Source organism: Erythrolamprus reginae, chromosome 3 (genome assembly GCF_031021105.1).
Source record: "Erythrolamprus reginae isolate rEryReg1 chromosome 3, rEryReg1.hap1, whole genome shotgun sequence".
NCBI classification, from domain to species: Eukaryota; Metazoa; Chordata; class Lepidosauria; order Squamata; family Dipsadidae; genus Erythrolamprus; species Erythrolamprus reginae.
The window spans coordinates 216,740,914-216,885,092 of NC_091952.1; the positions used below are offsets into that span (position 1 = coordinate 216,740,914).

Below are 144,179 nucleotides of genomic sequence, written 5' to 3' on the forward strand. Positions count from 1 at the left end.
TTAGAAACGTTGATTCTCCATGCCCTTTTCCCCATGAGCCTCTCTTTTATATTGCCAGGGGTGGCAAAACATGCATAGAGATATTCAATGTCTCAATCTACATCTATAGAAATATTCGTGTCTGTCTCACATTCTTCTAATTCTAGCATGTAAGATTGGGTCCTCAATGTTTCCATCATCCTCTGACTCAGCCTTACCCTACAGTCTCTGGTGGTCCAGATTCTAGCTCCCCTTCACTCTCACTCTCAGACTCAGCTGGCAAAAACACTGGCCTGGGATACCCAGACGGACCCAGCTCATCCTCTTCAAAGTCCATGACCAGCTGAGCTGACCGTGAGCCACTCACAACAGAGGTCAGCTGAGAAAAGGGGAAATTGACATCAAGGCAAGACAGCAATTGAGTGAAAGTTACATGTTCTGGTAAGACAACATTCTAGGATTCTTTAGAATACATTATTCTGATCATTTGGAGGCAGACCATCATTTTCAAGAAGTGATAATCCCAAACAGGGAAGTGATTTATGTTTTTCCAGATGGAAACTGGTCTTGAAATGGGTCTGCTTGGGCAGTTTGAGGGACAGGGAGAGGGTGAGCACATAGGAAGAAATAGGCTATCCACTGCAAAAACAATGATTACATTTTTTGTAACATGGATCAATGTATTCACATTGTACTGTTAAGAGGTTTTTTAGGATGGGCTTCTTGCCAATTGCTACGTGCTAAAATATTATCCATACATTTGAATCTAAAGTTGATTGAAATTGTAAAAATTGCCTGGATAGAAATTTCTTAAGTTGTTGGCATGATCTTTCATCTTCAAGTGAAAGTTTGAAAAGAAAGGCTGATTTACTAATAACAGATGCTGCTCCAATTCTGAAACATTTCTTCCAAACAATTTGCAAAGCATGCATACATTGCTTTACATGGAGTGCTTTATTTTACCAATAGTTCCCAATTTACATTTAGTTCAAAGTTATAAAATCACTAGAAAAATTGATTTACTATTGACTCTTGTATGCATTAACAACTACTATTATGTAGCTGGCAGGTATTTACAATAGTTTCCGTCCACTAGGTTCACGTGATCATAATTTCTGACTTTGTAAAAAAAAAAAAATCAGTAAAAAACATTGTAAAATTGGGCGCAACTCACTAGCCACCACCTTGCTTAGCAATAGAAATACTGGTCCAAATTGTTGTCATAAATTAATGATTATCTATTCTGTTGTTATTGTTTCGAAACTTGACTCTTGATTCCTTTGAAATAGTTTGTGTAAAGTAGCATGTGAATGATTTAAACAAATATAAAAAGTATCAAGTATTTCCTTGGATAGTAAGAATTCAATTTTGCACATGCAATAATACAAATGTTCACCTAACTTGAGAATTTATACTTTATATCTGTTTTACTATATAAATGTGTTTTAACTTTATAATATTATCCCTAGGTTTCCCTTGACTTGGGAATCCCCTTGGGAGTTCAATAATCTAATCTATATTCTAAATATCTTCCAATATTGATATTTGATATCACCGGAATGTAATGCTTCAGTCAGTTTGCAGGGTAATACCTTTTATTCCATTTTGGCTGTATATGAACTGGAATACCTGAAATGAATAGGAACAATAGTTCAATCTACTGGGAAAGCAAGTAGAATGTTTGGCTGCATAGCTAGAGGTATAACAAGCAGGAAGAGGGAGATTATGATCCACTATATAGAGTACTGGTGAGACCACATTTGGAATACTGTGTTCAGTTCTGGAGACCTCACCTACAAAAAGATATTGACAAAATTGAACGGGTCCAAAGACGGGCTACAAGAATGGTGGAAGGTCTTAAGCATAAAACGTATCAGGAACTCAATCTGTATAGTCTGGAGGACAGAAGGAAAAGGGGGGACATGATTGAAACATTTAAATATGTTAAAGGGTTAAATAAGGTCCAGGAGGGAAGTGTTTTTAATAGGAAAGTGAACACAAGAACAAGGGGACACAATCTGAAGTTAGTTGGGGGAAAGATCAAAAGCAACATGAGAAAATATTATTTTACTGAAAGAGTAGTAGATCCTTGGAACAAACTTCCAGCAGACGTGGTTGGTAAATCCACAGTAACTGAATTTAAACATGCCTGGGATAAAGATATATCCATCCTAAGATAAAATACAGAAAATAGTATAAGGACAGACTAGATGGATCATGAGGTCTTTTTCTGCTGTCAGTCTTCTATGTTTCTATGTTTCAATCTGGATTTTTCCCAAAGCAGCTCAAACGATGTTTGATCTGCCTCAATATGAAGCTTAAGCTTTAAAACCTTTTTTGATTGGCAAGATTTTAAACACTTGAGAGGATCCACAATCAAGTTTCTTTTAAATCTGACCATGAGAGTTATGCACAAAAAATGTTGGCCAACAGAAACTGTTCTACAGGATATGCAGCCTTATTTCTTGGACTGCAGTTTTCGGCAGTATTTGTTGGCTGTATTTTTTCCTAAAGAGTGTAAGGACTTGGTATTTGTAAGCCTTTGGTTTTGGGGTAATAATCCTCCTGAGTGCATGGTTTTGTAAATACAGATGGAAAACCAATTACGGGTTTGTTATGCAAAAAGTTATCCACATATTTTTAAGTTGTGAAAGTTTTAATTCATCCATTTTTGGTTCACAAACATTACCACTAGCTATAACAAAGCTACATGTCATTACAGCTGGGTTGCTATGTTAAATTAGGTCATGATGTTGCCTTTGTTTTGGCATTGATCTGTACCCAATTAACATATGGAATAAGAATGCTTCATTACTGAGGTGACATATCTTGACATTACAAAGGCACTTTGACTAATATGAAACAAGTCACGCCATTATTGTATTAATAATTACATTAAACCATAATTTAACACTGATCAGTTTTATTTAAAACTGACTGGATTTGCAAATCATACTTAATCACAGTTGCAAACCATATTATGTTACAGCCAGGATAGAGAAATTGCTTGTGTAAGTGCACTAAACCTAGACGACCATTGGTTCCAAGTTTAGTATTAAAAACACTTTAAGAATATAACCATTTACTTTGGTAGTGTATGAACTAAAGAGAAGTTCAGAGAAGTTTGTAAACTTTTATAGGCATTAAGGGTTTTTTTTCTGATAATATAGAAAAGCTATTATTTCCATTAGAAGTTATTGTATTTGTGAGACTATTTAATGAACACCCAGATATATAATTCAAGTATACTGCTCAAAAAAATAAAGGGAACACTCAAATAACACATCCTAGATCTGAATGAATGAAATATTCTCATTGAATACTTTGTTCTATACAAAGTTGAATCTGCACGACAGCATGTGAAATGGATTATCAGTGTTGCTTCCTAAGAGGACAGTTTGATTTCACAGAAGTTTGATTTACTCGGACTTATATTATGTTGTTTAAGTGTTCCCTTTATTTATTTATTTTGAGGAGTGTATATAATAATAAAAGAATATAGTCATTTATCAATGACTATACAAATGGACATTTTATGGCTTGCATATTTATCGAACTATTTCTTAAGAAACAGTCAGACTTTCAGGGAAGGTATGTATGTCAAACTAAAGATAGCTCTGTGAAGGGAAATTAGACAACTGTAGCAAAGACCCAGTTTGTTGATTTGACAATTCTTGTATTCTCTATAATTATAGATTATAGTTTATAAAATCTTTAGTGTGCCTGTATTACTAACCATTGAGACAAGTTTAATTGATTGATAAGTGCCACATGTTCGAATGTTAATTCCTTTTTGGTAGTGGAGTATAAATTGATCTCTTTCTAATTCTTTGGCTATTGCTGTGTTTTCCATGCGATTTGCAAACCATATACCACTTTGAAGTCCAGCTTTTTGTAAGCTTTTAAATAGTTCTCCTAATATTTCATCAAACCTTGCAGCCTTAATTTAAGCATAATTTTTGTAGAGGTCATTGAACTTTATTTTCCAGAATGTCTGGCTGCTTCAGTGATTAACCCTTTGCATGTATAATCCCAATTTGTCTACTTTCTTATTTTTATCTTTATTTAAGAGTTCTTTTGTGTTCTTTTTCTTATATCTTGCCCATCTTATAAGGATTTCCCTTGAGGTTTCTAAAAGAAATACATTGTCCATTCTCATTTGATTATCTTCAACTTACTTGCACTACTTATTTAAAAACAATTTTTCTTTTCTTTTCTTGCTCTTATGTAGAGCTTGACATTGGGAAAATTTATCAGTTCTTTTTGTCTATTTTTCTTCAGCTCTTGTCAGTAGGTTAGCATATATTTCTTTCCTGTTTCCCAAACATTTATTTTTGCTTGCTTTAATAATGTTATAAATTTTATTTGAATTATTCTTTTTCAAATCATAATCATAATCATACTGCAGAAATTCTATCTTGTTGGTTTTATGATTTTGTTTATTCTAGCTTAAGTTGTAATTTTGTGATGAATTTGTGATCTGAATTGCAGTCAGCTAGGCCTTGTTTTATTGATTCTAGAACGCAGAGAATTCAATTTCACTGTTGTTTATATGGTGATGTCCATGTCCAGATGTCTTTGAGATTGTTAAGAGGAATTCATTTGTTATAACCATTGAATTTTCTTGGCATAAATATTACTCTGTCTCCTGCTTTGGTTCAGAACCAAGGGCAAATATTCCTATTATTCCAGATGCTATTTTACTTTCAACTTTAATATTTCAGTTACAAATAGTATGAAAACTTTTTTTTTGGTAATTCTGTCAACAGGGTGTTTCAAGTCGTCATAAAAGTGTTGCATTTCCCCTGTATTTGTGGTATTTTTATATAATCATAATATTGATTGATTTGTTTGCTTTGAACTCAAAATTATTGTATCATATTTGATTTGTATCTTCATCTTTTTGTTTAGAATGATGACTATTTCATTTCTTCTATGATATTATCCTCAGCATATATTGATGTTCTTCCCATAGTAACACATTTTGATAATTTTGAACGTTTTGTTCTTTATTGATACCTCTATGTTCTATCTTGATTTCTTCTAACAATATTACGACGATCATGGTTTCTGAGTCTGAGTCCTGTAGAATTTTATACCAAGAAACGCATATAGTGTTCTATTAGATTTCTGAAAAGGGGATGACTAAGTTAAGGGATGGGAGAATTCAAATACATTAAAAAGGGCTATATGTCACAAATCAATTTTATTAATTTAAACGCAAAGTGAATGGAGGAAAGTTTCTGTACATAATGGTTGACACAACACACAATTTGTACAACGGCCAGACATACTTTTAGTCAGCATACAGACTAATCCCCTCCCCCCAAAATGGAGCAGTGGCAGGAAAAAAAACCTTATTTTTGCCTAAAATAAAAACCACCTTTGCAATTAAAAGACTTACATGTCTGTTTAACCACAGACTTTTAAGTATTCCTAAGCATTGGCTTGTTTTTGGTAGATCATGTTACTGAAATAGGGCAATATTTACAATCAAATAATTTGAAATAAGCTACAAAATAACATAAACTTCAGCAGCAATATGCATCCCCCACAAAAAGAGGAGTTGCCCCAGTAAGGCTGTGTGAAGCTTTGATTCAAAGTGAGGGCGAATCATCAAACTTTCACACGGGTGCCTATTTGGATTTAATCAGATAAACCTACAGATTATGAATGTGATTTGAATTATTAAATTAAATTTGAATTTTATTATATTAATAGGCCTCCCTGATGGACTCTGGGCGACAAATTACAAATTCAAGTTGGCTGAATCACATACACATATTGCCTGATAGCTACTTTTGCTACTAGCTGGTTTAAAAGCTGATTTATTTCACAAAAATAAAAATCTAGAAAATGGTAAAATATAAGTAAAACATGTATTTCTAGATCAGCCAGCTGTGCCTAGTATTTTAGGCCAAGAATTTATACTCATGCATAGATTCAGGCAGATTTTGGTGTAATAAAGGCTTTGTTTAGCCATGGTTATACACATGGATGTTCACAGGATATTACATACGTTTTTTCAACCTGTGCCAATTGCTCCTTCCCTTTTAATAACAGCTAAGAATCTTGATTAAATATGATTTAATCCTGGCTAGAAAAAACACCCCGGAGTTGGTATAATATAGTAGGAAATATTTTTTTGAGGAAGATACAAGATGCATTTGTAATTAACTCTGGCCGAGAAAGCCACATTGGTTTATATAAATCAGCTCAATCCCCCCTGTCCCCCCAACAAAAACCCCCATTAGGATTCTTGTAGGTTACTAAGAAAGGGCAGAATTAAGTACACAACTACATATAATAAAAACAAAATTGGCAATAATAATTTCACTGTGTCCATTGCCAGCAATGGACCAATACAAAAACATCTGATTGTTAGGGTGAAAGTTCAAAGTTAAGGATCTACTAGACATTTGCCATTTTTAATTTCATTTCACACTCTGGGTTTACAAACAAAATCATTTCAAAATTCATGTTTTATGCATTTTAATGCTTAAAGAAATATGCATTGCCATTTTCCCAATCTATGCTATAGCTTATTTTAAGTAAACACCACGTGATCAGGGACATAATTTGCTCTCATGTAGAGTTAGTAAAGGTTTGGGATTTCTGTTTCTAAATTACCCATATTAAAAATCTTAACTCCTACTGTGCCTTGCCTTTTCTATAGCAGGTATTAATGAGACTTTGACTGCAGTCATTGACATGCTTACGTTCGAATTAAGCTCACTGAATTTGGTACTGGCAAGATATATAGAATATGATTGTTAAAATATGTAATTTTTTCGCAACAAATTGATTATTTTTAAAAGAGCAAGACTAATTTTCATAGTCACTATGTATTGACTGAATCCCCCAAAGCATTCCTGTTTTATTTTAAGAGAGGGTGGTATATCTCATATTTAGGTTTTGAGTGCAAAAACATATTTTTTACTTTATTAAATCATGATACATTACACAAGGTTATCTTTTTTAAAAGTTCTCTATATTTCTGACAAAAAGAATAGATTCCACATTCAATATTTGCACGAGAAGACAATGACTTGAATGCAAAGTTTTTCATTGGCAGAATTCCAGTAATATTGCTCCTGAAAGTAAAAATAGAAGAGGGGAGGCAATTTTTATCACTATCTCCTTTGTCCTAAAATCCTGTCCTGGAACATATCTCATTTCTTTGCAACATATTTCTGAGAATTCCTGGGAACAAATAATCAATAAAATAGATTTTATCCATTAGGAAGATTCTTCCATTGTATCAACATCCTTTCACAGACAGGAGCTGTTCAGTTTATGATTCAAACCAGTTAAATAAAGAAACAGAACACTGTGCTCAGTTTGCAAGCAGTACTAATACATATGCTTCATATCAGTTAGGAATACATGTTCATGTGTAAACTGCTACTTTTCTTGGCAAAGTACACATAAACAATGCCAAATCAGGCCTCTTTATGCACTGTAAAAGAAAAGTGACAATTTAACCATGCAATTTTTTCTCATCTGATTTGAATGAAGTATATTTTACACTTGAACTTATACATTCAAGTACCAAGTATAAATGAGAGGATAGCCTATTGTAGGCAAGGTAAAATCAGGGAACTGATATTGTGATATAATAGATTTGCAAAGAAAACAACTAAAAGAATGAATAAAAATAATTCTTCATTGACACTTGACAACCATGGTTTTGGTCTTGACAAACTGATCTTAAAAATTTCAATTTACACATTATACACAATTCTTTTATAAGGCACAGCACGATAGTTTGTGCACATACTGCCTCATTCTTCACCAAAAATCCATTACTACTATTCAATATTTGCCTAAACAATATGTAAAACATTGTCCATTAGAAATTTACACAAAAACATTCTTCCTGTACACGATTGTCTCAGTGATGTACTTATTTGCTTAAATTAGAAATACTTCTACTTTGCAATGTGCTAAAACCAAAATCTCTTTGTAAGCAGAAGGCAATGACGAGTTACAGCCTTCTCACATATTGTACATATCCACATTTAAATGAAGTCAAAACAGAATCTGTTCATAAATAAGTAAAGATTTACAGAGTACCCTGGATCTGAGGAAAAAAGCAAGAAAAAAAGGTAAACCTTTAAAAATGTGTCCATTTATTTTAAAAGTTCAGTCTTAGTTGTGCAATTAGGTTTGCTGCATTTAAGATGTGTTCATACCACACTGGAGAGTCTAGAAATCACAAAGCACTTCCCAGTCTCTTCACAGGTATGAACATTTAATTGTAGTGAATGTGGTAAGAAGACATTGCTAAAACATTCTCATCATGGCTTGTTCTCATTGGATTCACAGTACTAGAATGAACAGCTGTTTCTGAAGAAAAAGATGTGCCCCTCCATTTATTGAAAGGGCAAGGGTTAAGACCATCTGCAGCTGCATATCAACATGATGAAACCACAAAATTCTGTAGGCCAGTGCTGAAACAAGACTCGGGAACACCGTCCACGGATGTGAGGGAGGTTCCGAAGTTACAAAGTGCTACTATAAGTACTCCAGTTCCAAGGCATGATGAAGCGCCATAAGGTCAGAATGACTTGAGATCCTCCAAAATGGCATGGCATGCTGTGAGCAATAGAAACACATTATAGAAAGATAATGTTACATGTTGTTTTATCAACACAGTAGTATTTAGCTATTCCATATTGCAAACCAAGTCAACAAGAATGCAAAAATTCAACAATTTATCAACCCCATAAGAAATGCATACTTAAATGTAAGCAAAGAAAAACATGTAAAGGAAAGCAAGCATATTAAATGAATGCAAACTTATTGTAGCCTAAGTCTAAGTGAAGTAGTCTAAGTGAAAATACAATAATATCATTGTTTCACTGAATCCTTTCCTATTGCTTCATAACATATTGACATTGGTAATGTTGACTTCCAACAGGGAAATTCAATATACAAGGAAGTATGAATATAAAATGTAAATATTCATTCATTCATTCATTCATTCATTCATTCATTCATTCATTGGATTTGTATGCCGCCCCTCTCCGAGGACTCGGGGCAGCTCACAACACATCAAAACAATATACAATATACATAATGTATCTAAAAAAACAATTAATATAGCTAAAAAACTTTAAAAGCTCTAATAACAATCAAAATCATTCATTCCATTCACACAGCAAGACTTTCTACACTTGTTGGCCAGGGGGTCTAAATATATTTGTAAATAATGTGAATGGGGTGAAATTCAGTAGGTTCGGACAGATTGTATAGAACTGATGGAGGTGATTATGTGCAGTTCAGAGAACCAGTAAATTGCACCACTGACTTGCCCCGCCCTGTCCACTTTTTCCTTCTCTCCTCCTTCTCGGGCTCATACACACAGAGCAAACATGAGTATGAGGTGAGAAGCAGCTAGTTTGAATGCTAGAAGACTTGGCCGAACTTTTCTATCGGTTCTGTGAGCATGGCTTGGTGGGCGTAGCTTGGCCAAGTCACGCCCACAGAACAGGTAGGGGAAAAATTTCTCAGCCCTGTTGTCAATTACTGTCTTCTCAATAAGTTCTAATACTTTTTTATTACATATTTTGTTCAAGGTACTGTTTTTTTTTTTAAAAAAAAATATTTTTTATGTTATCAAAATTGTTTGAAATAAGAAACATCCCAATACAGGCTACAGTTTGGACAGATTTATAATCATCAATACATATTTTAATATTAATAAGATTACCATATAGTTTTTCTCAATTATTAATACATGAACAAATATTTTAATTATCCAACTGCCATATATCAGCCTTGCATATAATACTGATTGCGAATACCATTCATCTATCCTCCAATACAGGACATTCTAGGCTCTAAGCCATAATATTTTAACAGCATACTTGAATTAGTTTATTGGCAGCAGAGATGACTAGACACATCCAGTTGAAAAGCAGCTGGCAAGATAGCAGCTTGCTTTTTGACTGTCAGCTGGTAGGCAGGGTGGAATTCTGACTTGACCACTTGAGACAAATAGCAACTGGGCTTGAATAAAATTAGCTTATGTGGTATGTTAGAGTACCTAACTTAAATCCTTTTATTTTATTTTGTACAGCGACAGAAGGAACATTCGCAATTCTTTGGTTATATAACACCGCCTGTGTGCTGTACATGTGTTATAGAGAGTTCTGCCCTGTCTCCAGCTCACATCTTCCTGCAGTTTCATCCACGCTTAGGCCAAAAGAATAGAGAAGGTGCAATTGCTATGATGGGCAAAGAGCCAGCACAGTTTGTTCCTTCCCCGAAAGATCAGGCTGAACCGTAGGAAAATCTCCCTGCTGGCAGCATTGGCAAGCAAGAGATCCACAGGGTTTCCTTTATTATTCTGGCTTCAGGAAAAACCACAATTGAGACCTTTACGTTGAAGGCATACAAATATAGTCACAGACAGCTTGAAAAGTAGTGTTTTTGAGGTGAGGTAAGAATCTGAATGGTCACAGACTTAGGAGGATGTTTTTCCTAGGCATGAATATATATGGTTACCAAATTCATTGTTGATATAATCCTATTTAATTCACTGTTGTTTTGCCAAGAAAAAAATGTGACTGCTGCCTTGTGTCCTAGGCTGGAAATTCCTTCCGGCAACAAAGAACACATGAAAGCAATGCCTCCTGAGGATGGCTCATATCCATTTATTTATTGCACAACATCCAATTATATGAGAAAAAACTTCACAAAATGTATGACAAAACACAATCAGGATTGCACTGTAAGTTGTACTTTGTGTTTTAAAAACTGCATTTTAAATGCTAACACAAATTTAAGTGCATAATTGGTTTACAAAGTACAGCATACTTTTCAATTATCACAACACAAAAGAAGTATTGTTTATATTAAATATAGAAATATATTTCAAGATAAATATTTGCAGTGGAAAGATCTTGGGGGATCAGACAAAGACACACTGCCAAGGAAATGGTCAGATAAGAGACAGAATAGTCTACAGATGGATAGCAAGTAAAGCAAGAAGTTCAGAAGAGACCCTCCCAGTTTCTTAGGTGTTAAAGGAGATGGGGGAAAATGTACTTTCAGACTTGCAAGATACTGTCATTGTAGCATTACAATAAGCAGAATTAGCTTATTTAATTGTGAGTCTTACCTGGCGTAATCCATGTGGCCAACATCGATCTTGCTGGACTGAAAGTATAATCCCCCTACACCTTTGCCCAAGGTCTTTCTTGCATTTCATTACAATATTTGATTTTAAAACAAGGCTTAAGATAATTTTATTTCCCACACTTCTTCTCTAACAAGTTCCTTAAACAGTAGCTATGGCACGGTGATGGTGAACCTATGGCACACATGCAACAGGTAGCACGCGGAGCCATATCTGAGAAGACACGAGGTGTTGCCCTATGTCAGCTCCCGTGTGCATGCGCATGCTGGCCAGCTGATTTTCGGCTTTGGGGAAGACCGTTTCACCCTCTGGAGGCTTCACTATGGAGTGTGAAAAATGGCCAATTGGAAGTTCATAAAAATGGACTTTCGGTTTGCCCATTAGGCCATTTTTTGCACTCCCAAAGGCTTCTGAAACTTTCAGAATACAAAAAAAATGGCCCAACGGGCCAACCAGAAGTTTGTTTCCAAACTTCCGGTTGGTCCATTTGGCCATTGTTTGCCGTCCCCAGGTTATAGGAGTCCAGAGGCTTCAGTGAGGCCTTTGCACATGTGCAGGGGGGCAGCGCTGGGGAGCTGTGCGCATGAGAAGTGGAAAGCATGGGAGTTGTGCACATACACAAGGGGAGGGTATAGGTGCATGTATGAGCGTATGCGCTGTGTGCACATCCTTTTGGCAAGCAAGTCAAAAAATATTCGCCATCACTGCTATAGCAGTTATAATTCAAAGGCAAAGATATCAAGTGTTGCTTTAATAAATTACTTCTTTCTTCATCAAAGTTTTCCTAGTTAAAAATAATCCAATCAAATTCATCTAATAAGAGCAAAGATCCAAGTATTTATCAAATCTTACAGGCTTTAATAAAAACAGCATGGGAATGCATTTACGAACTAGAAGTGCTAGACCAAGAAGAGTTGCTATGGAAAAAATTTAAAGCCTGTAATGACTCACTATGTTTACTGTTCTAAGCTTGAAAGCAAGCACGTATGTTCTTTATTATATTATGACAAATATTTTCTTTCAAATGGCATTGTTTTAATTGCAGAGGCAACATGGATTTTAGTAGGGCTATCGCTCCAAGTCTTTTGAATATAACCAACCAAGTCTGCCACTATGGGCTTTCCCTCATGTAACTGCAGGGGTTTATACCTACAGTAATAATCAGCACTTGGAATTGCTTCTGGAAGCCAACCAGCAAACATTGCAGTTTGGAGAATAGTCTCCCATGTCTTCATGTTCTAGACCTGCTAAACCCACCTCTGTTGTCAGGCTTGGGGGAACCGAACTACCCTTTTCCCCCTAGGCCTATACAATTTATGCATGGTATGTTTGTGTGTATGTTTGGTTTTAATAAGGGTTTTTTAATTATTTTAAACATTAGATTTGTTACATGCTGTTTATTACTGTTGTTAGCCACCCCGAGTCTACGGAGCGGGGCGGCATACAAATCAAATCAGATCAGATCAGATCAAATAATCAAATCAAATAAATAAATAATAAAGCTTCTAAGTAGTTTTCAAAGGCAGCATTTTGCAATAGTTGAGGACATCAACGATTTCTGAAGAACCACCTAGTACAAGAAAGGCACAGTTGATGCATAGAGGTTACTCAGTAAAGGCTGCCTGGCTACAGTTGTCACTTGCTTTTTAAGAAGAAGTTGAGAGCCCAACTGGACCTCCATTCAAGGATATGGATGGCAAGTCTTCAGATCCAGGGGTCCTAATAATTACATGCCAATATCAATGTTGGTAGGATTGAGTTAGAAACAATTTGTCCCCACATTTGGCCTATTCAGCCGTCATGCCCTGGGAAAATTCCTCACATAGCCAACCTGAAGTATAATTGGCTATCAGCATATTGATGGTACAGCATCTGCTTCTTCTGAGCAAAGACAAAACCCTGTTTGCACCTTGATTTTAAAAAAATATGTTATGCAATTTAAAAAAAATCTGTTATAGAGAAATTAAGGTTGAGTCTAGTAAATATACCATGCATAAAGGCAGGGATTACAAGAATACAGATTACAGAATATAGAGCATCTAATACTATTAATAACAGCTTTGGTATATGTCTCTATTCTTTGAATGACATTATGCCCTAATGTAAGTTGAATTTAAGCATGATTTAAAATTTAATTGAGATTTTTGCTGGTTTCATACTGATTTGTTGAGCTTTGGTATATAGATACTGAGCATGCTCTTGTGTTCTGATCTTATTGAGCTTCATAGGGTTTTTAATTTCAGATTTTAATCATTTGTAAAGCCTTGGGTGCTGGAGCTTGTTTTCAACTTTTGGAACAGTACTATAAATTTAAAGTTATAAAGCGAGTAGGACATTAATATTAGAATCTTTGCAGATGTAATGTGCAAACTGTCACAAAAGGTGCTGTATGAAAGCTTTTGTGTATGTTTTGCAGGTTGCAAACTCAAATATGTTATTTGAACTTGCACACATGAATGTGTATATGTATGAGGTGATAATCTAAGTCAACTGCTATCTTCTAGCCAAGCTACATATAAAAAGAGCCAGAAATCCTGATAGAATGATATGTTTCCCATTTTGTTCGAATGTGTAATAAAGAAGCCTTTTCTCCCTCAATATTTTTTGGTCAAGGCATCAACCTTTATGGTTGCTTTTTGGGAAAATTAGAGGCAAAGTATCAGCGAAGACAATATGTGTATTACTGGAGATAGCTTGGTCCTAAGAGAGAATGAAAAAAAATGTTCAGTAAGTGTGACTAAAAGTTCATTATTTTCAAAGAAACGAAGAATAATATACTATATACTGTTGTGCTTAGCTCTGGCCCAGCTCCTGCTCCAAGGACTGTGGATGTGGGGGAGACATCCACATGCTGCAGGCCTGTTTTGCCCCCCCCTGGTGGAATCTGATGAAAAAGGCTCCTCTGACCAAGAAGACATGGGTGACAGGGAGGAGGAGAGTGTGGCAGACAGCTCAGTAGGAGATCAATTATCTAGCTCCTCCTTGGATTCAGAACAAGAGTTAATGATACAACCACGCATGCGGACAGCGATGCATAGGCAACAACAACTGAGAGATTATTATCAAAGAAAATGAGGCCACCTGTGGTTGGGTGGGGCTGTGGTGATTAGTGAGGCTGCTATAAATAGCAGCCTGTGGGTTTGGCCATTGTAGAGGATTATCTGATCATTGTGTTTCGTGCCTGCTTTACTGACTTTGACCTTTTGTGTGCTGATTTTTCCCCATTTTGAAACTAAACCAGAGCAGTGTGTTTCACTTTGTGAAAGGACTGTGAATTATCTCACAGCTGCAAGTTAAATATCACAGAACCAAGGGACTTGTACAAATTACCAGTTTGTTTGGAGACGAGTGCTCTTTGCTATACCAAAAGAGGGCTTAGTTTAAGTGAATTTTCATTATAAAGAACATTGTTTTGAATTTTCAAACGTGTGTGTGTCTGAAATTTGTACCTGTGAATTTTTGGGAGGAGTCTACCAGAGCCCGACAGAACATATACTAGTTCATCACTACAAATGCAGAGTCCTTGGAACAAGCCTGAAGCCACCTGTACATGTGTATATGAAACCAGGTAATGTTTGTGTTTGGTAAAGGTTTTTATTTGATCTTGAGATTGATTGTTAAATACAACTTTATGTTATTTGTTGAATTATAACTAGTTTCACAAGTTCTAAGTCTTTTTTAAAGGCACAATTTAGAAAACATTGGCCATTAATTGGCTAAAATATTATTTGAGGCAACATATTAATTTGACATGGGAAGGGTAGAACTGGTGATTTATTTTAAAATCTTAGGAGAAGTGACTTTTATTTTTAGCTCGTAAGTGCAAAACATTCTTATTTTATTAACAAGGTTTGTTTATTTACTAGATTTATGAGTTGAAGAAACTTAAAATCAATAATTATGGATAAAAATGTAAGCTATACTGAGCACCACAGGATCTATTTCTGAGGAAGAATACATACCGGTAGCAACTTTCTCTGACTTGATAGCTTCCAGATGTCTTGGACTGTCCTTCCAATCAGTCCTAGTCACTGTGGCAGGGGTGGATTCTACTTACCTTCTCCACCGGCTCGAAACACGATGTAAACATGTATGCATGTTTTTTGCGCGTGAGCTTGCTCCACTCGCGCATCCACCCATGCAATTTTGCTTTGACGCTTTGCTTTGATGCATGCTCAGTAGCTTAAAATCAGCCAGAAACAGCTAAAGAGCTGATCAGCTAGGCTTTGTATGGAATAAAAGTCAGTATAAACCCGGGGGCGGGAGGGATGGCCCTCTTTCAAGCAGCAGAACAGTGATGTAACCAGTCGGTCGCGACTAGTTCAGGCGAACTGGTCCAAATAGGAAGGAAACCCCACTGCACTATGGCCATGCTTGGAGGAAGACACCAAAGACTTTAATTAAAATAAAGTATAATTTATTTGATTAAATTATATAATATTTAAAAAAATATATTTTGCCTTTACCTTCTTTGATCCTTGTTCTTCTTCCACACCATCTCCTATAACAACGTAAACTACTTTTCTTCCAAACCTTTGAATTATGCGCTCAAAACAACTTTCTTTTCCTGGAAAATTCAAGCATATTATCAAGTCCCTATTTGGGAAAGAATAGTGTAGTTTATTTCAATTTAGGAATCAGTAAAATGGCTGGACACTTTTGCTTTATAGTGTAAAATAATTATTCCTAAACCCCTTTATGTAGTAGATAAAATTCATTTAACTTGATGCTAATATCATTAAGTTATAAATGGGCAACTGAAATAAATGTTCAAATAACAAAATGACAGATAATAAATGAAAGCATAACAAACCATGTTATGGTCCAGGTCAGAATTATCATTAACAATTAGTTCTAAATAATTATATGATCTGTTTTAACCGCTCAATGATATTTTGGATTTGGAATTTTAAGAGTATAAACTTGAACATGCATAACAGATTCTGTACCTTGTAAACACTCACCTATTTTTGTTGCACTGTAAATATTTTCTATTGGAAATACTACACCCAAACCATATAGCAAGACTTTGGCAAGAGCTGGGATAAGTTGAGTAGTCGTTACTAAAATATTGACACAATTTGTCCTAGAAGAATGTAAAGAAATATATTATAATAATCAAATAAATACTGCAACATCATAAGCAAATTATTAATTTCATTTAAAAACTTGGAAGGAAAATATAGTCTACAATTAAGGCTAGAAGGGGCTCATAGATGGTGAAATGATACTGATATGGAATCCAATATACAATAACTACAATTCTCAAGTTTCTCCTCTTTTTCTGGCTCTTAGTTCGTAAGAAGATTGCTACTAGGAGGTATAAAGCAGACTATATGTGATGGATTAAAAGCAGGGAATGTTCTTAAGAATTGAAGGAGAAGACTAAGTCCTTATAGTATTAGTGCAGATTCTATGTTTATAATAGCATTGCTCAAAAAATACCTAAGAAGGTTTATTCTACTCCAATATAGGGTCATATTTCCCATAATTACCTAGGAGAGAGAGTCTCATTTGGTGATGCTGATAAACTTTAGGAATTTAATTGGAGTGCTGATATTCTTACTAGCTCTTCTGGAAATGTCAGTTTTTCCTAGCACAAAAACACTGTGTCCCATAAGTAACATTTTGTATTTGGTTGGACATATCACAATTTGGATGCTTGGAATGCAGATGTAGGGACCTGGGAACTGGGAAACTGTGGATCAGATTGTGAAGGGGCTATGTGACTGAGCAGAATGGTAAGAGTAGAGCCGTACATTTCTTATGCAAAAGGTGGAGGAAAATGACAAGGGTAATTTATGAAGAAAGAATACAGATACATATGTCTACATGCCAACTACCTACTGTGAAACTCTGGAACTTGAATTCCAGCAAATTCTATTAATGGAAGAATAGACTGGTGGAAGGCAAACTTGAAAATCTGCATACATTCCTAGCTTGTCCTTCACCCAACTTGGCAAGCAGTGGAAAGAAGAACTTTTTTAAAAATTATATAAGGCTTGATAGAAGAAGAGCATTTGTGTTTTAATAATTTTGTGTGTGTGTTGTAATCATATAGATCCTTTGAAAAAAAGGATGAGACCTTTACTGGATTGCTTGATGGAATATAACATAACGTAGCAGAGAAATCTTATCCTTATGCACCATGTTTCAGATGCGTGGAAGGTAGCACTCATGTTTTTATCTCTTTTGTCCCTTGAAGAAAGCTGGATGATAAGCATGCTATTGGTAAAGCAATGGTGTTTTTCTGACCATGTGTCATTATAGTTTAGATCTATTCTGTGTGCATCATAAGACAGAAACCAAACAGTTAGAGGGTGCATTACATAGAAAAAGAATGAAGATTTATTAAATATATACATCAAAAGATAGTAATTGTCCAAATCTATCTTACAGGGCTATTATTGTGAGTTAAAATTGTTGTATATGGGAAAGCGCTCTGTATACTTTCTTGACTTTTCTGGAAAATATAAGCTATGAACCCAAGAATAAATCTAATAAATTAAAAGAGTTAAATTTTATTGCTATATTTTTCCTGGGATATGCAGAAATGATTCTACATAGTTAGTTAAATTATTATATATAGAATAGAATGGAATGGAATGGAATATAATTCTTTATTGGCTAAGTGTGATTGGACACACAAGGAATTTGTCTGTGGTGCATATGCTCTCAGTGTACATAAAAGAAAAATATACAGTTGTGAAGAATCATATGGTAGAACACTTAATGATTGTCACAGGGGTCAAATAAGCAATGAAGAAACAATCAATATTAATAAAAATCTTAGGATACAATGGATACAATTAAATCTGCCATCACTATCCACTAATCTACTACAGGATGACTCAATAGGGGAAAAAATGAAACAATTCATGTCTACTTTTATAACAACATTGCACATCAATTCATCAAATTTTAAAATGCCGTATTTTAGAAAGAGATAATTTTAATTAAACCATATATTCTTAGAAATGCATAAAGTATTAATTGTAACTTACAGAACTGTAAAATCTATATTTACATTATTTTTTATTTATTTTGTCAAATATGTACAAGATAGTAGGTTTTGGTATAAACGTAAATATTAGCAAAGTAGGTACAGGTAAATTAGACAATAGGACAATAGGAAAGGGACAGTAGGCACATTGGTGTGCTTTTGCATGCCCCTTAGGAACGGGGTGTAGAGTCTAAGGTTAAAAATTTGGGGATTTGGGGAAGAAACCACAGTCAGATAGTACATTCAAGGCACCGATCACTCTGAAGTCGTATTTTCTGCAGTCAAGTTTGGAGCGGTTAACATTAAGTTTGAATTGATTGTGTGCTCATGTATTGTTGCGGTTGAAGCTGAAGAAATCATTGACAGGTAGGACATTGTGGTAGATGATTTTATGAACTACATTTAGGTCAGATCGAAGGCAACAAAATTCTAGGTTATCTAAACCCAAAATTTCAAGTCTGGTGGAATAAGGTATTCTGTTGTGAGCAGAGGAGTAGAAGACTCTTCTTGTGAAATATTTTTGGACTCTCTCGATTGTATTGCTTTCCAATATCTAGTGCGGATTCCAGACAGGTGAGCCGTATTCAAGAATTGTTCTAGCAAATGTTTGTATGCTCTGATTAGTAGTGTACTATTGCTAGACAAAATTAGATTAATAACTCTTAGTGCCTTTTTGGCATGTTGTTACAATGGGCTCTGGCACTTAAGTCGTTAGAAATGAGTACTCCAAGGTTCTTGACAGAGTGAGGGTCATCTGCAAGATCGTGTCCTCCAAGCTTGTATACAAGCGGCATACAAATCTAATAAATTATTATTATTTATTATAATTATTGGTTAAAGATGCCAATTGTCTGACCATTCTGATACATGGTCAAGGTCTTTTTGAAGGGTAACAGTATTGTCAGTGGTGTTAAATAATTTAACATCGTCAGCAAAAAGAACACAGTTGCTTGTAATATGACCATAGGGGTCGTTTATGTAAAATATGAATTGTTGGTCCTAGGACGCTGCTTTGAGGGACACCACTGTTGACAGGTTATATGTCTCCAGTTAATTTGCATTACTGCCTATGTGAAATCTACTTACCTAGAGTGAATTAGTGTGAGTGCTTTCAGTGCAAGTGTTAACCACGAATCCGTAAGGGCTTCAATTTCTGCTCTAAGCTGCAACCAAGCTTCCCTCTTTGCTGGGCCCAGAAGACCTGCCAGGGGATGAGTGAAGGAGAACAAGCACTGTAGCATTTACATGTCAACTATAATCCCTTACCATGTTTTACAATTCTATAGAATTTACAGCTATAAATAGGTGGGAAAACATAACCACAAGATTCGAAAACTTCACACAGCAATGAGAGACAGTAATTACATGGATAGGGATATTGTGGACACTTGCCTCCAACGTTATTTTTATAGGTGTTATAGATTTCTTTTACTCGTCTGTATCGGAAAGCTAGCTTTCTCATCCAGTCTACTCCTCCACGCACCCCCGTTGCTAAGCATAGATTAGCACTGGTAGCTGCTGCAGGGAACCCATCTGTCCCGAAGTTATAGGTGCTGTTTTAGATGTAAGAAAGTTTTAAAAATTATCAGATGGTTCAAGATCACTTAATGTTATATTTGCAATTTAGATGACTTGAAAAAGAATAGAAATAACAGTATTCGTAAGTTATTATAAACAAGCAGCAAACAAGCAAGTAAATAAAAACATTTTCAATCACAATAATGTATTAGTTTAAATGTACCTTAAATCCTGGCCATTATCATCTGATGAAACATCATCAATATGAACTTGGTCACATTCCTATAATGGATTAAAAAAATCCACTATATTTAATTTTCCAATTGCAATACAAGAAATATTAACAATTTTTAATGACATGCAAAACAATCATATTTACTTTTTAATATCGCTATAGCTGAATTAATAAAAATAACTTTAGACACTATTCTTACAATTTAGGAGGAAAAAACTGCATTTGGAAGCAAAGTTGTTAAAACAATTACTGGTATGTACATTCTTATACATTTTCAGCCACCCTCAAGTTTTAAGTTATTCCAAAGGGTTTTCAGGCAGTGTGCGTGTGTGTATAATTCAAACCAGACTTCTTGCTAAATGTAACTTATTAGAAAAATTAAATCTGATGCTAACCACCAATGAAACTATGACCTCTGATTGCTGTCGAACCACACACTAACACAGCCCGAGGCTAACATTTTAGAAGAGTACAGACAAAAAAGGAAAAGTTATTTGTTTTCCACCATTTCTGCATTTTCTAAAAAGTGCAAACCCAGAGTAAAGTAGAAACATTTGGAACATTTTCAGAATGCTCTAATTAATTCTTAAAGCCACTGCATAGAACAAGTCCTTCATGTATATAATATTGATTTATCTCCCTATAATTGCACAAAAGAATATACATTATTATCTCAACATTAAACAACAGAATCACTACTACTGTTACTACTGATACTTTACTGCTGTTTTATTTACAAATTAAACACCTTTCAGGATTGTGTTTAACTCCAAAGTCTATTGCTTCTTTGTTTTCAAAATTATAATCTGAATACCAATAGCAAAGATGATTCATTTGTAAATACTCCAGAGCTGCGTATTTCTGTGTTACTGGTTTTCTCTGAACAATTTTTTTCAATCTCTCTATGGGTTTGGAAGGAGGGAGGGGGGCTAGAAGTGGAAAGAAACTCAAAACAGCTGTTCTCTAACAGAATTAAAATCATGACCCTTAACCTTTATCTTAAAAAACATCTATTTCTCAGCCAACCCTCTCCCAGCAAGCAGTGAGTTCCAAGGAGGAAAAGACTTTGACCCCATAACCTTCTTCGCCTCTCCTGAGGTCAACAACTTCAGATAAGGGGGAAAACCCCCCAAAGAATGGCCTCACATGATGACGAGTGTAAGTCTTTTAAATAGAGAAAACACAGAATACCTTTAAAATAGCTGATACGGCGTTAGGACTTAAATACTGAACGGGTAGGATGAGAAAAGAGAGATTGGATAAAACAAAACAAACTGCTAAAATCTGTCTGATATTTAGTAAAATCAAAGTCACAAACTTAAAAAATAAAATAAAAATAATTAGTTCAAAAAATACACATTTTTCATACAAAGTTTGCTTCTACAATTCCATACATTTATTCTCATTGAAGTTCTGTTCCATTGTTGGAACAGAAATCAGAACCAAAGTAGAACAAAACTTCCACTCTCTAACAGTGTTCCCTCTAATTTTTTTTGGGGGGGGGGGCGGAAAAGTATAGTGTCTGAGCGGCAGTCCCTTCGGGACTGGGCAGCACAGAAATATTAAATAAATAAACAAACAAACAAACAAATAAAAAACCCACCCTGTTTTGTCTCAGAGAATTTCAAAATAAAATACTGTACTATGTGTCTATAACAGTGAGCTCATAATAGGGCAACTCTATCAATATCAAAATGCCACTTAAATAGTTGAGCTAGTTTCAAACTAGATTTTGATTTTCTTTCTCTCTTCCTTACTCCCATTCTTTTTCTTTCTCTTTTCCTTCCTCTCTTTTTTCTATCTGTTTCTCTCTCTTCCTCTGTTCCTCTCTCTCTCCTTCCCTCTCACTCTTTCCCTCTCGGCTTCTGGGCAGGTTTGAAAAACTCTGAGTTGATGATGATTTTTAAGTGAGCGATTGCTCACTGCTCAGCTTAGAGGGAACTATGCTCTCTAAGACATATTTCTCAGTTTCACACCAACAACTCTGCACTGAACTAACACTGTATTTAATGCAAACAGATATTTTCATCACCAATAAAACTAGCAAAGTACAGTTGTTTTTTCTTTACAGGTTGTCCTTAATTTATGACTGTTCATTTAACAATATTTCAAAGCTACAATGGCCTTGGATAAACTGATTTATGACCTGAACTTGAACTCATGACTGTCTCATCATCTCTATTGTCATGTAATAGCAATTCTGGTGCTTAATAACTGGTTTGCATTTACCAGTGGTCATGTGATCGCGATTTCAACTTTTTTGCTGATTTCGGGCAAAATAACAGCAATAAGGGAAACCAGATTCACTTAACAAAATAAAATCAGATCTGATTCAACTTATGACTGCAATGACTAATGATCAAAATTCTGGTTCCGACCTTGGTTGTAAATAAAGGGCCATCTGTATATTAGCATTTTTGATGTGCTCAAACATACTTCCCCCACCCTCCTCGCCTTCCGTAAAAGCTTAAAGACCTATTTATTCCGCCAGGCTTGGGTCCATTAGATCCTAGCGCCCTGACCGACGAGTGTATTAGTATGTTTTGTTGAGTGAATGGTGATGAATGTTTTTAAATAATATTAGAGCTTTTCAACGTCTTTTTAGCCATATTAATTTGATTTTTAGATTTGTTTGTTATATTGTTTCTGATATGTTGTGAGCCTCTCCAAGTCCTCCGAGAATGTTGTGGTTGGCTCTGGCCCAACTCCTGCCTCAAGGAATGTGGAGGTTGATGCAGGGGAAACATCAACATGTCATAGGTCTATTTTATTGCCGACAGAGTCAGGTAGTGCAGTTTCCTCAGATGAAGAAAGTGGGGGAGACTTGGAAGAGGGGTACTTGGCACACAGCCCAGGAAGCCAATCTCCATTATCTTCAGTTGATTCGGATGATGAAGTGTTAGACCTACGCATGGGCAGAATTATGCATCGAAGAGAACAATTGAAGAAATATTATAGGAGATAAGAGAGGCCACCTGTGTTTGGGTGGAGCTCAAGTAATTAGAGCTGCTGATATAAATAGCAGCGTGCTGGCTTGGCCGTTGTGGAAGATTATCTGATCGTTGTTTCTTCAGGACTGTGCCTTGCTGTTTCCAGACTTTGTTTGTTGATTTTTCACAACTTTGAAACCAAAGCAGGGCAAACTGTGGTGGTCTCACTTCATGGAAGAAGGACGTTCCTTCACAGCTGCTAGCTAAGTACTTAAGGACTGATTAAGAGGATTGTACAGACTACCAGGTTGTTTTGGGATGAGTGCTCTTTGCAATACAAAAAGGGTACTTTGTTTCTTTTGAATTTTTGTGATAAAGAACATTGTTTTTGAACTTTCAAGTGTGTGTGTGTGTGTCTGAAATTTGTACCCTTGAATTTTTGGGGGACTCATACCATACAGCCCGGCAGAACAGAGAGGGGCGGCATACAAATCCAATAAATAAATGAATGAATGAATGAATAAATAAATAAATCACATTTTTCTAATTCATCGTAATTTACATTCAAATTTGCAAGCACAACAGTCATTTTAGAACAACCTAAAAGTTCAAGAATAAAGTTTCTTTTTTAAATAAAGTTTCTTTTGTTGATATTTTTAGGATCTTGTAAATGAGGAAGAAAATAATTATATAGTATATAACATAATCAGCTTTTTATGGAAAATAAATATTAATTTAAACTCAAACATTCCTTCTGTAAAAGTAGGGTAAGGGAAGTAGGGAAAGAAAATTTATGGGGTACAGTTTTATTGGTTTGTTCCTTATCCTTGGAACTTCTGGATTATATCCTACACTGTTTTGGACAGATCTCAAAGTCTCTAAGGAAAGGTTCTTTACACTGAAGCAAATTAAAAAAGAAAGGTGCAATCATTTGTTGTAAGTTAGGCTGTAATTGATTGATGGTGACCCAAAACAGCAAAGCTTTGGAAGACCCCATGTTGAACTCCATCTTGTACTCCAGGCCTTTGAGGTGGACAGTGACAAAGAGTTTGTGAGGCAAATTGGACAGAGTTGCCTGGCTCATGGCCATGGTGTGAGGCTGGGTAGTTCTGGAGATGAAAAAACACTTATCTCTAGTGGGAGGAGGTCTCCTGTTGAATCTTTGCTGGTAGGCAAGTGAAGATCTTGGTGAGTAGGCAGGTACTGGAGGTTGATTGGAGGAAGGCAGGGAAACTGCACATCCTGGACAGGTGTCCTTTCTTGCCACAGTGGTGGAAGATGGTGCTTCTGAACCTGAAGTCAGCTCAACTGTGGGTTCCCACCACAGCCGAGGCAAGTGGCCTGAGGTGATTTGTCACTTGAGGTAAGTTTCCTGCGTGTAACTTGGAAGCAGCCAACATCTGCTTTTTCATCTGAGGGGATGAGTAATTCGGTATCCTCATAATGCACCAATTGGTTGTTAGGTTGACCTGTCAGTGGTTGGGAATGCTGCATTTCTGAGGTGGATTTTTCTGATAGCTCAGAAGACCTGGCTTTATCTAGTGCTGTGATGAGGGTCAAGTCTTTTGGGGTGAGCAAACTGCACTGGAGTTTCTTGCACTCTGCATTCTTGGTCCAGGAGGAGGTCATCAAGATCAGTTTTGCTCTTATTGACAGTGACAGTTCTAATATAGACAGTTCTATATTTATTGAGTCACCTTCTTTATGGAACCGCTGGCAAAATGTGTGTCTCGTGGCGATGTGTGAAGGAACTGGAGAGTAGTAGTTCCATAATTATTTAATCAGTGTCTCCCATGGAACCAGGTAAGTGACTGCAATGCTGTTAGGGCTCTGATTGTGGCGAACATGTCACGTTTGCAAGAGCTGAGGAAATATCCCAGTTTTCAGTACCCTGACAACTTCATAAAGTCATTCATCCTTAGGATGAATTCAAATCGGATTAGATAGTCATCCCAAGTCTCTTTCAAAGGTTTGAATGGAGCAAAAGCTGGTAGAGTAGTCACCCTGAGGACGGTTTTTTAAGCCAGTGTTCAGTGACCTCTCGTCACTCAGCTGGTGATCAATTCAGCTCATGGCTCAGCTCTTAATAGGTATGGCTTCCGTGCTTTTAATCCCAGTATATCCCTTCATATGCAACATTTGGTTCCTTAGTAATTATACAGTATAATGTTATATGAAATGAAGCCAGGGATAAAATTATCTTGCTTGGGTGAGTAGGTAGCGGTTGCGTCAGGTGGTTCAGAGAACAGGGATGGCTGCGTGAGGCTCCGCCCACCCACCCCACCATCATCACTTTTTGGGTTTTTAAAAAAACTTTTAAAAGCCCTTTTCCCTGCTGATTCTCCTGAAAGAAGGAGAATGGAGGGAGCAAGAGGATCATATGTTACATATGCCTTTGAAAAGTGTCCGGAAACTTCAAATCGTCCAAAATGCAGCCGCCCGAGCGGTATTGGGCCTTCCGAGGCATGCCCATATTTAAGATCACTCCGTGGACTGCATTGGCTGCCAATTGGTTTCTGGACACAATTCAAAGTGTTGGTTATGACCTATAAAGCCCTATGTGTCATAGGACCAGATTATCTCTGACACTGCCTTCTGTTGCACGAATCCCAGCACCCGGTGAGGTCCAATAGAGCTGGCCTTCTCAGGGTCCCATCAACCAGACAATGTTGAAGAGCCTTCTCTCTGGGGGCCCGGCCCTCTGGAACCAGCTCTCCCCAGAGATTCGCACCACCCCCACCCTTCTTGCTTTCCTAAAAAGTTTGAAGACTCATTTTTGCCAGCAGACCTGGGTCATTAGATCTTTCCCCCACCCGACCAATGAATGTGCTTAGAATAAATTGTTGATTGAATGAATGTTAATTGAATCTTTTAATTTTTAGGATGTTTTTAAGTTTTTTAAAAAAATTATTATTAATTGGATCAAATTGGTTTTTTGTGTATTCCTTATTTGTTGTGAGCCGCCCAAGTCCACGGAGAGGGGCGGCATACAAATCCAATAAATAAATATATTTGCACAATTTTATTAATTTATATTTTTCTAATGTCTAGTGACAGAGGAATACAAACTGTATTTTATTCTTCATTGTTCTTTAGGAAAGGCAATGTAATAAAATTATAACAAAACTTGCAACTTCCAAAATCATATTAATTATTTGATTAAATGATAACATGTGCTTCAAATAAATTAAAAATAATTAAAATAAATGTAAAGCAAATACATGCTCAAACAAAATGAAATGAAGGACATAGAAAACCAGTAAATACCTTTATATTTGATTAAAAAGGACAATGTGAATAATATTACCAATGTAACCTACTGAGAATTGGAAATCATTACAGATTACAGATCCAAGCATGCTGATCATAGTTAAAATGCAGTCCTGTGTTTGCTTAATCTTCCTAATTTACCATGAGAAAACTAACACCATGCTGTCAACTAATTGTTTCAGTGATTTGCTTTACAAAGTAAAACGAGCTGACAGGGAAATGCTCCATCAAAACTAGCTCTTTCCCTCTCTCCTTTACACATCAGAGTGTCCTTTGAGACTTCCTGGAGATTGGCCAACTCATAGGAAATGATCAGTGGATTCTCTGTTCCCCTCCTATCTGTCATTATGCAATTATCCTCCTGTTTCATTTTTCTCTATTGAACGAACAGTAGAGAAATTTGGTCCAAGTATGTGTGAGAACAAAATGTTTAAAACTGCAAAACTTACATATCTGCAAATATCTCTGTTTAGGGGAGAAAAAAAATCCCAGCACTTTAAATTCGGAACACATATTTCAAAGAAAGAGCTCCATTTTTGCTTCCAAAATATGAATTTTGTATGATAAATAACAATTATTTATCAAACCTATTAAAGTGAATGGATTCTTTCCAACAGCAGCTATGTGAAATGATATACAGTTTATTCCATTTCTTTCCAGTTTTTCTTTTTCCTTGTTGTCTTACCTACTAACCCATTTGAAAGGTCAAAACCTATAGATATATATTCTGTTGATAATATTTGTTTTCTAAATTGCATGGGGTTTTCATCTGACAAAAACTATTCCTGCTCCAGAAAACACATTCTATTTTGCATAATACCTATTTATTGAAACACCAGTAATTGACAGTATTTTGAAAAACACATTTTTCTATATACTAGAGAAAAAGGAAAATACAATTCACCCAAATATAACATTGAGCATTTTCAAATACAATAGAACCTCTTGTCACAACCATTATTCATTCCATAACTTTGGTCACAACCTGATTTGGTCGTGACCTGAACCTAATTTTGGAAATTTGGCACTTTAAAAAATGGCGCAGAAGAAGAAATTGCCCGAGAAAACAAAAATGTGCATTTTTGGTCAGAACCCAATTTGGTCGTAGTCAAAAACATTCGTGACCAGAGGTTCTACTGTACTCAGGTCAGGTGCATAGATTTCTAATTTGTATAATATACTAACACAGTACATTTAGGCTATAATTCTATATTTATTTGTCTGGACAAAAAATCCAAATTTAGTGATTTTTTTAAAGTGAAATTTGCACTTGAGCAACATATATTGGTTGGCAGTAGTGGGAAGAAGATAGACAGATCTATCCATAGATATCTTGATAAAATGCAGTAGATTGGCAAGGATTTTTCATTTCCAATAGTTCCAATAACAGTAGTAAATGTCCTTAATTATAATATTGGAATGAAAAAAATGTGTAATGAGTAGATTTTTGTGGTCATAGTAGATTCATATTAAAACTTCTAAGCTTAGAAGGAACACCTTTTAATTTTGATCTTTCAATCTTAGTGAGACATCTAAAGAATCCACAAATTATCAAACTGCAAAATGATACATATTTATAAATAAAAACTGAAGTCATATTTGTCTTTGCAAAATTGCCAGATAAACAGTATCACTGGAGTCAATATCCCTACTTTTTAAAATATTCATTCAAAGCTACAACAATGTATGCAGTTCTTCCTAAAACTGACTTACATTTTACAAAACAGTTGCAAGTTAGCAAATTCTAGAGTTCTTAAAGTTTTAAAAAAATAAGCAGATGGGATTACAACTATTATTTACTTTTATAATTTAAATACTCAATTCATTTTGATACCATTGGAACACATTCTGAGACTAAATCTAAAAGCTGTTCCAAAGCTTGCTAGAAAACAAATTTCAACATTTCTCTTCTCACATTTTTCAGATATAAATTCCCGTGTTTAGAATTAATGTGTTTCTATAGTACTTAACATAGATCCCTTGTGGAAACTAGGAGGGATATCAACATAGACAATCATTTGACCAAGATTAGAAATTATTTCAGCTGCTCTGCAAGGTAAATTAAAACTAAATTATGTAAGTGAGAAGGAATGTGCCTCTACTAAATATTATCTTACAATCATGATTTAAAATGTCTTTCTAAACAGAATATTGACATTGAATTGCAATTGTAACCATGTTGGACTCTTTTTCTCATGGTCAACATAGCAATTATTATTTTCATACATAAAAATTATTACAAACATTTGGTTTCTATTTCCACGCTATTAAATATTAATTGCATTTCAAAAGTGTGCTATTTATAATAGTGTATCCTTTATATATTTATATGTAAGGTAGTTCCTGCCTTACAACTAGTTGTTTATAATGGCCTATAAGATTTCCAAATATTGTAAAATGTCATGCTGCTCTCGTTTCCATAGTCATATGACTGCCTTTGAGGTGCTTAACAACCAGCTCATAGTTTTGACTGGTGGCCACATCCCACAATCATGATCTGCAATGCTTTTTCTGTATGTTTTATATATTTAGTTATACACACACACAAACACACACATATACCGAAAGAGAGAGATACAGGGTGCTTTCCAAAAATAATGCAATTTTTTTTTTTTAAAGTAATTTATTGAACAGATTTGCACAAACACTTAAAATTCTTCAAAGTACTGTCCTTGGGCCTCTACACATTTTTTCCAGCGACTCTGCCATGACCGGTATGCACCCTGGAAGGCGTCTTCGGGGATCTCTCACAAGGTCTTTATCACGTCTGATTTGATCTCTTCTATGGACGAAAAACGGGTTGCTTTTAGGGCTGGGAAACAAAAAGAAGTCTGCTGGAGCGATGCAGGACTATGGGGGGGGATGCAGCATTGGCACCTGGTGTGTGGCCAGGAACTTGCAGACTTGTAGCGCATTGTGGCAAGGCACGTTTTTCATCCATAGAAGAGATATGATCAGCCGTGACGGAGACCTTGCAAGAGGTCCCCGAAGACACTTTCCTTTAAAAAAAAAAGTTTTTATTGAATTATTTACATTAAAAACAGAACATAAAAAATACATTGAAAAATATAAAATGTAACATACATAATAAAGAAAAACATAGTAGAAAAAAAACCGGGACATGTTCCGGTCATGGCAGAGTCACTGGAAAAAATGTGTAGAGGCCCAAGGACAGTACTTTGAAGAATTTTAAGTGTTTGTGCAAATCTGTTCAATAAATTACTTTTAAAAAATTGCATTACTTTTGGAATGCACTCTGTATATGGTATAGCTATTGATATAGATATTATATATGAATAGATATATCTGTAAATATTCCAATATTTGAGGAGGGGGTTAAGCTATTTTCCAAGGCCAGACAAGGAATAATAGATGAAAACTGATCAAAGAGAGATTCAAATTAAAAATAAGGAGGAATTTTCTGACAGTGAGAACAATCAACCAATAAAACAGTTTTCTGTCTGAAGTTGTGGGAGCTTCAACACTTGAAACTTTCAACAAGAGATTGTACTGCAATTTTTGGGAAATGGTGTAGGGCAATGATGGCAAACCTTTTTTTTGCTTGAGTGCCAAAAGGGCACGCATGTGCGCAATAGCACGTGTGCGTGCCCACACCCATCATGCAATGTTCTTCTCCCTGCGCATGTGTGCACAACCTCACACGCTGCTCCCCATCTCTTGAAGCCTGGGGAGGGCAAAAAATGGCCCAACAGGCTTACCAGAAGTTCAGAAACTAAATTCCAGTTCTCGGAGAGGGGCGGCATATAAATCTAATAAATTATTATTATTATTAATTATTATTATTATTCTAAACTCCCAGTAGGCCCACTGGCCGATTTTTTGCCTTCCCCAGACTTCAGGAGAGTCTCCTGAAACCTGGGGAAGGCAAAAAATGGCCCAACAACTCAATGGCCCAACTGGAAGTTTATTTCCGGACTTCCAGTAGGCCTATTTTATCTGTTTTTCACCATCCACAGGCTCCGGAGGCTTTCATACAGTCTGGGGAGGGTGAAAACAGCCTCCCCCCCTGCTCTCTGAAATGCCCAAAATCAGCTGGCCAGCTTGCACATGCGTGTTGGAGATGATGTAGGGCAACGCTTTGCGTGCCCTCAAAAATGGCTCTGCATGCTGCCTGTGGTGCCCGTACCATAGGTTCCCCATCACGAGTGTAGGGTCTCATGCTTGAGTTGGGGATTGGACTAGATAACCTATAAAGTCCTTTCCAACTTAATCTGTATGTGTTAATCTGTTAATCTGTAAATCTGTTAATATGTATGTGCAATTTTGAATCAAAAAAGTAAAAGTGAAATTTGCAAAAGTACATATCTTTATTTTCAGCCATAATGCTGATGTGAGAAAAAAATATCAGGAAAAAACCCATTATCTTTTTTTTCAGAACTGTGCTCATTGTCTCTCAGTTGCTTAAAATATGTTGTGAACTGCATCTTTTTAAAATACAACATAAAACTATGTGAAAAAGGAGTAACTATTGGTGAACCTGTCATCTTTGTCTGGCCTATACTTTGCAATCATTTTCCCACAATAATTATTCTGTTCAGAGAGGAGAAACAAAGGTACAGATTACCTATGGGATAGGCACAGAAATAGAGAACAAAGAGAGTTCTTGAAATCTAATTCACTGGATTTTACAATTTGAGGATTAACAGTCAAGGAATTAAAACTGACCTTGAATTTCCTTTTTTAAAAAATGGAATGGATTTGTACAACTTAAATTCCTACCAAAAAACCCCCAGAAGACAATAACAAACACTGCAAGGACAAGGATAAGCTGAAAATCCTGAGTGGAAATTAAAGTACAGGAAAATGTGGACATAATATAAAAGATATTCAGATCATCCCCATGAAACCTAATTTCTTTATAGTATATATTAAATATGAAGCTAATATTTTATGTATATATTGATAAATTTTATGTAGTACAAATTTAGTTCTGCTCAAAATAAGAAAACTACATGTACAAAAAGAAAAATTAAGGTGCACTGGTAAATAAGAATTGTCCATGCTTATGTAACAATGAGGGCATTCTGAAAATCAGCAGTCTATCAATACAAGTTAGCTCTTTCTGCCAGAAGACACTGCCAAAAAGCCAGATGGCTCTTGCCCTTTCATTTTTATTCTGAGACAAAAAAAACAAAGATAATAAGACAAATGCCTTAGTTTGTAAGCTTTGCTTTGCTCACTAGTAAAAGATCCTAAGTAGGCCCAATGAACACCAGTAGGATGACCATTCTTGGTCTTGGTCTTCCATAATTCTTCAGAATTGTACTTTAGCAGTGAGTGTAAATACTCCCACTGTATTGATCAATATTCTAGGAACTTCTTTAACTCTTAGCAGTAGTACAGTGATCCCCCGGTTATTGCGTCCCCGACCATTGCGAACAGGCTAATTTCGATTTTTGAACCCGGAAGTCAGAACACCATCTGCGCATGCGTGCCCTTTTTTTCTATGGGCACGCATGCGTAGATGGCGCCGGGCAGATCAGCTGCTGGGCGGCTTCCCTAGGTCTTCCCCCTCTTGGCGGGCATCAGCGAGGAGTTTCCCCACCGCCCACGCAAACTCCTCGCTGCTGCCGCTTCGCTTGGGCCGCTTCCCAGCTGAGTACTCAGCTGGGAAGCGGCCCGAGCGAACGGCTTGTCCGCAGCCTGCCTGCCCACGCGCCCGCGGCTCGCGCGCCCTTCTCCCGCCCACGCCGTTCGCTTGGGCCGCTTCCCAGCTGAGTACTCAGCTGGGAAGCGGCCCGAGCGAACGGCTTGTCCGCAGCCTGCCTGCCCGCGCGCCCGCGGCTCGCGCGCCCGCGGCTCGCGCGCCCTTCTCCCGCCCACGCAGTTCGCTCGGGCCGCTTCCCAGCTGAGTACTCAGCTGGGAAGCGGCCCGAGCGAACGGCTTGTCCGCAGCCTGCCCACGCCGTTCGCTCCCCCTCTTGCTGGCGGGAGAGCGAGAAGCCCTCCCCAGCACCAGCTCGCCCGCCCTTCGCCGCCCTTCGCCCGGCCACCCGCCCTTCGCTCACTGCTCACCCGGGTTCGGGGGGGGGTGCTGGCAAGCCGCCCATGCCGGCGGCGACGTTTTAAAACAGCGGCACGGCTTTCCAATGAGTCCCGAAGACAAACGTCAAACTTCCGTGTTTGTCTTCGGGACTCATTGGAAAGCCGCACCGCTGTTTTAAAACGTCGCCGCCGGCATGGGCGGCTTGCCAGCACCCCCCGGACCCCCAACCCGGGTTTGGGGGGCTGCTAGGAAGCCCCCCATGCCGGCGGCGACGTTTTAAAACAGCCGCCCCGCCCCCAATCTTCGGCTCCTCGCTAGCGCTGCGGGAGTAAAAACACCATCTGCGCATGCGCAGATGGTGTTTTTACTTCCGCAGCGCTACTTTGCGAAAACCCGCTCGTTGCAGGGGGTCCTGGAACGGAACCCTCGCAACGAGCGGGGGATCACTGTATATGTATCTTGTTTTAACAATAGACTTACATTGTGAATCAGAATTCAAATGTTATTTATTACCCAGAAGAAGCCAAATTATGCAATTTGGACAAACACACTTTTGAAAGGAATATTTTTTAATGAAAATGTCCAAGGGGGAAAAAATCAAATGCAACAACATGTACAATAAAAACAGCCTCTCCAATTTCTTCTATACAATAAACATTTCTCAATGTAAGTAGACATTGATAACAATCTTATATATTCTAATCTACATAAATCATTGTTCTACAAATTTTTCTTTTTCTTTTAGTTTCAGAAATGAAATGTACCATTTCTTAATGAATTTCACATGCTAAATTCAAATATAATAATGAAATTTGACTCTAGTTTTCATGCAACAGACATTTTGCATTTTCCAACTACAGGTAATAGGCAAATAATGCACCAAAACGTAATACGTATATATAAACCCATATATTTTTATTAAAATTAAGTGAATTATATTTGCACAGTGAATACATGAAATAATCTATTGCAGTGATGGCGAACCTATGGCACGGGTGCCCAAGGTGGCACATGGAGCCATATCTGCTGGCATGCAAGCCATTACCCTAGCTCAGCTCCAATGTGCATGTATGTGCCACCCAGCTGATTTTCAGATTGCTTGGAGGCTCTGGGAGGACATTTTCAGTTTCCGGAGACTTGGCAGGGGGATGGGGGAGGGCATATTTTCCCTCTCTAGGCTTCAGAGAAGCCTCTGGAGCTTGGGGAGGGTGAAAACAGACCTACCAGGCCCACCAGAGGTTGGAAATGGGCTGTTTTAGGCCTCTAAAACAGCCCATTAGCTTCTCGGGGGTGAGGGAGGCCATTTTTGCCATCCCCAGGCATTGAATTGTGAGCGTGGGCACTCACGCCTGTGCAATAGCACAGGCACATGTGCTTTCGGCGCCTGAGGAAAAAAAGGTTTGCCATCACTGATCTATTGTATATGTTTATCAAGAAAAGCTAAATTAGTAAACAAGTTTAAAATGTTCAAAAGTTTATATTTCTCATTAATCTTGCCTTCAGTTTGTGTCCCTTTTGCTTCTTTTGACTTTTCTTTTGTATTCAAGGAAAGGGTTATCTCTTACAATTGTCCAACAGTAGTCTTCTAGCATTGATGGGCTCCATTTACCTTGTATCTTTTTTCCATAGCTTCAATGTTTTGATGGAAACGCTCCCCATGCTTGTCACTCACTGTTCCAGTGAGAAAGAAATTCAGATGAGAGTGTAGAAAATGAATTTTTAAGGACACGTTACAACCAAAGTTTTTGTAGGCCTGGATGAGTTTTTCAACCACTTACTTGTAGTTTGCTGCTTTATTGTTTCCAAGAAAAATTGATGTCATCTTCCTAGTCAAAGAATGGAACAAGATCTTTTTGATGGTCATGGTATAGAGATATACGAACATCACTTGCCAGGTGATTTCACTGCTTTAGTCTTGAACCTAAAACTTCTGCCTTGTTCTTCGGAAGATCCAGATCTCTTATTAAGTCATTCAATTCCATTTGTGTTAAGAGAAGCGGTTCAGCGGATGTGGATGGTAGATAAGGGTCATGCTGATTGTTCATCACTACAAGCTTCCTGAGGTTCAACTACAAAAGATTCAGACCCTTGGGCAAGTGGTAGTCCTTTTCCAAGGCATAGAAGGCTTATTATCATTCAACCATTGGACAAGTCTCGATCCATATGAATTACAGCATATTTGTAGCACCCAGTTTTTGACCTGGTCTCCTATTTTGCAACCAAAGTACAAGATACAGGCTTTCTTAATCATGGTTGTGATCCTTCATTTTTGGGATGCAAAAGTAACTTCACCGCAAATATATCAAAAATTATCTGCTTTATTTAAATAGGTTCGAGGCATAATTAAATTTAATAGCATAAAACAGCGTTTAAAGACGCTGTCTAACTTGCCAAGCAACAGATACTGTGACTTTTATAGAATTTTGTGACATAATATTAGCTAATACTGCATCATCTTGGTATAGATGGTAGCTGTTTACTTCATTTATTGGTTGCTTATATCATGGAAACTATACACATTTTTAAATGTTATTTTCATTTTTAGAATCTCAAAAGTATGTAAGAACAGCTGTTTTCATGCTCACAACTTTTTACTTGTAGAACAGAGTAATCACACTGAATAAAATGTATTTCAAAATAATATATAGACTGTTACTAACCATCACATGGGGTTTTTTTTTACAAGAAAATCAAAATGAGTATAAATTGAAAAAACAGCTAACAGAGTTTTAAAAACATTAAATTACAGCTAACAATACTTCAAAGTGAACATTCTTTAATTCTGTACAATTCATGAATTTAGTATAATTGCAAAATACCAATTACAACATTCTTGACAGGTCACAGAGAAGATACTACTTTGTGGACAACCATATAATAAGAGTTATTCTAGATCAGTGATGGTGAACCTTTATTTCCTCGGTGCTGAAAAAGATTGTGCGTGCGCTATTGTGAGCGAGTGCCTGCATCCATAATTCAATGCATGGGGACTGCGAAAACAACTCCCTCCCCTTGTGGCCAGAAACGACCTGTTTTCCAATTTTGCCCTCCCCAGGCTCCAAAGGCTTCCCTGGAGCCAGGGGAGAGTAAAAATGTCTTCTCCCATCCCCCTGCAGGCACTCGCTCACAATAGCGGAAGCCAAAAAGCTCTCCCACAGCCTCTGCACGAGGCAAAAATCAGCTGGCTGGCACACATACATTGGAGCTGGGCTAGGGCAACATGGCTCCACATGCCACCTGTGGCAACCGTGCCATAGGTTCGCCATCACTGTCCTAGATGCAATGCTGGGAAACTAAGTAGAATAAAATAATGTCTCCACTTAACCATAATTGAGATTAGTAAACCTATTGATAAATGAAGAAGTCATTGATACTTTATGTGACTGCAACAGAGTTATAGCCTCACCTCTATGGTCATTAAGTGAGTCACTATGGGTCATTAAGTAAGGCATCACATGAACTCAACTTGCATTTTACTGGCTTTTCTATTGTCTGCCTATAGGAAGCTGGCTATGAAGCATGCAGATGATTACTACATGACCATGAGATACTGCAATGATAATAAATGCCTGCTGGTTGTAAAATGCCTAGATCTTAATCATGTGATTGCAGGGACACTGCAGTAGCCATAATTACATGGACCAATTGGAAAGTTACTTTTTTCAGTTACATCATAACTTTGAATGGCACTAAATTGGACAGCCATTAATGTAGCTATAGAATTTTCTTTTAAGAAACTAAGGCCAAAATATTTCAACCCTACTTTCAATATTAACATATTTTAAATATATATAAATAAGTGAGATACTTTATTGTTTTAAAGCCTCCTGTAAAAGTTTTTCATATAAAGCAATGTATCCTTATATTTAATCTTAGCACACTTAAAAATTAGAAAAATACAGACATAAAGGAACAGGCACGGTTGCAAAACATTGCCTCTACTCTACCTTCATACTATTATAAAATGAAGATTTCATTGTATCTAGTAAAAGGTTTTAATCTTTTTGTTCTTTCTCTTAAGAATGCTCCTTAATAATACTTCTAAACATTATGATGTAAAAATTGAATGAAATAAAAATTCCCACTACAAATATTAAATGCCTTGCAGTATTTTGAAGTCTTTGCCTGAGAATGCTGCTCCCTACCCAAGTTCCTTCCCTTTTTATGCTGCTGCTTTGAAATTTCTAGCTGAAATCTGGCAATGTGGAATAATTGACATGAATTTAATAATTTATCCTGCAGTCTGTCTATTTACCTGTTGATAGAACTCTACAGTAGATGTTTACCTAGATTACCTTATTCAGCAACAGTGATAGATCAAAAGCAAACTGCTGCTAAATCTGATCAATATGACTATCAGATAACAAGTCCAGGCAGTAGCATCTCCTTGAATACTAGACTTTTGTGTGCTTATGGACCATTATTAACTATGGTAGCTTTATATAGTAGTCTTTGTATAGCTGTTTCTTTCTAGAGTTACTGTCTTCTGGGAATACAGAACAAATAATTACTTATCTACCTCTTTCATTATTATGCTAATGTCACTGTACAAATCTCTGCTAGTCAGAGCCAGGTAAGGGCTTTGGTGGGTGGAGGTTGTGTGGGACTTCAGACTTGCAATTATCCCTTCATTCAACTGGATTGTAAAAAAATCTGGCCTCCCTAGCTGAGAATGTACTGTGGATACTTTTTCCACCATATCCCGAATAGGAGCAGCTGTAAGGAAGCCAATTTATCCTAGAAACAAAAGTCTTTAAGAACCAGTACCTTTCTGGTCTTTGATTCTCCTTTCTATTCTTTTCCTTTTAGGTTGCAGCTTTCAGATTGTAAAGGACAATCTGATCCATTAAAAATAAGGACAAATTATTCCTACTTGTTCAACTTGTTTTACAAACCTCACACCTTTAAAAAATATCTATATTTTTCATCGTTTTAATATGCATAGTTTCTATCATTTTTAGACCTATCTCTGTTAACCTTTTGTTGCTTCTTTATATTTTCACTAAATTTGCAATCTTTACTAATCTTGTAATTTAAAAGCACATAGTCCAAAGCGATATTGGGTTCCTACCAGTACACTTCATGCCATAGCACTAGTAGTGAAAATGGAACTGTAGGTGCAGCTCCAAGTGACTAATTTGGTTCTGCAAATACTCACGCAGCAAAAAAAAAAAAAAAAAAGCCAAAAATTGGTAAAAATCTCATGCGTGCATCCTCATATGAGATTTGGCTTCCTACACATGCCTGGTTCAAAAGAGCTACTTAAACTAGTTATAATATTGCCAAAAATCAGTACATATGCAGTAATATTGTCTGATGGCAGACAATAAAAACTAACATTTAAGAAAACTTTCATCTCTTATTTTAATACATTGGTTTTAGGAATGAAAATATCGAGTGTTATAAATAATCCATTTTCAGAATTATAATCCTGATCTTAAGAATAAACATGAACACAAAATGTAATATCTCACACCATAATTATTTTGTAATTACTTGAAAGGCAAAACAATTTATTTTTATAGTAATTCTGGATTTAATATTTTCTTTCTAGGTCATTAATCTAAGCTTTGAACAGATGTTTTTCATTTACCATGATCTAAAATCCACATAAAATCATGCTTATTCATAGTGACAAGAAAAAATGAACATCCTACTTAAGTTATTCTTCCAACTGTAGGAATGTTCATATACAAATAACATTTCCAGAGAAGCTGTATTTACATGAACAGTAGGGCCAGCTGAAATGGATGAGCAAGTATAATAATAAATAGGGTCTGATTCCAGGTGAAATAAGTGTTTCACACATTAAAATGACCAAAATAACAATCTTTATTGAATAACAACAAACGTGGAGGAATGCCATTCTTCTGAACAAGTTGTTGCAGTTATGCCTTAACAATTTCTGTGAACTTATTTTATGTTAAGAATAGCTCCAGGTTAGAAAATACTAACTTTTGCCAAAAGCAATGTGGTTTAAGATGGTTATTTACAAACTAGAAAATATTCTAAGAATTATAGAGATAATATAAATTGAAAAAAAATGTAACCAGGAAAACTATAACATACTAGCTATTTAATGTCTTGTACCTTTCCTTTTGCATTAAGAAAATTCATACAAATTGACAAGATTGTGCAACCAAGCATATATTCTTGAAGGTCTCATAATTGTAAACTACTGTATATAAAAACTTAATTTTTCTTTCTTTCTTTTTTTGCAACAACAAACAATAATTATCTATTGGAAAAAATCAGCAGGATTATCTTTATTATTACGGTTTGTCACAGAGTCAACTAGATGTTCAGATTGGATTTCCCTTCCTTTATTATCTTTCAAGGTAATGAAAGGACTTTTGACCATTTATTAAGAGTCCACTCAGAACATATAGGGTAAATTTAAACAATTTGTTCACACATCCAGATCCAGATCCAGAAGATCATTTCACTTAAGAAGTGAAATTAAATATTCCTTCTGATCATTTGTGCTTCATAGTTTTAAAAAGTATTATAATGATATGCTTAGTTCAGGCTTTCTGATTTAAAAATGTTTTAAGATATCAGAAGCATTATGGAGGACAGGAGCCTAACTATATAATCATTCAAATGCTATGACTTTTATCCTGTGACTTGTAAAGACAACATTTGACTGATAATATCACCATGTCTACATCATTTTTGGGGGGTGGGGGGTCATCATTTTTGGTGAATGCTAAGTTGTTTTCTCTACTTTCACATTTAGTTTTCAAAAGTTTACTTGACTTTTACATTAAAATGCTCAGGGTGGTTTAAAATCTAGTAACAAAATAGCAATAGCATTAGGCAATATGGGGTAATGATGATGGAGAGACGGGGAGGACAAAATTAATAAATATTTCAGGGTAATGTAAGATATTTACACTGGTGGGCAGAAAAGAACAGAGTTCAAATAATATCATTATGGTGATTTGTATTAAGAATTATTTTTGAGTACTAAAAATAACATTTTAAAATAAACCTTTTATTTTACATACAATTGTGTAAAGCATGATATATATCTGTGTAATACATTTATGCAGACCTGACTCTAAAAAGGGAGTTTTCTATACATCCCTAAATTTCTGGGAGTTGGGATGAGAGTAAAAATAATCTAGTATTTATGGCTGAAAGAAAGAGTAAGATCTACAGAAATGCTGTCGCTTTATCATTAACAATGAGAGAAAAGGTTTTACTCGAAATAAACATTTTAGCTTTTTCAGTTTTAAAGATGCCTCATGCTTTAAAAGTTGTATAGAACTGTTTTATCTGATCTGAAAGTGAATTGAATTCAGTGGAGCTTTTATAAGCTCCCAATATCCAGTTTCCGTCAACAGCTTAGAAAAATCTTTCAGAGCAGGTGAATTTTCAGACACCTGTCAAGTACAGTACCATGCAAAGAACTTGGCAGCAGTACAATTATGATGTAACTTCACCACCTGGCTACCTTGAAATTAGATTTTCAGATAACAACTGAAAACACTGAGTTTTATATGCCACTCTAACAAAAAAGGTAAAAGCTTGTGCGTAAAATGAAATATACTTTTGGCCATGGCTGCTGCCTGAATGTTCATAACTCAGATTTAGAACTATGTCCTGGAACAATACTGTATTATGCTATAAGTTTGTGTTAATATGCTAATGCCTAATCCAAGGAAAGTTAAATATTTATGTCAGTAGTTTTATCAGTCTGGGGCACCTATCTGCTTTATGGATGACATTCCAAATTCTTAAACGTTCTATGGCAAAACGTTCAGCACAGAAAGAACAAGTTGCTATTATGATGATGAAACTGCACCAGGAAACCATATTGAAATAGTTGGACACCTCAATAGCAAAAATTAATCTCTTTACGAGTCACTATTTTCTGAAACTATTTTTTTTAGGATGATGTAACCAAACTAATAAGCTATGCATTTAAAAAAGATGATTTGTGACTATTAAACAAATAAACTGATGAATTTATATTTTTATTTCCCCTTCTAAATTCTATATTGCTTTAACATGCATTTACAGATAATTATAGAAACTTTTTAAAAAGGGTTTTAAAATAAAAATTGCAAAAGGCAAAGAAGTGGAAGAAATAAGAAAATATTTTTCTTTCCAATAAGTTATAAAATTAATCATAATATCTTACATTTCTGAAACAATGCATATTATATTTTTATATACACTGCAACCACTACACTATTTCTTTCAAGAAACACAAACATTAATTTAATGTATTTTTTACAGTAGAAAAATAAATAAGAAACAGTTCAAGGAGCATAAGCAAATGCCTCGGTTGTAATTTCAACTTTGCTAAATATTTTTTTAATGTTTGATAAACTTTTCTAAATATTTTTTTTTTGTGTTAGCAGATATTGGGACCATTTCTTAGATCATGAAATGCGATTCTGTGTATTTTTTCATCTACATTTGAGACAGCTACAGTTAGGGTAATTATAATCAATAAAACATTTCAATTGAAAACTTAATATGAATAACACTATCTTGCATACTTATAAGCAGTGAAGGGCTACCAAGAATTTTACTACCACACTGTGGGTGTGGCTTATGCAGGACGCCCTGCATTTTCTTTCAACATCTTTCAGTGCAAATTGGGTGCTCTGGGGTGGAGCTCCATTTTCGCTACTCCACTGCATTCCTCACCCCACCCACCCCCGTCTGGACAGCAGCCCATCCCTGCTTATAGGTTCATAACAACAAGAAACCCATAAATTTAAGCTTCTGGATAGAATATATATGACTTCCCTTTAAGCATCAATGTTATCATTTTGAGATTCTCTTATTAAACTGATGACTTTAAAAAAAATTCCATTTTTTAAAATCAACCTTAAAATGAGCATCAAACCTAAAAGGTATGTGCTATTTCAATTAATGTTAAATACTGTACACTTAAAAACAATTTGAAATGAACCCTAGAGAGTTTGCTACAGAAAACTACTTCCAAAATGATGCCAAGAAAAAGCATGGACCTCTCTACACAGTTGCTAGAAATTCAGATTAACTGAAAGGCATGTGCATACAGGCACACAAAAAATATTTTAAGGAAAAAGTCATATTACTTTAAAACTTAACTCAGTAAGAAAGTGTTTACTGATGCCTATGTATTCAGCATCTGTCTATTCCATCATCAATAAAATATAAACACTAGCATGTAGAAACCTCATAAATACCACAGTGTCTTGAAAAGATTGTAGACACTACAGAAAAAAATCATTTAGATGAAAAAAATGAAAATAATATTGCTGCAATTCCATAGTGTCACACTATTTGTTTCAGAAATAATTATTACAATTATTTTTGGACATATATCACTCTAAAGCTGTATGCTTGCATCAATTTGCTGTCAATATCTGAGACTGTATGTGTGCAGACCTAAGTTTGTTTGCAATTTCCACAAACCTGCAGGAATAATATCAACTGTGTGTGAGGTCAAATTAGAACCATTTACAAGCTGACCGGTGAAGTAAAGATGGAAAGGAAAAGAACAAATTATTTTTAGCATAAGCAGCATTTCAGCTCATATCATACAAACTAAAATGATATATACAGGTAATACCCGAAACAAGTATAGATGTATATGGATAGATCCTGTTCTTACCCAATAGATATAACAAACTAAAAGGTCAAATATATTGTATTGCAAGCCTATACATAATTCAGTGCTTTCAGATAACTGAATAAGCTGATGTTGAAAACACTACAGAGCTATAGTGTTTATTCCTTGCTGCTTCGTGTTCAGTTTATAACAAAAGAAACTTATGACCTTACCACTGGTCTACCTAAGAGAAAAAAAGTAGGTGCCAGAAATCAGAAAGATCCAGAGCCAAAGGCATCATACTACTAAACTTACAAAGGTTCGTCTATTGCCGATTAAATGAAAAGAGACTCAAAGCTGAATGCAGAGGGAAACAAATCTTTTTAAAGGTTTGAAAGTCTCAGATAACTGTCCTGCCATTGTTTTACCTTTTTTCATGCCTCTACACTTCCTGGTTCTGCCTGAGACCAGATGTGCCAAAATACTTTAATAAAGAGTGTTGTCATAGCTCAGCAAGAAGCCGGAAACACAGGTAATCTTGTAAGCAGAAATAAAATCCCCAAATTTAAAACACCTGCATATATTTTTATTATAACTAACATCTATAATATAATTATTTTCCCTATTAATCCATCTATCTAAGATCTATCTATCATAAATAAAACTGATGATTTCACTAGCATAACATGCACGCAATTTCAATATTTATCAGTGTGCTGTTTTTCCAAAGCTATGTTAAAGAGTAGGTACAAAAAAGTCACACATATTTTCCCCGTTTTCAACACAAGATAGATAACATAGAGAAATTATTTACTCTGACCTATTTTTCAAAAATTATGGAATAGGAATAACCTGTTTTGGGGGAGGGATTAAATACAATACAAAGGAAATCCTCTAGATCAAATAAAAAGTCTATGTAATCCAGTATTCTGTGTCATAGAGACAACAAGATGTTTTTCAATGGTACTTAAGCAGAACATAAAGCTGTAACACCATTCTAATGTTTTTCCTGACAATGGTGCCTCTGAATTTATTGGCTGTAGCTATAGTTAGCCAGTAAGTACTAATTTTTCATGAATCTGTTGAATTCCTCCTAAAGTCAGGTAAGCTAATGATTATCACCACAATAACAAGTAGTGAAATCTATGGATTATATTGCTTATCTGAAACTGTGATCAGAATATTACTCCTTCTAATATATCCTAATTAAAGGGAATAGCATAGCACTAGTTCAGACATGTTCAATTGGAATCATAATCCTTGATGCTATAACAAAAACTGCTTTTTGTAAGATCCCTTTTTCAAAATCAATTTTATGGGTCGAGTGAGGAACTACTGGTCAAAATAATAAAACTTAAAAGTCACACTTGATACACAGCGGAGCTGACCAAATCCCTGGAATGTTGACATTTAACAATTAAATTAAGATATTTATGGTCAATTATAATGGTATGCAGATATTAAAAACATATGGATGTATATTCCATTTTGATTAGGAAAAACTATAGGCTATTTGGCACAGGATCAAGATAGAATACTCTTTCAGGAAAACTTGGACTAAATTATATATTGTATAATCAGAACACAGAATCTCATATATGCATTTGGTCAGGTTATTTAATATTGAAACATGTTTATGTTTGTATGTACAACATGAAATTGCCATACTGGCAACACTTGAAATAGTGTTTATTTTACATATTTAAGAAACAAAGTAATAATTTTTATGTGAACTTGTTAATGTAGTTTCTTTAATAAATGAAATTGAAATACAGGACAGATGTTTGAAAAACCGCATTTAGTGGTTGCACACACTAATTCCAAGTAATACCAGCTCATCTATTAAATAAGGTACATTTTGTTAGATTTTGGGAAAAAGAAACATCAGGAAATATTTAAAGGGCAATTGTTGCCAATTAACTTTGATCAACAAAAGTTGTATGTGAATCTTCAGGATTCTTTTGCCTGCCTAGAATAATGTATATTTATTCTTTGTAAAAAAAATAATAGTGTGATGATTAATGCTTATTGGCAATTCTCCTCAAGCTTGTTTAGTGGTTCAGTTTTAAATAAACTGCTGCCTTTAATATGACAGAAGCAAAATTTGACTTTGTGTTTGAAATTTTAATGAAAATAACCACAAGTCTGTTTTTCCATTGTTAAATGAAATAAACATAAGAGTTGGAAACTACTATTCATAACCAGGGAAGTTCTTTTAGTGGGTGGGGAAGTATTAAGACGAAAGATTTTAAGCTTTTTATATGGTTCTACAAATTGACATTATAACTAACTGCTAGAATTTCCTATAGTTCATGCAAAAGGTCTACTTATATTTATTATTCTCATAAACATTGTGAGCTGAAACATTTATCACAATAACTTTAAAGTTATGAACCAGTTACTCAGGTTTCATTGTGCTATTACTGTGCTATCAATAACAAATATGTTCTTGTTTTGTTGATGTCTTAATCTTCTGTTAGCAGCCCAGACTCGCAATTGTGAGATGGAATATAAAACAATGTAATAAAATAAATTTCACAACAAATACACCATCCACAAGATGCATGACAAAAAATAAGTCTGGCTCAAGCTCAGTGACCATCATGGTTATCAGCAGGAATGAGTTCCAGTTAAATTTCTCTACTGGTGCACATCTGCGCACATGTGTGCATCCCATTGCATGATTTCACTTCCGTGCATGCTCAGGAAGACATTACAAGTTGAAACACAGATGAGGAGCTTTCCAGCTGTGATTCGGACAAATAATAAAGGTCGGCATTAATGCAAGGGCAGGCTTTTCTCGAAGTGGAAATGCCATCTAAACCCGGAAAAAAATCACCAAAGATTACATCATTACTGGACTCCTACTGGTGCGAAGCTCCAGACCGCACTGGTAGGAATCCACCACTGGATATCAGGGATGCTAAACTGGTTCTTGTATAGTTCTTCTGGTAATTTTAATCTCTTCTGCCTATGTTAGGTCCCTGCCATTTTGGTCCTTTATCCACCCATCTTTGCATGAAACATTCCATTTATATCTCCAATTTTCTTGAAGAAATCTCTGCTCCTCCCTATTTTATTGTTTTCTTCTATTTCTTTGAATGATCATTTAAGAAGGCATTCTTATATCTTCTAGCTATTCTTTGGAATTCTGCATTCAATTGCATACTAGTAGTTCGCTAATAATTGTGTACATATGGATATTCGCCCAAGAAAGCCATAACCTCACTTTTACTTTATTAAATATTCAGGTTTGAGGTTTAGCAACATTGTGGATTGACCGAAAGCAGTGTAGCTGTTCAATAATTAATCATCCAAAATACAGGTTGCCTAATAATTGTGGAGAGAGTATATGGTGTTGGGGAAGACAGAAATCCCAATTTCTAAAAGGCATTTAACATATGAAAGGTTACTGAATACACTTAATTGCAACACAGTTCCTCACTCTAATTCGTATTAAAGCAAATGACCCAAGCAATTTAATTTAAGTAATTATTAGGAAGATAGAATGTTTTCTTACTCAATAACTACCATATGATCACATTTTAATGTTTAAATTTTAATAACAAATGATAATTTATATATTTGAAATAATACATATACATACAACAATAGAAAATAATTAAGTTTTCTTAGTGGATAAAACAAGTTGAGTGGTTTGGGTAATAAGAATGAGGAATCACAGGATCAAACTTGATAAATATTGTAGGGAAGTATTTGTAAAAAGAACCAATAGGAAGGAACAAAAGAACTATTCCTATGTCAACCTATGTCAACCAATTACAAACAATGGGTTGCATATTAGTTAGCTACACCTAGAAGCAGACAGCCAATTACCATGAAATTAGTATAAATAAACTGACAAAGAAGGACTCCAGAGCACTCATTTTGCCAGTGTAAATCGTTGCTTATGGAATAGTACTTTCATAGAAAGTAGTAGTCATTCAGCCATTATTCAGTCTTTCAAAAAGTCGGTGTATTATTCAAATAATCATTACTTACTTCTAAATCATTAAAGAAGAGATGCGTATCTGCCAAGTTGAAAATCATCTCCTCCATCCTTAGTCCCAGTGAAACAGAAGTAGGGGGGTCCTCATAAAAGAAAAGGGGAAGAAGGAAAAAAATTAGACTTATCAGAGAAAAGAAGATAAATTGTTATGGTTAAACTGTCTTGGAGGAGGAGGACTTTTATGGACCTAAAACAGTGTTCTAATTAAAAATTATGCAACAAAAATAACAACAAAATAAATAAATAATAAAACAATTACCATGTATTATGACAACAAGGAACGGCAACAGGTAATTAGAGGTAAAATTTATTCTGTTGCATTTCTATTCTACTTTGTTTTGTTTTGTTCTATTCTATTCTATTCTGTCCTGTTCCATTCTCTTCTGCTTCCATCCAGTCTTCTCTGCTCCACTCATTATTTCAAAATTGTAGAGGTAAACATTTACAGAATTTTCCTAACAATGGGTATCTGGATAGGAGCTGCGGTGGTGCATTGGTTAGAAGTATTGCAGATTAACTCTGTCCACAGCCAGGAGTTTGTTCCATCCTTCGGAAGTCAGTAAAAATCCAGATTGTTGGGGGAGTATGCTAACATTTAAACTGGTCAGAGTGCTGTAAAGTACCATGGAGCTGTATATAAGTCAAAGTGCTGGAATTTTTATAAAAATGACAAAAATATACAAGATCTATACTCTGATATATATTGTTTTTCATTTATTACATAAGTAGTCAATAGCACCACACTTACAATTTTTTTAAAATTTTAATTAAAATATTAAAACTTTAATATTTTAACTCTTATTTTATATACTAGTTTATATGCATATATTTTACTATACACAATCCAGAGTCCCTCTTTAAAGGAGAATGTGCTCTAGAAATACAAAATACAAAATTAAATAAATGTAAATAAAAATTGTTTCTTAACAACAAAACACTCTTTACAGCTTTAAAAAAGAGCCGATACTATACAGTTTCCTTGTGGTCACCTTTCTCTGATTATACAGAGTTACTCTGATTATACAGATTATACCTACTTCCTGTTAAAATATGAAAATCAGTGAAGTCATTGTAAAGCATTTTTTTCCCTTTTTATAAAAGTTGTTTTTCCTGGAAAAAAAATTACTAATCTAGAAGCTCTTAACTTGGAAATTGATATTTGTAGATATTGTTATATCAGAATCATATTTTATGTAATAGGCCCTAAGATACAGTAATTTCAAGGCCTCTTGTTTGGAACTATGCAAGTGGCACAGATTGTTAATCCTCTACATGCAACTTCCTGAAGCTGCGTAGAGTCATTTCTACACGAGATGGGTGGCACATCAATCAATCAAGCAAGTGAATATTTTTTGTTCAAATTATCCCTTTTTTTCCTAATATGTAATACATTTATATATACATAAATAAGAATGTTCACCTATGGAAGGAACAATTTAATTCTTACTGGAAAAAGAATTGAAGATATAATATTTTATTACATCTGAAGATAAAGAAACCAAAAGCAAAAGTTGAAGGGAACTGTACTTTTATTTTCTTTGATTAATCTCAGTGAATTCAGTGAGAAAACAAAAAAGATATTACATTATATTAAATATTACACATCAGTCCTTCCAGGATTTTTTAACATTCCAATTTAAATGAATTACTGCCCAATCCATATTAGGATTCTATATAGAGAGATACAGACTAATATTTCACTGTAGTCTCTTTTCTAAAAGAAAAAAATCATCAGCCATTGAGCATTCTTGACTTTTAAATAAGGGTGCAGGGGTGACCTGCATTTAATTTAAATCTTCCAGTTGACTATGGATATATTAATTCATCATCCCAAAATGGGAAATAAAATAAAGGAGGAAAAAGAAGAGGAAGAAGAAAGCAACCGAAAGCAAATGTCATCTCTGCAAAGTAGCTGAAGAAAGAATAGACCACCTATTTAGTTGCTGCAAGATCATTCAGACTGATTTAAAAACAATGGCATGACAAAGTAGCAACAATGGTACATTAGGATATCTGGAAGAAATAACACTTGCCTACAAGCAGAATTGGTGTGGCCACAAAACAGGCATGATAATAGAAAATGAAAAAAACTAAAGCGCTGTGGGGTTTAGAATTCAAACAGACAAGTCTCCCCCACATAACACTCCAGACTTAATAGCTGTCAATAAGAAAGGCAAAAAAGTTTTGATAGTGCATGTGAGAAAGAAATAGATAAAATCATAAAAAACAAAGACCTACAAATAGAAGTACAGTGTTCCCTCGATTTTTGCGGGTTCGAACTTCGCGAAACGTCTATACCACGGTTTTTCAAAAATATTAATTAAAAAATACTTCGCAGTTTTTTCCCCCATGCCACGGTTTTTCCTGCCCGATGATGTCATATGTCATTGCCAAACTTTCGTCTGCCTTTAAAAAATTTTTTTTTAATAAACTTAATAAATAAACATGGTGAGTAATAATCTAAATGGTTGCTAAGGGAATGGGAAATTGTAATTTAGGGGTTTAAAGTGCTAAGGGAAGGCTTGGGATACTGTTCATAGCCAAAAATAGTGTATTTACTTCCACATCTCTACTTCGCGGAAATTCAAATTTCGCGGGCGGTCTTGGAACGCATTCCCCGCGAAAATCGAGGGAACACTATAGAAAGAAAGTACTGAATGACTATGTGAGAAATCACAACACAATAACAATAATAATTTTCCCCATGGATACCGATTATCATAGGGATGGAGTTTTGATACTCTGTTATTAGTGTATTTAATCAGAAGAGTCATTCAGGCCAGAGATGTCTCAAACAAAAGCCTGACTATGAGTATCCATCAAACCATTAACCATAGTAAGTAAATAGAAAATGAATCGTGTGCCAGATTCAATGACCTGAACAGTCTTTGCCTGGTTCAGCAGGGACTCCATCAGGTGTTAAGAGTATCTGGATAACCATTGACAGGTAGACAGCAGACTCAGGATGCCTGGGCAGCCAGAGCTTAGTCTTGTAGGATCACTGGAAGAATCACCACCACAAAAAAGGCAACAATATACTTTGATTCAAAAACCAAGCCATTATGGCCTATTATAAGTTGGAACCAACAATATGAAGATACAGTACTTAAAGAGAGTGTTTTATGATCTTATGGGACCACACAATAGTTGTCCAGGGCTACAAGATTTAGAACAAGTAATAACAAAATAACTAGTAGTACAGGTCAGCACTGTAACAGTCGAACAACCAGTAGCAAGACCAAGACTGCCCACACAAGAAAGTAGTGCCCCACCCCCAATTTTGGGGCAGCTATACTGAAAGATGAGAATAAGATGCTTGCAAGGATCAAAATCACACCTATCGAACAAACCAATCAGCCTGTCTTTAGTATAGCAGATATAGTTACAAAAAATTGAGTACCAAAATTAAAAAACTAAAATTAAACATATTCAATCCCAAAATGAAGATAAGATTGGAGACCAAGATAAAGAAATTAAGATCAGATGCAAATAATTTAAAGAACATGAAAGAGTTAAGTGAGGTAAAGTTGAAATGCTAGCTATTCATAGGCTATACAGTGATCCCCCGTTTATTGCGTCCCCAACCATTGCGAACAGGGTACTTCGCTATTTTTCAACCCGGAAGTCAAAATACCATCTACGCATGCGTGTATGGGCACGCATGCGTAGATGGCAACCGGGAGATCAGCTGCTGGGCGGCTTCCCTGAGTCTTCCCCCTCTTGCTGGCGTCAGCGAGGAGTTTCCCCACCGCCCACGCAAACTCCTCGCTGCCGCCCGCCCTTCGCCCGCCCACGCCGTTCATTCTCGCCGCTTTTGAGCTGAGTCCGGGAGCGAATTCGCTCCCGGACTCAGCTCAAAAGCGCCGATAGCAAGCGGCAAGGAACGGCTTGTCTCGGCGCTTTCGAGCTGAGTCCGGTCAGCTCGAAAGCGCCGAGACAAGCCGTTCCTTGCCGCTTGCTATCGGCGGTTTTGAGCTGAGTCCGGAAGCGAATTCGCTTCCGGACTCAGCTCAAAAGCGCCGATAGCAAGCGGCAAGGAACGGCTTGTCTCGGCGCTTTCGAGCTGAGTCCGGTCAGCTCGAAAGCGCCGAGACAAGCCGTTCCTTGCCGCTTGCTATCGGCGGTTTTGAGCTGAGTCCGGAAGCGAATTCGCTTCCGGACTCAGCTCAAAACCGCCGATAGCAAGCGGCAAGGAACGGCTTGTCTCGGCGCTTTCAAGCTGAGTCCGGTCAGCTCTAAAGCGCCGAGACAAGCCGTTCCTTGCCGCTTGCTATCGGCGGTTTTGAGCTGAGTCCGGAAGCGAATTCGCTTCCGGACTCAGCTCAAAACCGCCGATAGCAAGCGGCAAGGAACGGCTTGTCTCGGCGCTTTCGAGCTGAGTCCGGTCAAAAGCGCCGAGAGCCAGCGCCCCCCGGACCCCCAACCCGGGTTTGGGGGGCTGCTAGGAAGCCCTCCATGCCGGCGGCAAACAGCCGCCCCGCCCCCAATCTTCGGCTCCTCGCTAGCGCTGTGGGAGTAAAAACACCATCTGCACATGCGCAGATGGTGTTTTTACTTCCGCAGCGCTACTTCGCGAAAACCCGCTCGTTGCGGGGGGTCCTGGAACGGAACCCTCGCAATGAGCGGGGGTCTACTGTATTGCAAGTAGCTTTTTTTACACAATGAGATCATTAAATACAGGTAATCATTATTTTAAAGTTCTATTATATTATTTTACTTATAATTTAAACTTTGAAAATTATATTTAAATAAAATGGAAAAGCAATCTACGTAAATTCCTATTTGTAGGCTTTCAAGAGATAACTAATTCATCTACTTAAATGCTAGACACAAACAGGTTTACACAAATTGAGAAGAGAAATCTTATATTCAGAACCTCTGAGTCCAATGAATAAAGCTTGTAGTTCCTAGAAGTCTTCTCTAAATCTAAATTTCTTTCTCTAAGCTTCGCGGCACACCTGACCATGTCTCGCGGCACACTAGTGTGCCACGGCACACTGGTTGAAAAACACTGGTCTACACGATTACCATTAATTCAATTACCTTCATTTCTCCCATATTCAAAGTGACAGAACCCTATTATTATGATTAATATCAGTTTTCTACTAAAGATTCTCATATACATTCAACTGGAACAAAACTTTTATCTTCACTATATTTAGAGTCGATTATGTTTTAACTCTCGACATATTGGAGATAAAATCTCTTTGTTCACTGTCTATAGGATAAGTATTCTGACAGAGAATCTAAATATTAAATAGCGAAACATTGTTTTAAATATTGTATACTTCAACACTATTCAACACAGTAGTGGCATAGACTGATATAAAATAATGGAAAACTACTCTAAATCTTTGTTATTTTAATTCATTTCTGAATAATTATTGCAAAATTAAATCTTTGAAAAGTGCAACGAACCATTTAAAGAAGTACCATTTATAAACATAAAAGGCATATTTATTAGGATTTATTACCACCCATATTAGCACGTTATCTTAAAATTCCTTGCTCCCTTTGTTTTCTGATGAAATAGGAGTTGAAAAACAGGAAAGTTCAGGTTTTTTTTCCCTGCCTCAGCTTATTTTCTAGTTAGCTCAAAAGTCAGAATTGAATACTTCTATGAACAAAGTTGGACTTTCCCTATCTTTTTATGTAACATGTTATGACATATATCTCTTACAATTAAATAAATAAAAAATAACTTCATATTAACACTACAAAACTTCAAATGATGAGGTGTTGAACCATAAGTACTGCTACACAAATTATCAGAATTTTAGCTAAGCTCCCTAGTCTTCTTTTAATGTTTTTCTGTGCAGTGATTTCCTACCTCTTTTTTGATCTGAAATCAATTTAATTTCCATTTAATTTAAACTGGCAAACAATTAGTTTTCTCCTTGAAAAATTAAACATCAGTATTTGACAATGAGAACAGGAAAGAGTCAATACATAAACTTGACTTCCATATACAGAATGCCAATATATAACTTGATGTTATATTTTTGATTATTTCATTTGTTGTACTTTCCAATTCTTGTTCCATGTTTTGCAGGAACAATTTGGGCTTCAAAGAATCAGTTGTCAGGCAGGAGGACATGTCCACATCCCAGCTGGTAGTTCACTAATAAATAGTAAACCAATAGCCACAAACGTCCAGAAGGCATCACTGCATATATTCAAAGAACACATCCCACTACTTCTATACTTTCTTTTCAGCATAATATCTACACAGATGTTATATTCAAGGTAGTTCTCACAGAAAACTGTTTTTCAACAGCATTAAAATTGTATACTTTATTTCTGAGAAAATATAACAATTCTATCCTCTAGGACTTTTACTGTTATCATGATTAGTGTGAAAAATGATTAAATGAGTCTCACAAACAACCCTTTGTTCATGTCCATATCAATAATTACATCCAATGTTATGCAAGTAGCTTTCTGTTAATATAGACCTGCTACTCCAAAAGTTTTTCTCTGTGATCCCCTCATTCAAGGTTATTGCATTCTACATGGGGCAACCTTTAAAGAACGTTCAGAGACTGCAGCTGTTCAAAATGTGGCCAAGCGAGCCATCTTGGGTGTATCAAGATACACCCATATATCACTACCACTTTGTTAGCTGCATTGGTTACTGATTGGTTTCCGAACACAGTTAAAAGTGTTGGTTATTACCTATAAAGCCCTACATGGCTTAGGACCAGATTACTTACGGGACAATCTCCTGCCTCACACATCCCAGCGGCCAGTCAGATCCCACAGAGTCAGCCTTCTCCAGGTTCCATCAGCCAAGAAATGTTGCCTGGTGAGGCTTAGGGGAAGGGCCTTCTCTGTGGCAGCTACAGTCCTTTGGAATCAATTCCGCACGGCCCCCACCCTTCTGTCCTTTTGAAAGTTCTAAAAACACATCTTTGCCAGCAGGCCTGAGGCCGTTGAACATTGAAAGATGGTCTCGGAGGTATTCTGGTCCGATGCCATGTAGGACTTTATAGGTCATTACCAACACTTTGAATTGTGACTGGAAACTGATCGGCAGTCAGTGCAAGCCACAGAGTGTTGGAGAAACGTGGGCGAACCTAGGAGTGTTGGAGAAACGTGGTCGAACCTATGATGGTCTTGGAATGGGTGCTTTATGGTATATAGAGTACTTCTAGATGCTGTAAAATATTGCACTTCCCTCAAAATATAGTCAGAAGACTACACTTTGAATACTTGGCAACCTGTTCACAACTGGTTGACAAATGCCCTTATCATTGCAGCATCAAACAGTCCATGATCACTGTTTGCACATTTCATAACCATTTTCTGACAATCACAGTCAATGGAGAAGCCTGCAGTAAAATTGCATATTTTGGTCATGTGATGAATCAATCACTGTGACACACACTGACAGAGCTTCTGGTCCCAGCTGTTAGTTAGGTGAAAAGTATCTATAATAGGTACAACCACCAGCCTTAAAATTGACAATCATAATACTGAAACAGAAGATGGCTTCTGCCTTTTAGGATCAACTATCAATAGGGTGAGGGGGGGGGGGGAACCAGCATTTAAGAAATATGCAAATTAACACTTGGTAGAAGCAATGAAGGTGTAGAAAAAGATATTCAGAAGTTCTGATAGGTGCATATAGGTCAGAATCATGTAGACAAATTTTCTCTGTGCCACTCTATGGGAGTGAAAGTTAGACAGAGAGCACCTTTACTTTTGAAATATGGTGTTAAAAAAGTCTCCTGTGAACTCTATAGATAGTCAAAATGAACATCTGGGTCAAAGAAGAAATCAATCTAAAGTTCTAACCAGAGGTACAAACAGCCATCCTCTAATTATTCTGCTTGGACAACTTATGGACTTGGACTTAGCACTCTGAAGAAGGCTTTAATGTTGAGAATCATAAAATCATGGCGCCAAAGGGACCTTGGAGATCTTCTAGTCCAACTCTCTGCTCATCCTCCTTAACCAACTCCCACCCTTTTTTCTTGTCCTGCTCGCAGGTGATTTGGAGAATAAGATGATTTGCTCTCATTCTGATAGCCATTCAAATAGACAATTTAGCCATTTCACTCCTAATCCTTCTCTTTGTTAGGCTCCACATATCTAATTCCCTTAACTAGATATAGATACAGAGGGGGGGGAGGAGGAGGAGGAGGAGGAGGAAGAGGGACAGTGTGTAAATTCAGTGGCAATGGCGATAAATGCACTTTTCGATTAAATTTTATTAGAAAATCAGGTTAGGGAGTGGTTGTCATGGAAAAAATCTAGCTATTTGGTCACCAAACTTGATGTCACATAATCCATTCATTAAGGAAATATTTTTTCATATCATAACTGTTCTGCCGGCGTGTCTCAACCGCCCGTAATTACAAGGTAATTAGTCCAGGAAGACACACACCACACAATAAAAGGAAAACCCAAAAGTTTTTATAAACAGAAAAACAGAAACAGCTCCCTTTTTAAATGTCAAAGGGATTTTCTGATACACACAAGGCACAGGTTAAATGCAGTACAATTGCTCACCCAATAACTGGGAAATTGAGTCCAATTTTAAAGTCCAGAGAGTCCACACACACACAATCCTGCACAGAAAAAACCACGATCTTGACAAAACAATGAATCAGATAAACTGCCATGAGCCTAAAACACCAGGCTGCATCACTCTACACATGCGTGGATGTGTCATTAATTCTTGTTCAGAATCCAGGGATGATACAGATGACTGATCTCCTCCTGGACTGTCTGCCAAACTCCCCTCTTCCCTGTCACTCACGCCTCCTTGGTCAGAGGAAACTTCGTCGGCAGATTCTACTGGGAGCAAAACAGGCCTGCGGCATGTAGATGTCTCCCCCACATCCACCTCCACATTCCTTAGGGCAGGAGCTGGGCCAGAGCTAACCACAACAATAACCCTGTACCATGTAACCAATTTACTTTATTTAATAGCAAGATTTATTTTTCATTGCAGTCACATTGTATTAGTTTGTGATATCTCCGGAGAGGGGCGACATACAAGTCTAATAAATGAAATACTAATAAAAAGCATATAATACTGAGAGGCATATATAAAAAATTATTTATGTAATTCCCATAGAATATTTTATTTGGGTTTAGTATTAAAAAACTGTAACTGAATATTTTTATCCATATCATAAGTTGGATTTACTTCATTTTAAATTCTAACATTATAAATTTAATTTAATAATTTTGTACCTTTTTTCTTTCATGCAGTGGAAAAATTGACATTTTATATATTTAGAAATATGCTATTTTTTTGAAGAGTGGCAACATTTTTTCATCCAGAATTCAGTAGGGAATTCATACACCAGTAATAAAGAAAATACCAATAGTTTTAAATATTCATAATTTCTGATTATGTCAATATGAGGACAAGTTGCACCATGGATTCCTAGTATATTGTTATAGAGACACTACAACTTAAATACAAATATATATTTACTTGTTTGAAAAGCCATGTAAGTTTATAAATGACTTTACTTTTACAATTATTTGTTAAAAGTTTTCTGAATTCACTATTTAGCTTCTGATGACTACAAGGAAACATTTGCATTGATTATTTATTTACAGTATGGATGCTTCCAGGGTGTTATTTCTTTTCAGATTTCCAGATGCTCTTCAGAGTTGATCATTTACTTTCAATATCTTCATAAGAACTGAAACCCCAATGACAATTATTTTTTATTTCAATTTTAGCTTCAATAATTCATCCTATTATGATATTGAGTTTTAACTTTTTTCTATAGTTTGATTCTGCATGCACACATATATAAATGTTGTATTTCGTAGAGGGGCGGCATACAAATCTAATAAAGTATTATTATTATTATTATTATTATTATTATTATTATTATTATTATTATTATTAATATTATTAATATTATTATTATTATTATTATTATTATTATTATTATTATTATTATTATTTCATACTTACTCTCCCATATCTGTTAGCATACGATCCTGTGAGAAGTGAATGGAAAATGATGATCGTCTCATCCAAATCCCAAATGAAAACTCTCTGTAAAAATAAAATCAAAAATATTTACACCTGTCATGCTTTATAAAGTTGGTAAGTATAGTAGACTTACTTAAAATAATTGTTCTGAAAGTTGTACTTATTATAAACTTATCTATTTTTATTCAATTTCAGACTAATGTCCATACTAATATAATGTCAACAATGATGACATATTGCAAAATTTGTCAAGCAAGAAAGTGGATGGTTGCTTATTAAAGCAGCTATATCTTTTTCATGCTTTCAAAGTTTTAAAAATAATTTAGGGACATGCTATGCTCATATTCCTCTGTTTTTCAAAATATATCTTCCAAATCATTTTTGAAATAAACATAGCCTTAGTCCATACATATACTGTATCTGTCAAATGGAAAATACATTCTTCTTCATTAATTGTTTGTTGTATCCATAAACAACTTACTAGAATTGCAATTTAGTTATTTCTTTTGAAAATGTAACATTCGAGATTTGGAACATGAACAGTCATGGAAAAAATGTAACTTTTAGTTTGAGAAAGAAACAACAGGAGTTCATCTAGAAATGAATAATAGAAGAAAACTCACTTGTAAAAATAAATATGTTGCTAAGTGTTGTTTCATCTAATTTTCAATAGTTTTCATCAATTCAGCTTTTCTTTTCTTACCAACTCTTCCTAATGCTTCTGAAAAGGATGAATCAATATACAAATATAATAGCTGTTTCATATCTAGTACCTCAAGGTCAGAGTCGGGTGGTGGTGAAGGATTGTTATTCCTTCTGCCTCGGCCACGTGATTTGCCATCTGAGCTGCGACGCAACCGATCTGCCTCTGAATCTTTAACTGGTGTTGTAGGAATTGTACTGTACTCTGCTGGAAAAGAGAAGAGAAAATTGCTCATATTTTAATTCAATTGTAGCTTTCTGAATTTCATTATTTTAAGTAGAGTATAGATTTAGCTAATTCAATTATCTTGTGTTCATGGTAGAATTCATTGTGGGTTAATATTAGCATATCTGGAAGAGATTTTTCTATTCTTATCTGCAACCATCAAGACACAATGGTTCATTTTTTGTCTATTATCAAATGCTTACTGCCTCAAAAAAAAAGTTTCCAATTTTTAAGAACTCAAAATATGTCCCATCTAAAATTAAGAATGCCTAAATTTCAGTGATATCAATTAAGTATACTTTTTTGTTCCCCATGTTTTAAATATTATCATAAAAACTTTTACTTTAAGTTGAGTTATTGAAGAATCTGGTGCTTAAATTGGTATGGCAATTTTTATAATGACAAAAAATAAATTTTGAGAGTTCGTTGGAGAGATTTATTGAAGAGTTCTGATTGTAATTTTTTCCTGGGGGGAAAAAATCATGAAGTGATATTTTTCAGTAGCCAAAAGAACTGTCCTTTGTACAAAATAAGTTTGGGACAGAATTTGGTTTCAGTACTTATCAAAATAAGCACATGTGTGCTTAATTTTACATTCTTACTCATGGTTAAGTCCATGATTAATTTTAACTATATTATAGGGTTAATGAAAATAATATGAATTAAAATTCCCATGGAGATTTTTCAGGAAGGTCAGAGTTCATAATATGATAGACTTACAAAAATAGTTTCAGTTTACCTTTGTATAATTAATTCAATTTCTTCAAGAAATTATATTATGTTATGTTATGTTATGTTATGTTATGTTATATTATATTATATTATATTATATTATATTATAATATTAGCCGGGGCGGCGCAGCAGGTAGAGTGCTATATTACAGCCTACTGAAGCTGACTGTAGATCTGTAGGTCAGCGGTTCAAATCTCATCACCGGCTCAAGGTGGACTCAGCCTTCCATCCTTCCAAGGTTGGTAAAATGAGGACCCGGATTGTGGGAGCAATATGCTGGCTCTGTTAAAAAGTGCTATTGCTAACGTGTTGTAAGCCGGCCTAAGTCTAAGGAGAAGGGCGGCATAAAAATTGAAAAAATAAATAAACATTCCTTATATAATGTTTCCCAGGAAGCCATGAGTTCTTTACTATAAGGGCCCTTCCTCAATCTATTGTATTTGCAATCTAAATTCAATCTATGTTGAAGTAACAATATTTTCCTTTGGGAAGAGGAGATGAAAGTCTCTCAGGGTTTAATGACAATTTTCAGGTGAATACTAGAGTGCTTGTTCATTTGTAAGCATTGGTATCTAAAGAGGTAAGCCAAAAACAGCTACTTGATAATAAGAGAAGAATACTAGCTCACGTATTCACAAATTTAATTCAGTTTAATGCATGAAACTCTTATCTGAATATGCCAACTTTTACTTCTGCAATGTCTCTAATCTAATCACACACAAGCACTTTCAGCCACTAAAATCAATGAAATGAATTTTCAAACATTTCCTTCTCCCCGTTGCCAGTCAGAACAAAATTTCTTCAGAGAGATATAACCTCTTCAGAGAGATATAAGCATAATAAAACTGGGAATAGAGAAACAAGGTATTCAACACATTGAACTTTCTATAGACAAGTTGTTTTGGAATTGAACCTTAGGTGCCTGTTACTGTTGGTACTATCTTTGATTTAGTACATAGAACAAAGAATAATAAGGTTGGAGGACTTCTAGTTCAATCCCCTTGCTATAGCCTTCTACGAGGGTCGTCCAGAAAGTAATGCATCACATTTTTTTCTCAGCCTATAGTAATGTACAAATGCGAAACTTTATATTACTTGAATTGTCAGGAGTGTGTGTGTAAATTTTGTGTTTCTTCAGACAGATAGCGTAGCTGCAGAACTGTTTCGAAATGGCATCTGTAAGTTACAAGCAATGTGTCATCACTGAATTTCTGAATGAGCCAGGGTGGCGCAGCAGGTAGAGTGCTGTACTTCAGGCCACTGAAGCTGACTGTAGATCTGAAGGTCAGCGGTTCAAATCTCATCACCGGCTCAAGGTTGACTCAGCCTTCCATCCTTCCGAGGTGGGTAAAATGAGGACCCGGATTGTGGGGGCAATATGCTGGCTTTGTTAAAAAGTGCTATTGCTAACATGTTGTAAGCCGCCCTGAGTCTAAGAAGGGCGGCATAAAAATCGAATAAATAAATAAATAAAATAAATAAATTTCTCACTGCAGAGAAGGAAACTGTTTGGAACATTCACAAATGTTTGTGTACAGTTTATGGAGAATCTGCAGTTGACAAAGTATGATTAGTCGCTGGGCACAGAGAGTGAGGCCATTAGAAGATGGTTCGGCAGAGCTCCAGGATTTGTAGCATTCAGGGAGCCAGCTATAGATGCCACACCTGACAAGACGCAGCTTGCTGATGTGTTCATTCGCGAGGACCAACGCATAATGACTCAGAAGTTGGCGCTGAAGCTGTCAATCAGCAAAGGAAGTGTGGATGCAATCATCTTTTCTCTTGATTACTCAAAAGTGTCTGCATGATGAGTTCCATGCTGTCTTACGGTGGACCACAAATCTCTCACAAAAAACATTTCTTCTGGGCTGCTGATACATTTTGAAGCTGAAGGGGAAGCGTTCTTGTCCAGGATTGTGACAGGTGATAAAACCTGGATTCACCATTTTGAGCCCGAAACAAAACAACAGTTGATGGAATGGCGTCACTCTCAATCTCCACAGAAGAAAAAATTCAACGCAACTGCTTACTCTTAGCCAGTAAGGTCATGATCACTGTGTTGTGGGACTGTGAGGATATCATACTCATTGATGTGATGCCAAGAGACAGCACGATTAATTCTGAAGCTTATGTGAAGACATTAACCAAACTCAAGAAGCATTTCCAGTGACTTCAACGCCATAACAACCCAGGTGAATGTTTGATTCAACGTGATAACGTTCGGCCTCACACAAGTTTGAGGACTTTGGAACACATCACTAAACAGGGTTGCACAGTGTTAGCCCAATCCACCCTACAGCCCTGACCTAGCTTCCTCAGATTTCCACTTGTTTGGGCCATTAAAGGATGCCATTCGTGGAACACATTTTGAGGATGAAGAAGAAGTGATTCGCACTGTGAGGAAATGGCTTTCTGACCAGAACAAGGTGTGGTACTGACAGGGAATACACGCCCTTGTGTCTCGCTGGAGAATGGCCACAGAATGGATGGAAATTATGTAGAAAAATAGGAAATGTAGAAGAAACATCATTTTTTCTTGTGTATAAGTTTCATTGTGTTCAATAAATTATGGTTGAAGAAAAAAAATGTGGTGCATTACTTTCTGGTGACCCTCGTATTTCTATTTATAGGTCTTTGTACATATTTTTTAGTTTTTTCTAGTTCTTTTTCTTCTCATCTGTTATCTCCTGGAGAACAAGTAAAAATAATAATCTTTTGATCCTAACTTGGTGGAATTACCGTATTTTTTGGACTATAAGACTTATCAGAATATAAGACGCATCTAGATTTCAATGAGAAAAACAAGAAAATATATAGTTTTTGGCCTCCGCATGTCTGTTTTTTCTTCTCCCAGCCCCTAGGAGTACTCTGAAGGCCTCACAAACCGTCTGCATGGCCTCACAACCATCACCCCCCCCATCTTGTCCCACATCCCTTACTCCCAGGAGAACTCTGCAAGCCTCCTAAACCCTCTTTACATCCCCTTTTCACCCAAAAGCCCCATTTTTGAGAAAAATGGGCCTGTTTTTGGTCTCTTGAACTCCCCACCCCCAACATCCTGTTTTTGCCCTCCCCAGCCCCCAAGAGCACTCTGCCGGCCTCCCAAACCCTTCAAGTGCCCTGTTTTTGCCAAAACAGGCCCATTTTTGGCAAAAATGGGACACGGGTGGGTGGATTGAAAGGCCAAAAAGATCCATATTTGGTCTATAAGACTAACCAAAAATTTCACCCACTTTTAGGAGGGGGGTGCATTTTATACTCCAAAAATATGGTAAATTTACTTTAAAGTTATACATATTGTAGCTTAAAATTTTGGTTGTGCTTGTAGTTCCATAAATAGAGCAGCCAGAAATACAATTCTATATTTCCCTCCTCTCTACCCGCCACCAGGAAAGCCTGTATTTAATGTTTTGTGGCCAAATGTTTTGCTTTTCTCAAAAATTGGTGTTCTGGAACTATTTTTATGAATTTATTCTGAAACAAATCTCACTGAGTTAATTTGAACATACTCACATACAGTATAACCAGCTACAAAACTGCACTCTTACTCTTAGCCCAGCACCTAAAATAGTTTAGATAAGGAAATCAGACTCTTTAAATACTATTCCTCATCTTGCAATTTTTATTACTGCAAACTTTGACTCATTTACAAAAAGCGTAGAAAATCATGCACCTGAAAATTCATTGCTATACAATTTACCTTCAACCCATCATTTCAGTACTGACAAAATAATAACATACATTTATCTTTATGCATCCAATTTGTTTATTGAGGTAATAAAATAGAACAATTACCTGCTGTAGGCTCTGTTATAGCTTGGTTTGTGATGCCAGTTGGTGGTTCTTGAAGTTGGTAAGTTGCATTGGAGGAAGGCGTTGTTGGGCTGGTGTTGCTGCTTGTCATATAATGTGGGGGATACGGAGAACTATTATAATACTGTGCATATTGACCCTGGCCAAAGGTAGGATAAGATGGATATTCCTATCAGACGCAAGAGAAATGTCGAATTACACTTTCTATCAGCGTGCAATTATATTTTATTTACTTGTAATAAAATCAAATTCTGCATGAATTCTAACATTTATTTTTAAGGAACCTTAGCCTTAAACAAATTATGGTTCTAACATTTATTTTTAAAGAACAGATAATTATAGAAACTCTTTAAAATTCTGTTGCTAAAATAAAAATAAACCACAAAGTTCTAGATACTGTAATATCAAATTGTGTTTTTTTGAGTGATGTACAGGTAGTCCTTGACTTACACCAGTTCATTTAGTGACCATTCAAAATTACAACAGCATTGAAAAAACTGATTTGACCATTTTTCACATTTATGACTGTTGCAGCATCCCCGTGGTCTTGTGATCAAAATTCAGGTACTTGGCAACAGACTCATATTTATCACCGTTGCAGTGTCACACGATCACGTAAACATCTTTTGCAACCTTCCGACCAGCAAAGTCTATAAAGTAGATTTGCTTGACAACCGTGTTTCTAACTTAACAACTTTGATGATTCACTTAACAAATGTGGCAAGAAAGTTTGTAAAATGGGGCAAAATTCATTTAACAACTATTTCACTCAGCAAAAGAAATTTGGGGCTCAATTGAGGTCCTAAGTTGAAGATCACCTGTACTTGCTTTGTAAACTTTTTAAAAAGATAACTCTGGCACCCCTTGATGGAAGGTGATAGAAGGAGAGCTATTCTATTAGCATACTGAAATATAATTGAGTATAAAAACAGTAATGCAAAGTACGCGCTTACGAATTGGTCAAAGTAGATTTCACCGCTGAGGAAAATGCTATGTTCACTTTTTCAATCAATTTCCACAATCCTATCACAAGTGTTCCTTTTTCTGCTTTTCTCTTTCCATTGCATATTCTTTTTGTGCCGTGTATTTAAGATTTTAAACAATGGGCAGGAGGTCAATGTTCATTCTTACAGAAAAGGTACACTGATACTTCAATAAAAAGTGATAAAGATATTTCAAATAACCCCATCTCTCATATTTACCTGCTGTGAACCATTGAATCCAGTAGAATTTGTAAGTGAATTATTTCCAGCATATATTCCAGATGATGTTGTGAAACTGCTTCCTGAAACAAAACATTAAAGAGAAAGCATATAAATCTTTAGTATAACTACATTCAGTCAGACTAAAACATGCCTAGCAGGGATCTAAAGCATATTTTGAATTTGAAATGTTCTGTTTCAAGATTTAAGAACAATCTTAAGATCAACATGGTTGTTCCACTCTTAATGGAAGTGTTGCAGTGCTGTTTTGACAATTCCATTTTGTGCTCAACATATTAGTCCCATTTGAACTTAAAAAAGCCCCCAAACAATTGCAAATCAGAAACAGAGCTATTCAAAGCTGAGAATAGTAAGAGAACAATCTGTTTTTAACTCAGATTTTTTTAAAAAAAGTTTATAATACTTTGAATTCAAATAGTGCACAACCCTAATATTTACTTCAACATACTGTTCTCATAGTGGTTAACCAGGGGACATTCAAGAACAAGACTATGTTAAAATTAATTTCTGATGATTCTGGAATAAACTAGATATTCAGAGTTTTCCACTTGAGCAGTTTAATACCATTATGTGTACCTTCTTGCTATAGAAAGAAAACGTTTTAGCTAAAGGCAAACCTGTGTCATGTCTAATAGTGGCACATATAATTACAAATTATTTTAGTGTTATTCACTATATAGCCTTGGGCAGCACTTTTCTCTTTCTTGAGAAATTACTGTTTCTCCTGATACACAAAGCATTATTACATGGCATTTCAAGTAGAAAGGCCACTAACTAAAAGGGTCTGGATACTACAATTCACTGTCAATTTCATTTCCCAAATAGACAGATGGCCTTCTTGTTTTAATGTTTTTGTCTACAAAGCTGTACTTCTTTTATGCCCAAAAGCTAATCTGAACATATGGATACTTAGAAAGAAAACATGTGAAGGATGGATTTTAAAAAAATGAAAAAATCTGTAATTAATAGAAATACTATAAATATTCAGAAAAGTTGAAATAAATAACCTTTAACTGTCTTATGCATTTGATAATATTGGCAGAAGGGATTGTGAAAAAGAAGAAAAACTCACTCTCTGTTGGAGCAATATTACATCTTTGACAAATTTGTAACTATTTTTAAAGCAAAATGATCTTATATCCAAAAATTAAAAGAGCTATCTAAATATAATGACACTGATCTATAATTCTTTATGCCTCATATAAATATTTTTCTGTTTCTCCTAATTTGCAATGATTCTGAAGAGATATTATCAGTCTTGAAATCTGTAAAGCACCAGTGCTCATAAATTAAGAATATATTAGCAAATATAGAATAACTATATGATAAAGCATTTTATTTATTTATTTATTGGATTTGTATGCCGCCCCTCTCCAGAGACTCGTGGCGGCTAACAGCGACAATAAAACAGTGTACAATAGTAATTTGGTATTGATGATTAAAAATCAATTAATATAAAAACCAAACATACATACATACATACCATGCATAGAATTGTAAAGGCCTAGGGGGAAAGAGGATCTCAATTCCCCCATGCCTGGTGGCAGAGGTGGGTTTTAAGTTGTTTACGAAAGGCAAGGAGAGTAGGGGCAGTTCTAATCATATTTTCCCCATCAAGATTAAAATGGCAATTGTTGAGCACAGATTAAATATATACTTTATTCTTAATTCTTAATTGTGGATTCTATGTGTGTTTTCTAAAAGGTAACCTCGACCTAGTTAATATGTTTAAGTTTCTATTCTTCATAATATTTCTATAATATGAGGGTTAGGGTTCATTCTCCTAGCTTATAGGTTGGTTTCCAAACATTTCATTACTAGAATAGGTAACATCTTCAGCAGGGTTTAGGGATATCAGTGTCAGTGTTCTGTATAACGGCTTCAGGTGTGGGTGTGTAAAGCGAGGATCTTGTGATGGGACAGCTCTGAATAATCAATGACTCTTGTGAAGTCTTATGATAAGGAGATTATATGGTTGTGTGAGTTGGTTGACAGTCGGTGCTGTTTCTAGTTGGCTGTGTGGCTGATTTGGATTTTGAAGGGTTCATAGGGTGACTGTAGCTCAATGTTGATTTTGCTTATGGAGTGCCGGGCTTTAATGAACTTATGACTGTGGCAGCTGGGAGTGTGACTGATTATTTTTGCATTGCTTCAATTGAATTGGTGCTGTTTGGTGTCAACGTAAATAGATTTGGGATCATGGTGTTTGACTGCCTGCAGGTGTTCATGGATTTTTAATTGATGTGATGTTTGTCCCACATACACCTGAGCTATAGATATTCGCAACTATTATGTCTGTAAGTGCTGAACCTGATCCATTTTAAATTTAGATTGTTTCTTTTCACTTCTCATTGTAAAAGAATACTCTTTTTAAAAAATACTGGCATAAAATATAGTTTTTTAGAAAAAATGTACACTATTGAAGACACATTTAATCTGCAATTGGTAATATATTATACTTAAACAAATTCCAAAGCTATCTTCTAACAGTCTTCGGAGAGGGGCGGCATACAAATCTAATAAATTATTATTATTATTATTATTATTATTATTATTATTATTATTATTATTAACTAAATTGTACCAACAAGTTAATTTGAGATATTATTTTTAATTTTCAGATAAAATCCCCCATACTTATGAATACAACTATCTCAATTTAGATTTATATTTTTTTCCACACTACTGTATTTTATTATGATAAAGATTTAGACATTTAAGAAATTGAATTCTAAAAGCAATAACAATTTTGAACATGTTAATATTGCAAAATCATTAAAACTGGTGGCTTCAATGAAAAATGCTTGTTCACAAACTGTATTCAGATATTCAGACACAAGAAAAATTAACTTGCAACAAGTCCTGTCCCACTTAACTATAATTTATAAATAGGTTCAGATAGTGTAGCAGTCAAACATGCATAAAAATGTTTTTATTTTGATTTTCAGAGAATAAAACTTGTTTTGTCACTGTTTCCACAGTGGTTAGAATATTTATAAACTGAAATACATTAATGGTATTTTTGTTGTAAATATCTTTGTTGTATTCATGTAATAATTTATGTTGACATATCGGGGCTTCTGTGGAATGACCTTATTTCTCAGTAACCAAATATAAAATATGTAATTGCATAACTGTCACCAACTGGTTCACTGAAAGAATTAAAGTTTGAATTTAATAAATCAAAACAATATGTTAAAACCAAGTGAATTATAATTGTGTATACAGACCTTGCATCTGGTAACTGTATGGAGCCTGTCCGGGTTGAGGAGTACTAAAGCTTGCACTGTAGCTCAGAAAGCCTGTCTGACCAGGTGACTGTGTTTGTGTCAATCCACCTTCTGTCTTGATGCCTGCCCACAATGCACCTAAATCAGTTAGTGATAGCAAAGCTATTTGTTCATTTTCAACACTTAGAGGGCATTAATAAATCACACAATGATCCATGCATTGAACTGCAACAGCATACTAAACCACAATTCATTATCTATTTCAAAGAATGTAACCATTATAATTTAAATAAACAAACAAACAAACAATAACAACAGAGTTGGAAGGGACCTTGGAGGGAGTGCCCCCTTGTCCTAGTATTGTGTGGTAGAGAAAATATTTTTTCTCTATCCACCTTTTCTATCCCATGCATGATTTTATACACTTCGATCAAGTCATCCCTTAAACGCCGTCTTTCAAGGCTGAAGAGACCAAGGCATTACAACCTGCTTTCATAAGATTTGGCTATTTTTTAAGGATTTTAAGGATTGCAAGAAAAATATGTACTGGAAAATAGTTACATCATCTTGAGACTTCTTGGAAATGCTTAATGAATGTGTATTGCAGCCTTGTAGATGACTTTCACTTTGTGGTTGGTTTCCATACCACAAGTCATTGTATTATATTGAAAAAACAATCTATTTGGAGTAAATAAACACAATGACTTGACATACAGAGGAAACTCTTCAAGTGGATCATGCCAATATTGTTTCAAGCTATACATGAGGTATTTTTGTGTTATGAATAGACTTCAAAGCTAAGACCTTCTTTGATGCTAATCATCTTCTCCTTGAGGTTTATTGAAAAAGGAAATCAGACATTATAGAAATATTATAAACAGCATTGGTTTAATTTTTTTATTTGATCCTGTTATTCTGTGGGATGGTTTTATTTCAAAAGATTTCCCTAATATTTTACTCTCTTCTATATCTTTGGAGAAAAAATATAAATATATTAGAATTTTTGTAAAGATAAAAATGAGAATTATGAGGATCTACACATGTATATTGAATCCTAATACAGATAAAATAAAGTTCTATTAAAAATGTCAAAGCTAGGATATAATGGAAAAAAAACCTGTGGAAACATCATAGATCAGAATGTTATACACTTCAATCATCTCTACTACCTTTCCCCATTTAATCATATCCTATTGCATAATGGAGGGAATGGAAAAAGATCCATTCAAAAATGCACCACATTAAATAAGCTGAAATCTATCTAATGTAAGATTTAAGAGTGGTTACCATTAGCGCTGTGATAATTCTAACATTTTAAAGGGCCTTCCTGCTCATCTAAGCCTTTTAGCCTCTAAAATTTATGCTTTTACAAAGGGATAGAAGAGCTTACTTCTTTTTTGCTATTTTATGTTAATTTAATTAATTTTATGTTTGAATCTAATCTTTATAAACACAAGACCAACAACAGGGCCACCACCTGTCTGCGAAGCATGTTTGAAGAAAGTCCATTTCAGGGCCTTTGGAAAAGTAATCCACCAGGATGAACAGCCCTTGGAGGCGCAGCAAGTGCAGAAGGAATTTCATGTTGTGGCATAGATCCTCTGGGTGGAGGGGCAGTGGGATGCCTGGATGGTAAGTATAACATTGGGATCATAATCCTGTTGCTCCAGAGTGGGCCACTCAGCCGCCAGGCAGTCAATTGGTACCATAGGGGATCCGGGTATATCAATGCTCCCTGGCTGAGTGTCACATCGGACAGTGGAATCCTCCATAGAGGAGCCACCAACAGGGCCTTCAGGTCCATGAAGCAAGGCAATATGGTGCCAGGAGAATTACCTCTACATGCTCTTCCAGGTCTTCTGGATGACCTGAGGCAGAATAGGAAGGGGGGGGTAAGGCATATAGAAGGGCCAACAGCCAATGTCCTCGGAGGATGTTCATCCCTCTGCTCCCTAGGATGGAAACTGAGAGAAAAACCTCAGCAGATAGGCATTCTCCGGGGTTGCAAGAATGTCGACCTCCAGAAAGCCGAAATGGCTCATGATGTCGTGGAAGATGGATGGGTGTAGGTACAATTCTACATGGTCCAACATTGTTAGACTGATCCAGTCTGTTTGGATATTGGAAGCCCCGGAGATAGGGTCCTCTGAACGTGAAGGAAGGTGTCGTTCTGCCCACAGACCCAGTCTTATCACCTCTCGCGTTAGAGTCCTGGAGCTGGTTCACATGGGTCTTGGCCATGGTATTGTCCATTAGGACCAGAATGTGTCTGCCAACCAGCAATCGTTGGAAATGTCTGTGGACCAAAATCACAACTTGAAGCTCCAGCCAGCTGATACAGCATTTGGCCTCCACTGGCAACCACTGGCCCTGAGACATGGGCCCTCAAGCGGTCAAGCTGGCATCTGTGTTGATGGTTGTTCTGTGCAGCTCATGGAATAGACACCCCCAGGACAATGCTGGCGAGCTCCATCAGGACAACATGGTTTGTTTGCAAACAAACCATATTCAAAGCAGCATGAAGCTAATTACTTCAACCTGATGATGGTGAATGTGATTTCGCCGAAATGTCACAAATACACTCAAAATAATTACATGGGATAAAACCCGAACTCAGTACAATCTACATGCATATACCCATGAAAATATATGAAAACAAATTATATCTATATCTATATGTATCTATCAGCAAAATATGTTACGTGTGTGTGTGTGTGAGATTTTTTTGTCGAGTCACTCATCACAGCTTCCTTTTATTCCCATATACTGTATATCATTTTGTACTTCTATTTTGGCATATTATTGATGTTCTTACATTGAAGGTGGCTTTTGTTCACCATTTAGCACAGCCTTGGCTGTAGATTATAAATTCACAACTAAACAAATATACTTGGGGCTGTATAAACCTTTCATATGTACAAATCCCGCTTTTTGAAATGTTAAAACAGTTGTATCTTTTGACAGATATGCACAACTGGGCTGCCATATGCTCCCTAACTCTATGTATGCAAAAAGAACTGAATCAACTTCCTAGAAAAAAGATGCAGCTGCTTTAACAATTAAAAAATGCATATATGTGCACCTGTTTATTCCAAGCCACTTCTTTTGAACAATGTACACAGCTTTAGTCATTACTTCAATTTAGTACCATAACTTGTTCAATGTACAGGTTTCAAATACTCAAGCCTAACTAAAATCTTAAAACTGCAAAATGTTTAGTGTTATATTTTTTTAATATCAAATTACTTTTGCACTTGTAAAACAATATTTGCAAATTCCGTTAGGTGCTTAAATAACATTTTTGCTTTTCCCACTGTAACAGGGAAGCCTGTTGCCATTTCCCACTTTCACTCACCATATGATGGGATTCCATAGTGTTGACCAGGCTGTGGGTATGTGGAGTAAGCAGAAGCTTGCTGCATTCCAGTGGTAAACTGTGTCTGCCCATATGCAGCCATAGTTTGCGAAGAAGGGGTAGGGAGAATGTGTGGGTATGATCTGCTGTTACAATAAAAATGATAGAAAATAGAAAAAAATATTTGCATTAAAACAACACAAAGAATGACATATTGATAAAAGTGCATGCAAGTACATTAATATAGTTCTATAGCTAAAGATTTATTATTATTTTGAAGTTCATTCTTTTGCCACAGGTAACTGATTTTAACTACAATTTAACAGATGGAGTGAATAACAGTGACACAAAGCTGAATATTGTTGTACATGCTCCTGGTCAGTTGGAGGATGATGAAGAAATGGAGGACTCTGATACAAATAGTGTTTATGAATTAGTGGCGGGCCAGGGGTTACAGGTAGTAGAACAGGTGGGAGGCCAGCCACAGGATGGGGCTATGAGTCCAGGATCTAGCAAGGAAGAATCAGATGTTCGCTGGGTAAATCCTAAATTCAGAAGGGTCCAAAAACAAAAAGAACAGGTGTTGGGAAGAAGATATTAAGGGGAGGAATGGGTTAAATACTGTAGTGATGTATTTGGTACGTCAGGGGGTCAGTGGGGAAGAAGGGTGGAGTTTCAATGTTGCAGAAGAGAAATATGGAAGTAAGCAAAAGTATTCTGTATTGATTAACAGCCAGTTCTGCTGTTTTACAATCATGCTGGGAGGACATAAATATTGTGAACTAGAGAAGGTTAGAAGGAATGTGAGGAATGCAATTAAGAAAGATAACGGGCTGAGAGAAATATGCTAGCATGAAATGTATTTGGATATGCAAGAGAAGAGAATAAAATGGAGTTTCTTTGTTTATGAAATGCTGCATTTAGTAAGAGTTATTTGTAATTGCTAAAGTTCTACCAGAAATCAGACCAGATATAACTTTTCTTCTTTTTTCTCTCTTTAAAATAAAGATATCTTACTTGGAAGGATATATCTGAGGTGGGGAAAACAGGTGAGTTTGTCTTGGGCTGAAGCCACTGCTCCCAATTGCTATAGGAAAAGGGACAAAAAGCACATGGAAGTGTAAGCAGATACACAGAGCATATCTAATCTAAATATTATTTTTGTTAGGAAACTTTAGCCATTTAACAATGTTTATTAAACTAATGTCAAATAATAATTTACTAAAGTCAGACTAGCATGATGACTCCCTGTATCTTATTTACAAATTATTATTATTTTCAATTGTTCCTAAGAGATCATTTATAACTTTTACTTCCAGTCATACTTGGCTCTATTTAATTAATGTTGAAATTACTTTTTTTCTTTCAACTTCACTCTTCCTTAATACTCTACATTTTATATGAGTGATATTTCAATCAGAAGCTAATGATCTTTACTAACAATATGTCTTCCTCTTTCTCCTTCAAACACTAAAAACCGATAGCTCAAAATAAACCCTTATTCATGTAAATGCATGATATCTTTAAAATCTTCACTTAAACCAATGTATACAATTCAGGATATTCTTTATATCACTACAGATTTTTAATCCATTACTATCTAAACCAAAGCTAAGGAATATTTTTCACCTAAGGGCCATGTATGTTGTATTTAATCTTCTTCAAATGGACCATAGAACTCATCAATCAGGATTTCCATTCAAAGCACAAAAAACTAGGTTCAAATTACTTTATTTATGAGACTCAGTTCTCCTAGCAAGTCTGTAATGCTGTGAAAGGATAGAGAAGAAGATGACAACCAGCAGCAGGATAGGTGCAATCGATTATACCAGCAATGAATGCACTTCTGGAAAACCTGAAGGTTAGGGTGGAGACATCATTCTCGTGAAATAAATCCATCTATGTATTTAACTGACACTAGCTTGATAGCACATATTTAAATTTTCTTTGAACCAAAATTGGCAGCACTAGTTTTTATAAACAGATTGGAGACATGGTGCAGAAATTCTTACAGAGGACTGGACAGCAACAAAATAAGCTATTTTTTTAAAAGAACAAATTCAGTTATGAACATAGCAGTATTTTAGTTCCTACATGTTCTATCTAGCTTTCAAGATAGCAAGAAAGTGAATGAATTGATTTCCCAAGCAGGATCTCTATTCACACTTTGCTGGTTTGCTACCAAAGAACTAATGAATTAGACACCTAGCGAACAGTATTCGAGGTTTTCCACTTTGCTTGCACACTATTTTACAGTAGCCTCCCAGGATGACAATGGTTCTTTTCAATGACATGTAAAAATCTAAAGATTAAGCATGGGTCCAGTCAACGCATTTACTACTGAAATACAGAAAGATATGCAGAGTATCTAGAAGCTACATATATTATCTTCAAAGAAAGTTCAGAGCCAACAGAATCTTAAAATGTAAGAATATTCAAATTGAAATGATGTAAACAACATATTATCAAAGGAAAATTACTTAGTCCTCCCAAAATATGCAGAAGCAGCAGGCCACACAAGCTGCTTGGTTATTATTCATGAAATTAACAAGAAATCATTCTCTAAAGTATCTGGGGCTCAACTATTTAATTCTTTATTCTATGAATATCAAAAAGTTTCCATATTATGTACTGCATTAGGCTGGCAGGTGATTACTTCACAATTTTTGTCACGAGAGATTCAAAATTAAACTAGATGAGATGAAAACTTTTTCTATTCCAGTATTCTGATCCCACTGTACTATGGATACATAAAGGCTTATGAAAAGGTTCTTAAGTGAGATAAACAAATGATACCATCCGATCACACCAGCAACTGACATTAAAAAAACACCCTTCTCATACTAGACCTAATCTATATTAAAAAGAATGGTCATTGATATTTTTTCTTCTATTCATTTTCTAACAAATGTTTAGGGCTGTCCATGTTTAGTGAAACCTATTACATTTTCTAGAATTAGATTCCAGAGTTTAGCTATACAGTGATCCCCCGGTTATTGCGTCCCCGACCATTGCGAACAGGGTAATTTGCGATTTTTTAACCCGGAAGTCAAAACACCATCTGCGCATGCGTGCCCTTTTTTCTATGGGCACGCATGCGTAGATGACGCCCGGCAGATCAGCTGCTGGGCGGCTTCCCTGGGTCTTCCCCCTCTTGCTGGCGGGAGGGCGAAGCCCCCCCCAGCACCCGCTCGCCCGCCCTTCGCCCTTCGCCCGGGAAGTTCGCCAGGAGTCAGCGGAGAACGGCGCGCCTGTTTTAAAACGATCGGAGCTTTCCAATGAGTCCCGAAGACAAACGCGGAAGTTTGACGTTTGTCTTCGGGACTCATTGGAAAGCTCCGATCGTTTTAAAACAGTTGCGCCGTTCTCCGCTGACTCCTGGTAAACTTCCCCGCTTTAGGAGTCAGTGGAGAACGGCGCGCCTGCTTTAAAACGATCGGAGCTTTCCAATGAGTCCCGAAGACAAACGTCAAACTTCCGCGTTTGTCTTCGGGACTCATTGAAAAGCCGCGCGGGTGTTTTAAAACGTCGCCGCCGACATGGGGGGCTTGCTAGCACCCCCCCAAACCCAGGTTGGGGGTTTGGGGGGTGCTAGCGAGCCCCCCATGTCGGCGGCGACGTTTTAAAACACCCGCGCCGCCCCCAATCTTCGGCTCCTCGCTAGCGCTGCGGAAGTTAAAAACACCATCTGCACATGCGCAGATGGTGTTTTTACTTCCGCAGCGCTACTTCACGAAAACCCGCTCGTTGCGGGGGGTCCTGGAACGGAACCCTCGCAACGAGCGGGGGATCACTGTATACTTCATTATGTAAAAACAAACCCTGTTATTTGTTCTGAAAATTGTATGAGAAAGGGAGGGAGATTCTTTTCATACTATACACAATACATGTCCTGCATGCCTTTCTTGTATTTTCATTGCATTTCATTCTACTTTGCAACTTTTCCGGCTGCGTGTTAATCTTTTTCAACAGCAATGGTTAGTGCATCAGTATGATTTAAAACTATTAAAAAATTGGCAGATTTGTTTTTTATTCTTCTCCTAATGATCCTGCAGCAATAAATCTGTTTTTATAGCAATCACCCCATGGAATATTTGCAACCTCCAAACTGTATTCCCTGCCAATTATTACAGATCCCAAGAAAGAAATATATATTGCACACATACATAGATGGATACACACACACACACACACACACACACACACACACAGAGGCTAGACTGCAGTATTGCAGGCTAATTCTGCCCACAACCTAGAGTTCAATCCTAGTTGACTTAGACTTTCATCCTTCGAGGTTGGTAAAATGAGGACCCAGATTGTTGGGAACAATATATTAACTCTAAACTGCTCAGAAATGCTGTAACACACTATGGAGTGGTATATAGGTTTAAGTGCTATTGCTATATAATCTTCTGCCATGGAAATAAGTTGTTACATATGTATTAAAACCATTATTTTTTTTATTTATGACCCAGATATTTAGATACAGTGAAAATATTTTCTTTCTTACCTGATCCTGAGAAATTCTCTAAAGATCCGTCTGTTGTTGTAGTAGCAATTTCACTGTTGCTCATTGGCTCTGTTTTAACTAAAAAAAAAAGGAAACCACAAATAACATGTGTTCTATATACCTTATTATTTGTGCACAAACCCATGCATACATGCAAAACTCTTATATACTGTAAGCATCTAGTGGGATCACATACAAAGATGCAACACATCATAAATCTCAACAAGTGCATTTATAGCATACAACTCCAAAAGTGTTTACCATATTTTTCAGAGTATAAGACGTAACATTTTCCTCTCTAAAAGAGGCTGATCATTTGGGTGTGTCTTATACTCTGAATGTAGCCTCTTTTCCCCCAGCCCTAACTAGCTGCTAATGATCTTCCCATCTCTTACCTTGCAGGCTCTTTCATTGTATCTCTCTGTGAAGAATATATTCCAAGCTCTAAGTCTTGCAGGATTTTTTCATTGCTCTAACTTGGTCCGAATAAGTTTCTTTCCAGCCCTAACCAGGTGCTAACCATGTTCCCAGCGCAAGAAGGTTTTCAAAATCCTGTCCTTGTAGGGGGGGTTTTTCATTCTCAATTTGCTTTGAATGTTTATTTCCAGTTATAACCAGGCGCTAACAATGTTCCCAGCTCTTACCGGCTTGCAAGCTCTTTCATTGTTATTCTCTGCAAATAATGTTTTCCAAGCCTTAAGTCTTTCCAGGGTTTATTTTCATTGCTCTAACTTGCTCTGAATAAGCTTCTTTCCAGCCCTAACCAGGTGCTAATAATGTTGCCAGCGCTTACCTGCTTGCAAGCTCTTTCATTGTTACTCCAATATTTTCCAAATACTAAGTCTTTGCAGGATTTTTTCCATTGCTCTATTTGCTAGAATGTTTCTTTCCAGGTGATAATGATGTTCCCAGTTCTTGTAAGCTCTTTCATTGTTACTCTTTCCAAATAAAGTTTTTTAAAAGCCCTAACCAGGGGATAAAATAATATGCTGAAGCTGACCAAACTAATGACGCTAGCCAGATGAATACCTGGTAAGCAGATTCTTTTGCCTATTTTTCTCCCCCAAAACAAGGTACGTCTTATACTCCAGTGCGTCTTATACTCCGAAAAATACGGTAAGTTAAAAATGAGAAAATTATTCATTAAGAATCAGTTAAATGACATATTATTTTCCTAGGGCAATATCAAAAGTGATGAACATAAAAGATAGTCAATATTCTCAAATCTGAACAGTATTAATAAATCCATCCAGTTGTAAATTTTATTTTCCATCCCTTTAATCTCTTTGCCATGCTTTTACCATATTGCACATATATTATATTGCAATTAGAACCCAGACTACTTTATTTGTTTATAAACTGCAAGCTTTTTCTTGTATGCTTCACTTGCTGAATACAAGAAATTTCAGACCATTTGTTTATTCAATATTATCTACACTGATCTACCGGTGTTTTTAAAGATTTCAGAAAAGAACCATTCCTATTCTATGATGTGACAAGATAAGTTAAAGAATGGACCGCGAAGGATTAGTAGATCTTCAAAGTCCCTCCCAACTGTTATTCTATTCTATTCTGTTCTTAGTCCTACTGTATTCTAATTTCTATTTCTACTCTATTATTATTATTTTTCATATGGTGTAATTTTACTAAATAACATCTGTATACGGGTGAGGAAGTCTGGCAGGCATCTGGGCTTCCCTCAGCATCATAGACAGTACCCATCACTTTCCATCTTCTGGGACAATAAAGTGCTCCAAATGGGAAAAACATGGGGAGGACCTGGCGCACTAGTAATGGCTTCTAAAACCGTTTACCACAGGTTCACATAAGGGTCCCAGGCAGGTGTGCAGATCCTCCCACTACCAGTGCTACTGGTTCTTAGAACCGAGCCAAACCCGGGAATAATCCACTGCTGTGGCACACATATGTGAACACAAGAACAAGGGGGCACAATCTAAGGTTAGTTTGTAGATGCTTGGAAATTTTGGAACAAATTTCCAGCAGACGTGATTGGTAAATCCATAATGACTGAATTTAAACATGCCTGGAATAAACATATATCCATCCTAAGATAAAATACAGGAAATAGTATAAGGGCAGACTGGATGGACCATGAGGTCTTTTTCTGCCGTCAATCTTCTAGGTTTCTATGTGCATTCTGTATGTAGAAGTGCATACAGTCTGTTGGGCTCAGTTCCTTGTTCTCACTTCATTGTAGGTCCAGCACCCTACATTCCTTGTTTAGATAAATCAAGATGAAGGCAATAATGGCAATTAAACGTGGTCTAGAAATTCTCTATGGCCCAATGTCAAAAGTAGGTTATACTGTATTTCTAAATATTTCCATTCTATTATATTATTTATTCCTGTTTTAAAGTTCTTCTCCTAACTGTAGTGCAGTTTCTGTTGTGACAAAACAAGCTCATTTATTTAGTTATTAAAACTAAAATAAAAGGCGAAAAGCTGTAGCTACTTTCTCTGTACATAAGTACAGTTAACTACAGTTATATTTCTCTCCTTTTTCAGTTACTAAAGTATATATTGTACTTTCTCTTAGAATAAAATCTCCTATTTCTACTGACTGGTTAGAAAATGAGGAATTGTTTTTATAGCTTTATTGACTGTCAAGGACCCAGATGCTTATGGGTACTGACAAACAAAGCCAATCACCATGATAATTTAATTTATTTAGCAGAGTTTTCATATAATACATTGCATGATATGACAAAATTTGCAGTTTTAATAGTATATAATGTAAAAGAAACAGTAGTTACTTCATTTCTACAAATGCCAAACTGAGCTAAGAAAGCAAAGAGTACAGAATAATACACTTTACTTGGTAAAATATGAAGCTGGACTTTTCTATATTCAACTTTTCCCACTATTTTCCCCCAAACATCATGAAGGCAAATGGGGGGGGGGGGGGGAATCAAATTCAGTTAAACCTATACTATATATATGTATACATTACAGTGATCCCTCGATTTTCGCGGTCTCGATTTTCGCGAAACGCTATACCACGGTTTTTCAAAAAATATTAATTAAAAAATACTCCATGGTTTTTTTGCTATACCACAGTTTTTCCCACCCGATGACGTCATGCGTCATCACCAAGAGTCACTTCTCTGTCTCTTTCTCTTTCTTTCCTGTCATTCTCTGCTTCAATCATTTTCTCATTTCTCTTTTTTTCTCCCCTTTTTTCTATCATTTCTCTCTCTTCCTTCCACTCTTCTCTCTCTCTCTCCCTTTCTTCCTCTCTCTCACTCTCTTCCTTCCTTTCTCATCTTTCTTTCTCTCTCTCTTTCTCTATCTTGCTTCTTCCTCTCTCACACTCTCTTCCTCCCTCTCTCATCTCTTTCTTTCCTTCTCTCTCTTTCTCTATCTCTCCCCCTCTTGCTCTCGAGCGGCGAGCGAGCGGCCGGGCGAACGGCGGGTGGCCAGGCGAACGGCGGGCAAACGGCAGGCAAATGGCAGGCGGGCGAGCGGTGAGCGAGCGGCCAGGCGGGTGGGCGAGCGGCGAGCAAGCGAGCGGCCGGGCGAGCGACGAACGGCAAACGGCCGGCGGGCGGGTGCTGGGGGGCGGGGGCAGCCGACATTCAAAGCAATCTTTGTCGGCTTCCGCACTTTCGTCGCTCCCTGCCCTAATTTCAAGCCCGGCTCCTTGTGCTGCCTTGAAAAAAGGTGCGTGGGGGTAGTTTTTGGCTGTCCATAGCCAAAAATGGTGTTTTTACTTCCGCGCCACTATATCGCGGAAAATCGATTTTCGCGGGAGGTCTTGGAACGTAACCCCCGCGAAAATCGAGGGATCACTGTATTGCTTTTTTAGATTATTTGGCATTCACAGCATTATGAAACAGAGAAAATTTGTTTTGCATAACAATTGCTGCAATTAAAACTGTATGATACAGGAGTAAGAGCTTGGAATAATTCTCTATAAAGTTTGGCAGCAAAATGACATACTCTCAAAGAGGTCTCAAGAGTGAAAACAGAAAGATATTGTAAGTCGTTTCAACATGCATTCTTTATTCTAAAGGAAAATATGCTTTGGAATGTAGCAAATGTGTACAAAAACCACTTGTACCACATTTTAAAAACTTCACTATTTGAGCAAATGGAAACCTTATTCAATCACTGCAGGAATTTTGCCTAGCTTTGACTATAATTTTCCTATATTGCCAATTATTCCCCTTTCCAAATCTAACATGATCTTACAATATTATATTCACTTTATCTTAATTTTATCCCTTTTATCCTGATCTTGTTACAATGTGTACATCGCACACTTACAAACACATTACACAACAAACAAACATTTGATAAAGATCTAACTATGCTGTATGCTAATTATACATTCAATGTGTTCTTAAGCAAACAGGACCTAAATCAACTAGGGTCAGAGCAAATACACTGTGTACATAATTTCCTCCAGCATAAGATACTTTAATACAAAATAATACGTCTGCCTTCCCCAGAACAAACTGACATGCATAGTTTCTGCTTGTTTTTAAGATACATGTGTGGGCCTAATCTAAATCTAGACTATCATATACAAGAGGTGCATAAAAATGGAAGTCAAATGAAGATTGGAAACATGCTACACAATGATGTAACACATAGTTAAGCACCAAGATAGCAACCAGATGTCTTTAAAGCAGATGTGTGGCTGAGTTCTATATGTAGCCACCTAAAAAGTTATGCAAGTTATTTTATGAAAAAATAAAACTGTATCCCAAGGCACATCTATTGCATTTGTTTCATAATACAGAATTCTGTAAATGTAGTAAAAAGATATAATTTGTTTTGGAATTATACTACTTATAAAATGTACAGCTACCTTCTTTTGAAGGCCATTATGTAATATAATGTAATGTAATGACAAAATTGAGATCTTTCTTCCCTTCCGTTTCTCCTCCCTCTCTATGCCTGAATTCTTTCCTTCTTTCCTTCCAATATTAAACATATTTGCTTATAGAAGCACAGCATATAATAAAGAACCAGGCAAGCAAAACTAGCTATTTTACAGTTAATTACAGTATTATGAAGTTAACAAATGAGTACTGCAAAATAGCACATATAGTGCCAACAGCAGTTTTCTGATGTATATGCTACATTTGTTTCTTCCCTTTTTTATAAATTTATAAACTTAAAAAGAAATGAAGTTCTTACATATAATTGTTAAATTCATACCTAAAAATCGTTTGATTAGTAAATTTTTCAGAACATTCATTTTGAAATGAGAATGCCAGGATTGGGTTGTATCTTAGGTCATGTGCAGAAGCAAAAAACAGCTTCTGTGCAAGCAAAGAAGCGAAACACAAGATGGCGTCACCTATGCCGCCACCAAGAGAGCCGGTTCAGGGGCATGTCCAGCCACTATTGATGCTTGTTCGACAAGCAAGGGGGAAAATCCTGATATCCGAACTGGCAAGAACCCACTTCTGAAGTCTACTGATTACAAAGTAATCTCTATAAAAAAATGGCACAATAATAACAGAAGTTTTGAGCCATAAATAGAATGGTAGTATTTAATAAAAAAGGGCTAGAATAAAAATACAATTAATAAAAGGACATTTAAAAATTGATTTGCACCCGTTTCAGATTTTACTTTATACAGATTATGAATTTTAACACCATATATCAGGGATGGCAAGGGTGTCACAGTTGGCAAGCAGAGCCATATCTGCTGCACCCAAGCCATTGCCCCAGCCGTTGACCTCCACAGAGGCTCTGGGAGAGTGTTTTTGGCTTTCAGAGAGGCTACAGAGGGATGTGGGAGGGCGTTTTTACCCTACCCTGGCTCCAGGGAAGACTTTGGAGCCGGGGGGGGGGGCAAAGCCCGAGCCTACTGGGTCCACCAGGAGTTGGGGAACAGGATGGTTATGGCCTCCAAAGGAGCTCCGGGTGGCGGGGAAGCTCTTTATGCTGTCCGCAGGACACTCAAGCATTCGTGATAGCGTACGCGCATGCTCTTTGGCATCCGAGGGAAAAAAGGTTCATCATCACTGCCATATAAAGTTAAAACCCTTAATTCTTTTAAATACACGATCCTTCTCTGTACATAATATACAAAATGTTTTATAGAGAAAAAAGTTAATTCAGGTGAAAGTTGATTAAGTCTAAATATTTAACTTTATTATTTGCCATTAATTTTATTTATTTTATCAAAATATTCAATATTTATGATTCTGTCAAATAAACAACATAGATTTTTATTTTTAAATCCAGTCTATACAAAACTGACGAGCTCTTATTTAAAATATTCTGACACAGTCAGACCATAATCTAAGACTTCTGCCATAAAAATATTAATTTCAGGGATAAATTTGGATTTTGATCAGTTTTGGTAAACTTTTGCTTTAGGCTATTTCAATGGGAAGAATGAACAAAAACAACTTTCCAATACCAACTATTTTTCATACAGACAAGAAGATATTAAAAATAATAGCAGTGAAGTGATTCTTCCAAGGTACTATTACAATTCCCACTATAAGGCATGGGGATAAGATCTCTTTCTCTCTCTTTTTTTTTTGGGGGGGGGAGGGGGAATTAATTCTTGATTGAGAATATACATATTCATTAAATGTATTGCTTGAATGATAGAAAGCTGTATATCCAATATTTTAATCTTTTGAACAACTCCAAAATGAATATAAATTCTATATAAGGGCAAATTCCTTACATATTTCATCCAATTAATTATTTTTAAAAATACTACAAAGCACATTTAAAACAAATAAACTCTAAAATTCTACGAATATAGCAGTGCTAGCCAGATGGGACACAGGACAGTTAACTGAAAGTCCTGGAATAGATGCTTCTATGGCCAGTATTGGATATTCATAAGGGTTAGTATCAACTATATTTGAACAGAAACAGGATTTTATAATCACAGGCACAGCAATCAAAACAATTTAATCAAAATTTGGATTACAATATGAAGGAAGAGGAAATTAACCCTTTAATTATGCTATAACTATATGAGTGTATGAACACACGTACACACAAAAATAGAGAATTAAAATAGGTTGTGGTGGCATGGTATCTGATGAGCAGATTGTATGCCTTGCCTATTAATATGACATATGAAGGTAATCAAAATAAGTAAATTATATTTTTAATTTTAAATTCAATCCAAAACAATATATTATGGAGCACCATGTGTAACTCCACCAGATGTCTCTTTATAAAGTATTGAATGTATCCAGATATGTAGATTGTTATGATGACTTTTTCACTATGTGAATATCACATTTATTTTTTTTGTGACACTAGTAATTTTTTTTCCTGTTTCACAATGAATTAATTATCACTTAATATAACAGCTAAAAGCAAATATTTATTTAATCCATTGAATTTGTTAAATTTAGAATATTGTTATATTTCAATATATAGAAAACGTGTGAATATTCATAAAAATAAAGATTTTTGTTGAAATTAGCTGAAGCTTAGTGAAGCTGAAAAATTCAGTCTGCTTTAAAATGAGAGAGCCATGGAGAACTGCAGTTCTTGTTTTTGCCATTAGACAGCTACACAAAGTATAAAACTCTACCATATTTTTTCAATGCTACCATAATCTTCCCTAAGTAACATTTTTATTGATGGTAAAAGCAAAAGAATATGGTATCATAGACATTTATTACTTTTACGAAAGGCAAAGAGTCTTTCATAAATTTTAAAAAGTAACATGTCTGACATGGAACATCTCAAGTTATTTATCTGCTATATATTTAATGCATTGAAATGCTGCAGAATATTTCAATAATTTCAGAAGAGGGATAAAAACAATGTTCTAGTATCAGTACTTTAGCATTCTTTTCTAGTTTTACATTAGGGAGCAGATTTAAAGAAGAAGGCTCTGTAAATAGGCAATACCTATTGTAAATAGGCAATATTTTTCCTTGTCCAAACCTATGAATCCTTGCAGACGACTGTCACTTGAATCATGTTAGATATGTAAGTGAATCTATTTATTTATATTCCGTCCCTTTCTCTGCTCCTTCCTTCCTTCCCTTCCCTTCCTTCTTTCCCTCCTTCCCTTCCCTAACTTCCTTCTTTCCTTCCTTCCCTCCTTCTTTCTTTCCTTCCTTCCTTCCGTTCCTTCCTTCCTTCCCTTCCTTCCTTCTTTCCCTTCCTTCCTTCCTTCCTTCCTTCTTTCCTTCCATCTATCCATCCATCCATCTATCCATCCATCAAAAAGTTTTAAAGAAATATTTCAAAATTTTATTTTGGTTTACTTCTGGAGTATTAAGTATACCTTAAACCAGTGTTTCCCAACCTTGGCAACTTGAAGATATCTGGACTTCAACTCCCAGAATTTCCCAGCCTCTGGGAGTTGAAGTCCAGATATCTTCAAGTTGCCAAGGTTGGGAAACATTGCCTTAAACTATAGTATTTTATTATATTTCTGCAGTTAGGTTCTTGAAGAGGACCAGAGACACCTCATTTTAACATTGCTTAATTTGTACAGGGCAAAGGCGGTTTAGTATTTTAAAACAGATGATGAATGATACATTACAATGTTGGAAAAATGTGGGCAATGGAATTAGGTAGGACAGTAAAAATACATAAAATATATTAAGCAATGTAATATGGTAGTTAAGGTGTTGGATTAGGAGGGCTAATGGTCATTCTGGCCATTGAAATTTATTGGATCATTTGAGGTCATTCAGTCTCACTTTCAACCCATTCTTCTTTACAGAATCATCATAATTAGGATAAAATAAAGGATTATTTCCATGTACAGTATGTACAGTTCTGAATTCCCAGAGAAAATGTACCACCAGAAAGCAATAGCAATATTTATTTGTTTGCTTGTTTCTTAATCAGATTTCTATGACGCCCTTCTCCTGGCACTTAGGACAGCTCACAGTAAACAATTACAAAACATGAAGAAATCTAATATTAAAATACTCTAAAAATCTCAATACTAAAAACACATAGAAATCTAACTTAGGTTATATATTCTAAAACCCCTATATATTTAAAAAAAACAATGCGGATACATTCCTCCTATCATTCTTCACTCATAAACTGGGGTAGATGTTAAAATTTTACGAAAGACTGGGAGGGTATGGGTGGTACAAATCTCTGGGAGGAGTTGATTCCAGAGGGCCAGGGCCACCAAAGAGAAGGCTCTTCCCCTAAAGCCCATCAGATGGCATTGCCTGGCTGACGGGACCTGGAGAAGGCCAACTCTGTGGGATCTAATTGGTCACTGGGATACATAAGGCAGAAGATGGTCTAATATGTTGCAAACTAGAAAGACTCCAAATGGATACTAAATCTTGCGATTTGGACTCAAATTCAAAATATTCAATAAAACCTGCATATTAGTTTAATCTGTCAACAATGTTTATTTTAAAAATGCATATTCAAACTCATATAAGACAGTAATATCTGTTTCACACATATAGTTTTGCTTATAATCATCATCTATAAATAATTATTTTCATTTCTTATTTTTTCATTTGCCTCTCTTTCTCCCAACACCCTCCATACATGATCCATCCAAAGTTTCAGATATAATAAACTTGTTATTCTTTATAATGGTATGAAGTTACTGGTTACAGTTTGCTAGTACAGTGGTACCTCTACTTAAGAACTTAATTCATTCCGTGACCAGGTTCTTAAGTAGAAAAGTTTGTAAGTAGAAGCAATTTTTCCCATAGGAATGAATGCCTTTCCTTTGCTGTGGTGACTTCTCGGTTTGGCTGAAGCCGAGTTGATCCGGCCAGGGCGAAGCACCCCCTTTTGTCTTTCCATGCCCAGACACTCCAGCAGGCAACCTCGCTCCGGGAGGCAGCACAAGGGAGTCACCACAGCAAAGGGGTTTCTCTGGGTGCTCTACAAGCGCCCAGAGAAACAAAAATGCTCCATTTGCTCTGGGCTGCCCAGAGTGAAGGGAGCGTTTCTTTTCTCTGGCCGCTGGCAGAGGTTTATTCCCTCTGGACTTACAAAGCCTCCTTAAGTGCCACTGGGCCTTCGTGCCGCTCTCAAATTTCCTTGGAAATTTTTCTGGGCTCAGGTTCTTAAGTAGAAAATGGTTCTTGAGAAGAGGCAAAAAAACCCTTGAACACCCAGTTCTTATCTAGAAAAGTTCTTAAGTAGAGGCGTTCTTAGGTATCACTGTACATCTAACACTCTGTAAATTATTTTTCATTTCCTATATTAATAAATAAATATATGGGTAACTAATTATCAAAAAAAGCAATTTTGGTTTGGTCTATTATTAGAAATATGTATACTTTATTATACACTGTATTGTTTGAATTTAAGGATATAATTTTGAAAAGTTTTGTTGAAAGTTGTATTGCCACAATGTCATTAGTACTGTGCTTCATCTGTAAATAATTCATAGCTGCAACTTTTTTTAATAAATTCTTTTATAAAACTATTATAGCAGAGTAAAAATGTAATAAAGTAGGTAGACTTTTATTTATCTATTATATTATCAAGGTGATTTAATTATTGATATAAATATGTAATTTTAATTTCAGCAAATGATTCTGCACTGGACAATTGGAAACAAGCAGCAGTGGGTTGCTCCCGATTTGGTGAACCAGTAGCGGTTGTGGAGGAGGCTCCGCCCACCTGCCTAGGATGCATTGCACTCATTGCACATTGCATGTGCAAGCACATGAATTGATAGCAACAGGATTTGGAACCCACTACTACAAACAAAAATAGATAATAAATATATCTATATTTAGAAAAACTAACTTAAAAGCCAACTTTTATCAATATTCAAATTTCTAAAATATGCAACAAAGTACAGGTCTGGGTACCTTTAGTGAAAAATTCAAGATGCATTTCTTGCTTATAATAAAACTGTTCATCCAGGTTCAAAATGGACCACAATAGCTTAAAGTTAACATATATTTTAAATAATTATTGCTAATGCTTAATAGCAGAATACAGCAGAATATAATAAAGATGAAAATAGTAACAACAATAACAGCTATACATTATTTTCTCCACTTCCAATTGCACTATATGCCTTCTAGGCAATTCGCATTTTGCAAGTGTTTTGGAAAATAGAGTGAACTGGGGTTTCATCTGCAAAAATGGCCCGTATGGCCTTTATAATAAGCTTAAACCAGAATGTTATTGTTCTAAAACTGCTACTTTTCTGCACTAACATATTTCTTACCAAAAAGCTGTTTTTGTGTAACCATTCATTACATTACATCTTTCCTCCACAATAAAAATTACCTATGTATGCACATTACATATTTTTTGGATTAAAGTCCCAAATCTCCTAGTTGTTCAGGATAATTTGCCCTAAAGCAAAATCCCTTTTTTGAAATTGTCTCCTTTGAAAACAGCACTTTTTGCTGAAAAGAATCTATAATGCTGGACTTTTGGGGTACTGTACTTGCCCCGTAAAATGCACTGCTCAAAAAAATAAAGGGAACACTCAAATAACACATCCTAGATCTGAATGAATGAAATATTCTCATTGAATACTTTGTTCTGTACAAAGTAGAATGTGCTGACAACAAAATGAAATTTATTGTCAATCAGAGTTCTTTCTAAGTGGACAGTTTGATTACACAGAAGTTTGATTTACTTGGAGTTATATTCTGTTGTTTAAGTGTTCCCTTTAATTTTTTTGAGCAGTATATATTTACTACCAGATGGTGTATGGTATTTTTAAGAATGGTGCTACATAAGCAGGTGCAAAATAAAAACAATAATATCAATGTTATAATGCAATTGCAACATTTAAATCACTATATATTACAACTGATACAATAGTATATGCAACTATCATTTTTGTTACAGTAATCCAAAATCAGTGCCTCATGTCAACTAGTTAACTTCAATATTATAATTATTTTTAACTTTACTATGAACAAGTTTGCCTTTAAAGAAAATTGATACACTCTAGAGAGGGTAAGATAAATCTTTAGTGTGCTTCTCCTTTCATAACAGTAGAAATGGAGTCTGCTGTGATCCTCAAATGCTTTTGCATTATAAATTCAGACTGAAAATGCAGGATGCTTAATTCCCACTGTACCTAGAATAACCTGCCAGTCATATCTCCCATACCAACTGCTACTTTGAAACTCTAACTATTTAAATAGTTAAATTTTCTATGCCAATCATAGTGTCACATTGTATATAGAAAATTGCACTTGAATAATTTTATTTCTTGTAAGGAATCTAAGTATCTCTGTCAACTTTTAATTAAGATTTAGTTTTCTATAGTACATTTTAATCTGAGAAAATATTTGAGAAGGAAAAATATACAAGCAATAAACCAAAGTTATAAATCTTTTCTTGCTATAAGATGTACAATAGATCCGATGTACAATAAATTCTTATTGATTAAAGTAAGAATGACTTTCAATTACTTCAAATTAAAACTTACAAATATATAAATGCATACATAAAATGCTGTCTCAAACATAAGTAATACTGAAGCAATTTATGTCAAGTCCTATTGATGTGATCTTGTCTTCCTTCTGAATAAACATATTTATGCACAGGTTAAGAAAATGTTCTCTGCATGTTGCCATATGATATTCAGATGCTATGATTTACTCTAAAGTCCTATGCACAAGTGAATTTGATTGAGTCCTGTGAGTTTATTCCCAAGGCAGTACATACTATATATTGTAACATCGGTTTCCTAAGAATGTTACAGGAAGAAATTGGACCATAACAAAGTATTTTTTTTCTTCCACCTAACTCGCAATACCTTAGTATAAAACGGATAACAGGAAATAATATCTTGCAGTACATTTGAAAGAAATGAAAGAATATAGGGTTGAAACAGAGCAGTTTTATATTTCTGTTAAATTATTTAAATCACTGTACAAAATTCAAATATATTCAATAACAATATAACTTTGCTTTGAGATTGGTTTTATAATATGAAAAAAGTCGCTATAGAAACTCAGATTTCTCATTTCCATGTACTATAGACATTATTGCATTTCTATTAAGACACTACACACATTATTTACTTATTATTAACCAGCAATGACTAGATTATTCAATCACTCTTCTGATTTTACCTATAGCAAAACGCAAACAATTTAGCTAACTCCTGAGAGCTAAGTATGATTGGACTAAGCTAATACTTGGATGGGAGACCACCAAGAATGCAAAAGGCTATAGGCAGAGAATTTGAAGAAATATCGTGGAAGAAAAGAATGGAAAACCATTTGAATATTGTGTGGATAATAAAAATTAGAGAGATATAGTCATCAAGAGCTGAGTTTGTGTCAAGAAAGACTTTACCTTTATTATTGTTCATGTAAACTAAATTGTTTCAACCCTGTTTACTTAACCCCAACCCCTTACACTGTAAATTCACATGAAGTATGTAAGAACAAAATAAGGGCTGCATTTCCACAAATGCTTTGTTCAAATCCAACATCATTATTTTAAAATGAATATTAACTGTCTGTCTTAAAAAGCTAAGTATTCTTGTCAAAATAATCAAAGTAAAGAGGGAAAAGGAAAGGAAAGGCCTCTTAACAAATACCAAATTCATTTTAAGGAGGAAAAGCAACTCTCACTGTATCCTACTGTATGTTTTTCTATATAGGCACACATGAAAATCCTGTATCAATCAATGGAGCTTACTTCAAGTATGTGTACATAGTACTGTGAATTAATTACCTTTCGATAAAATTAACCAGTAAGCACCACTAACAAACAATAGTCAGAATCTTACAACTTTGCAAATCTTAAAATGCATGCTAGCAATTTTGCATTCATCTTGGCTACACAAACCTGCAGTGGTCTGTGTATTAACATTTAACAACCAGTCTGCAGTGCTGAGCAGAGTCATGTCACCTAAAGGAAAATTGCAAAGAAAATAAAATGCTAGTAGTTTTTTCATATATGTCACAGAATAACATCTATATAATATCCATCAGAAAAGTTTTATTTCTTTCAAATTGGTAAAGCATTTTAAGTTCTGTTCCTTCTCTCAATTACTTAGAATTTTTGCATTAAAATAATTTTAACTTAATATCCTGATAGGTTTGTTTAGAAAAAAGAGTAACCCTTGTGGGTTTCATTTGTTAAAGTTGTTAACTCCATAATATAATAGTTACCATCATACTTATATTCATCATGCATATACTTATACAGTATATACCAAACTGAAAGATTTACAGTAGCGCCCAACTGTCATTCTATATATCAACAAGTAATTTTTTAATTAAAACTTAATTAAAAGTAAAAAGGGTTGGGAGAAGGAGGATGACAATGGTCAGTGGATGGGTATCTATATATTAAAGGAATGCAATATATGTACAAGTGAAACAAAATCTTTTTTCTATTAACATATTAAACTTTCTTATTTTCCTACTACCTTTAAAAAATATTTCAAAGGAAATTACATATTGTATATGTAGTTTCCATAAAATATTGCTGTGCTAATAGCCTTATTGGAGCACTCACAAGAGCAATAGCATATTGGAACACTCACAAGTCCCTTACATTTGTATCTCCTATAGCACCATGTGCTTATGAGTTTTAACATATTAAATTGCAATTTTGCACATTTTCATACTAAATAATCATACCTAAACTGGAGATAGCAACAGAGTAGTCTGTATTACTTTTTTAATATATCACAATATTTAATTTAGTGGCAAATTAACCATGTAAATAAACATGCAAGATTAAAAAAAATCCTGAAACATTACTGACAGCTAGTTTCAAAACATCTATAAATAAACTACTAATTATAATTGGTCTCTAGCACCATCTTATATTCATCAAAATATAAGTGCAGTAGCAGAATTTATTTAGTTAAACATTCTTGCATATCTACTAGAGAAGTTTAGTTTCCAAGATGCTAAACCTGAAAGTCATGATAGTAACTTTCAGATGCCGAAACAAAGCTGCTGCTTAAAACCAGCAAACAAACAGCTAGGTTAGTTATCCCTAGCCTTTACGCAGAGAACTGGAGAAACATTCCAGCATATGTTCTCCATTTTCATTCAAATAGTAAAGCCCAAATGTAATGGGTAAGGCCTAATACAAAAGTTAACATTTTTTGTAAATTACATAATTATATATATGTGTGTGTGTATATATATATACACAACATACACAAGCAGAAACTAACCTTCTGTGCCATTTGGTGTCATGGAATTATTATTCAGGTGAGAATTATCAAGTTTTGGACCATTAGGAGATTCACTGCCAGCACTCAGACGGCTATGTGGGCTGGCTAAATCCTGCATTTCCATAGACCTAAAGAAAGAAAGAAATTTAACTAGAAAAACAATGCAAGACTTTTCAGAATGATATGTCTACAATGATTTTTTTCTACTCAAATAAATAATCATTTCTGTAAGTGCCAATCTACATATATTTATAGCTTTGGAAAGTCTGTAAGAAATAAAATCCAATGGATCTTATTCTCAGGTCAGGAATTATGCACCTTTCCCTACACAATACATTAATGTCTAAGGAGAACCTTAACATAGCAAAAACCAGTTACTATACTACTTATAATATAGTAAGTCTTCGGAGTCTTCAGAGAGAGTGGCATACAAGTCTAATAAATTATTATTATTATTATTATTATTATTATTATTATTATTAGTAGTAGTAGTAGTAGTAGTAGTAGTACTATTACTACTACTACTACTACTACTACCACCACCATGTATTTGTATAAATTATTGTGTCAGAGGCAATAGCAGTGCATTAAAAAGTAACATTGCTTTCTTGCATATAATTTACCACCATCAATGAACCTCCAAACCAAAAAAAACCACTTGAAGCAATAGTTGACAAGGAATGAGATATTCCTGATCTATGTGTTTACTCTAGCAAACTACTTAATTGTTCCTCTGTTTCTATTGAAACAAATGCAGCATTAAAATATTATTATGTCTGTTCTGGTGTTTGCTTTGTGGATTACATAAAGTGTGCTCCATAGAAAAAGGATAAGACCAATGCACAATGAATGGTTCCAGCATTAATATATCTTAGCACTTTGCAGTGCTTGAACTGTCACTTAAAAAAATAAAAACTCAGCTAGGTACAACATTGCCAATGTTTTCTTCTTTAACTATGCTTTAGTAAAATACTAGCATTCTTACATATACACCAGTCTTTATAACAAATTTCCATTTGTGCTTTGTCAAAATAGTCAAAACACACATTCTGGAAAAAAAAGATTTTTGAATAAAGAAATAGTGCTAGAATACTTTATTCATTTTTACAATATAAAAACATCATTGGTATCTATTCTAGACTTTCCAAAATGCTAAAACTTTTACTAGTTTGGATTTTCAAATTTGCCTGGAGGATTTTATTTGTAAAATACTATGAAATTATATTTACAGGTAGACAACGTTCAATAAGTAACAACTTTACAGATTTACCTCGTATTCTGTTAAACCCATGCAAAGAAGCATATTTTTCAAAATTCAATATAATGTATTTAGTTTTCAACACTGATAATTGCTTTCTTGTAATACATTCTTTTGGCAATGGCCCTGTTTATCAAATTTATATTTAAAAATTTACTACTTTCCCCATTTATATACCCTCTGTATCAGTGTGATTAAAAAATTCCAACCAACAGAATATTTTTTTTATTTCAGAAAAGTACTTTTTAAATAATCATTTCAGAATATTTAAAGTATTTTCCAAAGAGTGAAAACATTTCTCCACCTTAAAATAAAGAAACAAATCTCATTTGTATATTTGTCACTTGAAGTAAACAAATACAACTTCATTCTAAGCTTTTCTTCCCATAGAGAAGCGACTTTCACTTTAACCTTACCTGCGAAAGGATGAAGAAGCAACATCTGAACTGGTTTGGGATTTTTACACCTGCAAACCAGGGACACAAACAGAAATCTATGTTATCCTATGTTCATGTCAGGTCTTAATCTAACTAAACAAAGAAATCTTCCTGGGGATCATAATACTGTTTTTTAACCTAAAGAGGAGGGGGACAGTACTTCGGTGAAAGACATATTGTCTTTAAATTGAAGCTTCAACTGTTGTTTCCTCCAGCAGGTCTATCCCCCTCCTGCCCATGTCAAGGGGAAGGCAGCCAAATGACGGGATAGTGATTCATCACTTGTCTATGACAGCTGCACACTGCATTACCCCTCCCCCAATCAACATGTAAAGCTGTCTTCTTAGAGTAGTTTAGGAAGAAGTGCCTAGGTAAGGAAGTTATTAACAGAGCAAGCAATTTTAAGGAAAGAGGTTCTAACACTCAAACACCCTCTGAAGATCTATCAGCCAGCTTTTATTATCACTAACCAAAATATATCTCCCTCCCACTCTTTAACTCTTTACAGTCTTTTATGCCTACAAGTTCATTTTTATCTTTTCACCCAATTTATGTTTTAAAGTTCAGACTCCAGATAGTTAGAGTTAGGTGCTTAGTAAAATACAGCTATGCTATGTACTTCTAAAAATCTACTGCGAGGTTTCTTCATGTCTAACTGGACCAGAAATTCTCTAGACTTCTATCTGTGTTCTCCCCCACAAATCTAAATTAAGCTAAAAATAACCTCAGAAAAAAATGAACTTTATCCAGTCTTTTAAAATATGACTCCCACATACAAAAATAGTATTGCTAAATAAGCTACTATATGTTTTCAATGAATATCATCCTTCCAGACAATTAACCTTTTCTTTTAAATATAATATGAACCTTTTCAGAGTTATTTAACGTAGAGTAGCTTTTAAATTTCAAAATAATCTGTAAATAATCTGTATGTAAAAACAAATTTAACAGAAAATGTGTTTCTAAAGAGCAGGTGATATACATTTCTCAGTTGAAGATCCACTGCTACTTAAAAGTACAGACGAAACTTTTCCAGCTATGTCATATATTATCTTTAAAAAACTGAATTCAGAATTCCACCCAACCTGAACTGACATTTCTTAGATGATCACAGAACAAAGAGAGATCAGGCATTTTAAGTGCCATAAAAGTCATCTAAGCAAATCTCACTTACTTATGTGTTTGTAGTTTTTGTTATTTTTAATCTTAGGCAGAATTGCTACTTTAGAAAGCACACACCACTTCTATAAGCAGCCAGACAACATATAATGTTACACATAAGGGCAAAAAGCATGCTTTAACAGACATATAACAACTACAATATTTTTGTGTTGTTTTAAAATGCTGCATAGTGTATTTTTAAGAGACCATAAAAAGCTAATTCAAACTATCAAGTGTATGCCTGTAACAACTAAACCATATTCTTTCAAGATTTTTTCAAGATGTAATTGTTAAATGGAAACATTTTACTCTAATATTCAAAACTGGCCTTTAGGATATGTTCCCTCACGCTTCTTGAATACACTTTGAATAAATTATAGATGGGAAAGTAGCATGTTTAAAACTATCTGTTCTTAAGTATTTTAGTATTTTAGATACTAACTGCTACAATATATGTCTATATTTCATATTATTTGTATTATATTTAATATATAGAATATAATGTGCTAATCATGTAAATATAATATCTGTCTTTTGTATGCTAGAATTATATATGATACCATATATAATACAAATATTTGCATATCTTTTAATATTATAGAAGCTGTGGAGTTCATTTGTAAGACCTTCATTTTTGTGTTATACTTCAGTTGCAATCCTTTGCCTATTAAGGATTATTTAAACCATGTGTTATTCGTCATATTATTTAAAAATAATTCTTTAATCAAAATACTGTAACTTTAAAACTACTAATCTATTAGATTGGTCAAATGAATCCACATAGTGGTACAGGAAAAATAAATCTACTCTCAAGAATGCAAATGCAAGCAACAATTAGACACAGATGTTGGTGACATTAGTTATAATTTACAAAATACTATACTTCATATGTTTTTAGAGGACTATGGGGGATGCAAAATTACACTATAGTGAGTAATTGCAGTATGATGACAAATTAATGAGAACAACACATGGATGAATGGCACTTATTAGTACTTTAATTAATATACATCTACTGTAGCTTACAATTTTACTCAGAAAGTGTAATATTTTCAAAATCATAGTTTTACTACTCAGATCATTCCATAGAGCAGCAATAATCAGAATCAACTGAAGAACTGATGCACTAAAAATGGAAGATAGGATTACATTGCAATATGAAAAAATCAAGTTATGAAATCAGACCTATGAGTTTTAAAAAGACAAAATCTGGAACTTTTTTGCCATATAAGAAATCATTACTCGATAAAATGCAAAACTGCTTTTTTTTATTCTTCCTAAAAATATGACGGAATTTTAAACTTTATTTAGTAAAATTGCAGTGACAATTAGGATGGAGATAATAGACTAATGCAGCTCTGTAAAGTTTACTTTGTGAACAGGCCTGCATAAAAGTGCACTGTTAAATACCTTCATAAATAAAACCAAATTGTGACCAACTTATAAAATCTCTTCAGTTGGTCTTTTTTTTCTAATTAACTTCATAATTCTTCACAGATGTAGGTTTTGTTGATATTCAATTTGTCTCTCTCATTTTGTTAAACCTCACATAGTACTCCAACAATCCAATGAATAGCCACATTAAATCTGTTAATACCATGCTCTTCAACCCCAGAAATTATTTCCAGAAGGCAAACTTGCTTTAAGAGTTCATCAAACAGAACTTAAGGTACACATTTTATCACATTTTCCCTACCACAGAGCTCAGGATACAGAAGAAAATTCATGACTTTTGCACTGTTTATTATACTTCGGTAAATTACAAATCAAAAGCATCTGACATAAAATCATGTATGAAGCCAGAAACTTAATAATGTTCCGTGAAAAGTAAACTGTAAACGGGAAGGGTTTCTAAATCTCAGAAGCACAGAGCAAGTAAAGTGAAGGTAGTTTTCTAAATGATTGGTTTTCCAGACTTTTTAAAAATTGCTGGAAGCAATTGTTATAAAAAGGAATTTATAAAACATTTCTTTTAACCAAAACTAATTTCTTTGAAGTAAAAATACTCTATAGTTTACATTTAAATTAATAAATTATATTCAGACAGTTATAATCTAACCCTCCCTCCCAATTCTTTTAGTTACTTTTTTCAAATATTCCCCTTTAAAAAAATGATTTTTGAGAGTTACCAATGTTGCCGTTTCAAACAGAGTTACTTTAAAATTACAGTACTTTATAATGAATGTATCAAAAATGCATGAATTATTAAAACTGGTTTAACTAGCATTGGATCTTCACCCAACAGATATTGACATTCCTAATGAAATATATTGATACATGACTCAAATATAAAATTGAATTCTAGGTCTTCTGAAATAGACATGAAAGTCAAAATAAAATATTTTGATTTGCACAAAATGGATCTTTCTTTTGATAAATATATATACAATATCTGCTCTTGAATCAGGGATCTAATTCTATGAATAATATCAAAAACATCAACAAGCCATTCCTCCATTTTTTCTTTGCCATTTGGAACCATGTACTTCCATGCTGCATTTATGAAAAATGAAATAATGGCTTGTTTTATAAATCTGTCACTGTGCAGGGATTCAGCTTCCAAAGGTATACAGTATACACAAGTAATTTAAAGAGACTACTACAACCCAAATAGTATCAAGATTTAAATAACACATATTTTGTTTTAAACAAATATTGTGACATGGATTAACAAAAACTATAATCTTTTCAGAAAAATAAGAAAAAAATGAGCAATATTAAAATGCATAACATGGGGTATGTTTTAAATAAAAATGTAAATATAAATAAAACACTCTAATTTCTAGAATACTATTCTTAAAATTTGTCAGTTTAATTTTTATTTTCCAGAAAAATATATTTATCTGATTTAAATATTATTCAAACTCTTAATTCAGATTTTATCATTTTCCTTGTAAGTGCACTCACAGTGTTATCTGAGGCTAATTTAACATGATTATGGTTTGAGTATTTTAAACATCTGGTTATAAAATAGGTCAAAAATGAAACTTACATTTTTTATGAATGATGAAATTCAGAAGCTTCATATAAATGTAGTGTACTAATGGTAGTTAATTGTAAGCATTTAGTTTCCAGAAATACAAAATGTTTTACATTATAATTATGCCAGGTAGCTTGATAAAGTCATCCTTTAATGCTCAGCAATTTTTTCAGGATTTCCTCCTTCAGAGTAAGCTGTCAAAATTTCTGCCACACATCCTTCCTCCAAATTTATTTTCTTTCCTTCTGAATTGTCTTTCACCAATTCGAGGATCTTTTTTTTAAAACAAATCACTCATCACTGGGTTATTTATTTTCAGTGACCCGCGAACACTTGAGAAAACTAAACAGTCATATCAAGCAAATTGAACACAATAAATGCTTTAGAAGCACAGAACGTATGGTTTGAAAGACGTCTACATAAAGACGTCAGCCAAATTTTATGGCAAAAAAATTGTGTGACGTACATTACATACATTAGGTATTAACAGGGAGGGGAGAAAGAAGAAATGTGCATCTTATCCCTTGATGGGGGAAATCCCTTAAGTTGCTTGGAAAGCTTGTTTTTGCAATATAGGGCACTCTTGCGGGTGACTTCCTTATAGAGCTTCAGCAGGGATATCTATCTATCTATCTATCCATCTATCTATCTATGTTTGTATATGTGAGCATATGTATGTATGCTCTACGAAAACAAAAATCTACGAAAACATATATATATATATATATATACACACACACACACACACACACACACACACACGCACACACATGCACACATACATACACATATGTATCTATCTATCTATCTATATATATATATATGTATATATATATAGATAGATATATATATATGTCACATGTTTAAGCTGAATTTGAAAATTAAAGGAGACTAGGATAGATCTACATATATATATGTAGATTGTTCTGAGTTCGGGTTTTGCCCCGTGTAATATTTTGAATGTCTATGCGACGTTTTGGTGAAATCACATAATTTCACCGAAACATCGCATAGACATTCAAAATATTACACGGGGCAAAACCCGAACTCAGAACAATCTACATACATATACCCGTGAAAATGTACAAAAACAAATATATATACACACACATACATATATATGCACGAGTAAAAGTTAGAGCCCCCCCTTCCCATATATATATTCACACAGTATATGTATGTGTATATATTTTATATATATATGTCTGTGTGGGGGGGTGTATTACTTATATATATATGAGTAAATATATATACATATTTACATATATAGATATATGAGTAAAACAGTGAGAGACCCCCCCTTCCCTATATATATATGTGAGTAAATATGTATATATATTTACTCATATATATATGAGTAATACACCCACACAGAGACATATATATAAAATGTGGGAAGGGGGGCTTCTCACTGTTTTACTCAGATTGTTGGGGACAATATGCTGATCCTGTAAACCGCTTAGAGGGCTGTAAAAGCACAGTGAAGGGGTATACAAGTCTAAACGCTATTGCTGCTGCTATTTACAAGAAGGAACAGTTGTCAAATCCACGTAGTTTTCGAAACAGCCAGGTTTGTACTTACAGCGAACGGCTTTGCAGCATCCACCCGGGTTAGGCGCTCCCTTCACGCGAACCAACCAGTGTTGCTCACATCGTTTTATTCTCAAAATCCCAAAAGCCCGCGCCGGTCGAAAGACAAACCAGGAACCCCTGAGCCACTCCAAGCGCAGCCTAGAAGCGCCGCTTCGCTCTGGAGGACAGTTTCGCGTTCAGGGCAAAGGAGCGGGTGAGTGGGTGACTTCTGCTGCTGCCGCCGCCGCCGCCGCGGGCTGTGCTTGCCAAGCGTCTGTGTGAGGCAAAGGGGAGAGAGAGTGAGGTGGTGGCGGCGGCGGGAGGGGCGGGGAGGGCGAGGGGGGCCTTCGGGTCTCCAGAGCGAAATTGAAAACAGCCAACGAGGACTTTCCCAGGAAGGCTTAAAGTCGGAAGCGGCACTGAGGGCTCCGTCCGCAGCGGCGCCCAGTTCCCCAAAAGCGGCGCGCGCCTTAAGTTCCCGCTCAAATCCTCCCCTCAGCCCAAGCAAGGCGCTCGCTCGCTCGCTCGCTCTTCGGCTCTCTGCAAACGCGGCCCGGAGATACGGTGGCTGAAGAGCAGACAAAGGAACAGCCCAAAACCTCGTCAGGGCGCTCGCTCGGTTGCCTCTTACCTTGGCCCAGGCTTGGTTGGAGGCCTGCCCCAAATCTAGCCCGGAGGCTTTTTCCGCCTTTCTCCCCCACCCACCCACCCCCGACAATACACCCTTCCTCGCGGCGACTCGTCCCCTAACCGCAGCTAGTCAGTCCCTCGCCCTTATTGGTTTGAACGGGCGAACAATCGAAGTCAGCCTCGGGGCTGGCTCGTCGGAGGCCACCTTTGCTGGCAAGCAATTTTGGTATGCAAATGAAGGATCCCGCGGCATGTGCATAAACAGCTGTGGGTGGTGGTGGAGGGGGGGGGGAGATGCAGCTGAGGGCGCCCTGTCAAGAAGCGGGCCGACGGGTTGGCTTCTTTCTTGCCGCGGAGGCACCGGGTGCTCCCGAGCCACGTAGAGCTTCGCAGAGCGGACGGCGCGGGAAAGCCCTCGCTGCAACCTTCCGAGCGGACTAGTCCGGGCGCCGGGTCCTTTAGCCGGGCACAGAGCTGGGAGGTGTGGATGGATTTAAACCCTCGGCCCGATCCCCAAAGCAGGCCACCAACCACGGCGCTCGCGGCACTCTCCAGATAGCAGAGGGCGATCCAGCAATAGACCAAATACTCCCGCATCTGCACTTGTTTTGGATGCGCGTCGGATTTTTGTCCCTGGTTGTTCCCTTAAAGGGGCAAAAATACGAAAGACAACGAGAAGGTTGAGCGCTTAAACCCCCTCGGCCGTGCTATCCTCCAGCAGTTTGACAGAATAAAACCAGCAACCTTTTAACTGTTTTATAATAAAACGATTTAAATACATTTGGATTCAAACGTGGGGTGGGGGATTTATTGGAGGGGGGGATTAATTCTGCGTCATCCTTATTTCTACTCATTTTTTTCTGCGCAGTGACTCTAATATTTGTTTCTGTAGTTGCCTTTGGGTATGTTAAATATTTAAAATTGAATGGGAATACTTTAGAAGCTATTTTTAAACCTAATTCTTAGGTAAGACAATTGTCTAAAATCCAGATAGAGAATGTATGTTGGTTTGAGCAATTTAAGCAATCTGAGAATAGACACTTATTTCGAAATTAATACTGGTCCAATTCCAATACAAATAAGATACTATCAAGATTTTTCAAAATGTTTGTTAAAACATGGTAAAATATCTGTAGAAACTCTTTTTGACTGAAGGGTATAGTTAGTGCCTGAAATGTATTGCAACATGAAGTAATATAAGTATACAGTTGAATATTGGAATATTGTTACAAAGTTAGCTTCAAATTAAGTTTGTTATAAATAAAAACTTATAACCTCAACATACTTCACAAAAATATTGTGCAATGTCCAGCTTACATATTTTCAGAAAAAATACATTGGGTAAACTTTCCACAAGGCAAGGAAATTGTGCTATGACAGCCTTGAGCAGAATTCTGGTTGCTTAGTGAAGGCAAAAAAAATCATGATAGACACTTCCATATATGGAAGGTTAAGGTCAAAATCCACATGTCTGTTAGGTCTGTCTCTGTGGCATGACACATATATTCACAATATATCCCCTCTTTTCATTCATATGTTTGAAGTAGAATTTGCAATGTTATATTAAACTGCATTGCCAATAAAATCAAGCAATATTTTAACTGAAGGTTTTACTAAGATGAAATACTTTTAGGATGACATAGAATGCTCCTTATTTTGGGAGTTCTTTTCATAAGTAATTTATTTAACTAATTTGGAGTAATATACAGTGGTACCTCGAGATACGAGTTTAATTCGTTCCGGACCTGGGCTCTTAAGTCGAGCAGCTCTTATCTCGAACGACTTTTCCCCATAGGAATTAATGTAAATAATTTTAATTGGTTCCAGCCCTCAAAAAACTCACAAAGTTAGTCTAAATTATGCAGAAAGACATGTTTTTAATGAAGAAATGTACATGTACATATAAATGAATAATGAAGTTTCTTTCACTTAACTTGTAAACTTTCTTAAACTTTTAAATTTACATATGTTCAACTTCTCTGCCACCCAATCCTGTAGGACAGAGGTCCCCAACCCTTTTTGCACCAGGGACCGGCTTTAAGCGATCAAGAGAGGAATGGGTGAATGAATGGACGGAGGGTGGGAAGGAAGGAAGGAAAGAGGGAAGGGACAGGAACAGAGGAAGGAAGCAAGGAAACGTATGAAAGGGGAGAGTAAGAGAGGAATGAGTGAAGGGAGGGAGGGAGGGAAGAAGGTGGGAAGGAGAAAGAAAAGAAGAAATAGAGGAAGGGAAGGTAAAAGAGAGAAAGAAAAAGAGCAAGAAAGAAAGAAAGAAAGAAAGAAAGAAAGGGGGAAGGGACAGGAACAGAGGAAGGAAGCAAGGAAACTTATGAAAGGGGAGAGTAAGAGAGGAATGAGTGAAGGGAGGGAGGGAGGGAAGAAGGTGGGAAGGAGAAAGAAAAGAAGAAATAGAGGAAGGGAAGGTAAAAGAGAGAAAGAAAAAGAGCAAGAAAGAAAGCTGCAAGCACCCCCCCGAGCCCCCCAGGCCGGCTGCAACCTTTTAAAACACGCGCGCCGCTTCGCAGCTGTCTCCTGAAGCCAAACGCGGAAGTTAGCGTTTGGCTTCAGGAGACAGCTCCTTGGCGCTTGTATCTCGAATTTGGGCTTGTAAGTAGAACAAAAATATCTCTCCCCTCCCAGCTCTTATCTCGAGTTGCTCTTAAGTAGAGCAGCTCTTATGTCGGGGTTCCACTGTATACAGTAATGTCTTATTTCTGAAACATATGGTTATACAAACTATTGGAAAAAGGTTTTATATATTTTTTGAAACACACATATAATGAATTTTTCTCAAAAGGCAAGAAAGAATAGAACAATATGGCAAACACTTTATATACCAACAATATACCAACCACACTTTTTAATAATACAGTTCTATTATGTCCAATTCAGTTTACTGAGCGTTAAAACCAAGAATGTGAGTGTAGGATTGAAACCAAATTTTTAGAAGCTGTTTTAAAATGTTTATCTTATCAATGACAATACAATATTAGTTAGACATTTTTCATTTTTCAGTGTTACAAATCAATAGTAACTTTATGTACTCTATTTAAATCATGTTTATTTATATATGTTTAATGATTAAGCTATAAGCTATCTCAAATAAGACAGGTGCATATAGATCTGAAAATAACGATCTGTTTTCAATTTGTATTATTGAGTAAAACAATGATGTACTGTATACTTATTATATATTGATAACTAATATGTTGCTAAACAATTATACTTCTGTGCTAGCAAATATTTAATAAAGTGTTAAATTTGGTAGTAGCATCAGAAATTGTATTTTATTGCTAACATTTGTTTTAATACATTGCTTTTCAGCAATTAGCCACCTACAATACCATTATCTGAAGAGAATAGAGTTTTGAGTATTTGATTTCATCATGTCTTCATAGTAGAAGTTCTTGCGCTTATTGTCTTTTTATAATTTGACTGTATATTCTTTTGTGGGAGGAGTGTTAACTATTACAGTGAACCCTCGAGTTTCGCGTCCTCAAGGATCGCGAAAGGGCTATTTCGCTAGTTTGCAACCCGGAAGTAAACTCCACCATCTGCGCATGCGTGCCCTTCCATGTGTTCCCAAGCGCGCGCGCTTTCCCCAGCAACGCGCGCGCGGTGGGGACTCCCTAGATCCGCTACCCAGCTGGGTAGCGAAGCTGGGATGTTCCCAAGCGCGCGCGCTTTCCCCAGCAACGCGCGCGCGGTGGGGACTCCCTAGATCCGCTACCCAGCTGGGTAGCGAAGCTGGGATGTTCCCAAGCGCGCGCGCTTTCCCCAGCAACGCGCGCGGGGTGGGGACTCCCTAGATCCGCTACCCAGCTGGGTAGCGAAGCTGGGATGTTCCCAAGCGAGCGGGCACCCAGGGAAGCCGTTGCGCGAGCAACGGGGTGGGCAGGCAAAGGGCGGGCGGCAGTAGAAGCAAAAACACCATCTGCGCACGCGCAGATGGTGTTTTTACTTCCGCACCGCTACTTCGCTAAAAATCGATCATCGCGTGGAGTCCTGGAACGGAACCCTCGCGATGATCGAGGGTTCACTGTACTTCTCATTGATGCCTCCTCTTTGTCACTGAATATCCAATCCACACTCTCAAATTATACTACTTATGCATAACATATTTGGTAGCAAATTCTACTGAAATCAATGGGAGTGACTTAATATATTTAAAATCACAGTATCATATTTCGGTGAATTTCTTTGACCACTAAAGCATAGGGCCACTGCTTTCTCCCTATGACAATGCAGAATGCCATAAAACCATAATAAAGAGTAAATTTTATTTGCTTCCAAGGATGGTATGCTCCCATTCAAATATTCAAATTTTGGGGAAGTTTATACTATCTTTATGGAGTACACAAATCAGCAAGTATCACTAAGATACAGTACAAGAAAATGCTATTAAAATTAAGAAGTTGTTCTATGCTGCTGGACTAAATCAAGATTTTCTTGTCTGCTTGCTAGTACTACAAATATCAGAAGGGAACCATGCAGCCTAGGGTAACTTCCAGAGATGAAGAGAGAATGGTCTATCAGATATTCTTCCCAATTTGCATATGGAATATTGGGATTTGGCCTATGATGTCCAAAGCCACACAATCTGGAATCTTACATTTCAAATATTGAAAGAAGGGCAAAGACAGAATAAAGCAACCTCATATAGTATCTTGCTATCTTTGATAGTTTTAAAATAACAATGTTCATAAGCAGCTTTAATACTCAATGGAATCATTTTATGGGATGCATATTTGCACTAGCAATACTGTACATATATGGAAATATTACGGCATGGCTTACAATATTTCTTTTGTGAACACACCCAGAATATTAGAAGAAATATTAAGAAGGTATTCTTTTTCTCCCCTTAAAATATAAGTTCATATAAATGCTATTTAGACACATTCAAGCATTGACAGTACTGTATTCAATGAAATATTTTTGAACAGCTGTCCCTAGCGATATATCACAAAACTGCTTCTGAAATACTCTGAAGTTTCAAAACATGATGCTTCTGTTTGTAAATTTGCACAGGAGATATACGGAACTGACATATTACCAGTACCCTCAAGCAGATGCATTACTTGAAAGTTCTGATAAAAATGTATGCCAGATAAAATATGAAGATAATGATTAAGACAATTATTTTAATTTCAGAGTTTATTTCAATTCTATGAGATTCTGAAGTTACCTATATTGATCCAGCAATTCATTTTAGGCATAGTAGCAGAAATATGTACGTAACAACACATTTATTTTTAAAAAGCTGAATTGCTTCAAGTGATTGTTTAAGAGCAGATATAAACAAGTAGACTAAATTAGAGAAGGACAAACCTGCTATTTCTGTTTTCTAACTTTTTAAAATACCAAGTTCTATTTACTCCAGTTATGAAGAAATTTATAAATTTCAGGAGAGTGTTATTCAGAAAGCTAGATTTGAATGATATTACTCATACATTCTGGCCAAATTCAACAGTTAACCACACTTGATGTTGTAAAAAGCATCTGAACTCCAAATTTTAAGAGATAAATGTTCAACATGCTCCTTGGATAATAGGATTCCAAATTTTAAGAGATAAATGTTCAACATGCTCCTTGGATAATAGGATTCCAAATTTTAAGAGATAAATGTTCAACATGCTCCTTGGATAATAGGATTATTTTCTTTCATTCCCACTAGATTTTATTGTACCATCAACCTCTTTCCATTGTTTTTAATGTAAAGAACAAAAAAAATGTAATGACTGTTTATAAAGAAAAAAATGAACCAATGAAAATTTTTACTCATATTGTCGCAGAATGAAGATCCTTCCAAAAACCCCTAGTCCTTATGCTTATACTTAATTATAGAACATAAATCATGAGGCAAATTATTAATATAAACTGATTGATTTATTATTGATTAGTTATATATTTTTCCTTTCTCTTAAAGTGTTTCAGAATGTCTTTCTTTCAATAAAAAAAATAAAAAAAATCAGTTTGCCTAGTTTAAATATGATAGGATGGATTTACATATATAATTCAGATCTCATTCCTGACACTTTTTAAGTATTCCAAACTTCTCATAGTTCTTTTTTACCTGCCCAGCATCACAGTAAAGGGACAAAAGCTACAAGCAGTGGACCAATTTACATACCTTGGCAGCACCCTCTCCCGTGCAGTGACAATTGACATTGAGGTCAACTGCAGAATCACCAAGGCAAGCTCTGCATTTGGCAGGCTAATGACCAATGTGTGGAACCAACATGGAATAAGCCTTGATACAAAGCTCAAAGTCTACTGAGCAGTAGTGTTAACTATCCTGTTGGACTGTATACAGGAGACATGCTAAGAAATTGAACCACTTCCACATGATCTGGAACTTTTAAAGAAGATGTTGGATAACCATTTGTCTGAAGTAGTGTAGGTTCTCCTGCCCATGCAGAGGTTGGATTAGAAGATTTACAAGGTTACTTCCAACTCTGTTGTTGTTGTTGTTGTTGTTGTTGTTGTTGTTGTTGTTGTTATTATTATTATTATTATTATTATTATTATTATTATTATTATTATTATTTGCATCCGTAGAATTCAGAGGATCCGGTGACAGGATAAGGTCCTCTCCAGAACAGACCTGTCATCAGTTCCCACCCTGCTAATGAGAGCTCAGACACGCTGGGCAGGCCATGTTACTAAGATGCCAGACCATCATATCCCTAAACAGCTCCTCTATAGTGAGCTGTCTAAAGGAAAGCAATTGCATGAGGGACAAAGGAAGCGATGCAAAGACACGTTAAAAGCCTCCTTCAAGTCCTTCAATATCTTTTTTTAAAAAATATTTTTTTATTAAATTTTTATCACAACAAACAAACAAAAAATCTTAAAGGAAAAGTGCCCAACACCTATAACCCCTCCACCATTTAGGGGGTTAAATATCAACACCACCCCTGGGAAACCCTGGCACAAGATTGACCAACATGACACATACTGATCTACCAAGGCTGCCAGATATCTGAGGCCAGAAGAACATTCTTAGCAAAGCCAGAGCTTCAAATGCCCACACATTCTGCCCAATATGTGGCACAACATTTCGTGCCCATATAGGCCTTACCAGCCACCTACGGACATATCACATACAGCCCACAAACCATTAGAGGTCAAGGTCCTCTTAGAGCACGATGGATGAACATAAGTTACCATTAGGATAAATTTGATAGTTGTGACTTCTTTGCTTGTCTTGAGGAAAAATTGATGATATTGTGTTAATAAAGCTTGCAGAGCTAAAAAGTGCCTGACATTATCTTGAATTATATTTTCATAACCTAATTATATTTTCAACCTTAACCCTTTGAAATTGACAAAGCCATTACTTTTGTCAATGTGATTCTATAACATCATGTTACATTAAAGTCATACCCTATTGGAATCTATATGTGCTGTAAGTGTAATTCAATTTTTATCTATCAAGAACTTTTAAAATATAAATTGTTTCCAAAACAACATGTTTCAGTTACACTGATATGTAACAAATAGTAAAATAAGTTAGTATCATGATAAGTTGCCAGTTCAATTGTCAATAATTCATTTTTAATAAACCACTCACTGACCATTATTGTATATGTATATGTGTATGCATGTGTCCTTGTGTGTGTTTGTGTGTGTGTATATGTATAAGTACATATATATATATAATTATACAACAACCAAGTTATAATTATGAAACAGTTCATGGATTTTTATGAAAAAGACAAAGATTAGCATCCATGTGATCAGAATCCTGAAGTCTTTTAAAATATTCCAAAATATAAATTAAAAACATATTTCATCTTTAATAGGATCTAAGAACATTTAAAATAGATCTCAGCCATTGATTTTATAGTCTAATAAAATAACATAATTGGAAGGGACCTTGGAGGTCTTCTATTCCAACCGCCTGCTTAGGCAGGAAACCCTACACCACTTCAGACAAATGATTATCCAACATCTTCATAAAAACGTCCAGTGTTGGAGCATTCACAACTTCTGGAGGCAAGTTGTTCCACTGATGAATTATTCTAACTGTTGGGATATTTCTCCTTAGTTCTAAGTTGCTTCTCTCCTTTATTACTTTTCACCCATTGCTTCTCCTACTCTCAGGTGCTTTGAAGAGTAGATTCACTCCCTCTTGTTTGTGGCAGCCGCTGAGATATTGGAACATTGTCATCGTGTCTCTGCTAGTCCTTCTTTTCATTAAACAAGACATGCCCAGTTCGTGCAACCGTTCTTCATATGTTTTAGCTTCCAGTCCCCTAATCATCTTTGTTGCTCTTCTCTGCACCCTTTCTAAAGTCTCAACATCTTTTCTACATTGTGGCAACCAAAAATGAATGCAGTATTCCAAATGTGGACTTACCAAGACATTATAAAGTAGTAATAACACTTCACGTGTCTTGATTCTATCCCTCTGTTTATGCAGCCTAGAACTGTGTGGGCTTTTTTGATAGCTGTTGCACACTGCTGGCTCAAATTTAAATGGTTGTCCATTAGGACTCCAAGATCCCTTTCACAGTTATTGTTATTGAGCAAGGTAGCACATATACTGTACCTGTGAATTTTATTGTAGAATCTTACTTTTTTCACCATTGAATTTCATTTTGTTAGATAGCACCCAATAGTCATGTCTGCCAAGATCCTTCTGTATCTTAAGCCAATCTTCTGGAGTGTTAGCTATTCTTGCTAACTTAGTGTCATCTGCAAATTTGATGAGTTCCTTATCTATCCCCTCATCCAAGTCATTGATAAAAATGTTGAAGAGTTCTGGGCCTAAAACAGAGCCTTAGGGTATTCTACTGCATACTTCCCTCCATATAGATGCAGTTCCATTGAGGAATGCACGTTGAGTGTGGTTGGTCAGCCAGCTACGAATCCATCCATGATGATGCTATATAACCCACATTTTTCTACTTTATCTAGTAGTAGGTTATAGTCTACTTTATCAAATGCCCTATAGAACACGATTCAATTATATTGAAAGTATTCCTCTGGTCCACTAATTTCAATAAGAAAAACAAAAGCAAGTATTTAATTGTTATTGCAGCTAAAAAGAATATAAAACATTTAATTCTATTTATTATTTATTCATTAGATTTACATCCAACCTTTTCCCTGCATTTTTCCCCTCACTTAGCAACTTGACCAATAAAGAATTCTAATTCTAAATGCATTTGGCAATTATTTTGTTAAGAATAATTGGCCATAGCACCAAATGAGCAGCCATGGTTGATCTAGACTTTTAAGAGGCCTTTCCTTTCTTAGTTCAATCCCCTAATAATATTCATTGATTAATTATGTGCCAATAAGTAGTTTTTGAGTTATAGCCACCATACAAATAGATTCCACCCCACTCCCATGGCAATCTATCCCTAATCTGTTCTTTCAAACTCTCCAATGGTGTACTCATGGCCACTATAACTGAATCTGTCCACTTTGCTGCTGGTCATTCTCTTCTGCTCTTTCCTTCTATCTTTCCTAGTAGGAAAGCCTTTCCAGAATGCTAGACCTTCCCATAACGTGTCTGAATATATATTCATTTAAAAGAGCTGCCATTTATTTCAATGGCATCATCTCATATGATTCACCCCACATATTGTCTCCATCTGTGCTTCTGCAATGTATTATTGTACAAAATAAGATATATCCTTTGTTTTCTTTTCAATGCATTCAACAAATTCCCATATTTCATTATCTGCAAGCACTTAATAGTTGCCCAAACATGGCATTGTGTGCTGAGACAACATGACAAGCCTAGGGTTATTCAGGTGGATTTCATACCTAAGATGGGACTAACTCACATTTTCCTGGTTTCTAGTCTGGTTACTTAACCACTAGGCCAAATTGGCTCTCAGATTGCATCCACATAAATGCATCACAATAACCTTCATCTGTTAAAAGTTTTGGTTTACAATTATTTTCTATTAATTTTGCTTCAAGTACTGATCATTGGAAGCAATCCAGATCTAATATTTACAACCTGATCTCTGTTTCTCATATTAATATCTATAGTATTAATACTATTATAGTATAGTATCTATACTCCTCAATCTGAGTATTGTATTGGCAGTTCTGTGTTAGCAAAAACTTCAGAAGAGAAGGATTTAGGGGTAGTGATTTCTGACAGTCTCAAAATGGGAGAACAGTGCGGTCAGGGTTACGGAAAGCAAGTAGAATGCTTGGCTGCATATCTAGAGGTACAACAAGCAGGAAGAGGGAGATTGTGATCCCACTGTATAGAGCGCTGATGAGACCACATTTGGAATACTGTGTTCAGTTCTGGAGATTTCACCTATAAAAAGATATTGATAAAATTGAACGGGTCCAAAGGCGGGCTACAAAAATGGTGAAAGGTCTTAAGCCTAAAACGTATCAGGAAAGACTTAATGAACTTAATCTGTATAGTCTCCAGGATAGAAGGGAAAGGGGGGACATGATCTAAATGCTGTATTTACATATGTTAAAGGGTTAAATAAGGTTCAGGAGGGAAGTGTTTTTAATAGGAAAGTGAACACAAGAACAAGGGGGCACTATCTGAGGTTAGTTGGGGGAAAGTTAAGAAGCAATGTGAGAAAATATTATTTTACTGAAAGAGGAGTAGAAGCTTGGAACAAACTTCCAGCAGACGTGGTTGGTAAATCCACAGTAACTGAATTTAAACATGCCTGGGATAAACATATATCCATCCTAAGATAAAATACAGGAAAAAGCATAAGGGCAGACTAGATGGACCATGTGGTCTTTTTCTGTCGTCAATCTACTATGTTTCTATGTTTCTAGTACATCATTGGGAATTTTATTACTGATTTTTCAATTTAGCATGGATTAATCTGTTTTTAAGCTCTTCTGTGACTATGTCAAAGAAAGAATATGGTTAATTTGTTCTTTTCAAATCAATTAGATATTCATATATTAGAAATGTTTGGATTGAGCTTGTAATAGTGTTATTAAAAAAGACCATCAGTTCAAAAAAGAAAGTCCATTTCATAGACATATCTAACTACCTAACATCTTTAGTAAACTAACATAGGCACCACTAAAGTGTCATGGATTGCACTCATCACTTTCAAACTAGGAAGGATAAAACATTAGAATCAAAGTAGTAATGACAGATAAAGAACTTCCTATTTTACTTTTAGAAATACTTAAATCCCAAGCAGTTATACTGTATTTGCAAAAGCCATGTGAGCAGGGAATCTAGCAACTTCAAAGATTCTGTCCTCCCCCTTCCATTTGGGAGCATTAGCTCCTTTTCTGCAGTCTCACAAATCGGAAAACGAGTAACCTCTAAAGCTGTTTTAGACTGGAGGTCAGAATTCAAAGTCTGTGGTAACTTAATCCACAAAACTCTGTAATCATATTGCTTTTGGAAACACACAAAAGAGCATCCGTATTCTAGATATTTTTAAGCAATGTCAATAACTATACAATCTGGACAGGCTTTTCTCAACGTTATAAAGCTTAAAGTTTACTTAGGCTGGTAGTTGCAGGAAACCAAGTTGCTTCATGCTACTGAATTTGACTTTATGCTCTAGAAGTTAAGAAAATCAAACTGTGTACAGGCTAATCAAAACATCAGCTTTCATTTGCTTATCTAATACTCAGAAGAGACACCATTTTCAGACACAAACAAAGTTTTAACTATTATTGGGTTTTAGACACTTTCAAGGTAATAACAATTGAACGTAGTAATTAAGCACACTTCTCATCTAAAAACAGTTTGCAGATATCTGTGTTAAGTCCAATCAGGCAGTACAAATGTATTTAAAATTAAATAAAGTGTATAGAAAGCATTGATTATATTTTCTCAAACTTAATTCAGGAAACATATAAGTCTCAGCAAACTTTGTCTTCAGTACACTATTATAACAAATTAGACTGAATTCGAAAATTAGAACATTTTCTCTAAAACAAAAGACACCACTGTATTGCCTAAGATTCATATTACTTTCAGGAAAAGAAGGTACTGCGAAGTGATAATCACATGCTACTATCATGTCAATCCTGCTGGCTTATCAATAGAACTCCAACTAGCTGAGGGCTAATCAGAAAATCAATCATTTTTCTTTCCCTGTCAATCAGAGATGAAGTTGTTCCTGATACAGGCTATAGATTGGATGGGAGAAGGGATTAACAAAATGCTCTTATATATGTACAATTTTAAATGTATTTTTTTAAAATAATATTTTTGTAATTTTGTTTTATATAATACACTATTATTTATTTGACAAGCCAAAGGATGAAATTAGCCCAGGTACTGTTACATTTTTGATGGATATTATTGCAACTAATTCAGCAGCAGGTTGCACTTACCCGCAAACAGGTGCGCTGTGCACGCATCCTCTTGATTTGGGTCTTCCCGCATATGCTCGAGCCTCCGTCACACAATTTTGCTCCCATGCATGCAGAGGAAGTAAAAATGAACCAAAAATCTCATTAGAGGATGCTTACGCCCATGCAATTTCAGCTATTTTTGCTTCCACGCATGCGCTGAAGCAAAAAATCACCAAAATCTCACACACACAAGTGTCTCATCATTAGAGTTTGCTTCTGCATATGCACAGGAAGCAAAAAAGCCAACAAATTCAAGGGGAAAAGATGGTGTCACACGACAGACTGGCACTGGAGCGGTTGCATACAAATTACACAATCTGGTGGCTACTACCGGAATGGAGTTCCCTACCACACCAGGAACCCATCACTGAAATAATTATAAAAACATTCCACAGACTGATAAGATTGTAGGGACTATAATACCATATAATATATATTCTTTATTGGCCAAGTGTGGTTGGACAAACAAGGAATTTGTCTCCTGGGAAGATTTTTATTTATTACTGGAAAGATTTATTTATTTATTTATTTATTTGTTTGTTTGTTTGTTTGTATTTACAGGGATGCGGTGACTCACTGACTAAGATGCTGGCTTGTGGATCAGAAGGTCAGAATTCAGCAGTTTGAATCCCTAGCAATGCGTAATAGAGTGAGCTCCCAGTACTTGTCCTAGCTTCTGCCAACCTAGCAGTTCAAAAGCAGATAAAAAATGCAAGTAGAAAAATAGGGACCACATTGGTGGGAAGGTAACAGCGCTCTGTGAGGCTTTAGCATTTAGTCATGCCAGGATACATGACCACATAGAGGTCTTTGGACAGTGCTGGCTCTCCGGCTTAGAAACTGAGATGAGCACCGCTCCTAGACTCGGAAATGACTAGCATGCCTGTGCAGGGGAACCATTACCTTTACTATTCATATTACCAGGACGAAACGATGAGCTTATGGCAAGCTCCTATGTGTTTCGTGCTTTTCCCAATAGATAGAAAAGGACAAGATAGGGCAGGGCAGGATCGGAAGTCAGTTGGGTTGAAGCACTGGAAGAGAATCAGCAGTTAAAGCTAGAGTTCATCTGAAGAAGCACAAGTCGGCAGACCTTGAGAAAGGAGCACCATAGAAAGGTGACACCCCCCCCCCCCCCAAAGCAAGAAAGAAACAGAAACTGAGCTGAACAACCTGGAAGATCTTTGGCCCTGGAACATTAAGTGGCAATAAAAAGGAAGAAGGCCAGCTTAAGAAGTTCCTATCTCTTAAAAATGACACCTAATATGTGCTGAGGAAGCATATCTTCTTGGCCGCAATCCCCTCCTGGAGCATCGTTTCCACCTGAGATTTGTGGATCTTGAACCTGCTAATATTCTGGAAGTCCTTGGCTATCAGGGCTGGAGGTTAGTTATTTCTGGCACTATGTTTGTCTTTCTTATGACCTTAGTTGAACTTTTCCCGACACTGTTACTTTCCTTAAATTTTTGTTATTCTGTATTGTATTCTCTTTCGCTGATTTCCCTTATACTTTTGTTATTGTGTATTGCGATCTCTTTTACTGATTTTAATCCTACGTGCACTACTCAGAGCTGCAAATGTGAGATGTCAAACCATATAAATATATACAAATAATTCCCTCAACACTGTCAGACTTTCTACTAAATCTGCACTTCTATTCTACTAGTTTTTCTCATCATTCCTATCACCCATTTCCTCCCATGTTGACTGTATGACTGTAACTTGTAGCTTATGTCCTAAGATTTTTATTAATATTGCTTCTTCATTGCTTATTTGACCCCTATGACAATAATTAAGTGTCGTTCCACATGATTCTTGACAAATGTATATTTTATTTTATGTACGCTGAGAGCATATGCACCAAGACAAATTCCTTGTATGTCCAATCACACTTGGCCAATAAAATTCTATTCTATTCAATTCTATTTATATAATTGATCCATAAATAGGAGCTGAAGCCACACTGGGAGCTTCAGTAACACCGTGGGAAAGAAGAAACCTGCAGTTGAAGAATTATCTCCTACCCATCAGAAAGAAGAATTATCTCCTACCCATGCCTGATGAAAGAAGCTGGATAGTATTCACCTGCACACAAATGGCCCCCGTAACACTAGTGGTGATGTAACTTCACAGATTCTCATGACACAGAAATGGTGGTGGGAAAGGAGAAGATTCAGGAAGCACAAAATCCCAGAGGCCAAGGTGAAGCTATGGAAAGAATCCTGAGAAAGTCAAACCACCAATTTGACTAATTCCTTGTCAACAGCAGCTAGGGCCTTCAAGAAACAAGGGAGAGACAATACCCAGTCTGCTTGGGACCATGCAAATAATTGGAAAGGACTAAGGAATAATCATTCAAGTAGAACTGTCTAAAAGAATTTAAAAGGAAAAGAGTTTGTGCTTGTTTAAATAAATAAATACAGTAGAAAAAATATTATAGAGTAGTATATTTAGTATTAAGAACTATGTATAACTGGAGTATAGAATAACAAAGAAAACAGAACTGGAAAGGCAAGTTATAAAGCACAATATAAACGTAATTCATGGGGGGGGAAACCTCTGTGTCATTCATCTTTGTCTACATCTAAGGTATTGTTATTTATACTTTTATAACAACATTCTTTTTTAAGAGACTTGTTCAATTTCTTGTTTTGTTCTGGCATCAAAAGAATCCAGAATCTAGTACAGTATATGAATCAAAGTAATAGTAAAAAATGCAATAAATGACATTATTTAACACAAAATAATATAAATATTATTAAAAATCAACTATTAACGATTGTTAAAAAACGGAATAAAGAAGTGTGTCTTAAATTCCTTTCTGGAATGTCATGAGAAGAGATTTCACATTTTGGAACCTTACATTAAAAGGATGGTTTTTTTCTGTAAATACAATAAATTGGCCTATGTACCTAGAGGTGTCCTCAAAGGAATTGTTTATATTGATCTTAATTTCCAAATAAATTAAGATACTGGTTTTGTCTTCAATGACTTAATCCCAAACTATTTAAAACTTTAACATTCAACGTCTTAAATTTAACTACTGAATAGTCGGCATCCAGCGTAGATCTTCCAATATCATTGATATCAGATTGCATACCTGTTGGCAGTTTTTCTGTAGCATTTTACACCAAATGCAGCTTCTGCTACTGGAAAAACCTGATTGTCTGGCTTTTCTCAAAAGCAATGCACCTCAAAGCAGGCACAAGCAGGCCTTCAAGGATGCAAATCTCTGATAAGCAAATTTAGTGTTTTAAAAATTGAACTCATTGAAAAATAGTTGCATACCTGCTGTATATCAGATGAAAATCCTATTTATAGTGAAGTTAAGGTTTAAAATTTGGGGCATTTTAAATCCTATCTGTTTTTCAGAAGTGTTGAAACTATTGTATATTGTTTTTATTATTGTTGTGAGCCGCCGTGAGTTTACGGAGAGGGACGGCATACAAATCTAATAAATAAAATAATAATAATAATAATAATAATAATAATAATAATAACAACAACAACAACAACAACAAGAAGAAGAAGAAGAAGAAGAACAAACAAACAAACAAACAACAACAATAATAAAAATAATAAAAATAAAAATAAATTCTTTTTGGAAAAAGAATACTGTACTTTCCACATGTCCTCTGTTTCAGGAACACACTAATCCAGTTTCAGGCTATTCTGACCATGCATTTGTCTGCACTACCTGCTTGTGCCTCTAGCGGTGCTGTTTCAAATGGTTATGTCATTCTGTACTCACCCCTCACCCAGTACCTCTAGGTGTGATTTTCTACTGCATTTTCTAAATATTATTTTCCTGCTTCAGTTGTTTAAACTGGTCCTCCCGTTTTGCCTGTTGTTGTTTTTTTAAAGCCAGTTCTTTCACTTTGGTTATTTTGCAGAGGTGAGATTGCTTCCTCAGCTGATTCCAACATTGCTATGGAGTCTTTGTGGTTGCTGTTGTTAATTGTGAAGTCATGTCTGACCCATTGCAACCCCATGTACAACGTTTATCCAGGCCTTCTTCCAGGCCTCCTCATACTACACACACAACTACCACAAAATTTTAGCCATACCCGCTAAGTCAGTGTTTTTCAACCAGTGTGCCGTGGCACACTAGTGTGCCGCGAGACATGGTCAGGTGTGCCGCGAAGCTCAGAGAGAGAGAGAAAGGAAGAGAGAGAAAGAGAGAGAAAGAAAGAAAGAGCAAGAGAGAGAAAGAAAACAAGAGAGAAAGAGAGAGAAAGCAAGAGAGAGAGAAAGAGAACAAGAGAGAAAGAAAGCAAGCAAGAGAGAGCAAGAGAGAGAAAGAGAGGGAGGGAAGGTGGAAGAGAGAAAGACATAGAGGGAGGTAGGGAGGGAGGGAGAAAGAGCAAAAAAGAGGAAAGAAGGAAGAGAGAAGAAAGGGATGGAGAGAGAGAGAGAAAAAGGAAGGGAGAGAAAGAGGGAGGGAGAGAGAAAGAGAGCGAAAGGGAGGGAGGGAGAGAGAGAGAGATCATTTTTTTGTCCAAACTTTTTTTACCTGCCCCCCCCCTCTCAATGTGCCCCATGGTTTTGTAAATGTAAAAAAATGTGCCGCGGCTCAAAAAAGGTTGAAAATCACTGCGCTAAGTGATCATTTTCTTTATACTAATTCAGAGATCTTATTATAGAAATCATTTTTTGATCAGATATAGTATAAGCATTTTAGACCAATATGTTGCTCTGTATGGATTTTTTAGGAAGGAAGAACAGCTGATACAGTTCTACAGAGGAATTATAGAACCTGTCATGTGCACCTCTATAGCTGTCTGGTTTGGTTCTGTAACCGAACAAGACAGACATAGACTTCAGTAGACTGCAGAAAAAATAATTACTGCCACCCTGCCCTCCATTAAGGACCTGCACGAGTCAAAAGAGGGCTGTGAAAATATTTACAGACCACTCACATCCTGGACATAAATTGTTTCGATTCCTGCTGTCAAAACGATGCTATAGAACACTGCACACCAGAGCAATTAGACACAAGAACATTTTCCCCCAAATGCTATCACTCTGCTAAACAAATAATTCCCTCAACACTGTCAAACTATTCACTAAGTCTGCATTACTATTACTATTAATCTTTCATCGTTCATATTAACTATCTCCTCCCACTTATGCCTGTATACCTGTAACGTCCTGCTTGTATCCTTACAATTTACAGTATATTGATGATTTGATTGCTTATTTGTACCCTATGACTATCATTAAGTGTTTTACTTTATGATTCTTGATGAATATATCTTTTTTTAAATCTACACTGAAAGCATATGCACCAAAAGATAAATTCTTTGTGTGTCCAGTCACACTCGGCCAATAAAGAATTATATTACTATTCTATATATTCTCTACTAGTGGACGGTTTTATTTTCATTATCAGATCATAAAGATAGCAGGTCCATTTTTTGCTACCACTGAACTTAAGAAGCTGAAGAAAATTCAGGCAAACAATATGAAAAATCCAACCATTTTAAAGAAAAACTATAGTTTTCAGAATGTATTAAAAAAAACTTTGTAAAACATAATGGTCACTTCTCCAAATCATGCTCTCCATTCCACTTTATAACTCATTTGACCCTAAAACCATTACATGGTGAGAACTTTGGTGACAATCATTAAGGGTCATACCACATAATTCTTGACAAATCTATATTTTCTTTTATGTACACTGAGAGCACCAAGACAAATTCCTAGTGTGTCCAATCACACTTGGCCAATAAAGAATTCTATTCTTTAAGCAGATGGTTCAGTGACCATCGGATCATAAGCTGGATTTTTATTTTTATGTATTGGGGAGGGGGGACATGCCATCACTTTCATGTCTCAGTGATATAAAGAGATGATATCAAGGGATCATGAAGGAATGACTCCTTGAACAATAACTGTCTACTCAAGGCAATTCTTTTCATAATCCTGTAAAATAGGAATACAGTCTGAAATAATTTGCTGTTGATTGAACAGGTCAGAACTTATCTAGTAGGCAGAGTTCTATAGATTTGCTTATACAGATAAGGCCAAAGTTACACAAAAATGAACATGCACATATTTCCTGATGGAATAGCCTTTTTTCCTTTATTTATTTCTCAATGGAATTGATATTTAGGGTGCAAGGGAACAATCTTCTTTGATGCGGAGGCCCCAGAGGATATAAACCCATATCAATTTCTAGTTATTTCTGTTGGAATTAATTCTTTATTTCCTTTGAGACCCAAGCACAGACTTAAGAATACAGATTGCTATACAAATAAATTTAGAGATAGGCAGGATAAGTATGATGCAGTTGATTCCTCTGGTCTTGCTTGGGAGTTAGCCAGAAACTTGACATAATATTTATCTAGTTCCCTATATTGCTCAGTATCTAATATGGGCCTATAATTTTCAATATAAGTCTCAGTACTAATTAATATTGAATTAATTTTTAATATGTTTTGTATGATAGTTCAGTTTCTGCTAGTAGGCTCAATGGTCCATTTCAGTTATTTGCTTCAACAATGGCTCACGCCTAGATTATCAGGAAAGTGGTCATTATTCACTTGGAGAGCACTTATATGTAGGCCAGAGATCTTGCATTCAAAGGGTGGCTCTGAGTATGTTTCTACTGGAAAATTATGCATATATGTGTTGAGTATATTGTTACAAATTATCTTGCATAAATTCTCGGAGAGGGGCGGCATACAAATCTAATAAATTATTATTATTTATTATTATTATTATTATTATTATTATTATTATTATTATTATTAAGTCAGAATAAAGTGGCTGCTTTAATATATTCATTTTGTAACGGTAAATAGGCAAAGAACTTTATTTGAAGTCAACATAACGTGCCAACCTGCCTTCCACTGAGGACCTGAATACTGCACGAGTCAAAGAGAGGGTGGTGAAAATATTTACTGACCCCCCTCGCATCCTGGACACAAATTGTTTCAACCCCTACCCTCAAAACATTGCACTGCACACCAAGACAACTAGACACAAGAACAGTTTTTTCCCAAACGCCAACACTCTGCTAAACAACAATTCCCTCAACACTGTTAACTTTTTACTAAGTCTGCACTTCTATTTTTACTAGTTTTTTCTCATCATTCCTATCATCCTTTTCTTCCCCACTTAGGACTGTATGACTGTAACTTGTTGCTTGTATCCTAAGATTTGTATTAATATTGATTGTTTCGTCATTGCTTATTTGACCCCATGATAGTCCTTAAGTGTTGTACCACATGATTCTTGACAAATGTATCTTTTTCTTTTATGTACACTGAGATCATATGCACCAATCCAATCACACTTGGTCAATAAAGAATTCAATAATCTTGCTTACCCTTAACTAAGGATAAATTAATTGCAGACAAAAATGGATTCTAGCACTAGCAGTATAAATAACATTCAATAGAATAAAATAAATATTTTGTGACTTATTATTGTTTAAAAAATAATACATGATAATGATTAAAACATTAAAACTGAAAAAGAGCCATATGCTATTATCACATAACTACCCTAGTGTTTAATCAATGATTAAATTTAGAACATACAGTAACATTGCTATGTCTTCTCATTTTTTTATAATAAAAAGGCACTATTCCAGATATATGAAGATTTTGCTATCAGTATTGTACTGTACAAATTTTTGTTTCTGCTTTATTGGTGACACCTATCCTTTACGGGTCTTCATGATACTATAAGGTCTAGACGTGGATTCCTTGGAATAGTTTTTGAAAACTTCAAATTTTGTGATAGCATTTTTAAATCCCCTGCTTCTAATATTTATTGTCTAGTTTGTCTTCCAATCATATAAATCACATGAACTGTGGTCATAATTACAGAACAAAGAGCCAGAGATAATTGGTTGCAGAAACTGGTACACAAGAAAGAAAGAAGCTCATTTTCTTTAGAAGGCAGATTTGTCGCTCCTTTCAAAATTGTACTTCCAATGAGCTGTAGGCAGAAGGAAGAGATCAGCAAGATTGCCTCCAGGAGCAAAGACTGGGTTCCTCTATGCCCGGCAACACTATTGGACGCTCACCTCAAAAGAAGCATTGTTCCTTATGTTAATTGTTAATTGAACTTTTATGTTGTGCTGCCTCCAGAAAGATCAAAGCTTTCACAAAAACATCCTCATAAAAATATAGAATCAATTAATTGCTTAATTGAAAACACTGCTAAATATTAATTAAGGATTAACCTTTAATCCTGCTTTACTGTTGCTTGTCTGGTTTGATTGTGGGTTTTTTTTCTTACTGCAGCCAGTTAGACCATCAACTTTCTCTAGTCCTGGTTTTTTTGCAGCAAAAACAGTGAGAGACTTCAGATTCAGAAGCTGAAAAACTTGTCTGTAATGATGAGCATCTATGAACAACAAAAGAAGGAACAGAAGAAAGTGCTGTCAATGGAAAAGTCAATTGAAGGAAACATAAATACGTAAGAGGGGCACATTTGATTAATAAATAAGTAAATATGGACTGAACCATTGCCTTAGCCTAGTGCCTCCCAAATAGTGGGACACTAGCCTGGGGGGCACAGAGTGATGCCAGGGGAGCCCATGTGACCCTGGGGAACATGCATGGTCCCCCTCGATTGATCCCCCTGGATGGGGATCGTCTTCCAAGTTGCACGATGCTCTGAGCCCAGAAGAGAAGGCATCCAGGTGGGGCATGGCAGCTGTATGGGTACTTGTTCTCAGCTGGCGCAGCCTACCGCTGGACAAGAATGAGCTGGGGTGGCGCAGCAGGTAGAGTGCTGTATTGCAGGCCACTGAAGCTGACTGTAGATCTGAAGATCAGCGGTTCAAATCTCATCACCAGCTCAAGGTTGATTCAGCCTTCCATCCTTCCAGGGTGGTTAAAACGAGGACCCGGATTGTGGGGGCAATATGCTGGCTCTGTTAAAAAGTGCTATTGCTAACATGTTGTAAGCCACCCTGAGTCTAAGGAGAAGGCCGGCATAAAAATAGAATAAATAAAAATAAGTAAATAAAATCCTCTGCTGCTGCATTAAAACTTTGAATGGCACCCCAAAGCCTCCTTTGACATCATTCACTGTGAGTGCCCAGCAGAGGCGGAGCTTATGGGCAGGCTGGCAGCCATGTTAGCTTATGCCTGCCTTACCGAAAACAGGCTCCACTGAGTTCAGTGTGACTTACTCCCAGGTAAGTGGGTAGAGCAGCCTTCCCCAGCCAATAGTTTGCTTGCAGCTTATGATTAGTAAAATAATAAATATTAACACTAAAATTCCATTGGGCCCAAGAGAGTTGGAGGGGCGCGCAAAATGTTTACTTCTTCCTAGGGGAGGGCGTAATAATTGAGAAGCACTGCCTTAGCTTCAATGATGCAACCTGTTGTAAATGACGAGAAGATGGTCAAGCCATCTACTTGAAAGAAACAAGCTTTACTGTGCAAAGGAAAAAAAAGTGGGGTTCATGAATCAAATCAGAGCTATAAAAAAAGGCAACACTTCACCTGGGTCATTGTGACAAATGATGTTCTACCCTATCTACAAGTTTGTCAGTATGCTGTGTTGGGTTATGTGGAACTTTGGACTGAAAATTATTTTGGAACCTTCTCTGAACTTGAGAGAACTCTGGTCTCTGGGGAAAATCAGCTTTTAAATCTATGGTTTCCTTGTCAAAAGTGTTAACTTGTAACTATTACAGATGAAGGTAGTTTCAACTTATAACCGTTCATTTAATGACCTTTAGAATAGCAATAGCATTTAGACTTATATACTGCTTCATAGTGCTTTTATAGCCCTCTTTAAACAGTTTTCAGAATTGGCATATTGCCCCCAACAATCTGAATCCTCACTTTACTCACCTTGGAAGGATGGAAGGCTGAATCAACCTTGAGCAGGTGGTGAGATTTGAACTGCTGAACTACAGCTAGCAGTTAGCTGAAGTAGCCTGCAGTGCTGCACTCTAAGCACTGCGCCACCCCTGCTTTAGTTACAATGGCACTAAAAAAAGTGACGTATGACTGTTTTTCATTCTTCCAGCTGTTGCAGTATCCTCATGATCCCATGATCCAAATTCAGGTGCTTGGAAACTGGTTCTTATTTATGATAGTTGTAGTGTCCTGTGGTCATGCGATCCCCCTTGTGACTTCACTTAACAACTACAGTGATTAACTTAACATCTCTAGCAAAAAGGTCATAAGTTAGGACAAAATTAATACAGTCCCTCATGTTGTGGTGACTCCAAACCAAAAGTCTAGCGCCAATTCTCCCAACAGAGCTTTAAGCTGATTTTCAGGAGGGTCAGAGGAACACCTCCACTGTGAACACCTGATTGGTCAGATTGTAAAAATAAGTTCCAAGGTGCCAGAATAGAATATTTAGTTCCTAACACTATGGGAAAATTGTCTTGGTGAAATTTGTCTTAGGTGACCCCTGTGAAATGATTGTTCAACCCCCAAAGGGGTCCCGAACCCCCCCCCCCAGGTTGAGAACCACTGCACTATGCCTTCTCTTCCTGCAGTTGTTCTACATTTATTTCTTTGTTTGTTTGTTTGTTTGTTTGTTTGTTTGTTTGTTTGTTTGTTTGTTTGTTTGTTTGTTTGTTTGATTTTTATGCCGCCCTTCTCCTTAGACTCAGGGCGGCTTACAACATGTTAGCAATAGCACTTTTTAACAGAGCTAGGTATTGCCCCCACAATCCGGGTCCTCATTTTACCCACCTTGGAAGGATGGAAGGCTGAGTCAACCTTGAGCCGGTGATGAGATTTGAACCGCTGACCTTCAGATCTACAGTCAGCTTCAGTGGCCTGCAGTACAGCACTCTACCTGCTGTGCCACCCTATTTTTTCTCCTATTTCTTTTCTTCCAGGGTCTATTTTTATCCAAGAAGATCCATTTTAGGCATGGCCTGTGCTACATTCAGATCTCATCTTTCTATTCTTTAGGAACCCTCTCAAGTTTTCACCCTTGTTAATCATATTAATCATACTTTTTGATTTCAATCCATTCCTTCGCCACATAGGCATATGAATGGACTAGACAAAACCGTATACATGAATAAAAATAATAATCAACAGGAAGTTCCACATTGTATTTGTAACAATCTGTAGCATGTTGAGGAGCATTTGCTGTCATCGTATTTGAGTTGCAGTTAATAAATTGCACCTTCCTTGAAAAGAAAAGGTGATGGATTGAAAATTGTTTAGCACACCCATGCATAATTGATAGGCTCCCTAGTGCAAATAAGTGTCTACTAAATAATTAAATTTAATCTCATTATAAGAGTTTTCATAATGGGATAATTTAATTAATTGAAAGCCAAAGGGTTTCTATGGGTTGAAAGATGCTCATGTTGCTATATTTGGCTAATGGTCTGGGGACACTAGAGTGAAGAAGGGTAATTCACAGAGGTGCATGCATTATTTAATGAATCCCTCCAAGATAGAAGGACAGATCAATGATAAAATGACAAGTTATCATTGCTTACAAAGCACATTTAAACAAATTGGTAAGTGTTCAAAAAGAACAAGTTTGCAGTCTTTTATAAGGGACAACTTTTTTCTTTTACTGTGATTTACTCATTCTTTTCTCCCCAGATGGTACGTTTTGTTATATTATTATATTATAAAATTTTGTCTCCATGTCAGAATGAAAATAAAAACAAAACCTTATAAGCTCCCGGACAGTTAGCTCTAAGTGAAATTATAATGGCTGCATCATGTATATATGATACTAAAAACGGAGAGCTATGTCATGTGGGACCCATTAACAAGCTTTTTCAGTGGGCAGAGTTTGGGGTTGTGTCTCCAGAAGCACTTATCTATACTAGATTTTTCAATCCATACAGACTAAGTAGTTGTCTTGCAGGTGATCAGTTATGAATTAACATGAAGGGCAAAATGTACGTCTGAGGGAAAAAAATTCTGTGAACAATTACGATCAAAATACAAACTCATAAAATGTAAAGGAAGTGACCCAGACTGAATTAATTGCTTAATTATATAACTAGAAATGCAACCACAAAGTTTGTGCATAAATAAAAATAGTGGTAGATTTCTGTAGACTACAATCATAAGTTTTCTGCATGTGAGTGAACATAGCTAGGGTGATTTGTTTCAGATAAAAGTTCAAGAAAGGAAATCACAAACATAAGAGGAAACTGAAATACAGTAATGGCTGTTGCACTAGAATATCAGGAACAAAGTTTTTTTTTTAAATGTCTCCCATTACCCAACAATAAACTGAAACTTTTCTGGAAGACTGTGAGAATGTATAAATATCTTAAAAACTCCTATAAAATGGAATGTTTAAATATACAGTATAAGAAAGGCTGTATGTATTCTGTTGGGAAGCTATGTTCCATCATCTGTTTTAGTTATGCTATCAAATCTTTAGAAGATATCATATATTCCTTTATTTCTTTATTCATATTGCTAAAGGCCATTGCAACAACAACAAAAAAAGCTTTGCATTTTGTATGTGTGCATGTGTCAAAAAGCAGATATAGAAGAGATGTAAACTTTCATTTTTAGAAATGTTGCAATACCATCACAACATAGAAGAATATGCAAACACAGATGTGTCCAAAGAAGAAAATTTTATATTATTCAACTTTTAATTGGAATAACACAAAGTCCTATTAACTTGTGAAAAAGCATCTTTAGGATATTAATATTCTGAGTAAGCATCACAATTTGGAAAGAAAGGAATATTTTTTAATCTAAAAGTCTAAAGAATGAATTTTACGTCACTTGCAAAGTCATATGATTCACATAAAATCTCTTAAAAGATAATCCATTGATTAGTGGACATACAGTATATATATGTCACATGTTTTTGCTGAATTTAAAATTAAGGGAGACTAGGATAGATCTATTTCGGCTTTATATACACACACACACTGATTTGAAGTCAAATAAATAGAAAATTGATTTTTTTTGGGGGACAACTGCAGAACATTATGTAATATCAAACTACTTTTAAGATTGGGTTAGAAAATAGTTTTAGTTTTTCTAGAAGTAAATGGTTGACTTGTTTTCTTCACATATACTTGTAGAGGTTTTGTTTATTTAGTTGAAGAATTTATATGGCTTGCAGCTCAAACAGTTAATCTAGGCAACTCACAGCACCCAGTAGAAACAACACCATAAAACACATTATATCCTTCACACAAGGTGTGAGAACCATTCGTACTGTTGACCCCTGTCTCCCCCTCCAATCCAAACTCTTCCTAGCCCAATACTTGGGGAAGAGCCAACTCTTCATGGACTTTCAAAAGATTTGAAAGGGAATCCTATCATTCTATTCTATTCTATTCCATTCCATTCCATTCCATTCCATTCCATTCCAATCCATTCCATTCCATTCTATTCCATTCTATTCTATTCTATTCTATTCTACCAGTATGGAAAAGATGACATACTTAGGTTTATGTATTTGAATTTTTTAAAATGGCAATGCATTCATAGTTAGCAGAGATTTTAATAAGCCAATTTATATTTCACTCTTGTTCCACTTTTCATTGATGTAATAAGTGTTTAGATGTTATAATATTTCAAAGCCTAGTTCTGCAAAGCATGTAAGAATATCTGCACCATAGGTGGTCCAGCTACCAGTAAGCAGCGCACTTGACAGGTCTGCCATATCAGAGCTCTAAAACTTGGGCATCAGATTGCAGTGAAGAGATATGGAAAACTGTAACTCTTTACTGTTGTATAATAATTTTATTAGGTTTGGCAGCCCAGTTCTGCCAACTGAGTACTACAACAAATTTGTGAGGAACCAGGAATGCTCTTGATAACTTCATTTCCAAAAGCCACGTTACCCAGAAACCACATTAGAAAATCATTTAGACATATTGTACAGCCCATACATAGACTGTTTAAAACAATCATATGGAAATAACTCAACTGAATTTAATGTGACTTTAATCAGGAGAGTAGGTGTAGAATTGCATCCACAATCAGACCCAGTTTGATAAGTGTATGGATTCTGCTGGTAGGTCTTTCTCAACTTCAGATAAGAAATTACATAGCTCATTTGCATTTAATAATTGCATCAAAACATATACATGTTAGATTTAGCACTTGTGCACATAGCTATTGTGTACAATTGGCAATTTCTTTGGTGAGATACCGATAATTTTGAGGCAAAGGAATTAAAACCAGGGTTCTGGTTTTAAATAAATTTTTAATATATTTAAAAATGTGGGATAAAATGCATAGCTCTGATCACAGCACATCTGAAGTTACCTTAGATAAAATAATATTATGTATCGGGCAAGGGTAGCTTTCTTTTTTTTTCTTTTTAAAATATATTTTTTATTCAGTTTCTTTAAAGTATATAAATAATTCAATGTGGCGAACATCCTTCTTCCTTCTATTTTTCCAACAACAATTCTAACAGGTGATGTGAGCTGAGAAAGAAAGTCCCCGTCCCAAAATCTCATGCCTAAAATGGAACTAATATTCACTGTCTCCTGGTTTCTAACCTGGTGCCTTAATCACTAGACCAGTGTTTCCCAACCTTGGCAACTTGAAGATATTTGGACTTCAACTCCCAAAATTCCCCAGCCAGCATCCGCTGGCTGGGGAATTCTGGGAATTGAAGTCCAAATATCTTCAAGTTGCCAAGGTTGGGAAACACTGCACTAGACCAAACTAGCTCTCATCCTAGCTCCTATTTCTACAACTCTTGACTAAAGGCTTCAAGAACCAAATGCAAGCTCACAACTTTGTTATGGTTTCTCCTTCACAGCTGTCTATGAAGAAATTCATTAGGCAGTTGCGTGGCTTAAGACCATATGCCTTTCCTATTATGCTATATCCACTTAGATTAGAACAGGGAAGGAACTGTACACATAGAACACCTGTTTGCATATGGCATTCCATAGCCAACTGAAAGCGCATGTGTGATTATTGTGAAAAACCTGATTGTCCTAAACTAAAGGTGGCTTAAGAAACAATTACAGTTCAAAGTATATGAATGGTGGAATCTCAAAAATAGTTTTAAAATTATATAAGTATGAATTTATAACCATTTGAATTTATTAAACTGAATATATATATGACAGAGTATCAAGAAACTAAAATGATAAGGTTTTTTCTGTTATATTGAATAAGTGAATTCTCATTATTTTATAACATGGTAATAATAGATATAAAGTAATAGACTAAAAATAGTATAAAGATATAGTATTTTTGTAATATTATAAATTTTAAATGTTTTTTAATTTTATTATTTGTTTAATTAATTAATTGACATTAATTATTTTAGTTATATTATTAAACTGATATTTTATAGATAGGAGAATTTATTTGAGCTATATGAACTATAACATAAAGACGGTAGAGGTAAATTTAATAAGAACATAGAATATATGTGTTATATTTCTGTATTGATCTGATTATAGTTAGACTTTTTTTTTGTATTAGTTAGACATCTATGACAAGCGGAGCAATGGTAGCTCCCTTAAATGTTAAATATTGTCTGTCTTGTTTGTCTAAAGAAAAACAATAAAAATGTCAATTAAAAAAAGAAACAATTACAGTTAATGGTATTTTATTTACTTATTTACTGTATTTACTAAACAATGTCGGTTGGTGGGCCCCAGGGGAAGAGGCTTCTCTGTGGCGGCCCCGACTCTCTGGAACCAGCTCCCCCCAGAGATTAGAACTGCCCCTACCCTCCTTGCCTTTCGTAAACTCCTCAAAACCCACCTTTGTCGTCAGGCATGGGGGAATTGAGATATCTCCCCCGGGCCTATATAATTTATGTATGGTATGTTTGTAGGTATGTCTGCTTAAAAATTGGGTTTTCTTAACTATTTTAAATTTTAAATTGTAAATTATTAGATTTGTTATGAATTGTTTTATTATGTTGTGAGCCCTACGGAAAGAGGCGGCATACAAATCTAATAAATAAATAAATAAATAAATTTTGATATCAAGACTCTCGCTAAGACTTATTAACCAAGTCCAATTAATATGCATAATGGAGTTAATATTCTATCTGTTCCTGAATTCATGGAAAGCTTTATGTAACATCTTAATCTTTTTTCATTTCTAATTCAAGAAATATAGATTAAGTCGTCCATCCAATGAAGCTGTTTTTACTGACACTTCCAGATTTTTTTTAAAAGAAAGCTCTGTAACAATAATTTCATAGGCATACTTCCATAACACTTATAGTCAACATTTGATTTATGCGATCCATTTATAAAATGACACCCTAACGACTAAACATAACCATTTACAACAAACGGAGAAATAATTTGTTTAGCGATATAATCAGAGCAGAGGCCACATACAATAAAAGAAAGCATTCTGGTTCTAAAATGGATAAAAATTGATTGTATCCCTATAAAAAGTAAATTGGCAGAGTGTTAATTGCATTTCACATAAACATCTGCAGCAGGCTGACGCGTTACGAGGCTGTAATGCAATACAGGACACTCAGGAATAAATGCATCCTTCCAGATGAGTTCATAGATATATTCTAAAAGTGCCTGATGAGATTGTAAAAATCTGATTAGTCAGAACTGCTAATGACACTTAAAACAAAGGGAAATCTTTAAATAAAGTTATTTTGCTTCACTTTACTCCTGAAAAATGATATGCAAATCAGTTTGGATTGAAAAATCTTTGCCCCAAGGTAATTCATAATAATGAAGAAAAATGCTTCTATCTTCACACACACAAAAATTCACCTGGCAAGTTGATCTATAATTTGTAAACTGATTCATTTTTTTCACAGAATGGTTATTCTGAATTATGATACTGTGTTTTCCCGAAAATAAGATCCGGTCTTATATTTTTTTGAACCCTTAAATAAGCACTTGGCCTTATTACCATGCACTCAAAAGCCCGATTGGACCTATTATCAGGGGATGTGTTATTTTGGGGGGAAACAGGGTACATGTGTATATTTTTGTCTATTTCTCTTTTCAAGCACATTCATTCATTTCTTAAGAGCATGTATTTCGATGTTTACATTCTTAGGCCAGCTCCTCTAAATCAAATAGAAATGCCAGTATAATAATATGAAATTCATATTTCACTTTGCAGAAATTGCATTAAATTATGGTTTCCTTCAATTCCATGATTTTTTTTATTCACAGAACAGTAGTATCATTTTCTATAGAATCATAACCCGGTTAACATTTAAAGGTTTGCAGAGGATTCTTCACCAGCTGCTGTGGGTTGTCAGACCCAAATATAGCTGTGGTACTTCTTTAAAATCACAAATGTGTAACTATCCCTTCCTTTAGGAAAGGAAACTATTCTGTTATATTCCATAACATTTTTTTCAGATAGAAAAGGATCTTCTTTATATACAGAAGCCTCTCTGGAGGAGAGAGGCCAAATGGCTGCACAAATGTATGGTCAAAGCTCGGGTCCTTTTAAATATGCATTATACTTTTGATGTACATAAATTAGAGCAGAGATGCCACCTTGATTAGTTTGACAACCTTACAGACAGACTTTCCCCAATATTTATTGTATTTTATTTTATTAATTTGATTTCTATGCCGCCCTTCTCCTGAGACTCAAGGAGGATTACAACGTATTAGAAATCTACATAAAATTGCATTCTAAAAAATCCACAGTTAAAAAAACTAAGCAAACAGATTTATACATTATATATCCTATATTCATTCTCTGGGTGGGCAAGATATCAGAATTTCAATGGCCCCAAGCCTGCTGGTAGAGGGGGATCTTCAGCGCTTTGCGGAAGACAGGGAGAGTGTGGGCAGTACGAATCTGTGGGGGGGAGATTGTTCCAAAGGGCCAGGGCGGCCCCAGAGAAGGCTCTTCCTCTAGGTCCCACCAGGCAACATTGTCTGGCTGACAGGACCTGGAGAAGGCCAACTTTGTGGGACCTGACTGGTCACTGGGATGTATGAGGCAGAAGACAGCCCTGTAAGTAATCTGGTCCCATGCAATGTAGGGCTTTATAGGTCATAACCAACCCTTTGAGTTGTGTTCAGAGACTAATTGGCAACCTGTGCAGCACATGGAGTGTTGTAGAGACAAAGGCATATCTCGGAAGGTCCATGATTATTCGCCCGACTGTTCTCTGTACTACCTGAACATTCTTCAAAGGTAGCCTGATGTAAAAAGCATTGCAGTAGTCAAACCTCGAGGTGATAAGGGCATGAGTGACTGTGAGTAGAGACTCCCTGTCCAGGTAGGGCCGCAATTGGTGCCCCAGGCGAACCTGGGCAAACGCTCCCCTCACCACAGCTGAAAGATGGTGTTCTAAGTTTAGCTGTGGGTCGAGGAGGAAGGCCAAGTTGCAGATCCTCTCTGAGAGGGTCCCCCCCAAGTGATGGATGGACAAATGGGATTGTCCTTCTGAGGGAAAACCCATAGCCACTCCATCTTGTCAGGGTTGAGTCTGAGCCTGTTAGCACCCATCCAGATCCTAACATTCTCCAGGCACCGGTACATTACGTCCGCTGCTTCACTGAGTCAATGGTTCAGTCCACAGGGTGGAAATGTATAACTCAGTATCATTAGCATACTGATGGTAACTCACCCCCTGCTTTCGGATGATCTCACTCAGCAGTTTCATGTATATATTGAATAGCACAGGGGAGAGGACTGGCCCCTGAGGAATTCCACAAAGGAGGGACCTAGATGTCGACCTCTGGTCCCCTGCCAACACCAACTGTGACCTACTGGAGAGCTATCTCTGCTATCTATTCCATATTCTTCAAAACTTCAAAATGAAGCTGAGTTTTTGCATAATTTTACCCTGAACAATTTGTTCTATGACCATTTGTTTGCTTTCTTTAGTATCCATGATATTCTCATGAGTTTTGTCCAACATCAAAATATAAAAGCATTCGTTCTCTTTCTCCCCTGCTTTTTAAAAGTCCAAATCTTCATTCCATTGAATGCCAGAGGTTATAGTATTGGTTGCATTATTCTAATCTTTATAAGGCATCTGAATATAAGTGCCAGTACTTTATTCTTTTTTGATGCTATCTGCTTTAGCTATCAACCATAGCAGTCAGAGCTTAAATTCTTTCAAAACCATTTGGAAGAATTGCTTTGGATTTTGCCTGAATATAAGTGATTTAAGCATTCATAATCTTTTCCAATCTTTTTCAAGCATTACCTTTTTTCAAGTTTACCCCCAAACCTGAATAAGGTTATGGGTTCTTTAATGAGACATCTTATGCTTATATGATATTTTTCAAATCATTTTCAATGTGTGCTTAAGTCAAACAACAAAGTATTTAATGATTGTTTGGACATTAATTACTTTTCCACTTTTCAATTCTCTATGCACTCAAGAATCTTCTGTTAACGCATTCTTTGCGGGCTTTTGGGGGCAGCGGTCTAAGTAGTGACTCTGTTTAGGCTATCTAGTAGATGTTCAGAATCTTACAGCTGATAGTAGTCCCTGGCTTCTTACTGCCAGAGTTTTGCTACTTCTAAAATGATCTCAGTAAATACTGAGCATCCATTCACTAGTTTCAATAGCAACGTTTTGTCTTCTGTCCACTCTTGAATTGTTGAAGGTTATGACCTATAAAGCCCTTCATGGCATCGGACCAGAATATCTCCGGAATCGCCTTCTGCCGCACGAATCCCAGCGACCAATAAGGTCCCACAGAGTTGGCCTTCTCCGGGTCCCGTCGACTAAACAATGTGGTTTGGCGGGACCCAGGGGAAGAGCCTTCTCTGTGGCGGCCCCGGCCTTCTGGAACCAGCTCCCCCCTGAGATTAGAACTGCCCCCACCCTCCTTGCCTTTCGTAAACTCCTTAAAACCCACCTCTGCCGTCAGGCATGGGGGAACTGAGATAACTTCCCCAGGCCTATATTCTTTATGTATGGTATGTTGTGTGCATGTTTTTTAAATTATGGGTTTTTAGTTTTAATTATTAGATTTGTGTTGTACATTGTTTTTTTCTATTACTGTTGTGAGCCGCCCCGAGTCTACGGAGAGGGGCGGCATACAAATTTAATAAATAAGACTTAATGAACTCAATCTGTATAGTCTGTAGGACAGAAGGAAAGGGGGGGAGCATAACATTTAAATATGTTAAATGGTTAAATAAGGTTCAGGAGGGAAGTGTTTTTAATAGGAAAGTGAACACAAGAACAAGGGGACACAATCTGAAATTAGTTGGGGGAAAGATCAAAAGCAACATGAGAAAATATTATTTCACTGAAAGAGTAGTAGATCCTTGGAACAAACTTCCAGCAGACGTGGTTGGTAAATCCACAGTAACCGAATTTAAACATGCCTGGGATAAACATATATCCATTGTAAGATAAAATACAGGAAATAGTATAAGGGCCGACTAGATGGACCATGAGGTCTTTTTCTGCCATCAGTGTTCTATGTTTCTATGTTTCTATAAATAAATAAATTACCAGGACCTTTAGAATTTTCAGAAAATAAATTATCTGTGTGACTCCATATATGTTTTTCCATGCAGGAATTAATCATCTGAGAAGTAAAGTTACACAAGTCATTGTCCTGAAGGAATTCTCCGTTTCAGTTATAAAAGTAATAGCTAAAACACTGGAAAGAATGATTAGTACAGTAGCTCTGTACTTCAGATAAAGCTTAAATCTCCTGCTGAGTTCACTATTCTCAATGTTTATATGTGCATTGTGCAAGAAGGAACCTCTTTAAGTGCATGTAAAAATAAAAGAGGCTCCTGTGTATAGAAGGGTGGCCTAATGGTTAATGTATTGGGCTGGGACGGAGAATCAATTCCAACCACATTCATAAAAACGTAAAGAGTACTTGGACACAGTCTCACATTCTCAGCTAACTTTCCTCACAGGGTTGTTGTTGTTGATGTTGCTGAAGGAATATAATGAAAAAAAATATTAATATAGCTACCTTGAGAGCCGAGTTAATCTCATAAATAACATTAATGGAGAATAAAATCTTTTTCAACTCCCTTCATGTGGAAAAACTTTATTGTGCATATCTGGATGCTATACTGAATCCCCAACCCATATTGATTGAATAAGCAAATGGGGAAGGGGAAGGGTTGCTAAGCTTAATGCCTCCCCAGGCTCTATCATTTGTTTCAATGCAGAGGAGGAGATTAGATAACTCCACTTAAATCAGAAGGAAATAGTATTCCCTATAATTCTTTTTATACTTCTGCTCATCAGCTGAAACATTGCTGTGCTTATTCAGGCAATAAAATCAAAACAAAGCACTATAAAATTACATGCTGCACAGTTCAGGGAAAACGCTAACACAAAAATGTGTTGGGTTAACAGCAGTATAAATGCTGAATAACTCAATGTGTAAAAGTTGAACATAAAGACTCGAACTAATTATAGTCCACACAGTCTCCTCTGGATGAATCAGAGATGAAAAAGTTATAAATATCAAAGTCAAATGATAACTGCCTTACGAGCCAGATGGGGGAAAAAAGAAAAGAGATAATTTTGCCATTTCCCTTAGTTGTTGCCAATTGATAGCTACCCCTCTCTGTCATTTTACATTATCAGCATAATATTAGCTTGCTGCAACCCCGTGGTCATGCCAAGGATTAGAACCCTTCACTCATTGACAACTACAGACCAATATCACTATGCTGTGTCCCTTGTAAAATCATGGAATCAATTATAAATCAATCAATCACCCTTTACTTAGAATCTAATAACCTACTCTCTAACAAACAATTTGGATTCAGAAAGAAATTATCCTGCAACCTACAACTACTTCACTGCAAAAACATATGGACTACCCACCTAGATCAAGGAAAATCCATTGATGCAATTTATATTGACTTTTGCAAAGCCTTCGACTCAGTGGTTCATGACAAATTACTCCTAAAACTCAAATTCTACGGCATCTCAGGATTCCTCCATGGTTGGATTACTGCATTCCTGTCAAATAGGCAACAAGTTGTCAAAACTGGAAGCGCCATTTCCACCCCCGTCCCTGTCAAAAGTGGTGTTTCCCAGGGCAGCGTACTAGGTCCTACTCTTTTCATTCTCTTCATCAACGACCTCTGCGATCATATGACAAGCAACTGTGTTCTTTTCGCTGATGATGTAAAACTATTCAACACCACGGACAACACATCTACTCTCCAAAAAGACCTCAACTTTGTCTCAGATTGGTCTAACACCTGGCAACTTCAAATATCAACCAACAAATGTTCTACCCTCCACATCGGCAAAAAGAATCCAAACCTCATATATAAACTGAATAAACAAAATCTCACAGCCAACCCCCACTCAGTAAAAGACTTTGGAATACTAATATCAAATGACCTAAGTGCTAAAGCCCACTGCAACAATATCGCCAAAAAGGCTTCTAGAGTTGTTAACCTGATCCTACGCAGTTTCTGCTCCGGCAATCTCACACTACTCACCAGAGCCTACAAAACTTTTGCCAGACCCATCCTTGAATACAGTTCATCTGTCTGGAACCCATACCACATCTTGGATATCAACACCCTAGAACATGAAACCGCTGGGCGAGATCATCCAAGGACATGGGGTGAGGTATCATCAATATGCGGATGATACCCAGCTTTACATCTCCACCCCATGCCCAGTCAATGAAGCGGTGGAAGTGATGTGCCGGTGCCTGGAGGCTGTTGGGGCCTGGATGGGTGTCAAAAGACTCAAGCTCAACCCGGATAAGACGGAGTGGCTGTGGGTTTTGCCTCCCAAGGACAATTCCATCTGTCCGTCCATTACCCTGGGGGGGGAATTATTGACCCCCTCAGAGAGGGTCCGCAACTTGGGCGTCCTCCTCGATCCACAGCTCACATTAGAAAACCATCTTTCAGCTGTGGCGAGGGGGGCGTTTGCCCAGGTTCGCCTGGTGCACCAGTTGCGGCCCTATCTGGACCGGGACTCATTGCTCACAGTCACTCATGCCCTCATCACCTCGAGGTTCGACTACTGTAATGCTCTCTACATGGGGCTACCTTTGAAAAGTGTTCGGAAACTTCAGATCGTGCAGAATGCAGCTGCGAGAGCAGTCATGGGCTTACCCAGGTATGCCCATGTTTCACCATCACTCCGCAGTCTGCATTGGCTGCCGATCAGTTTCCGGTCACAATTCAAAGTGTTGGTTATGACCTTTAAAGCCCTTCATGGCATCGGACCAGAATATCTCCGAGACCGCCTTCTGCCGCACGAATCCCAGTGACCAATTAGGTCCCACAGAGTGGGCCTCCTCCGGGTCCCGTCAACTAAACAATGTCGGTTGGCGGGCCCCAGGGGGAGAGCCTTCTCTGTGGCGGCACCGACTCTCTGGAACCAACTCCCCCCGGAGATCAGAACTGCCCCTACTCTTCCTGCCTTCCGTAAACTTCTCAAAACCCACCTTTGCCGTCAGGCATGGGGAAACTGAACATCTCCCCCTGGCCCCGCTGAATTTATGCATGGTATGCTTGTGTGTGTGTATGTTAGTATAGGGTTTTTTAAAACTTTTCATATTTTAATTAATTGGATTATGTATTGCATTGTTTTTTCACTTGTTGTGAGCCGCCCCGAGTTTTCGGAGAGGGGCGGCATACAAATCCAAATAATAAATAAATAAATAAATAAAATGTCCAAAGATACTTACCAGAAGAGCCCTTCACTCATCCACTCAAAACAGAATGCCCTACGAAAGCACACTATCAATCCTAGGTCTAGAAAGCTTAGAACTACGATGCCTAAAACACGATCTAAGTATTGCCCACAAAATCATATGCTGCAACATCCTGCCTGTCAATGACTACTTCAGCTTCAACCGCAACAACACAAGAGCACACAACAAATTCAAACTTAATATTAATTGCTCCAAGCTTGACTGTAAAAAATATGACTTTAGCAATCGAGTTGTTAAACCGTGGAACTCATTACTGGACTCAGTAGTGTCCACCCCTAACCCCCAACATTTCTCCCTTAGACTATCCACGATTGACCTCTCCAGGTTCCTAAGAGGTCAGTAAGGGGTGTACATAAGTGCACTAGTGTGCCTTCCATCCCCTGTCCAATTGTCTCTCCTTATCTCGTATATCATATATCTTTCCTCCCTTTCATATATCTTCTCCTCTATTTTTATATCTTTTATTTATATATAATACTTCATGTCTATTCTCTTCAATATGTATCATCTATTAGACTAATAAATAAATAAATAAATAAATAAATAAAAATAAAATAAGCTGACAATGTGATGAAAGCCTTCCCTGCATAATGAACAAAATGGGAGAAGTCAGGGACTAACTTCCCAGGCCAGGCATTGCTAAGCTATAATGTGGTGTGCTTGTTTGTGGCTTAATGAATTATACGCACCCAGCCATTGCTGTTTTTCAAACCATGCCATGTATGAACACAACCAACTGTGGTTTATTCATCAATCAGTGGCTAAGCAAACTTTGGCTTAGCATTGTGTATGAAATTGGCCAAATTTGACACAGGCTTGCAGCAGTTCTGCACTGCTAGTAACACATCACCCACACTGTCACACTGGATTTTCTTTTTCTTTTAGAACCCACATTTTTCTAACAAGCTGGATTTCCCTTTCCATCTCACTTTAATCATACTTTTCCCAGGATTTCTTAAAGAATGGATATTCACAGCCTGAACTGATAGAAAATAGGCAACAGATTGGAAGCAGGTTGTCTTGCTAGCTCTTCAAAGACTTTGTTTAAAAATAGGAACTCTCTATCTGAAAAATCAGGAGTTACTCTCTTTTTTTGTAGTTAGGCAGAAATTAAATAGGACAACAGGGTCTGGCATTTATGAAACACTTATTTGTAGCAGTTTCATATACAACAGACTCTAATCAAATACAAGTGTTCTCCTGAGACAAAACTCCCCATACTGAAGTTTGAATATTTTTAGTACCAAGGCCTGTGTATAGTTTGAGTCCAAGATGAAAAAGGCAGACACTTTGGATTCATTTCAGGAATATCATTATATTACTAGAGCTGAAAAGGAAATATTTTATGCTTATAAGCATCTAAGTGGGACAATTATTCAAAAATATGTGCATGGCGCTTATTTAACATTATACACAAAATATAATTATATACACCATGCTGCAGTTAATAATGTTTAGGATCAAATATAAGAACATTTATCAACTACTCCACATAGGCATTTTGTGTGTGAACTGATATGGTGCTTTGTCAGAATGGTAATAATAATAGCAGTTTGACAGCTGCAATTTCTTATAGATACAGTATGTCTAAGTCTTGGATGATCCTCTGAGGAATCTCTGGCTACTATTGCCAGAATTAGAGGCTCATTTCACTTGTAGAAATACTGTTTTCCCTTTCAGCTGCATTCATGCTTCAGGACAAAAAAAACCCTCATAGTAAAATAAAAATAAAGATGCATCCTGTTTTTGTCTCAGATTTATTTATTTTCACTTTTAAGCCTGTTTATTTTTCTTATTGAAGTCACTTTGCATTATACCATAGAGCAGTGTTTCCCAACCTTGGCAACTTGAAGATATTTGGACTTCAACTCCCAGAATTCCCCAGCCAGCGAAACACTGTCATAGAGTAATATAAAAATGGCATGATGGCTCTTTTACAAAGCTACCTAAAGAAAAAGTTATATTGAGCCATGTTTTGCACTGTAGTTAAAGTTAAAGCTGACCCCTCCTTTGGAGCAAGACCCACTGGTGCCTGATGCCATCGGCTGCTGAGAACTAAATATATTATCCACATTCTGATCCACATTTTGCTTGGAACCTTGCACGCCAGCGATGGCAGTGCAAGTAAAGAAACAGCTGCCACGAGAGAGACAGTTAAGATCCTGAGTGTACATTGATTCATAAAACCGACTCAATAACTCTTCATGTAATAAATTAATAATAGCTGTTGCAGGGAGGCTAAAATGGAGATCCTATCTCTTCATTCACAAAAAAAGCAGCAGCTGTAAATAACAGCAGAACCGTTGTCATTGGTGAAAACGATATAATTTTGCTGGGTAAAAAACAGACAAACACATGTACAAACAGGGCACTTGAAAATTCTTGCTTTCAGAAGACCCAGACAAATGATAGGATGGACCAGTTTAAATCTAAAGAGATCGTTCTTTAATCCAGTTTGAACAAAATGATAAGAAATGTGATTTCCAATAAAGTTATAGTTATAGTTTATTAGATTTGTATGCCGACCCTCTCCAAAGACTCGGGGCGGCTCACATCATAGCAGTAATACAATACATTACAAATATAATAATAAAAAAAATAAATCCATTAAAAAAGACATTAATAACATAATAAAACCCCTAACTATGCAGTCACACGCATTCAACCTAATCTATCATGCAGTAAGGCCAAAAATATAATAAAAAGGGGGAAAGATGGTAATTATCCCCACGCCTGGCAACAAAAGTGGGTCTTCAGCATTTTACAGAAGGCGAGGAGGGTGGGGGCTATTCGAATCTCTGGAAGGAGTTGATTCCAGAGGGCCAGGGCCGCCACAGAGAAGGCTCTTCCCCTGGGTCCCACCAGCTGACATTGTTTGATTGATGGGACCCAGAGAAGGCCAGCTCTGTGGAACCTAATCGGCTGCTGGGATTTGTGCAGCAGGAGGCGGTCTCGGAGATATTCTGGTCTGATGCCATGTAGGACTTTATAGGTCATAACCAACACTTTGAATTGTGACCGGAAACTGATCAGCAGCCAGTGCAGGCATAGAAAATAGCCTTATATCAGAAGGAACTGTAAAGAGTAATCTTAATGGAGATACACACGAGCCATAATATAGGTAGAAGGGGCTGACACAGTTTAAAAGATCCAGAGCAACAAGGTAGCATTGTAAATAGAGAGATACATCTCTATTGTATAGACACATCCATAATTATTTATTTATTTATTTTATTTATTTATTAGATTTGTATGCCACCCCTCTCCGTAGATTCGGGGCGGCTAACAACAATAATAAAACAGCATATGACAAATCTAATATTTAAAATAACTAAAAACCCTTATTAAAAAAATAAACATACACACAAACATACCATGCATAAATTGTATAGGCCTGGGGGGAAAGGAATATCTCAATTCCCTTATGCCTGAGGACAGAGATGGGTTTTAAGGAGCTTACGAAAGGCAAGGAGGGTGGGGGCAATTCTGATCTCTGGGGGAAGAAGGGATAGTGCAACATTCTGTTAGTGTATCCACTTTCTTGTTCCTATATATTAATTTTATTAAAATGTTAAGACGGAAAAAAAGTAACACAGAACAAAGTAAAAAAGAGAACAAAAATAAAATTGCATAAAGAACAAAAATTGCAGTAAATACAATTACAAAGTTATCTCTTGCTCTATGATTACAAAAAGCCCATTTTTTTCCTGTTATACATTTTTTTTCTAACTAAACCACAAGACATAAGTGCACTTTTTTCTATTTCACACAGAAAGTCTGTAAGGGACTTCTAGTTATCCATAAATATGTAAATATTGTTTTTTCTCTGACCAAGGAAGTTATTTCAGCCAGCTTTGTAACTTCCAGCATCTTTAGCAACCATTTTTACATTGTAGTGTCAAACATTTTCATTTTCAAGCATATAATAGCCTTGTTGTAGTTGTCATGTATAAAAACAATATTCTATGACTTTTTTTCTAATTGCCTGCCCCTTGGCCTTGTTGAAAAGCATCTCTCAGAATTTCAATGGTTCATTGTCTGCCATACTCAATTTCCAAAATCTTGCCATGCCATGAAACATTTGTTTATCAGAAGAAAAAATGATGTTCAATTCTATTCCAGTTCTAGCCCTCTCTCAGCTTCTTTTTTTGTATGCAGTTTATCTTACAGTCAAAGCATCAGTTAGATCAGTGTTTCTCAACCTTGGGCGCTGGAAGATGTGAGGACTTCAACTCCCAGAATGCCCCAGCCAGCAGAGCTGGCTGTGGAATTCTGGGAGTGGAAGTCCACACATCTTCCAGCGGTCAAGGTTGAAAAACACTGAGTTAGATATTATCCACTTTCTTATTTTCTAATAATAACTATGGAACTTACACGGCATTGAGGCTATTATCTTACGCTGGGGGGAAAAATCAGAAGGAAACTGATGGCATTTTTTGCTTCTAACACATTTTATTTTTAAAAAAGCTTTTGTAATAACATTTGTTAGCTGGAAAAAATGCTAGCAAATTCATTTTGATATCAAGAATTAAGGACTGTGTTTTAAATATAGATGATGTTAGTGGTTATAACCTTGCTAGGTAGCACGACAATCTTCATTTAATTTTGTTTAAAAAATCTTTTTAAACATTAGTCAGATGGCAGGGGTACATCTGGTTTCAAACAGCTATCAGCCAAAGGAGTCCACTTGAATTGTCACAATATGCTCAAAGAATTTCAATATTAAGTCAATCCTTGGATAATTTGAGCTATTGTTAGCAGCTGATAATATGAACTATAGCACAGTCACAACCAGGGCAAAAATCCTGATTTGCTATTAAATTGATCACTCTGGATTCACATATTGCACTAAGTCAGTGTTTCTCAACCTGGGAGTCGGGACCCCTTTGGGGGATGAATGACTGTTTCACAGGGGTCGCCTAAGACCATGGGAAAAGACAAATTTCCCAGGGTGTTAGGAACTAAAGCTTCTATTCTGGCGCCTTTGAACATATTTTTACAATCTGACCAATCAGGCCTTTACATTGAAGGTGTCCCTTTGACCTTCCTGCCAATCAGCTGAAAGCTCTGTTGGGAGAATTGGTGCTAGACTTATGGTTGGGGGGGGCACCACTACATGTGGAACTGCATTAAGGGCTTGAGGCATTTGAAAGGTAGAGAACCACTGCATTATGGTTTATTTATGGATATATATGTATGAATATTGGTTTCTTTTTTGCTTTTTCTCTGTTTGTGTGTTACTTCTGTTTTTATATGTTATATATAATATCGTTTTTAAACGTACTTAATAAAAACAATTTTAAAAATTATGGATAATTGAATATTACAATTTGCTGGGTTCAGGGGTGGGTTACTCCCAGTTCAGACCAGTTCACCCAAACCAATAGCAACCTGCTGGTGATGTCATGATGATGTCACTGAATTGGATTGGTCAGTGCTGATCTGTGGGAGCCACCACCTTTTTTAAAAAAAACAACACATTTTTTAAAAAATTGTTTACTTCTGCACATGTACAGAAGCTGAATTTCTGATCCTGTGCATGCAGTTACTATCTTGTTTTTGGTGTTTTATTTTATTTATTTATTTTGCACTGCGCATGTGCGTGTGCAGCCACATGCGAGCCCACACAGTGCAGGAGGAACCAAACAGCAGTAAGGTAAGCTGGAACCCACGCTTACACTGAGGGAAGTAGCCTCCATTGGTGCCAACATTGCAGCTGTCACCCCTCCCCGCAGCTTGCAGCTCCAAGTGGAAGAAGAGCTCAGCTGTTGTGAAGAAGACAGGGCCAGAAGAAGGCAGGGTCAGAAGAGGAACAACGGATGGAAGCTGACCAAGGGGAGATTCAACCTGGAAATAAGGAAGAACTTCCTGATGGTCAGAGCAATCAACCAATGGAATGGCCTGCCAACGGAGGTTGTGAACACTCCAACTCTGGACATTTTCAAGAGGAGATTGGACTGCCATCTAGCTTGGGAGGTGTAGGGTTTCCTGCTTGAGCAGGGGGTTGGACTTGATGATCTGCAGGGTCCCTTTCAACTCTAATAAAATAAATAAGTAAATAAGAAGTAGGAGTTCTGGGTGCACCATATCCACTTTGTTCTCTTTGAGAGCCACTTTGGAAAGTAACTCTCAAAGAGAACAAAGCTTCTTCACAACAGCCGAGGACAGAAGAGTTTGCTCAGGAGTGATGCTGGCAGGGAAGGGAAGCAGCCGAGTCAGAAGGAAGCATAGCCCGAGCTCTCTGCGATGGGTAAACAAATGTGGGGGGAGGTGAAGGGGAGAGAGAAGAGAAAGCACTGGGGAGGCGGCACAGAAGAAGGAGGGTGGGGAGTGTAGTGGTTCTAATGTTCTAATGTACAGAAGGTACAGTTAAATGTGTTACAGAAAGTGGACTCTGGGTGTGTTTTTCCAAATATATTTATTTATTTAATTAATTAAGCCGCTCCGAGTCTCCAGAAGGGTGGCATACAAATCTAATTAATAATAATAATAATAATAATAATAATAATAATAATAATAAGAAGAAGAAGAAGAAGAAGAAGAAGAAGAAGAAGAAGAAGAAAGTGGTCCCAGTGGTACTTGGCACGCTGGGCGCAGTGCCAAAGGATCTCAGCGGACATTTGAAAACCTCTATCTGTCAATTGCAAAAGGCTGCTTTACTGGGATTGGCAAACATAATCCGCTGCTACATCACGCAATCCTAGGTGCTTGGGAAGCGCCCGACTGGTGATGAAATACAAAATCCAGCATAGTGATCTCGTTTGCTGTGTTGTACTGACATAATAATAATTATTATTATTATTTATTTATTTATTCAATTTTTATGCCACCCTTCTCCTTAGACTCAGGGCGGCTTACAACATGTTAGCAATAGCACTTTTTAACAGAGGCAGCATGTTGTCCCCACAATCCGGGTTCTCATTTTACCCACCTCGGAAGGATGGAAGGCTGAGTCAACCTTGAGCCGGTGAGGAGATTTGAACCGCTGACCTACATATCTACAGTCAACTTCAGTGGCCTGCAGTACATCACTCTACCTGCTGCGCCAGCCCAGCTTTTTATCAAATGTAGTGAGATTGAATGTATATAATTTTAGAAGAGCTGTGGGTGAGTGTATGTGTGTATATATAATAGATAATGTATCTTTTTGTGTGCCTATGTGTAATGTACACATATGGCATATATGCATAGAATTAAACAATATATTTTGGATGTTCAGTAGTATTAAATAAACAGGGAAATTGTATCTTGTAGAGGCCTTTGAGGCAAGGAGAGGCCAGGCACCCTAACCCTAACCCTTGACATGAGTGACACCAAGTTGGCCATGGCTATGCAGTTACAGGGCCACCCTGTCACATGACCGCAAACTCACTCCCACCCAGTCACATGAGCACCAAACTACTCCCACCGAGTCACATGACCATGAAGCCATGCCCACCAAGCTCCACCCAAATAATAAGCCACGCCCATAGAGTGGTAGTAAAAAAAAATGGAACCCATCCCTGGCTGGTTTTGCACAACACAATAAGCAATAATGGACAGCCATTTGTTTGAAATCATATAGGGTCTTCTTTTTGAACAGGAGATTGGACTAGAAGACTCCAAGATCCCTTACAACTCTGTTATAAGATATGGTATGCAAGCCACAATGCCTGGATTTACACAGGTTGCTAGGCCGAGTGGTGCATTTTTATAAATTTAGACAGAACTACTCTGTAACAAATAATTTATATTTTATTCTTCTATTGTAGAAACTCAGAAATATAAAATGGAAAACAGATGCATTCAAAGCAATCTACGCATACATTAGTATGCTTGCATGTGGGTTCCTCTGCAGAGCACCAATTTACTTCCATTTGTAGGATTTATATCTACTTACCTATCTATATATTCACCATACTAAATCAATATGCAGCAAATTAAAATATAACATAAAATTGGCAGAAATAAAACTGCTAAAATATTATTGTTACAATAGCTTGAAATCCAAAACCAAGCAGAGCATGCCTCCATATGTTGAAAATAGTTTGAAAAACAAATGCAATGGCTTAAAGCATATTGTGAGTTTTCAACATTCTGATAACCAATATAAATTCAATTAAAAAAATAACTATTATAATTAATGTTGGAATTATTGTAAAATTACAGCATTTTCTGGTGTGTGCCTCATTTTAAGATTCTTTATGCTTGGTTATATTGTGGGTTGCTAATCTTTCTAAATTAGACCAAAAGCATTTTCTCTTTGGTTTACCTACGTTTTGCAAATGGCAAGGAAAAAAAGAGGAAAATCCCCATGGGTCATTGAAAATTATCCTTTCATTCCAGCCGCCTGTTTCAAGTCAGTCAAAACATTCCAGACTTCAAAAGGTTGCCTTGCGTGCTTAGTCCGTTCTGGTGTCTTTCGAAGGTTGGCCTAGGAGGGATTGGTTATTTGGATAAATTAATTTGTGGAGCCTGTTGGCCTTCTAGAAGACCTCAGTGTCTGACTGCAAATTAGTTCTACTGAACATGTAGAAATCCCTGGGCAGACTAAAAGAAATAAATGGTGATAAAATCTAATACTACAAGGTTTGTAATGTGATTTTATTCTGCCATGTCCCTTGTAAGCAAAACTAATGTTGAATTATTATTACTTTTTTAAAAAAAGGTATTTTTTTAAAAAAAGGTCCATGAAAGCATAGAAATCAGATCAGTATCCCTAGTCACAGCTGAGCAGGCATGCTGCCAACTTTAAAGGAAAGCTTCCAGCAAGAATATTTTTCAAGAACAAACAAATGTCCTAGTTTTCCATAAAATCAACTAGGTATTTACATTACGGATGTACCCCTGCTTAAGCCAGGAAGTCACACAGTTGAATTCTGCTGGAGTTCAGGGTTGTGAATAAACGGCTATGCAGTCATTTAATGCATAGTTGTACAAGTGCCTAAGGATAGTTTATCCTTAAGGAAGAGGAGGAATTTGTGAGCCAAAACTAACAAACATGGGTCCTCAAGCGGAACAATGGGCCCAAAACTCACTCAAAAGGAAAATAAACTTTGCTAGCTGTTTGTTTTTTGCTGTTAAGAGTTAAGCTACAACTTTATCAAGACTTTACAGGAAAGGTAAAAACAACAGCAACATATGTTCTACGTTCCCATGACTGCTGGAAAGCTCATGGCAGACTGTCTAATCTTATATTACTACTCTTAAACTATTTTAAATCAGGCACTTACAGCATATAATGCTACCTCAAGTATAGCCACATCTGGAGAAAAATATTTCAATCTAAAAGATATTGGACATAAACTTTCTTTCCGCCATTTTAAATCAATCTCTTACATTAGACAGGTCCCAAGTGACATATATAATTAAAATTAAAAACAAAAAACTTAAAAGCAGAAAATATATCTTGAATTGTTACTAGCCAATCTGCAAATAAGCTATAATCAGACATCTTCCTTCCATCCTCCTGGATTTTTAACAAGTGCAGAAAAATAGATGGGGTGACAAAACAATTAATTACAATTTTCCTATGTGAATGGACTTGATTCTTTATGTTTAATTTCAGTGTTTTGAAACAAGTTTGATTTAATGTGCTTATTTGATATAGCCACCCATCTCATAACATTGACTCTTCCTGATGTATAAGAATTAAAATAACAGTCCAATAGCAATAATAATTAATAATAATTTATTAGATTTGTATGCCGCCCTTCTCCGAAGATAAGCCATGATGCTTAAGGTAAAAGCAATAAACCCTAATCATGAAAAACCACCTAACTCTCTGGCCCAAACACAATGCGTTGGGCTTATAGGCCAACATTTAATTTTTTAAGCTGGTACTTTCTAGATGTAACACATACAGAATAAGAATACTGGGGAGATAAAGACCCAGTAGAAACATAGAAACATAGAAGACTGACGGCAGAAAAAGACCCCATGATCCATCTAGTCTGCCCTTATACTATTGTTTGTATTTTATCTTAGGATGGATATATGTTTATCCCTGGCATGTTTAAATTCAGTTACTGTGGATTTACCAACCACATCTGCTGGAAGTTTGTTCCAAGGATCTACTACTCTTTCAGTATATCTGGAATGTATCAGTTGCAAGTTGTTAGTTTAATACACACAGTGTAAGACTAATACAGATAGTCAGGGCCACCATCAGGAATTTTGGGGCCCCATACAGCCTAAGTGTCTGGCCCCCCCGCCATTTTAAAACTATTTTAAGTCGCCAAGCCACTCCATCCCCCGGGGATCATTTCCCGCTTCACGCCAAGCGAGGCGGTCCCATAGGCCAGTGTTTCCCAACCTTGGCAACTTGAAGATATCTGGACTTTAACTCCCAGAATTCCCCAGCCAGCGAATGCTGGCTGGGGAATTCTGGGAGTTGAAGTCCAGATATCTTCAAGTTGTCAAGGTTGGGAAGCACTGCCATAGGCTATTTCAGGAACTGGGTTAAGCCGATTGTGTGGACTCGTCCAGGAGAAAGAAAGAAGCGGGAGTGACAAGGGAAAGAAAGATCCTGGCATCGGTCAGGCGGAGCAAGGCTTATTTACGGCTCCTTGGCACTTCTCCCTTCTTGTTGACAAAACCATGTGCTTTCTAGCGAGGGGAGAGGGGAGGGGGATCCCACACCCGTCAGCCACCGGAGAGGAGCTGGAAAGGATGAGGGGAGAGAAAAAGCAGGGTACCAGCAGTCAGGCGGGTGTCTTGAGGGGGCACTCCCATCTGGAAGGAAGGGAAGAAAGGCGAGGGCGAGCTATTAAGGAAGGAAGGAAGGAAGGAAGGAAGGAAGGGTAAAAGGGGCGATCAAGAGAGGAATGGGTGAATGAATGGACGGAGGGTGGGAAGGAAGGAAGGAAAGAGGGAAGGGACAGGAACAGAGGAAGGGTGCAAAGGAAGCAAGGAAAGGTGTGAAAGGGGAGAGTAAGAGAGGAAGGAGTGAAAGAAGGGAGTGAGGGAGGAAAGAAGGGAGGAAGGAGAAGGAAAGCAAGAAATGGAGGGAGGGAAGGAAGGAAAGAAAGAAAGAAAGAAAGAAAGAAAGGGGGAAGGGACAGGAACAGAGGAAGGAAGCAAGGAAACTTATGAAAGGGGAGAGTAAGAGAGGAAGGACTGAAGGAAGGGAGGGAGGGAAGAAGGTAGGAAGGAGAAAGAAAAGAAGAAATAGAGGAAGGGAAGGTAAAAGAGAGAAAGAAAGAGAGCAAGAAAGAGAAAGAAAGAAAGAAAGAGAATGAAAGAGAAATAAAAAGAGAGAGGGGGGAATGAAAGAAATGGAAGGAGGGAAGGAAGGAGAGAAAGAAAGCAAGAGAAAGAAAAAAAGAATGAAAGCAAGAGAGAAAGAGGGAAAGAAAGAAAAAGAAACGAAAGAAAGAAAGAGGAAAGAAAGAGAATGAAAGAGAAATAAAAAGAGAGGGGGAATGAAAGAAATGGAAAGAGGGAAGGAAGGAGAGAAAGCAAGAGAAATAGAGAAAGAAAGATAAAGAAAAAAGAATGAAAGAGCAAGAGAGAAATAGAGAAAGAAAGAAAAAGAAACGAAAGAAGTTGTGATTTTGACTATGCCGCCTCATTCCCTCCCCCGCTCCCCACAAACCACCTACTCCTCTACCGCAAGAGGGAAGAGCCCGAGGCGCCGGGTTCTTCCCTTTCTCCCTCGCCCGCATCCTTGCCGCGGTGACTCACCAGGAGAAGGCTGGAGACCCACGCAGCTCCTCGGGGGGCCTTGCGGAAGGCGGCGGCGGAAGACCCCATGGC

At 36.4% G+C, this 144,179-nt stretch overlaps 1 protein-coding gene across 7 annotated transcripts; it reads right to left on the bottom strand.

Moving 5' to 3' along the window:
• Nucleotides 1-6,886: 6,886 nt before the first annotated feature.
• EYA1 (EYA transcriptional coactivator and phosphatase 1) lies at nt 6,887-96,776 on the bottom strand. 7 transcript variants are annotated; one of them, XM_070747923.1, is made up of 19 exons: nt 96,546-96,776; nt 95,925-96,188; nt 90,181-90,230; nt 88,507-88,634; nt 73,413-73,490; nt 69,920-69,989; nt 68,903-69,045; nt 65,548-65,685; nt 62,297-62,379; nt 61,077-61,263; nt 56,394-56,530; nt 55,600-55,683; nt 45,647-45,736; nt 19,870-19,928; nt 19,521-19,681; nt 19,215-19,329; nt 16,090-16,211; nt 15,592-15,692; nt 6,887-8,577 (listed from the first exon to the last, which is right to left on the bottom strand). In XM_070747923.1, the coding sequence occupies exons 4-19, from the start codon at nt 88,628-88,630 to the stop codon at nt 8,497-8,499; spliced, it is 1,773 nt and encodes a 590-aa protein (XP_070604024.1). In that variant the 5' UTR covers nt 88,631-88,634; nt 90,181-90,230; nt 95,925-96,188; nt 96,546-96,776; the 3' UTR covers nt 6,887-8,496. The 7 variants fall into 7 exon arrangements, with proteins under 7 accessions (XP_070604024.1, XP_070604021.1, XP_070604022.1 ...); XM_070747920.1 differs by lacking the exon at nt 96,546-96,776 and adding an exon at nt 87,159-87,221 and having other exon boundaries at nt 95,925-96,175; XM_070747921.1 differs by lacking the exon at nt 96,546-96,776 and adding an exon at nt 87,159-87,221 and having other exon boundaries at nt 65,548-65,670; nt 68,903-69,048; nt 95,925-96,175.
• Between the last annotated feature and the right edge of the window lie 47,403 nt (nt 96,777-144,179).

Bases quoted from the DNA above. Each gene is read 5' to 3' on its own strand.
- EYA1 (XM_070747919.1), bottom strand. From the start codon at position 88,630: ATGGAAATGCAGGATTTAGCCAGCCCACATAGCCGTCTGAGTGCTGGC. The intron at 16,212-19,214 runs GTAAGTAGATTT...ACATTCTTCTAG, and splicing joins CTCACACTAATTCACTCTAG to GACAAATTGTGTCAATATTT. The intron at 8,578-15,591 runs GTAAAGGCAAAA...TATTGCTCACAG, and splicing joins AAGAACAAGGATCAAAGAAG to CATGCCATGCCATTTTGGAG.